Here is a 136,531-nt window from a genome sequence, read left to right as displayed (position 1 = left end):
GGGAAAGATGATCATCAGGAAATGAATGGTGGAGTCTGCATTAAGAGATATACAGAAAGAAGATTCCTGCCAGAGAGAGGTAGAGAAGTTAGAAAGAGACCCAGACAAAATGGAAACTCTTGAGCCAGCCATCAGTGCTTAAACCTGACCAAGTGGTGTCAGCAGTGACTTAGAGAGGAAAGTAAGAAAAAGACCCAAGGAGCACTTCACAGTTTACTGAATAAGTGAATGAGCTAGATGAGCAAAAACAATCACCAGTTACATACTCATGACCATGGGGAATCCTACCAACATGGAAGGGACCATGGAGAACCTCATCAACATGGAAGGGACCATGGAGAACCTCATCAACATGGAAGGGACCATGGAGAACCTCATCAACATGGAAGGGACCATGGAGAACCTCATCAACATGGAAGGGACCATGGAGAACCTCACTAACATGCAAGGCCTTCTACCATATTCCTGAGGCTGAATTTCCTAGACTCCCACATCATTAGCAGGGTTAAAAAAATTATTTCTTGATCCAGCAATTGAAAGAATAAAATGTAATGAGAAAGCCACTGGAAAGGGTCAAATGTGTCTTTAGTTGGCAGGGGTGGAGGTAGCATATAGCCTTGCATAATTGCAGGACACATGTTTCCACAGGAAGGCTCTTTCCCAAGCACAGCTCCCCTCCTCTGTCCTCACAGCACTGCACAGATGGAAACCTCTTCACATCAGCATCCTCATCCTCGGTGGCTGGATCGGCCAAGGGCAAGAGCTTATGTGGTACTTTATTTTGAGCATTGGGGTGTGTCTGGCACTAGGGAAACATTAGGATCGGGAAGCAGGAAAGGAGAAGGTGGCCATGCTGAGTCCTCATCACTGCTTGGTAGAGACCTTTTCCATTGGCTCCTACCAACTCTGGCCCCCTCTCCTTGCATCATACTGACTGGAACATAAAGGGCCTCTTTGGTTCCCAAATGGAGGAAGCTCTAAGCTGGTGTGGACTACATAGCTGAGGGACAGGGATCTCTGGCAACAAAGGGAAACATGTGGGATCTGAATTTTCAAATTAATAAGTGTGGGGCTAGTAGAGCTCAGCCTCTCAGTGCTGACAGACTTTCAAGGACTGCTTCATGATGGGCAGGATGGTGCTTGGTGTCCAGCACAGAGCCATATAAATCTCTGGAAGTCTTGCCTTGAGAAACAGACTCCAGTCACCAGACCAGTAGAATTCATTAGTACTGAATGTTTAAAGTCATCTGCCCAGACTAGGGTAAGCTCCCTTTGGTAGGTACCACATCCAACTTTGTGCTCCCAAAACATCAACCTCTGCTTCATATCTTCACACCATGTCTACCAACACTCCTGAAAATTGTCATCCAATTTTCTTAAACTCCATTTTTCTGTTGAAACAACTCACCTTCCAACAGGAAAGACCATGTTCTCTACTACAGCTCTTGAGTATCTTAACAGTAAGTACCATGACAACCCTAGCTGATGGTTCCAACATGTGTCACTACTGTATTTGGTTCTGTCAATCACATCACTTTATAATAGTGGTTTAGGCTTAGATTTTTCCAAACCTAGTTTGTTTGTTTGTTTGATTGTTTAATATTTCTTAAATGCTTCAACCTCCCTTCTAGCCCATCAACCAGAGGTAGGGGTGAAAGAAGGTTGATAGGAAAAGGGGGTTATGGACCTGTTTAGAAGAACTTCCTTGGAGAAATTTCACTCATCATTGTCAGGGTACCAGCAGTCCAGTTCAATAGCAAACACCAAACATGAATCAGTAGTGGTGGCTCAATCCAACAGAAACAGTGAGATTCCTCCAAATCTGCACAAGTGAGCAAAAGCTGCCAATATTAATCAGAAGACCACAAGAAGTTTTTTGGCACATTTCTTTTTACAAAGTGAAGACAAAGACTAGCAAAGACCAGCAAATAAGTGAAACCAGATAAGCATTACATGTCCTAGCAAGGCAAGAGCCTCCTCTCACTGTTTGTGGGGTTATATTTATATTATTTCTAAACATCACATATTCTCTCGTGTCTGTTTTCAGCAAAACATTGCATGCCCTCTTGTGGTCTCCCTTCCCCCACCTGCTTGAATCTGCTTGCTCAAGGGTGGAGCTACCTGCTCATTCGTCCTGCCACGCCTACTGCTGGACCCTGCCGCTTTGTTGCTTGGAGGCACACACGTGTTCGTCCTGCTACTGGACCCCGAGATTACTTGGCGGGAAATCGGGTTCCCTCCCCCTTCCTTTATAACTGAGTGTTTGAAAATAGTAAAATTGAGCTTTGATCAGAATGTTGTCTTAGCTACATTCCTTTCTCTCGCCGCCTAGCCCCTCTTCTCTTCCAGGTTTCCAAAATGCCTTTCCAGGCTAGAACCCAGGCTGTGATCTGCTGGCCGGACACAACATTTGGCGAACCAACTCGGGACTGAGAAACGGCAAAGGATTTTTGGAAGAGACACTGCTGGTTTGGAGCTCCATGGAATAATTAAAGGATAAAGGAAATTCATACCGGAGAAGGTATGGGCTAAGCTGAGACAGCGTTAAGCCCGAGCGCTGGTTCACTTAGGTTCAGCAGTGAAGCTTAAGAGGAGCTAGGCACAGGCGGTAGGCCGTGGCTCGCAAAAGCTACATTGTTAGGTGTGAGAAAGGAAAGTGTTTATTAAAAGGAAATTAATAATCAGGCGGATTGCCGCAGTTATAAAAACTGCATCATGAGGGAGGAAATTGTCCCAAATAGCAGGAGTACTCTGCCCCCATTTTGTGTCTTGTTCAATGTCTGGTGCACCAATCTGTTCTCGTGTTCAATTCATGTATGTTCGTGTCCAGTCTGTATGAATGAATGTTCTATGTTTTATGTTGGATAATAAAGATGGTATAAAAAACTTTATCTGCAAAGCCAAGAGCTGCCACGTGTTTCAGCCAAAAACCAGACACGTGGCAGGAGGGACCCTGATGGAAAAAATGTTGGTTTTAAGAAAAAGCAGCGAGTGCACAGCCTCTTAGTTTCAAATCTGATAAATGGTTCATGATTAATGTGTTTGACAATGGTAAAGTGCTTTTTTATTCTATGATTGTAGCTACAAAAAATTAATATTCTCTGATTGGTCTAAAATTAACTGCTTCATTTGGTTCTTTTTTATTGAAAATATGTTCTGCATGTTTTCGCATTCAGCTCATAAGTTGTTGGTTAAGATTAATAATTGTTACATTGCTATAGATGGTTAATGTTAACTTTGATAACTCGAGTTTAGAGTCCTTCCGACAGGTGGCCTAAGGCAGCCCTAGAGGCTGGGTCTCTAAAGATATTTCTAGTTTAGATAATGATTAATGTGGTTCCTATCCTAAATAGTAAAATTTAAGATAAGATTTAAAGCAATGCCTCTTTATTAAAGCATCAAAGCTTGCTTTAATAGGTATTCATAGGTATTAATTGACATCTAAACTTCGTAATATGATAGTAATGCTTCTAATATTAATTTTAACGGTAATAAATTGTTTTAAACGTAGGTTTTGCTTTCCCAAAGTTGTAGGTATTATCCTAACCTTGCACAAAAAACTTAAAAATTATGGTTAAAACTGCCATTGTTCCATTGACTGCAGCTTGCAGTTTGATTGCAAATTTAAGATTGATGCTCAGATTAAAAAGTATTTTACCTTTGAGTCAATACAGGGCTCTGGGCAGCCCCAGAGCAGCTTGTGGCCTTTTGTTTTGCAAACAATGCCTGAAAAGGTTTTTCCCTGTGTTCAAGAAAATTTCTTTTTAACAGTGTTACAGATCTATTCAGATGTTTAATGCTTAAATTCAAAGATTTTTGCTTCTAGTAAACTGGTAATCACTAAAAAATTTTGTCTCTACGTATGGCTAATATAGCTTTACATTATGTAAGAAAAATGTTTATTGTTTCTGCTTCTTTACAAGAAGCCAAAAGTTTTAATCTTTCAGTATATATTGTTTCCTAAGTGGAAAGTATTTTATTAACTAATGCTTCTCAAGGGAAGTTTACCTTAAATCCTTGCTCTCACCCAACAGATTCAGAGACAGTATCCTTTTATTATTTAGCGTTTTAGTTTACTACAAAAGGTTTTACAAAAAATAAAAAAAGCTTTTATAATTGTTGTTAATTGGTAATTAAAAATTAGTTGTGCCCAAGACAATTCTTTGGCCAGAAAAAACATTATTGTAAAGTTATTTTTCTCATCCTCCCAGCCGATCGTTGGCCCACATGGGCCCAACTAGCTGCTGTGGGGCAAAGTCTTAAGACACACAGTTGCCCCTATTCCAGCACAAATAATCTAGTTGTGTGCTGTAGATGGTGTTTTAAAATGCTGAACAATCAAACCTTAATTTATATATTAATAGTCAATGCTATATCTCTGAGCTCATAATTACTTAAAATTGTTCGTCATTCAGATACTATTAATTCTCAAATTTACAATTACTTATACATATTTCTAGTTAATAAATAAATAAATTATGCACGTGTGACTATTAATAACTTTTCAAGCTTTCTAGTTACAACCGTTCCTTAAGAAAAATGATTGAAAGTGCAATTAGTCACTGCCCCTTTACAGCTAAGTATTTAAAATGTTTTGTCCAAAAAGTTATTAATTCAAAAGGTTAGATATTATAAAATTTTAAACTTTAACCTCTTAAAAGACAAAAGAGAGAAATTGTATCCCCATATATACTATTTAGTGCATTTCCATGCACACTATTAAAATCATACCTTTATTTTCAAAATTTGAGATTAAAATGTCAAATTTAATAAATGCTTTTTAGTATCTTAAAAGGGTCTACTTATTGGCTTATAGATTGATCCTAAAACAGCTACCTTATTAGGAAAGGGAAAAACAGGTTCTCTCCACAGAACGCTACAAAAGCATATTAGTAATTTGTGTGCCAAGCTGACAGGTAAGTTAACTCAGTGTCCTGATTAAAAGGACTAAAAGATTAAATTCATGTTTTAGATCCATCCTTGCTTGTCATTTTTCCAGTTTAGACTAGCTTCTAGCCTTTTAACTTTATGACAATAGTTCATCAGAGACTGTATATTCAGACTTAGTAAAATTAGTCATTTAATAGAGTCATAATGATTTTTCACTTTTCTTCAGTGTGACCAGCCATTCTAACTCAATCTTAGACTGGTCTAATATTCAGTTCAATTATTAGAGATTCCTATATTCTAAATTACCTAGCAAAGTTAATTCAGAGCATATCCCCCAAGGTCATCAAAGGCTCATCTTGCCTTATTTGTCCTAAACTTTTTGCAAACTGATATTAAAGGTCAGTCTGCAGCGGATCGCCACTGGCATCCAGTTACTTCTAATTCTTATCGATTAATAAATTGAAAAGACCCCCTAACTACGAATGAAAGGATCCGGTTCTAATCTGGGGAAGGGGCTCGGTTTGTGTTTTTTCAAGAGATAAAGATAGAGCACGGTGGTTGCCAGAGAGATTAATTAGTCAGATGAACACACATTCCAAATCTTCTTATAAGTATCACCTTAAGGACTAAAATTCCTCTTTTGCTTGAAATTCAGCTGGAAACTGAAGCTCCCAGAAAAGCTGTTTTCCTGCTACTCTCTGAGCCAGCTCCCCCACAGGAGGCCGGAGACTAGCCTTAGCCTTACAATTTGCAACTGAATAAAGTACCTTGACTTCTCCAAAAAGAAAATTTGCATTGCTACTCTCTCATTGTCTAGATCTCTTTCTTTTTTTCAAGTAGGTCAATCTACGTTCTCCAGCCAGACCTGCAGGCATGCCTACCCTTCCCCCAAGAGCACACAGGTGGCGACTATTATCTTCCTTCCAAGGACATTCCAGCACGTGGCTTTCAGTCTGAGATAGAATTTAGATTTACCAAGAGAGCTAGGGAAGTAAAAATTTCAAATATTTACAGAGATTAGTTCTTATTTTGATAGAGATGGGCTTAGTCCCTTAGGTGGCCTCTGGCTTTTCACCCTTACTGTTACTGCAAGGTGTCCTTAGTTCCTCAGGCTATTGGGAATAACAGGGATGAGGAGAAAAGACTTCCAGCTCCTATTTTAACCACAATTAGTGGTGTTAATAATGACATAATTCTTGTCTAGGCCTTGCTAAATCTGAGGTTGACAAGTCTCCTATAGAGACCACGCAGCGCTCAGAACTGCGCGTACTGATTCGTAATCATTCGAATACAGTATGGCTACTGCTTGGCGCAGGAGATTACTGCGGGGGAAGGTCCAGCTTGACCGTTTCTGAGTTCCCTGTGCGACACACCTGATTTAAAGGAGGTTGGTATCCCATTCCAGCTAAAAACCAAAAATACCTAAGGCTCTGCCTCCCCTCCCCAAAAGATACCAAGAGCCACAGATGTGGGTTGTTATAGCGCCCACGGGAGGAATCAGGTCAATGTCCACCCAAGCCAAGGTTAAAGGCCCACTCATCTACGGATGAGAAAATCATTTGATCACCTCAGTTAAGCGTTGCCTATTTAGACTTAATTAATAGGGGGGAGAGAGGTTGGAGACCGTACTTTCGAAAGGGCAAGCCCTTCACTGCCTCACACCCAAATAAATAGCCAATTGGCCTTGTACTAAGGAGCAAGCCAGTCTTGCCCCTTCTCCCTGTTTCCCTGCCTGTCATCCAAAATTGCGGAGGAATATCAACTCAGTGTTATTCTTTAGCCAGGGTTCCAACACCCTACTTAAAATGCAACCAGGTAGTTACCTATTCAGCACTAATTAGCATTATAAAGTCAGAGCCTACAGCCCAGCACTATTCTGTTGTTAGTGGTTTACTAAGATAATAAGGACAGTCTTAGCCAGATACAGTTTACCATTAGAAAAGATAGGGAATCCCACGGAAACAGGTTTTTTCTTTAGCCCTAAAACTCAGGCAGAACTATTGAACATAGATAATTTTTCTGCCTCAGGCCAGCCTTTTCTTTTTTTTATTTTTTTGTTAACTACTGGGAGGAGATGTGGTCTCCCTTCCCCCACCTGCTTGAACCTGCTTGCTCAAGGGTGGAGCTACCTGCTCATTCGTCCTGCCACGCCTACTGCTGGACCCTGCCGCTTTGTTGTTTGGAGGCACACACGTGTTCGTCCTGCTACTGGACCCCGAGATTACTTGGCGGGAAATCGGGTTCCCTCCCCCTTCCTTTATAACTGAGTGTTTGAAAATAGTAAAATTGAGCTTTGATCAGAATGTTGTCTTAGCTACATTCCTTTCTCTCGCCGCCTAGCCCCTCTTCTCTTCCAGGTTTCCAAAATGCCTTTCCAGGCTAGAACCCAGGCTGTGATCTGCTGGCCGGACACAACACCCTCTCACAAGACAGCTTCCAGAAGAACATCATGTGACACAACTGAGTTCTTTAAAAAACAAAAACAAAAAACAAACAAAAACACAGAAATGTTTACTTCACTGTATGCACTTTTTCTTTTGTGTGCCTTGTAATTTTGTTGAAATCTACAGATCATATGGAGCTAGCAGGGAATGAGCAGAGTGTTTGTGCCTTGGCTTTTGTTGGCTGGGCTTTTAGTATATGTGTCAGGAAGTTCTGTTATACCAATCAGAATGTAGTTGGAGTGAATGTTACTATGGTTACTCTAAGAGTATGGCAGACTACAAACGTTTAATGACTACTTATGATTATGGATGGGGTGGGGAAACAAGATGCTATTCTACTCAACTTTCAATCTTTTTTTTTTCTCATGGCCACCTCGTAAGAGTTTCTCTCCTGGCCCAGCTTTTCATGTTGCCTAACAACAATTAGGCTGAGGTAGACGGGTCTCTGCTGCTCTGACTCAACTGGAATCATGGACATGAATGTGGCTCTAGATCTTGGGAGGGGTCTTCTCAGGCACCCTGCCCTCCTCCCCGTGGCAGAAAACCATTAATGTCCTGACGCCTCTATTTCGGAAGAGGCCTCTTTACTATTCCCTTCTTTCAAACCCAGGGGTTTCTCACTGGTATTATGAGGGTGACAAGGTTTGGCATCTTCCCCTTTGAGGTTTATCACCTGATATACATGGAATATGGGCAATGAGGACCCAGAAAGCTACAAGTCTTTACCAAAGCCCCATCTTTCCCAGATCTACATGGTAAGGAAGGTTTTCCCATGATTTTTCTGTTTCTTGGCTTTCTTAAGAGCACCCTTACTTACAAGGGCTACAGAGCACAGTCCTTTGGAGAATAAGACTATGTTACTCCAGAGGACTAGAGGATCTCATCATAGTCCACATCATGCTAGAATACCTTTCAAGAAATTGTGTCTCCTATGTGGTAGCTTCTGCCCAAAAGGAATGAGAGCTCTTGTCTTGCCACTCTTTAGAAAATAGTCCTAGCTTTCCTGGGGTGTCCAGTGAGTTAATGGCCTATGACTTTAGCTTTCTAAAGAACTAAAGTGGCATAGTTGATCAGTTGATTGTTATTGCTGTAAAGGTGGCTTTGTACATCCTTTAGAAAGCTGGGAAACGATGCATCAAAGACCATGACTAAAGGAACAATCTTTAGTGGGACTTACAGCAGAGACTGAGATGAGTGGCACAGAGAGCTAACTGGTGGGATGTACATATGCACTAGAAAACTAAAGCCAGGAAAGATTTAAGGCACTGTTGCATATAGTGGCAGAGAACGAAGCTGTCCTATATAATAAAATAAGATGATACAAAATGAATTGGCACATAATAGAACGGTATAGTCATATATAGGGGAAGCGGAGTGACATTGAAGGGCATTGATTGTTACACACACAGAATAGAAGCTGATTAGAAACATTTTTAAATAACCACACTGCAGTCAGCTCTGCCACATGATGCTCATCATAAAACACAGAATGGCTTCAACATGTGTATTGAGGACCATTTTGAGTACAGTAGGAATGTTTCATGTGCTCATGCTGAGTTTTTTTTTCAGTCAGCAGTACTGTGGCTTGTGACTCCTTGGGTTAGCTAAGACCATAAGAAAACACAGACATTTATATTACTATTCATAACAGTAGCAAAATTACAGTTATGAATTAGCAACAAAAATGAATATAAATCCATAAGGTTGGAGGTTACCACAAGAGGAAGTGTATTGACCTTCTGATTTCCACCTGTGCTGGGAGCAGAGCCTGGGCTCTGGACACAAACCCACACAGCCCACACCCCAGTTCCAACTTGACTCCTCAGATATTCTGACACATCCAGGATCACAGGTGAGACCCCCAAACCCTGCCCCAATACCTGGCATAACTGGGACTCCAATAATCCTAGGAAGCAGATACCCCACCCAACCAAAGACCCACATGCCTTCCAGTTTCCATCTGTGCTGGGAGCAGAACATTGGCTCTGGATCCAAACATACACAGCCCTCACCCCAGTTGTAGATAGACTCCCCAGGTATCCTGACATATCCAGGATCACATGATCACAAGCTCACATGAAGACCAAGCTCCATCAGAGATAGAGAGGCCAAAAAACACCAGTGATAACCAGATGGCAAGAGGCAAGGGCAATAACATAAGCAATAGAAACCAACTTGGCTTGGCAACATCAGAACCCAATTCTCCCACAACAGCAAGTCCTAGATACCCCAATACATCTATAAAGCAAGATTGACATCTAAATTCTCATATCATGAAAATGATAGAAGACTTTAAGAAGGACATAAATATATCCCATAGAAAAACACAGGAGAACACAAGTAAGCAAGTAGAAGCCTTTAAAGAGGAAACACATAAAAATCCCTTAAAGAAATACAGGAAAACACAATCAAATAGGTAAAGAAATTAAACAAAACTCTCCAGGATCTAAAAATGGAAAGAGAAACATTAAAGAAAACACAAAGGGAGACAGCCCTGGAGATGGAAAACCTAGGAAATAGAACAGGAGTCACAGATGCAAGCATCACTAACAATACAAGAGATAGAAGAGAGAATCTCAGTGGTAGAAGACACCATAGAAGATATCGACACAACTGTCAAGGAAAAAACAAAAAGCAAAAACATTCTATCTCAAAACATTCAAGAAATCCAGGATACAGTGAAAAGACTGAGCCTGAGAATAATGGGTATAGAAGAGAGTGAAGATTCCCAACTCAAATGACCAGCATCTTCAACAAAATTATAGAAGAAAACTTCCCTAGCCTAAAGAAAGAAATGCCCATAAACATACAAGAAGCCTATAGAAAACAAAACAGATGGGACTAGAAAAGAAATACCTCTCATCACATAATAATTAAAACACCAAATGCACAGAATAAACAAAGAATATTGAAGGCAAAAAGGTCAAGTAAAATATAAAGGCAAAGGCAGACCTATTCAAATTACACCAGAATTCTCACCAGAGACTATAAAAGCCAGAAGATCCTGGCCAGGTGTGAGACAGACCATAAGAGAACAAAAATGTCATCCCAATTTTATCTAAGGTCCCTCCCTTTGAGTCCTGAAATCTCTCACCTCCCAGGTCTCTGGTAGAGGTGCTGTAGTGGCTATTCCTGGTTGTCAACTTGACTATATTTGGAATGAACTACAATCCAGAATTAGAAGGCTCACCAGTGACCCTTATCTGGAGGCTTGGAGATCCTTTTTCTGGATCTTGGTATGGAGATCTTGAGCCATAGTGGCTATGGATTCCAGAAGATTAAATCTCCGAGTTTAAGGAGATTTAATCTGGGCTACACCTTTCATCTGGGATTAAAGGTGTGGTGGAACACACCTTTAATCTGGGCTACACCTTCTGCTGGAGACAATATAAGGACATTGGAAGAAGGGAGTCTAGCTCTTGCTCCTTCGCCTGCTTGCCATGTGAGACTGAGTAACTGCTAGATCCTTGGACTTCCATTCACAGCTGCGACTGAACCATTGTTGGGAATTGGGCTGCCGACTGTAAGTTATCAATAAATTCTTTTACTATATAGAGACTATCCATAAGTTCTGTGACTCTAGAGAACCCTGACTAATACAGAATTTGGTACCAGGAGTGGTTCTAGAGTAACAGAAGTACAAGGATGAATCTTTTAAAATACTGGAATTGGCTTGTTGAGCCACCAGCACTTTCAACTACTGAAACCTCTCCAGATTCTCTCCCTCCTGGGAGCTCAGAGAATTTTGAAGACCCATGGTTGAAACTATATTTCAAACTTAAAGAAGCTAATGCCCTTGATTTTCTTAATGAATTAGGTGATTCAGTGCACAAAGCTTTCTACAAGATGGGGAAAAAATCAGAAAATGATTTTACTGGCTGGCTGCTCTTAGTATCTGGGGAAAAAATGATGAATGAAAGGAAGGAGTTGTGTGATAAAATCGAACGGCTTCAGACACAAGTAAACGATCTAAAAGTTGCTAAGTGTGTCCTTGAAGAGAATCTTCTCTCTTGCAGCAATAGAGCTCAAGTTGCAGAAAATCAAACTGAAACCCTCATTGTAAGGTTGGCTGAACTACAGCGAAAATTTAAGTCTCAGCCTCAGAATGTGTCGACAGTTAAAGTAGGGCCTGGTTTACTGATGGCTCTGCACGTTATGCAGGCACCACCCAGAAGTGGACAGCTGCAGCATTACAACCCCTTTCTGGGACAACTCTGAAAGACACAGGTGAAGGGAAATCTTCACAGTGGGCAGAACTTCGGGCAGTACACATGGTATTACAGTTTGTTTGCAAGAAGAAATGGCCAGATGTACGATTATTCACTGACTCATGGGCTGTAGCCAATGGATTGGCTGGATGGTCAGGGACTTGGAAAGATCACAATTGGAAAATTGGTGAAAAAGACATCTGGGGAAGAAGTATGTGGATAGATCTCTCCAAATGGGCAAAGGATGTGAAGATATTTGTGTCCCATGTAAATGCTCACCAAAAGGTGACTTCGGCCGAGGAGGAGTTCAATAATCAAGTGGATAAGATGACCCGCTCTGTGGACAGTCAGCCTCTCTCCCCAGCCATCCCTGTCATTGCTCAATGGGCACATGAACAAAGTGGCCATGGTGGTCGAGATGGAGGTTATGCTTGGGCTCAGCAACACGGGCTTCCACTCACCAAGGCTGACCTGGCTACAGCTGCTGCTGATTGCCAGATCTGCCAACAGCAGAAACCAACACTGAGCCCCAGATATGGCACCATTCCTCGAGGTGACCAGCCAGCAACCTGGTGGCAGGTTGACTACATTGGACCACTTCCTTCGTGGAAAGGACAGCGTTTTGTTCTTACTGGAGTAGATACTTATTCTGGTTATGGATTTGCCTTTCCTGCACGTAAGGCCTCTGCTAAAACCACCATTCATGGGCTGACAGAATGCCTTATCTATCGTCATGGTATTCCACACAGTATTGCTTCTGACCAAGGAACTCATTTCACAGCCAGAGAAGTACGACAGTGGGCCCACGATCATGGAATTCACTGGTCTTACCACATTCCCCATCATCCTGAAGCAGCTGGCCTGATAGAAAGATGGAATGGCCTTTTGAAGACACAGTTACAGCGCCAATTAGGTGGTAACAGCTTGGAAGGCTGGGGTAGAGTTCTTCAGAAGGCAGTATATGCTTTGAATCAGCGCTCCATATATGGTACAGTTTCACCCATAGCCAGGATTCATGGGTCCAGGAACCAAGGGGTGGAAAAGGGAATAGTTCCACTTACTATCACTCCTAGTGACCCTCTAGGGAAATTTTTGCTTCCTGTCCCCATAACTCTAGGTTCTGCTGGCCTAGAAGTTTTGGCTCCAGAGAGGGGAGTGCTCCTACCAGGAGCTACAACAAACATTCCATTGAATTGGAAGCTCAGACTTCCCCCTGGTCATTTTGGGCTTCTAATGCCCTTAAACCAACAGGCTGAAAAAGGAATAACCGTGTTAGGAGGAGTGATAGATCCAGATTACCATGGGGAAATTGGATTACCTCTTCACAATGGAGGTAAGCAAGATTATGTCTGGAGTGTAGGAGATCCCTTAGGGCGTCTCCTAGTACTACCATGTCCTGTGATTAAAGTCAATGGGAAACTACAACAGCCTAATCCAAGCAGGATGACAAAGGACACAGACCCATCAGGAATGAAGGTATGGGTCAATCCTCCAGGAAAAGAGCCAAGACCTGCTGAGGTGCTGGCCGAAGGTGAAGGAAATACAGAATGGGTAGTAGAGGAAGGTAGTTATAAATATCAATTAAGGCCACGTAACCAGTTGCAGAAACGAGGATTATAAAGTAATATGAATGCCCCATTGTAAATTTACAAATGCGTTTGCGATTGTACGAGGGATAGTTATATCATGTTAGGCGTATTCACAACCTTGTTATTGTTTCATGTGAACATGAGATATTATTTGTGTCAAGTTGACAAGGGGTGGATTGTAGTGGCTATTCCTGGTTGTCAACTTGACTATATTTGGAATGAACTACAATCCAGAATTAGAAGGCTCACCAGTGACCCTTATCTGGAGGCTTGGAGATCCTTTTTCTGGATCTTGGTATGGAGATCTTGAGCCATAGTGGCTATGGATTCCAGAAGATTAAATCTCCGAGTTTAAGGAGATTTAATCTGGGCTACACCTTTCATCTGGGATTAAAGGTGTGGTGGAACACACCTTTAATCTGGGCTACACCTTCTGCTGGAGACAATATAAGGACATTGGAAGAAGGGAGTCTAGCTCTTGCTCCTTCGCCTGCTTGCCGTGTGAGACTGAGTAACTGCTAGATCCTTGGACTTCCATTCACAGCTGCGACTGAACCATTGTTGGGAATTGGGCTGCCGACTGTAAGTTATCAATAAATTCTTTTACTATATAGAGACTATCCATAAGTTCTGTGACTCTAGAGAACCCTGACTAATACAGGTGCACATAACTCTTGAGAGACTTGAGTCCCCAGGGAGTGGGGAGGAATGGTGGGGAGGGTGTGTTGGGGAGGGGACATCATCTTAGGAAAGAGGTATGAGATGAGGAACAGCCAGATGATCAACAGGGAAGGGGATAATGACTGGACTGTAAAACATGATTAAAGAATAATAATAAATAAATAAAGGAAAAGGAAAAAAATGCCAGCCCAGGCTACTATACCCAGCAAAACTCTCAATTACCATAGATGGAGAAACCAAGGTATTCCAAGACTAAACCAAATTTAAACAATATCTTTCCACTAATCCAACCCTACAGAGGATAATAGAAGGATAAGTCCAACACAGGAGGAAGACTTCACCCAAGAAAATGTAATAAATTAATCTTTTCACAACAAACCCAAAAGAAGAGAAACACACAAATATAACTCCATATCTACCAACAAAAATAATAGGAACCATAAATCATTGGCCCTAATATCTCTCATCATCAATGGACTCAATTCCCTAATAAAAGATATAGGCTAACAGACTGGATATGCAAACAGGATCCAGCATTTTGCTGCATACAGGAAACATACTTCAGTGACAAAGACAGACATCACCTCAAAGTAAAAGGCTGGGAAAAAATTTTCCAGGCAAATATCCCCCAAGAAACAAGCCGGAGTAGTAGTCATTTTAATATCCAATAAAATAGACTTTCAACCAAAATTTATCAAAAAAAAAATGGAGAAGGACACTACATAGTCATCAAAGGAAAAAATCCACCAAGACGAACTCTTAATTCTGAACATCTATGCTCTAAATGCAAGGGAACCCACATTTGTAAAAGAAACGATACTGAAGCTCAAAGCACACATTGAACCTCACACAATAGTAGTAGTCAGGGCAGGTACTCAAGCAGGACAGGAACCTGGAGTCAGGAGTTGATACAGAGAACATGGAGGGGTGCTGCTTTTTGTTCAGCCTGCATTCTAATAGAACCCAGGACCACCAGCTCAGGGACAGCACCACCCACCATGAACTGGGTCCAACTCATCTATCAATAACTGAGAAAATAAATGAGTTACAGCTGGGTCTTATTGAGGCATTTCCTCAACCGAGGTTCCTTCTTCTCTGATGACTCTAATGTGTGTCAAGTTGACACAAACCCAGCCAGTACAGTATGTGTGTGTGTGGTGTGTCACAAGTATATCATATATGAACACTAATATGTGCCAGTGCATACAGCTATGCACCTATGCACATGGGAGAAGGCCAGAAGAGGGCAGCATGTGTCTTCCTCATCGCTTTCTGTCTTATTCCTTCCAGGAAGTGTCTCTCCATGAATTGTCCTTTGGGGTTAGGCTGGCAGTCAGCAAGCTCCAGCTACTGTACTGTCTCTGTCTCTGTCTCTGCCTTGTTATCTGGATGCTAGGATCTGAACTTCATGTGTGAGCTGCAAGTGTTTGCCCACTGGGCCATCTGCTCAGGCCAGAGAAGAGTTTGAATATTTCCTTTTTCTTCACATTCTCTAGAGAAATAGAGGATGGGGCCACTCTCAAGTCCTGCAGTGAAGGGAAGGAACAGGGGTAGAAATAACAGAACCCACAGGGACAAACCATCACCCAGTCTATGAGTAATGTTGGAAACATCAAATATGATGTCACTAACATTTCTCAAATAAAAACTATTTCCCTCTTTCAAAATTCTCCCTCAGCCCTTGGTTCTATGAAGGTTCTATGTCCCAGTATAAGGGAATGCCAGGACCAGGAGTGGGAATGGGTGGGTTGGGGAGCAGGGGGAGGGGGGAGGGGACAGGGGATTTTCAGAGAGAAAACTAGGAAAGGGAATAACATTTGAAATGTAAATAAGAAAATATCTAATATAAAATTCTCCCTTGGGCACATAACTTTTAAATATGAATATGGAGCACGAGGCTCCTAGTTCCTCCTGGAATAGGTTCCATTCAACATCACAACCTCTCTCTCTTTCACTCATGACCAAAGGCTCATGTCCTAAGGGACAGAAGCCTGTTGTCACCTGGACCCATGGACACATTCTGCAGTTCCCATCAGTCAGCACCACTGCCATCCCCAGTGTCTGATTCCCTCCCCTTGGGCTATTGTGTTTGAATTTCAAGTACACTCTCGGTTAAAGAACTAGGCTTCCTTTTCAAAGGCTATGTCAATACAGCTTGAGGAGAGGCACTGATCCAATGTTGCTCAGCCAGATGAGGATGAGCACAGTAAGGAGATGAAAGATGCACCAAGAGACATGAGCCCCATTTTGCTAATTACAGTCTTTCTGCAAAGTGCCCTGTAACTGAAATTCTCCTTAATTATCTCTTACCAATGACCATTAAAAGATCCTCTTTTCTCATAGCTCACAATGAAAGCAATATCCTGAAGCTTAGGGTTTTTGTTTTTGTTTTTCCTTTCTAAAACCCTTGGGTTCTCTTCCATATTCAATGGAGTCTTCCAGGAGCAGCGATGAAGGCATCCTTCATTAGCAGACCCAGCTGGGGGACCAACAGACAGACCCATCTGCAGGCAGCTGTTCCAGGGTGTCTGGCCAAGACTGTCTCCCACAGCCTGTTCCCACTGGTTTGCAGGTAGGTCCCAGATGCGAGTCCAGGCTGTGGAAAGTGCAAGAGCCTCCAGCATCCTAAAACCTCTCACAAGCCCTGAGAGGCACCATGTCCCACTGTTAGCCCAAAGCTCCCTAACCCTTGGAGCTTGCCTATGCTCCACTATCCAGCACAGGCTCAGGAACAACTGCTGAGAATGAAGCCCAGGCCACTGGGAGCCAATGGAGGTGCCATGATTTGTCCCTTCTGTGAGGCTCACAAGTGACTCCTGTGTGGCCCTTGAACTGGCACTGGCCCATGGGATGCAGCATAGGATGGTGAGCTCAGTTCATGTCTCTCCCATTGCCTCCATGGTATAGAGGGAGAGTAGAAGAGGAAATCTAGTCCTTATCCAATAGTGGGGGTGGGTAGAGATCATATCAATTTCCTGATCACCTGGAGATGGGGCCTTGGAGTAATTCTAGTATTCATGGCTGATGGCTTTTCAGACAATCCACTGGAACTGTAGTGCTTGGGGTGGGGGGGGGGGATCATAAGTGTGTGTGCATGCCTGCGTAAGTGTAAGTATGCATTCTCTCTCTCTCTCTCTCTCTCTCTCTCTCTCTCTCTCTCTCTCTCTCTCTAGAACATTGCATTAGTGAGTTGTCTTTGCTCAAAAAAGGAGGAGGGAGAGGAGGAGGGGCAGAGGAGGAAGAGGAGGAGGAGGACAGTGAGATGCCTCAGTGTTTGTGGCAAAGCCTGGTGACCTGAATTCTATCCCTGGGTCCTACATAGTAAAAGGACAAAACTGTCACAAGTTGTCCTCTGACATCTGCAAGTATGTCATGGCATGTGTGCATGACATTATACAAACACACACACTCACACACACACACACCTGGGGGGGTAATTAAACATGGAAATGAACCCCACAAAGCTGTCAAGGGGAATGGTTTCTACACCACTGCCCCACCCCACTTCAGAGCAAAGACAAGCACCACCTCCCTGCATCATGAACATAACAACTTCCCAAGGAAGCACCACAGGAAATGATGCACCCTGTTGTTAGTGTCTGCTTACTCTCAACCCTGCTGGGGTTGCCACTGCTGGGCCTAAATTCTCTGCTCAGAATACCAGCTCTGTAGAGGTCAACTATCTGTAAATCAACCAAGACCTAAACTGTGCATTTTCAGAAATTTTATAATGCTAGTAACACTTGTTCTTAGGGAACACTGAGGTCACATAGAGTATGGCAGTAACTTCCTTAAACTCTAATTCAGAGAACTGTAATTACATCACACAACCATGCCTTAATAAAGTTTAATTTATTATGAACATAAGACCTAATGAATAAATAAGTTAAAACATGCTAATTCAGCTTGAGAAAATGGCCGAATTATCAGAATGGCAAGTTGAGTCTACTACCCTAATTAAGATAAAAGATGTCATGGTCAGGCGTCTATGTCTTCATACTGAGCAGGCGTGCTCTGCTAGTGAGCTTTTTTCTAGTTATCAGTCTCATAGGACTCCTGTAGGCTGCTGGACCTTGGGCTTTTCTTTGGTAGCTCTCTAGTACCACCATACAGACAGAGCACACTGGGAGTTTTCTTTTTCTTTACAAAATAAACAAGCACAGTGAGGTAGGGGGAGGGGAGTAGAAACGAAAATACTTCTAAATTTGGCCAGAAAATGATCTTATTGGTAGCTCCGGTTTAAAAATTATAAACAAGGGACTAGGTGATGGCCCAGTGGTTAAGAGCACTAGCTGCTCTTCTAGAACCAGAGGATTCTGGTTCAATTCCTAGTATCCTGTGGCAGCTCACAATACCCGTTTCAGTTTCAAGGAATCTGGCGCTCCTACTTAGACTTCATGGGCACCAGGCATGCAGCTGGTACACAGACATGCATGCAGTCAAAACACCCATACCCAAAAATAAAAATAAACTCCTTCCCACTATTCCTGTACTCTATGATAATAAGCTGTGGCCATCTGTGGCACACATGTGACGGTGACTGCATCCAGCCATTGTAACTTCTCATTCATTCATTGTGACTTCTCACAGCCCTTGTTAACGTCAGTCACATTGAGGCACACACACACACACACACACACACACACACACACACACCAGAACACCTCCCTCATTGTGTCACCTGCCTCCCGCAGCTGCAGGTACAGTTTCCTCACTTCTTGCTGGTCAGCAGAGGTCATGGGTCATATGCAGTCAGTATCTCTTCTCCTCCCCAGGTCTGCTCTGTGACTAGAGAAAAGCCTGTGGTTAACACCTGGGGTGTCAGCTCTACCATTCCTGGCATTTCCATGAGTCAGTGCTGGGAAAACATCAGACTCACTCAGTAGGTATAAAGTAGGCAAGACTACTGCATTGATCTGACCACCAGATATTGGAACTGCAGCCAAAGCATGTCATTAAGCTTTTATTTGACATCATAAACCTTTAGGTTTATAATTATTCACTTTTAATAATTTAAAAGTATATTTCATGAAATGAAAATTTAAAAATTCCCAGTACTCATATACTATCTGAGAGGAGAGACTACACAGCTGCTTCCTTAACTGAGAATAAGTCAGGGTTTGTAAAAATGCAACCTTTATAATCCTAAGATCAAGCGATAGCTTCTTTTTATAATACTTATTTTTTAATTTTATTTATATATATGTGTAAGCATACAATGTGCCTGTGGAGGTCAGAGGAGAGCCGCAGTTGTAGGCAGTTGTGAGCCATCCCATATCGAATGTTGGTAGCCAAACTCAGATCCTCCGGAAAGTCACCAAGCACCCTTAACCACCAAGCCATCTCCGCACTCCTGCCTCTTTGTAATAAAGATTTCTTTCCTTGTCAGTCATCCATTACAATTGCCTTGCAATCAATTTATATTTCTATTTAGCAAGCCTGACAATACATTTAGAAAGAAACATTATAAAATGCTCTTTAATTAAGTACAGATCATGTAACAAGTAAATTTTCCTAGCAGGGCACTCTTTGAAATCAGCTGTGCTGATTAAGCTGAGAGGTCGACCCAGCCGGACCATCTGTAGAGGAGACACAAGGGGAGGAGCCCAAGGAAGGAATGAACCGCAGGTCTGCACTTTAGTCTCATGAGAGCCTGTTAGTCACTTAGGAAGCTGTAGCAGGAACCACTGTCACCCTGAAACACACTCACACAGCAGGTCTAACGTGGGGGATTTCTCCTGCCTCTTGCTGAAGGGACATTTCTCAAGGCCACCCTCCAGTTCTAACCAGACTGGAGGGACCACCTGAGACTTGCTACATCAACACACACGCTCAGTCACCTGCTCTCCAGGTGCATCCACCAGCTCTGAAATTCTATTCTAATTTTATGATACTATTGGAATCCTAATGATAAGAGTCATTCATATCTGAACACTCAGAGCCCAGATTCCTCTGAGAGCAGTGGCCAGGGGATAGATACACCTCAGCAGTAGTGCACACGTCACCTGGAGCAGCAGCAATGGAGTCCCCAACTCTGGCAAGTTCTATTTTCCCCCTATATTTATTTTCCCCTTAATCTCAGCCTATGTGGTAACAGAAGAAGCACTTGTGAGTGCCTGCAGTTTTTAAAATGGGGCTTTTCCTGGAGTATAAAGAACAACTCTGAGCTAGCCACTGTGACTCATCAGGTAAGCCTTGTTTGGTCCAGGGAGGAGGAGGTAAAGGAGGGTGAGAGCACATAGGGGGAGGGCATTGAAGCAAGAGGCAGGGCTGGGCAGAGGGTGGAGAGAGAGGCAGAGAGATTCACCAATCAGTCACAATTGACAGATAAAGCTGGTTGTATTTATCTTGTACAACATGAGGCTTTAAAGTCAATGTTCATTGTGGAACAGCTAAATCATGAGCTTTTTTCTACATTAAAGCCATATAATTTATAATACTTTTTTCTACATAGATGAGAGCTGGTGTCTCAACCTGTTAAACAGGGCAAAGCTCTATCAAAGCACTTTAACAGGTCTAAGAACTGCTGGCTTATAATTCTACGGTGTGTTTGTTAAAGATGATATTGATCAACATGGTGTCTTGGTTTCAGTTTTGTCAACTTGACATGAACTAGAGATATCTGCGAAGAGAAGCCTCGATTGAGAAAAATGCTTCAGATTGCCTATAGGCACGTCCATGGGTGTTTTCTTGATTAGTTGTTGATGTGGGAGGGCCTTGGGATGGGGCCGCCCTTTGGCAGGGTGAGCGAGCTTCAGTGAACAAGCCAATAAGCAGCACTCCTCCATGGCCTCTGCTTCATTTCCTGCCTCCAGGTTCCTGTCTGAGTTCCTTTCCTGGTAGACTGTAATCAGGATATGTAAGCCAGACAAACTCATTCTTCTTGGAGTTGCTCTAGGTCATGGTCTTTATCACAGCAAGAGAAAGCCAACTTGGACACAAGTAGTCTACAGGAAACTTCACTCGAAGTCATGGGCCTTTCCCTCAGGGATGCTTGCCTTTCCTCCCAATTCTACCACATTGAGATATGGGCTAAGTCAACCTGAACCAAAAGTGTGTGGGAATTTTTTTTAATTAGTGATATAATTCTAACATATTCCTTCTTTATAAAGTGACCAAATCATATTTTAGTTTTCTATACAATATCTGGCAGCTTTAATCAATAAACAAAAAAACCCTTAAACCTCCTGACAGCAACAAGGTCCTTAGAATGCTTGGGAAATTGAGGGAAGAGGAAAGTAGGTATCATTGACTTAAGGGTAGCCAGTCTTTATACTTACAGCTCTGAGCCTATACTTACAGCTCTGGGTCTTTTTCTCAGGGCTTGCAGACCCAGTTGCAGCCCAGCTCCACCCTGGAGACTGAGAATGGAAGCAGGCTCTGGGCACCTTCCTTGTTCTCCCCACTGCCCACTTCTGACATACTTCCTCTAAGATGTGTCTGAGCCGGGGTTGCAGAGGACAGCACCGTGTAGTTGCATTGCAGTAGAACATATTGCTCTCTATATTTTATATCTAAACTAAAATGATCACTGGGCTGGGAAGGAGGTTCAACGTGTGCCTGCCACACAAGCCTAAGGGTCTGAGTTGTTACCCATGTAAAGAGCCAAGACATAGTGGCACATGGCTAGAAGCCTAGCATGGAGGCAGGGTAGGGCAAGATAGGAGGTCACTGGCCAGCCAGTATAGTCGAACTAGTTTGCTACAGGTTGGTCGTGAAACACTGTCTCAAAAGCTAGAGCGTGATTGAGAAACACATCCAATGCTGACCTCTAACCTCCATAGGCATGTGCACTCACATAAACACATACACCCCACACATACACACACACACACACACACACACACACACACACACGCACGCACGCACACACACACACACACACACACACACACACAATTTTAATTTTAAAAAAATGAATGAATAAAAGAGTTTCAAAACAATCTTGTGGCAAATAGAATTAGGTAGACACTCTGGGTCTGAGCCAGTTACACTGGCTCTAGTTTGGCCAACATGAGTGTCAACACTGACATATAGATGCAGAGGATGTGGCTGAGGCAGACAGACCAAGCAGGATTGGTTGCAATAAAGCAGCTGGAAGGTGGTGAGGAGCCAAAGTTCCCAAGGAAGTGCAGAGAAATGTGTGTCTGGATGAAAGACAACTAAAGACCCCGAACCCTTGATTGGGAGACTGTGGTTGAGCATCTCTGTCACACAGGAAACAGCACAGGATACTGTAGGTTTCTTCCATGGTAGCAGATTTGCTCCATGCCCCTCAGGGTTTGCTTGAATCAACAGGCCGTGCGGCTCCTACACTCTGTCCTTTCCTATCCATAAATACCTACAGCTACAGCATGGATGTGCTCTGTCCTCTAGCCTCGTGAGTAGGAGGCTTGGTCCTGGGGCACCACTATTCGGGGCAGGGGAAGCAGGATGCAAATCTCAAATGATCACAAGTCTCAAGTGATGACCAGCCTTGGGTCAGTTCTCTCCTTCCACAGTGGGTGCTGGGGATCAAACTCAGCATGTCAGGCTCACACAGCTTTTGCTCAGAGAGCCATCTCACTGGCTTGCTCTATATCTCAAGACTATCACTACACATCTCCCTGGCTAGCCTAATAGTTTCCATAATAGGAACCCATTATGTAAAGAGCCTTTGGGTCACTCTGGGGGCTCTGCCCTCCGAAGAGACTGAGATAATGCCCAAGAGAGGGTCATTACAGAAGCTCACCCAGTGTTCTGTGGCTTCCTGAACCCAGATGCAGTCTTCACTCCCACAATGCTCCCACTGTGACCATCTACCACACCATGAGCAAATGAGAAGGCCCTCACCAGAGCCGAACTGATGCCCTTGAACCCCTGAGCTTGGCAGCTAAACAAAGCTCTCTCCTTTGTTAGTAGCCTGCCTCACCTGATACTACACTAATACAGTTAATTCACACTTGCAGACAACACCCTCACGTGCATTATTCTTGGACTTTCACGCTCCCAGTGTTGCTCTTTTCTAGCAACATGGCCTGTCACTGGCTCTTGTGCAGTGTGACAGCAGCAGTAAGCTACAATACAGTCAGACATGCTATTCAGAGGAGAGACCGCTCTACGGTGGACCATGCTGTCAGCATGGTAGAATGGTGTTTTCCATCCTATCTGCACAGCACCCGTGTGTACTCAACAGTCTCCTGCTAAGCTGGCTTTGTATTAGATGATGCTGCCCACACATGACTGTGATGAGTACACTGTCTGTGTGTGTATGTACACACACAGACAGTGTGGTGTGTGTGTGTGTGTGTGTGTGTGTGTGTGTGTGTGTGTGTGTGTGTGTGTGTATGTTGGGTTTTGCTTTGTTTTTAACTGTGGGGAACATTTTATTAGTAGTGTACATGTGTATGCACATTAGCATATATTAGCATATATATCACAGCATATAGATAGAGGTCAGAGGACAACCGTGGAATCTCAGTTCTCTTTCTGTGCACTATGAGTGCTAGAGATCAGACTCAGGTTGCTGGGCTTGTACAACACAGCCTTTACTCAGTGAGCCATCCCAAACACCAAGTATATCCCTGGATGACCTAAAACCCACAGGCAGACCTCTAGCTTGTAGTGACCCTCCTCCCTCTGCAAGGTAAATGCTGAGATTATAAGCATACAAGTATTACAAAGTTTGTGTGTGTGTATATATATATATATATATATATATATATGTGTGTGTATGTGTGTGTATATATATATATGCACGTGAGCACTCCAAAGCACATTATCAAGCAAAGTGAATGAAATGTATATTCATGTAATAAATATTCATTAAGTATTTTAAAATAATAAAGTCCATTTTAGAGTAAGAATAATTATGCTACAATGAAAGTTACACAAGGATCCAGTAAGACAGCTCCACTGGAAAAGGCACATGCGAGCCTGCAGACATGATTCAATCCCAGACCTAGTGAAGGTGAAAGAAGAGAAAACCAACTACATCAAGTTGTCTCTGACCTTCATGTGGGAACCTTGGCACTTGTGCTCACACATATACATACCACTCATATACACATCTATACACACCACACTGAGCATACACATGTATGCATGTATACACTGCACACACACACATTTACACACCATGCATACACATACCATGAACACATGTACACACAGATATATACACCACACACACATAAATACAGACCATACGTGTGTGTAAACACACACACTAACTAATATTTTTTTTTAATTATTTACAGTTCCCTGGATGTAGTCTCTCTGGTTCGCAGAATCATTGACTATTCTCAGATTCAGGATGGCTGTGAATAACTGACAGGAAGAATCAAATGTGGAGAGATAGGAGGCCTCAAAGCTCAAGTTTCCAATATAAACTTGTGTCTGAGAGAAAAACATGCCTCACAACTTGGAGGACTATAACAACAATTTTTAAAGTAACAAGGATTCCGGGAGAAGGGAGAGCTTTGTATCTACTAACCTACACTTGAGTGAGAAGTCACTCAGCAAACATCAGAGCACTGAATGCTTCCTAAGATAGCAGCCTGGACACCCCAAGGATGTCCACACCCCCATCCACAACAGGCAGGCTGTCCACCCAGGCTTGATGGCACTTTTAAGACAAACACACACACACACACACACACACACACACACACACAGTATCAATCATCAGTTGTCTGCAAACCTATAGAGTCTGAGGTTCTCTGAATGAATGGGGAGGCAAAAGTGACCACAAGGAACAGTTATAAAGATTCTAGCAGCCTTTATTACAACAGTGCAATAGTATTTCATCCCGCACTCAACAACATTAAACCATTGTCTTCTATAAAGCAGCTCCAGGAAGTTAGATACATCTGTACCAACTCTCACTCAACAGCGGTTGGTGCTCAGATGTCACACCACCCCAACAACATGTAATCACTTCCCAGCAGACGTGGCATAAAGCCTGTACACACATCAGAACATGCCTCACAATCAAGTACTTTATTACAGAACTCTGACATCCATGAACTCTGTGACTACTCATGCTTAGCATTAGCTGGTTATACCAAATACCATAAAATACAAAATGATAGGAAATATAAACATCAATTTGTATTTCAAGTTTATAACATTTTATTTACAAAAATAGGCTGGGAAGGCCAGGGTTCCCCCACCTTACAGTCTTTCCTGGAGAATCCACTGCATCCTCTAGTAGCTTCTACAGTTGCATGGATTCCTTCAGAGCTACACTTGACTAGAAGCTCGGGTAGAAAGGAGAGAGAGTGGGAGGGGCAGGAGGGGAGGGGCCGGGAGGAGGACCAAGAACAGTCATACCGGATAAATGGCTTTACTGGGAAGACCGTGCCCGGCCCCACTGGTGATGAAAGCACGCTGCTCACACACCCATTCCACACTGCTATGTACAGGAGCCGTGGCTGCTCTGGGTTCTGAAGGACACTTATTCCCCAACAGGACAATGTCAGACAATCGCTCCTATGCAGACACTAGGACATGACTCCAAAGACCGGGTTGTGACGGCAGATGCTTGGCCCATATTCCTCATAGTCCTTCTTGGTGTGACAGACCTGAAAGAACTCCGGCTGCAGGAGGAGCAGCCAGAAAGAGGAAGAAGATGAGCAGGTGGGAAGAGGAAAACATTGAGCAAATGGGAGGGACTTATCCAAGGGTCTCTGCCAATCATGGTACCACACCTGATCTGATAACAAACCAGGCAGAACTTGACTTGACTTTTTAAAATTCACTCAGCAATTCCCAACTTTACAAAGCAACAACAAATCTACTTAGTTTCCCTTAATGGGATCAAAAATGTGTCAACCTGAACTAAAAATGGCTGCTAACAAACTCTGGGGGTGGGGGGAATATTAATAAATAAAATAACCACATGGAAGGGACAATGAGCAGGGTGGACTTTTTTGGTTTTTTTTTTTTTTTGGTTTTTGGTGGTGGTGGTGGTAGTAGTGGGGTGTTTTGTTTGTTTGTTTGTTTGTTTTGTTCTGTTTTTGGTTGCTGTTCTTTTCAAGGCAGGGTTTCTCTATGTAGCCCTGACTGTCCTGTAACTCACTGTGTAGACCAGGCTGGCCTCTGCCTCCTAAATGCTGGGATTAAAGGCATGTGCCACCACCGTGTTTGTTAATAAAGCATACAATTTAAGTGACTAAAATATTTTTATATCAAGTAGAATTTGTTTTGCATATTTAAAGCCATGCAAACAGAACACATGCTATTTCACATTTGTAGACAATACTTATCCAAACTCAATAGGAAAGCACAAATGACAAGAGATCAGGGACTTACAGTTGAGGCCAGCATTGAGCCTCCAAACCACACGGCATAGCGCTGCATGTGGTGAGTGATCACCTGCACCTCCACAGGCTTAGGCTGCAAAAGAAAGCAACTGCGTTTAGTCTGCATTTAGTCTGCACAGTGCATCCTCCAAGCAGTGTGTCCATGATAGACAGTGACTCCTCCGGTGACGGCCTCAGTCATGCTATAGGCCCAGCCCACAGATTCAGGAGACCCCTTCTTCCAATACTAAAACACACAATTAATCAAACCAATAGCTTCCCTCAAACAAATCACAGGGTGTAGCAAGGCCAGTAACAAAGTGAACCCCCAAACACTATAACAAAACAAACACTGCACCGGGCACCTTCACTGCTGTAGGTTCTCTTCCCCACCAAAGCCCACCTCAGGGAGAAGCCCAGACAGCACCCAGCAGCTCAGAGCTGTGGTCTTGGATGAGCATGGCCTGGCTCCCCACGCACAGCAGTTTTTTTTCCATTTAATGAGAACATTTCCTCACCACAAGCCCATCTTGTCTCTGCACCACCCTGGTCACACACATTGATGCCTGACTGACCCAGGTGGTTTTAAGGACGACCTCCCATGAATTCCAGCATCAACCCTCGGCTACCCACCCCCCAGTGAAGCTTGGCTCTACCCCCACAGCGGCTGGCACACAGCCTCCTACCTTTATCCTGCCTCCACTGAGCTCTTGGCTCAGCTTTAACCTGGCGTCCACCACTCTTTTCAAATCTCTCTGCAGATGACGTCCAAAATCTCTGAACATTGTGGAGCCTCCAGAAAGAACGACGTTCTGAAAGACCAAAGTGAACAGTGCGCAGCCTTGGGTGAGACTGAGTGCCTGTGATGGTCCAGTCTCTGCCTACAGCAGGATGACTTATGTAAGTAACACACTGTGCAGCATGAGCGCCCCCTGTCGGAGTTGAAGGCAGACTGCTGCTGGGCTGCCTGCAGCAACTCTCCCATACCCTCTCCTCTTCCCTGCACTGAGTCCCCTGGAATCCTTCAGCTGACACCACCAGCCAGAAAGCACAGGTTTGCTGTGTTTGCAAAGACTGGTTACAAACTGCAGAGATATGGGGAGGCTGGGACTTGCAGCTCGAGAAGCAAATTGCCTATCTTAGGCTAGCTTTAGCCCCTGAATAGCCATTCCTTGTCCACCTCTGTGTCAGAACAAACATCCTTTGACTAATGTATAAAAGCCTTAGTAAGCTATCAGCCTAGAAGATCCCGAGTTTCCGCCAAACCAAAAGTTAAGACAGTCTACGAATAGCATTTGGGGCCTACAGAAAGGCTCCCCCATCTTGCTCTAGTTGCCTCTCTTACATGCCCACCAATGCATTTGAACTTGTTTTGACCTATAACTTTCTTCATCCTGTAAAACTCTGAAAATGCTTCCACATTGGAACATGGAATCTGGGGTGACCCCAATCTGCATTTCTGGCTGTGGTCCCCTAAAGTGGGCTCTAGGATGGGCTCCTGCTTTCTTTAAGGGTGGCACTCCTGCGTTGTGGGCTGACTCTCCTCAGAGCTCTACCATGCTATCTGTCTCTGTCACTAGGGTCTGAACTCCTCAGAGTCTCCAACATGTCTGATTCTACATGGCATTAATAACTGCCCCCCTTGAATCCCTCACCTGAGACCTTTCGCTAGCCAAAAGGCGTACATTATATATATATATATTTTGTGACAGCACAATACTAAACATTTCCCTGGTACTTCCTACACTGTAAGCAACTGAAAACACATAGCAATTCATGCCCACGCTCCCCATGCCCCGGGCAGAACCCTGACAAGAGCCAAGAAGCCAGAAAATCCACATTAACTGACCCACAGGCTGTATATAATAGCCAACAGGGTCTTCCCTCCTACTGGAATCCTTCAGAGCTGCAATGCTGAAAGGAAGCATATTCAAATCCCCTGGGGACATTTTCAAATGGCTCCTCCCTCTGCCCACAGCCCCATGATCGCTCCAGCCTCTATCATGCGACCACACCAGACGTCTGGTGGGTGAGGCAGGATGAGAATCATGAAACTGACTGACTGTTACAATGAAAGGCAGCTCTATTCTCTCAGGCTACAGAATATTATTTAGGACAATGAAAGTGAAATTGCCCTCATTTAACTTTCTGACAGAAAATATCATTTGAGAAAACTATAAAGAAAATAAAAACCATCCTTCAAGGATCCATGAGTTCCCACACTGCCTTTCTGGATGCCAGGCACCCCATCAGCCAGCCAATCCCTCACAAGTTTATGGGAAAGCAAAATCACACAGATCCAGGCCAGAGAGCCCAGGTTAGGCTGGGTCTGTTCCACTCATTACTGCTCGCTGCCAGTGAGAGATGGCCAAGCTGAGAGCCACAGCTGCTGAGGTGAGATATGTAGAGCAGGCAGTAGAGACAGAGGCAGAAGAGCAGAGTCCTGTAAAGCCATCTCAGATCTAGTCTTCTGCCTTGATACATAGTCCAGCTCTAACATGAGTTTATGTAGAAATTTCAGCTCTAATAGCCTACCCATAGCCTTAGGAAAGCCTACAAGAAACCCACACTCTTGTTCACTCTATACCTCAGGATGGCTGCCCCATGACTTTCCAGGGAGTCTCCTATCTGCCTCCTACCTCATCTGAGGAGACTAGGATCACAGACAGACTGCCACCCTAACCTGGGTTATGGATGCAGATTGCCACCCTAACCTGGGTTACTTACATATATACAGCAAGTCCTTTTACCCACTGAGGCATCTCCCCAACCCAGTCTTTCACTTTTTTAAATGTATAAAGCAAGCACGGTTCATTTTCTTGGAAAACATGAAATGAATGTTGTTAGTAGGTCCCAAATATTGTTTCTAAAATGTCTTTCTCTAGAATGACAGGAAGTTCATATCTTAAAATGTGATTTTTACATTTTTAAAACTTTTTCAAAGTCATAGGCCCCTTTAAGAATCTTTAGATTTAGAGGTATGAGCCCTTTCTTGTGCCAGAGAATGTTCCCAGTGTGGCCCATGGTCTGCCCAATGCAACTTTAGGAGTTTAGTGCCTTTTCCCAGTGATAGTGCTTGCTAAGGGAAGAGGCTGTATCCCTGGCCAACACAGTGCTCTCCTGGTTATCTCAGTGCTCCCCTGGTTATCTCAGTGCTCTCCTGGTTATCTCAGTGCTCCCCTGGCTGTCACAGTGCTCCCCTGGCTGTCACAGTGCTCCCCTGGCTGACACAGTACTATCTGGTTGTCATAGTGCTCCCCTGGCTGACACAGTACTCTCTGGCTGTCACATTGCTCCCCTGGCTGTCACAATGCTCCCGTGCCTCTCACAGTGCTCGCCTGGCTTTCACAGTGCTCCCCTGGCTGTCACTGTGCATAGGCATAGAAGTCTCTAAGGGCATTTAGTTGTACAAAGTGCATCGTGTGTAAATGTGTGGGTCAATATTACAGCAAGAGTGAAGCTTAGGAAAATGAAGTCCCTGAAAGCAGCAAGAAGTATGGTGATAATGGTGATGGGTCACCTGAGAAGTACCACATTTTGAGAACCCACTGGTTGTCCTTACTCCCCCTGAGTCTTCCTAGTGAGTCACCCTGTGAGCAGTCATCTGGATCAGGAAGGCCCACAGGCTTGTTTGTGAACTGGTTTGTTGAGGCAGAAAACTGATCAAACACAGAATGGGACTTAAAATGCAATTCAGGTCACATAGAAGATCTTGGTGCAATAGCTGAATTTAATAGTGATTCTACCTTCTTCATATAGGATCGCTATTGGGGCTGGGGACCTGCATATGGTCTGGTAACCATCTCAATAGTTCATCTTCACCAAGCTAGTGAAAGACACTAAGTCGGTCAAAAGACACTGAGTCGGTCACGGTCCCTTCCTGTAACACAGGTTGTAAGGAGCCGCCCTCACATTCGCCATTACAAGATGGCGCTGATGGCACTGGCACCCATGTAATCAAACCATCTGTGCATGCGCCGGGGTAATTTCCCACCCCATGTGCTCTGCCTTCCCCGTGACGACAACTCCGGCCGATGGGCTGCAGCCAATCAGGGAGCTACACGTCCGAGGCGGAGGACAGTCCTCCATAAAAGGGACGGGTTTCCGCCATTCTATCAATCTCTCTATCTCTCTCTCTCTCTGGCTCTCTTCTCCACTGGCTCCTGAAGGGGTAAGCAATAAAGCTTGTGCCGCAGAAGATTCCAGTTGCCCTGAGCGTGTTCTTACCAGGGGGAACAAAAGCGCGGGCAATAACAGGTGGCTCTTCCAAGGACACTAGGTCAGTCACCATCCCTCTTATCCTCAACTTTGTCTAACCACCTGAGAGCATCATGCTTCCTCCTAAACATTTTAGGTGTGTGCACACTAAAACTGTCCCACATTGCAGTGGCCATCTTCAAAGCTGCATTCATAAGTACTGCTTCTTCAATATCTTGTTTCTTTGCCTTTTAATAACTTTTACATCCTTTTTCCCCTCCAGTCCAAGACCCAGCTCAATTTTACAATTACTTGTCATGTCTTTGCAATGGATTTCTTAATTAAAAAATAATAATAATCCACTAGGGAATGAAGTAAATGATCACCAGAATACCCTAGTACTCTGCAGTGCTGTAAGATCTCAGTGCTGTAGACCTGCATAACTCAGAGCTTGGGAGAACAGGAAAACATATGCTTACTTAGAAACTAAACTACCTAGCCCTGCACATATTTCCTAAGTGCCAAATGCTGCTGTGTGCCTTTACAGGCACTCTGCAGTGACATCAGCTGACTTAACCTCTGACATCACAACATCCCTATGTGAGTCTCCTCCAAGCAAGAAAGGCCAAGAAACTAGGGACCCAGGCCTCATGCTGCCCACAGGTGACTTGGCTGCTACACAGCTGTCTGCTCTGGAGCAGCCGCTCCTGACCATGAAGACAGAGAGATACAGACAGCTTCCTCAGAAGCTCTCAGCAGGAGCAGAGCTCAGTGTGTCTCTCTACAGGAAGCCCGACAGAAAGCAAGCATCTCTCACTAACAATCACCTCACTCCATCAGAACCTGCTGGATACCCAGGAACTCTGCAAACCACTTAACACTGCCATTGAAAATCTAAATGTAGTCACAGGCCTGGAGAGGTCAGAAAGCATCTTAGTCAGGAAGGGATCAGACCTTCTCCAGTCAGCACGTTCTCAAAGTATCTGAAGGAGAGGCGGCCCCTAGAGCCAGCCTCAGGCTAGCATATGCCCTAAAACATAACAAAGTAAAGAAAAAACGGGATGTAAGTTCAGAAAAACACTAAGTACTCAAACACAGGGAAGGGTCAGCACTGAACCAACTTCATGAAGGATGATGTTTCTGGAGAGTTTGCTCTATTAAGGACGTTTTTACAACACTGCTGAGTGAACACTCAGGACACAGATAGAACTATGACGGGACACATCCATCCTCCTTCTTCTAACTCAGAGCCGCAAGAAAAGCTCAGCAATAACTGATAATCGATAACTGATAATCGATAACTGATGATCAATAACTGATGGTCAATAACTGATAATCAGGGATACAAGCAACATCTGCTTTCTTACACACATTTCTGGCACACCTGAAGTTTACCAAATTGAATGTGCAGTTTAATTAGAGATAAGGCCTTTGCCCACCTACAGAGTCTAAACTTCTTATGAAGACGTCCATTTTTACATCCTAATACTTTGGCCACCCCCTCCCTCTGCTTCCCCGCTCCCCAAGTGGCTCGGGATGCATCTGCTGTGTCCCTTTGCACAGTGTGAGGGTGTCAAGTGTTCATGAAACCCACTGTCTTGTGTAGATATTTTTTTCAAGAGCCCTTCTAAAATTACCTCCCTACCAAAAGTCTCCATTTTAAGTCACCTTTGCAAAGTGTGCCCTCTTTCTGCTGGTAGAAAATGCCATGACACAACATTAGATACACACAACCTGTCAGCCTTCTGAAGTATAAGTCAGAAAGATTTAAAATAAAAAGCTTTACCACCAGCAAGTTCATTGTCAATATATAATATGGACTGGGGGTATGGCTCGGGGGTAAGCGGCTGGCCAAGTGCAAACACTAAGTCTCATTTCCAATACCTGTTCAAAAAAGTATCACAACATCAAAAGCAACCATACTTCCTGCTCCTGGAACTTCAGTGCAGCTCAGCTCACACTTGACTTTGAATTCAGTTTGACAGACACATGGCGCCACCTGTGCGCCATCATGTGTAACTGCAGGTACAGTGTTAACCACTCAGGCAAGACCTGGTCTTGCAGCACTGTAATCCAAGCTACTCTGGAATCTGAGGGAAAAGAATTGAAAGCTCAAGACCTACCTGGGCCAAAAAGCAAGTCTGAGGCCACCTTTAGCAGCTTCGCTTGTCTCAAAAACAATGTGAAGGGACTTGAACGCAGTTCAGCGGCACTACCAAACTTGCCTAGCATATACAAGGCCCTAGGTCCAATCTCCTCACAACACAGGAGAAAAGGAGGATGCTTGCAAACCAGCACAGGCCAGGAAAAAAGAAGCACGCTTCAAGACAGGCTGCCTCTCCTCTCTTGCAGTTTAGATGTCACAGCAGCTACAGGCTCAGCTGACAACTAAAAGTGCACATTTGAGAAAACCCCTAACTGTGAGACACTCAACCATGCCCCTTTTGAAATCCAAGCAAATGTTCAGGCTGGCTTTAGGGGCTGCAGGAATCTGCAGGAATCACTTACATGACTTCTTTTTCCTTCATTTGCATTCCTTTGGCCTCTGATCCTGTGGGGACAGTGACCAGGCAGGCCAGGGACAGTTGTCTTCCAGTGCTCTGAGACTTGACTTTGAGGGTGATTGTGTGTGTTGAACTGTCACACTATCACACCTTGTGACTGAAGCACACAGGAACCCAGGTGTAGCTAACAGAGGTGACACCCTGATGCAGGTGATGACACAGTCATTTTTCTCCACTGGAGTCACTGCGTATCCTTCCAAAGTCCTCAGTGGCCCTCGGGACAATCTCAATCTCTAACTCTGTGCAAGGCCATGTCTTCCCTGAGAATCCCAGCCAGCACACAGTGGCACACCCGTCTCCTTCAGGTCCCACGTGATCTGGCTTTGGGCAAGCCTCAGGCTTCTCAATCACTACTGTGTATATAAATATCAGGCCCAGGGATGCTGAGTCCCTTCCCACCCACAGCACACTCTGCTCCTGGCTCTGCAAACACTCTTCTCCTTAAAGATTTATTTTACTTTTTTAGTTATGTGTATGCATGTGCACATTTCTGTATGTGCATGTTACACATATGTACTGGTGCCTGCAGAGGCCAAAAGAGGGCATTGGAACCCTGGATCTGGGGTACACACTGTTATGAGTACCCAGTGTGGGTGCTGGATCCTGTGTAATACATGTTCTTAACTAGCAAGCCAGCTCTCGTTTTTGTTTTTGTTTTTGTTTTCCAAGGCAATTTCTCTTTGTAGCCCTGGCTGTCTCAGAACCTACTCTGTAGACCAGACTGGCCTGGAACTCAGAGATCTGCTGGCCTCTCCTTACTGAGAGCCAGGATTAAAGGTGTGTGTCACCACCTTGCAAAGATTACATTTTAGTTCCCATCTTTGTGTTCCCTGTTCTGAGCAGATCACACCAGCCTGGGGGACACCAGTCTGAGCTGTCCCACAGTGTAGCCCTTAGTCCAATATTTCTATTTATATCTGTATAAATTTAAATCAACAAAATTTTATATGCCTTCTTGTTGCAACCACATTTGAAGGATGCAGCAGCCACATGTGGCCACTGGCACTGCCCTGGATGCCAGAACTGCAGCCACATCCACTGTGGTACAACCCCATGGGGAGCATTAGCTCCAGGAAGCCCCTGAGGCACCAAACTGGGCTCAAACCGGGTGCCCATCCGTCATTATGCTCACCTCACTAGATGCCACTGAATCCCTGCTTCCTGAGCGCCTGTGCTGAGCCTAGCGAGCAGCCAGCAGACACCCCGGCGGGGCATCGTGAGAGAACTTATCACTTATCATCCTACCCCTGCATTAAAATACCTGAATTCGAGAGTAGGGCCACAGGCCTCATCCGGCCGGATCAGCACCGGGGTAGCTAGAGCGCAGGGTCGGCTGACACCTGCCAGCTACCCACGACCCCCGCCACAGGATTTTGAGACTGCTGGTGAGTGGAACACAGCTTCTGCTCCAGTCCAATCACGCGGGACCTGAGACTGCTTTGGTTGGGGAGGGAGAAACTCGGCCTACATAGGGCCACAAGCCTCTTCCGGTCAGAAAAGCACCGGGGTAGCTAGGGCGCAGGGTCGGCTGACACTCGCCAGCTACCCACAACACCTGCCACAGGATCTTAAGACTTCTGGAGAGTGGAACACAGCTTCTGCTCCAATCCAATTGCGCGCGGGACCTGAGACTGCATTAGTTAGGGAAGCAGAAAACCGGCCTGAGTAGGACCACAGGCCTCTTCCGGCTGGACCAGCACCGGAGTACTGCCAGCTACCCACGACCCCCGCCACAGGATTTTGAGACTGCTGGTGAGTGGAACACAGCTTCTGCTCCAATCTTTAAACAGTGACAACGACAACAACTAACCCCAGAGATTACCAGATGGCGAAAGGTAAACGTAATAATCTTACTAACAGAAACCAAGACCACTCACCATCATCAGAACCCAGCACTCCCACTTCGCCCAGTCCAGGGCACCCCAACACACCGGAAAAGCTAGACACGGATCTAAAAGCATATCTCCTGATGATGGTAGAGGACTTCAAGAAGGACTTTAATAACACACTTAAAGAAATACAAAGGAAAACTGGTAAACAGGTAGAAGACAGTAAAGAGGAAGCACAAAAATCCCTTAGAGAATTGCAGGAGAACACAGCTAAAGAGTTTCAAATCCTTAAAGAAAAACAGGATAACCTAATCAAACACGTAGAAGTCCTTAATGAAAAACAGGAAAACACATCCAAACAGATGATGGAAATGAACAAAACCATACTAGACCTAAAAAGGGAAGTAGACACAATAAAGAAAACCCAAAATGAGGCAACACTGGAGATAGAAACCCTAGGAAAGAAATCTGGAACCATAGATACGAGCATCAGCAACAGAATACAAGAGATGGAAGAGAGAATCTCAGGTGCAGAAGATTCCATAGAGAACATCGGCACAACAATCAAGGAAAATGTAAAATGCAAAAAGATCCTAACTCAAAACATCCAAGAAATACAGGACACAATGAGAAGACCAAACCTACGGATAATAGGAGTGGATGAGAATGAAGATTTTCAACTCAAAGGACCAGCAAACATCTTCAACAAAATTATAGAAGAAAACTTCCCAAATCTAAAGAAAGAGATGCCCATGAACATACAAGAAGCCTACAGAACTCCAAATAGACTGGACCAGAAAAGAAATACCTCCCGACACATAATAATCAGAACAACAAATGCTCTAAATAAAGATAGAATACTAAAAGCAGTAAGAGAAAAAGGCCAAGTAACATATAAAGGCAAGCCTATCAGAATTACACCAGATTTTTCACCAGAGACTATGAAAGCCAGAAGATCCTGGACGGATGTTATACAGACACTAAAAGAACACAAATTCCAGCCCAGGCTACTATACCCAGCCAAACTCTCAATTAACATAGATGGAGAAACCAAAGTATTCCACGACAAAACCAAATTCACACATTATCTCTCCACGAATCCAGCCCTTCAAAGGATAATAACAGAAAAAAACCAATAGAAGGACAGGAACCACGCCCTAGAAACAACAAGAAGATAATCCCTCAACAAACCTAAAAGAAGACAGCCACAAGAACAGAATGCCAACTTTAACAACAAAAATAACAGGAAACAACAATTACTTTTCCTTAATGTCTCTTAATATCAATGGACTCAACTCCCCGATAAAAAGACATAGACTAACAAACTGGCTACACAAACAAGACCCAACATTTTGCTGCTTACAGGAAACTCATCTCAGAGAAAAGGATAGACACTACCTCAGAATGAAAGGCTGGAAAACAATTTTCCAAGCAAATGGTATGAAGAAACAAGCTGGAGTAGCCATTCTAATATCTGATAAGATTGACTTCCAACCCAAAGTCATTAAAAAAGACAGGGAGGGACACTTCATACTCATCAAAGGTAAAATCCTCCAAGAGGAACTATCAATCCTGAATATCTATGCTCCAAATACAAAGGCAGCCACATTCATTAAAGAAACTTTAGTAAATCTCAAAGCACACATTGCACCTCATACAATAATAGTGGGAGACTTCAACACACCACTTTCACCAATGGACAGATCATGGAAACAGAAACTAAACAGGGACACAGAGAAACTAAGAGAAATTATGAATCAAATGGATCTGGCAGATATCTACAGAACATTCTATCCTAAAACAAAAGGATATACCTTCTTCTCAGCACCTCATGGTACCTTCTCCAAAATTGACCACATAATTGGTCATAAAACAGGCCTCAACAGATACAAAAATATTGAAATTGTCCCATGGATCCTATCAGATCACCATGGACTAAGGCTGATCTTCAATAACAAAATAAATAATCGAAAGCCAACCTTCACGTGGAAACTGAACAACACTCTTCTCAATGATACCTTGGTCAAGGAAGGAATAAAGAAAGAAATTAAGGACTTTTTAGAGTTCAAAGAAAATGAAGCCACAACATACCCAAACTTATGGGATGCAATGAAAGCATTTCTAAGAGGAAAACTCATAGCTCTGAGTGCCTCCAAAAGGAAACTAGAGAGAGCACACATTAGCAGCTTGACAACATACCTAAAAGCACTAGAACAAAAGGAAGCAAATTCACCCAAGAGGAGTAGACGGCAGGAAATAATCAAACTCAGGGGCGAAATCAACCAAGTGGAAACAAGAAGAACTATTCAAAGAATCAACCAATCAAGGAGCTGGTTCTTTGAGAAAATCAACAAGATAGATAAACCCTTAGCCAGACTCACTAGAGGGCACAGGGAAAGCATCCTAATTAACAAAATCAGAAATGAAAAAGGAGACATAACAACAGATCCTGAAGACATCCAAAACACCATCAGATCCTTCTACCAAAGGCTATACTCAACAAAACTGGAGAACCTGGATGAAATGGAGAAGTTCCTAGACAGATACCAGGTACCAAAGTTGAATCAAGATCAGGTTAATGATATAAACAGCCCTATATCCCCCAAGGAAATAGAAGCAGTCATTAATAGTCTCCCAACTAAAAAAAGCCCAGGACCAGATGGGTTTAGTGCAGAGTTCTATCAGACCTTCAAAGAAGATCTAATCCCAGTTCTTCACAAACTATTCCACAAAATAGAAACAGAAGGTACTCTACCCAACTCATTCTATGAAGCCACAATTACTCTGATACCTAAACCACAAAAAGACCCAACAAAGATAGAAGACTTCAGACCAATATCCCTTATGAATATTGATGCAAAAATCCTCAATAAAGTTCTTGCTAACCGAATCCAAGGACACATCAAAACAATCATCCATCCTGACCAAGTAGGTTTCATCCCAGGGATGCAGGCATGGTTCAACATACGGAAATCCATCAACGTAATCCAGTATATAAACAAACTCAAAGACAAAAACCACATGGTCATCTCGTTAGATGCAGAAAAAGCATTTGACAAGATCCAACACCCATTCATGATAAAAGTCTTGGAAAGATCAGGAATTCAAGGCCCATAACTAAACATGATAAAAGCAATCTACAGCAAACCAGTAGCCAACATCAAATTAAATGGTGAGAAGCTTGAAGCAATCCCTCTAAAATCAGGGACTAGACAAGGCTGTCCACTTTCTCCATACCTATTCAACATTGTACTTGAAGTCCTAGCCAGAGCAATTCGACAACAAAAGGAGATCAAAGGGATACAAATTGGAAAAGATGAAGTCAAAATATCACTCTTTGCAGATGATATGATAGTATATATAAGTGACCCTAAAAATTCCACCAGAGAACTCCTAAGCCTAATAAACAGCTTCGGTGAAGTAGCTGGATATAAAATTAACTCAAACAAATCAATGGCCTTTCTCTACACAAAGAATAAACAGGCTGAGAAAGAAATTAGGGAAACAACACCCTTCTCAATAGTCACAAATAATATAAAATATCTTGGCATGACTCTAACTAAGGAAGTGAAAGATCTGTATAATAAAAACTTCAAGTCTCTGAAGAAAGAAATTATAGAAGATCTCAGAAGATGGAAAGATCTCCCATGCTCATGGATTGGCAGGATCAACATTGTAAAAATGGCTATCTTGCCAAAAGCAATCTACAGATTCAATGCAATCCCCATCAAAATTCCAACTCAATTCTTCAACGAATTAGAAAGTGCAATCTGCAAATTCATCTGGAATAACAAAAAACCTAGGATAGCAAAAACTCTTCTCAAGGATCAAAGAACCTCTGGTGGAATCACCATGCCTGACCTAAAGCTCTACTACAGAGCAATTGTGATAAAAACTGCATGGTACTGGTATAGTGACAGACAAATAGACCAATGGAATAGAATTGAAGACCCAGAAATGAACCCACACACCCACGGTCACTTGATCTTCGACAAGGGAGCTAAAAACATCCAGTGGAAGAAAGACAGCATTTTCAACAAATGGTGCTGGCACAACTGGTTGTTAACATGTAGAAGAATGCGAATTGATCCATTCCTATCTCCTTGTACTAAGGTCAAGTCTAAGTGGATCAAGGAACTTCACATAAAACCAGAGACACTGAAACTTATAGAGGAGAAAGTGGGGAAAAGCCTTGAAGATATGGGCACAGGGGAAAAATTCCTGAATAGAACAGTAATGGCTTGTGCTGTAAGATCGAGAATTGACAAGTGGGACCTCATGAAACTACAAAGCTTCTGCAAGGCTAAAGACACCATCAATAAGACAAAAAAAACACCAACAGATTGGGAAAGGATCTTCACCTATCCTAAATCAGATAAGGGACTAATATCCAATATATATAAAGAACTCAAGAAGGTGGACTCCAGAAAGTCAAATAACCCCATTAAAAAATGGGGCTCAGAACTGAACAAAGAATTCTCACCTGAGGAATGGCAGAGAAGCACCTGAAAAAATGTTCAACATCCTTAATCATCAGGGAAATGCAAATCAAAACAACCCTGAGATTCCACCTCACACTAGTCAGAATGGCTAAGATCAAAAATTCAGGTGACAGCAGATGCTGGCGAGGATGTGGAGAAAGAGGAACACTCCTCCATTGTTGGTGGGATTGCAAGCTTGTACAACCACTCTGGCAATCAGTCTGGCGGTTCCTCAGAAAATTGGACATAGTACTACCGGAGGATCCAGCAATACCTCTCCTGGGCATATATCCAGAAGATGTCCCAACCGGTAAAAAGGACACATGCTCCACTATGTTCATAGCAGCCCTATTTATAATAGCCAGAAGCTGGAAAGAACCCAGATGTCCCTCAACAGAGGAATGGATACAGAAATTATGGTACATTTACACAATGGAGTACTACTCAGCTATTAAAAAGAATGAATTTATGAAATTCCTAGCCAAATGGATGGACCTGGAGGGCATCATCTTGAGTGAAGTAACACAATCACAAAAGAACTCACACAATATGTATTCACATATAAGTGGATATTAGCCCAAAACTTAGGATACCCAAGATATAAGATACAATTCGCTAAGCGCATGAAACTCAAGAAGAATGAAGACCAAAGTGTGGACACTGTGTACCTTCTTAGAATTGGGAACAAAACACCCAGGGAAGGAGTTACAGAGACAAAGTTCGTAGCTGTGATGAAAGGATGGACCATTTAGAGACTGCCGTATCCAGGGATCCATCCCATAATCAGCTTCTAAACGCTGACACCATTGCATACCCTAGCAAGATTTTGCTGAAAGGACCCAAATATAACTGTCTCTTGTGAGACGATGCCGGGGCCTAGCAAACACAGGAGTGGATGTTCACAGTCAGCTATTGGATGTATCACAGGGCTCCCAATGGAGAAGCTAGAGAAAGTACCCAAGGAGCTAAAGGGATCTGCAACCCTATTGTTGGAACAACATGATGTACTAACCAGAACCCCCGAGCTCTTGTCTCTAGCTGCATATGTATCGAAAGATGACCTAGTCGGCCATCAATGGAAAGAGAGGCCCATTGGACTTGCAAACTTTATATGCCCCAATATAGGGGAATGCCAGGGCCAAAAGAATGGGAATGGGTGGGTAGGGAAGTGGGGGGCGCTATGGGGGACGTTTGGGATAGCATTGGAAATGTAATTGAGGAAAATATGTAATAAAAATATTAAAAATTAAAAAAAAAAAACCTGAATTCAGCCATGACTAGTTGTTCACACCAGGCTTCCTTTCCCACTAAGATGGAAAGAAATCTTAGTGTTTTGGAGTAAATTAGCAGGAAGCACATTTAAATGTTGTGGGTAGGTTTAAACGTTCTGTAACTGTTAAACCCGTGACCCTGTCCAAATCTAAACCACTGCCTTCCGTCTGCTTGCATCTTGAACTTGCATTTGGTTTCACTGGAAAGGGACATTTGTAAAGGATGCTGGGTTGAGATGTAGCTCACTAGCAGAGTGCTTGCCTACAATGACCTGCATTCTATCCCTAGTACTGAAGGGAGAGAAAGGAGAGACAAAGATAAAACACCACTAGTAGATATGTTTTCTAATTTTCTGTTTCATCTATTGAAGATATCAGACCTACTCAACATCAATAGATAATATACACAGCTTGTTCACCCTGCATCCTGCTGTTCTGACTTACAAGCACTAAGATAATTACTATACTAGACCCAATTCAAGCCACTAGTTATAGAAAAAGCCAACTTCGAGCACATCAAGATGCAGTCACATCTTCTTGACAATAGAACAAGTAGGATCTTTTCCCACCTTCCGACCTAGTGCCAAAGCAGGATGACAGATGTCTCATACTGCCACCTCCTTCCGGCCCTGCTGCACCCAGGCTTCAGGAAGGGTGAATTCCTTATGCACCCCTAGATCCCTGCCTCTGTGCTCAGGAATCTATACCAGGTAGGCCTCTCCCACACCTGCTCAGAGGCCAGCTCTGACTGGCTTGGAAGGTGCCTTCCCAAAGCCTTGATCCCTCTAATTAAAAGCAAGCTGCTCATCCTTCAGTTACCATAACTGCATGGTTCGTTTAATGCCATTTAGCTTGCAGTGGTTCCTATTAATTATTTCAGTATTTTCTGCTTTTTGATCAGTTCCTAAAGACAAGCACACCACCACATATATATTAAATCTCCTTAAATTTAACAATACAGCTAGTATCAGTAAGCACTCAAGACAACACACACACTAGAGAAAAAGACACCCAATTACATGATAAAGCAATTATAACTGGTCCACCTTCATGCAGAACAGACAAAATACTAAACACCGGATAATCCAAGAATGGACTAGCTGCTGACAGTAGCTGTCAACTTAGCCAAACTCTAGAAATGTTTTTAATAAGCATTTAATATACCTCCTCTTTAAACACAGCCCAGCTATGTGAGGATCTGTGGAACAGGACACAAGCTGCTGTCTGATAGTGAGGTCTACTGTACATGGAATTCGCTGTCAGTGGCTCTTAGGCTTCTCAACACATGCACACTCATAGCAAGCTATGAGGTGGCGAGTGAATGAATTAGTCAGCTTAACATGGTTTCTGCAGTGGATGCATACATCAAATCAACCTGGCCACACCACAAACACACACCGTTTTTATGTCAACCATACCCCGATAAAGCTAAGCGAACAGTCCAAATCTTCAGAGCTATCTTTTATTCTTACTGGTTGTTTTTCTTCTTGCCTGAGAACCTGGACAAGATGTTGGCTCGATGGCCAACAAAGTCTTGGGTCACTCCACAGTCTAAAGCGAGCCACCTCTTACCCACTCGGTCATAAGAAACCCCCTGAAAATCACCAAGGCTGAATGAGCAAAATAGAACAGCCTTGGCCCCACAAGTCTGGATTACTCAAGAAAGGAGAAGGCTCCAAACAAGAAGAAAGATAACCTTCTAGGGCTGAACAGGATATCATGGAGCTTGCTGCAAACTCCATCCATGAGTTCTCCACTGTCTGGATAAAGCTGTGAGACTGGAGGGAAAGCACACAGGAGGATGACATCAGGAAGATAACATCCGCACTCCTAGGAGAGGGCGTTTTACAATCCAGGAATCCATCAAGGTCCACCAAATGTGTTATTCCCCCTGTCTAATCTGAGTTTCCCTGGGCCTAGACCATGTTGTCCAATCGTTCTGATCCACTGATTGCTGCCCCACTGTGAAAGGGGCCTAGGTCACTGGCAAGAATGAAGAAGAGAGGGCCTCAGAACAAAAATGAAAACAAGAGGCACCCCCTACAGACAGCAGGTGTTGGGCTATGCACAGAAAGACACCCGTGTGTGCTACAGATTGTGTCTTCTAACCTAATTTCTTTAGACACTCAAACACCTATATGTCTGTACATTTAGCCACTGTGAAACTGAGGCCACAGGATATTTTTCAAGTGGGCATCCATAATTCTCAATATTCCACTTTCTCATCACACCCTGGCTTCGGGAAGCAGTCCCTTTCTTAGTGGTAGTAGTAGAAGCTGAGATGCCCACCAAACACTGCCAGAGCAAGAAGAGTGACCCGAGGGCTGCCCAAGGAGGGAGTGGCAGCTTCCTGAAAGAACCCAAGACAATGTCAAACTCACTGAGGCGCCACAATGGCTGCTGCCCTAAGAAAGACAAGAACCCCCAAGGTCCATTTCCTGTCAGAATCTAGTTACAGCAATGAATGTCTCAGGAGACAGAGGAGGGGCAGCCTCTTTTGACTCTCCTCTCTCTCCAGAGTAGAATGCTCAAGCTTCATTAAAAACAACACATAGTGTGGCCAACTCCACTGTCCTCAGCCTTCCCAGCTCAGTGGGACTTGAATTCTATCACTTCCGATGCTACAATAGCAACTAGCAGCCCCATACCGACCTGGCACCCTGCCCCCTGCCACCCTACCCACCCAGCAGCCTACCCAAAGAGAGAACCTGTTAAAAAATGCTCCCCCACCCACCCACCAAATTGGCCTGTGGTTAAGTCTGTGATACATTTCCTTGATATGCGAAGGTCCAGGTCTCTGGGGGGTGGAGCCATCCCTAGGCTAGTGAACCTGGATGCTATAAGAAAACAGGCTGTGTAAGCCACGGGGAGCAAGCCAGTAAGGAGCATCCCTCTATGGCCTCTGCACCAACTCCTGGCTGAAGATTCCTGCCTTGAGCACATACCCTGGCATTCCTACATGATGGGTTGTGATTGGGACACAGAAGCCAAACACTGTTCATCCCTCGGGTTGTTTCTGGTCATAGTGTTTATCACAGCAATAGAAACCCTGAGACAACTCCTGTATATCTATTACCTTCTTATACACACAAACGAAGCTCATGTATACTAGTTACTGTCACAAACTGGATGGCCAGGCAAGCTAAAGCCTCTACAGCCCACAGTGGAGGAGTGGTTCTCCTAAGGAGAAGTAGGCAAGGTTTTCTTCTCACTATCTCTTCAGAGATGGGCAGAGTGACTCAGTAGGGAAGGCCTAAACTTATCAAAGATACAGGAAACTGGTTCAAAAGCCAACCTTGCCATTTAGCAGTTAACATGATCCTCCCAAATACATACAAGTTCAAAGACACGGTATACTCTAGACCCCCTACATGCAGAAACCTCACTAACTCAGAGCTGTATAGATGGGCTTTGGGACAGGGACTGGTATTTCAAGGGCTCGTCTCTGTTTGACTGTGATATGCAGACAGAAACAGCATGCCTACAGGGAGTGGCCATAGGCAACTGTTTGATTCAGTTCTCTAACATATACACACTCAATGCATCACAGATATTTGTTAATTGATTAAGGCCTACAATTAGTAATGTGCTTTCAAGAATAATCTGTTCAGCTGGAAGAAGCTCAAGGTTGCTTCTCAACAGCAACAGGACCTGGAACGCAACGAGACACAAAATTCAATCTGGAAGTATGTGTGTGACTGTATAGTGACTCTCAGTACAAGATTAATGAAAGCCCGGAAATGCTATACAAATAATCCAACAAACAGAGCATTAAGGCAAATGACTACAAGTTTAGAGTCAACCTAGACTGCACAGCAATATCCTGTAAATAAAAAATATATATATATAAGAATAAGGAAATGCAAGTAACTATTAAACCCCTTGCACTATACTCATATGAGTTGGATGACAATAGCTGTTTTCCCACCAAAGACTTTTCCATGGGAATTTACCCCATTCTTTAAAAGGTATGTAGTACCTAGTATGGAACACAGCAGTAGTTAATACATTTTCACTAAGCACCTTTCTCTGTTTAAAATGTAGATGCCTGTGTGTGCATAGTGTAATGTGAGGTCATGAAGCTGAATCAAAGGCTCGATGCACACATGCACGTTAGCTGAGGATGAAGGCTTGATGCACACATGCACATGTTATCTGAAGATAATTTCTGCTCTTGCTAACCAGCTGTCAGCCATTATTCATTTCATGTAACAATGACTAGATTTCTCTCGTTTCATTCTTACAATTCCAGACAATCAAAGAATTTTGAAAAACTCCTCCACGTGCATATTTGTACTTACTGCCGGGCTAACCTCAGCACTGACCGTAAATACCCAGCAAAGAATAAGAGCGGTTCCCAGAGAGCCTGAGCAGGGCAAACCTTCCTCTTTCAATTGGTGTGTATGGCTCAGGCTGTGTAACTCAATCCAGTTTGACAGTCAAGACAAAAAGACAGCTCACGCCAGGCATGGAGACACAGGGTTTGAAACCCCAGTGCTAGGGAGGGCGAGACAGGAAAGTCATGGTCTGCGCTCAAGCAGAGGAGGGAGGGGAAGGGAGGAAGAAAAGAGTTTGAAAAGTCCCTCTGTTGGTTGTGTCATATTCCCAGCGTCCCACTCATCCCCTCTCTGAGTCAAAGCTCTCAGTTATACACAACTGGAATTCGTTTCCTGCCGAGAGCAGGAAAACAGTGATGAAGACTTGCTACATGGATAGCCAACAACTACAGGCCTTTTATGTGGGAAGGAACTCAAAACACCTTACCCAAGAAGTTTATACCTTATACAGCGGCCGGCGCACATCTATGGGACAGCTCTGTATGACGTCATCAACAACATCCGAGATGGACTCCATAAAGTCTGGGTTGGCAAACTATATTTTATATAAATAGGAAAGAAATATTATACACTTTCTCAAATAACACAAACTATTTTCAAACAAAATGTTAAGACTTCATTTTTACTTTTAATTATGTACTTTGTTATGTGTGTGGGTGTGTCTGGATGTTGGTTTGAGCATCTGAGTGCAGTGCCCGCAGAGACCAGAAGAAGACAGCATATCCCCTGGAGCTGGAGTTGCAGACAGTTATGAGCCAGTTCACCAGCTGGGCATTCACTGGTTTTACACGCACAGTCACAAAACACTCCGTCTTACTGTTACTTTCATACAGGGATCAATGCACACAGACCTTGAGATTAGTGACTGCTTTATTCCTACAGGTGCCTGGAGATCAGTTTCAAATCCATTTCTCCTATTGCTCTTCAGAGATCTTCCTCATGCCCAGGATAACCCCAACCTTAACTGTTAAAGCGGGTAAGCCTACAGCAAGGCACACCAGGCAACCACTCTGCAGAGGGAACCACCATGTGAAACCAACTTGCTCACTGGGTCCCTTTACTGGGAACTGCTCCTTCTGCACACTGGAGGGCAGCATCGCTCCACATTCACTACTCAGTACACTCAGACAGACATCTTACCTCAGGGTGAAAGAATATTTCTGGTCCCAGGAACCTTTCATAACCAACATCTATAATGAACTTCTTCCGGTTGATGGCATTGATCCCTGTGTACTGTTTGATCCACTTCCGAGGATCTACGTCATACTTAGCAAATTCTCTGACAATATCCGGGCAAATGTAACAGTACTTCTCCTGTATGTACACAAAAAGACATGGCCAAAGCATTGATAAGTACCCGCACCTCTGCCCTCTGACAAATACACAGGAACCCACATCTTACAGACACCTCTGAACTCATCTCTGCCTACACTGTAACTCTTGGGTGATTGAACCATCAAGCATGTGTCCTGCTGTCTTTCAGCTTAAGCATGACTACACTTGAATAGGTAAGTCTGTTTTCTCTGCAATGGTTACACATCACTACCATGTTCTCCCTAATTCTGTTGCCATTTTGTCTGAAATAATATCTATCTATAAAACATCAGCTCCTTGTCTCCACCCAGGCTTTGCTTGCCCCCTCAGGCTCCCTGTCAGGTGCCAGCCTCACTACTGTCCACAAGACCAACAAGCTAAGCTTGGCCCAGAAGCCAACTGCATGAGAGAGACAGAGAGACAGAGAGAGAGAGAGAGAGAGAGAGAGAGAGAGAGAGAGAGAGAGAGAGAGAGAGAGACAGAGAGAGAGAGAGACAGAGAGAGAGAGAGAGACAGACAGAGAGAGAGAGAGAGAGAGAGTATGTGCACGCATGCGTGCCTAAGGGAATGCTATCTGTCCTCCTGTTAAATGTCTGCTTGATCCCCTGACCTTGCTGGTTAGGTATTCTAAGTCACTTGATCAACACTGGAGATACACAGTCGATGAAACACTTAGATCCCTCTCAGAGGCCATCTAGCTCAGAGTCAGACACTAGGTGACTGAAATAAGCAAACATCATGACATCAGTTGGCAGCTACTGTAGAATAAGAGCAGAATCAGGCGAGAGCACTGGGGCTGCCAAGAGATGGCTCCCACTGAGGAAAAGGAAACAAAGGCTGAGGGGAAACCTTGGAAATATTTTAGTCTACAAAGAAGTCTGAGGACATCTTTTCAAATCTCTCCCCACCATGGAACGACCAGTTTTTCCCTTTTGTTTGAGGACTTCAAGTCTCCCCAGTCCTGGGAAGCCCAAGCCCACGAGGAAGGGACAGGTGGCATTTTTTTTCTGTAGGAGCCAGCCCTCTACCTGTCCCATCCCAAAAGGATTGTTCTCAACTAGCATCAGCCAAAATTCAGAAATCTTGTCCCCTGCCTCTTTGAATTTAACCAACCTCCAGAGATGCTTGGCTGAGAGGAAACAGCAGGAGAGTTACCCCTCTACGCTGCAGCTCAGAACCAGAGCTGTGTGAGGTCACATGTCATACCCCACCTCAGACCCTTCTCCAGATTCAAACAAAACCCTCCCTCCTCTCGATATATGATAACCAGCCTTGAACACTCAGGAATCTCTTGCATTTTGATTTTTTTTAATGTTTTAGTTTTGCTAGCTGAGAAGAAAAATTCCTTTTAAAAGTCTGTAACTGCCATGCCCACACCAATAGGAAGATGGGTGAGGTCAAGTAGACCCTCTAAATAATGACCTTTTGTTCTTTTGTTACTAAGTTTCACTTTGTTCTTTTGTTACTAAGTTCACATTTTCCTGTCACTGCTGTAACAGGTAACTGAGGTCTGGAGACAGGCAGGTGGATTCTGTTTAAGGACCCTGAGATCTAGACTGGCAGGGTTCTGAGGTGTACTCTCAGGACACAAAGCACGCAAACACCTCAGGATTCCTGACAGCTACTGCTGCGACTCGCCTCCTGATTCTAAATGGAAGCACGGAGGGAGATGGGGAAGCAGCATGCAGCTAATTGAAGGTTTGGTTTAATTAGGCTTCAATTAAACAATGCTCTACTCCACACACCGGTGGCTCAACACCAGCTCAGAAGCCGCTCTCTGTGTAGGAGAGCACACTGAGCCTCACGTCCCCAGCACAGGAAACTCAATGGCAAAACAACCAAGGCCCACACTCTCGGGGGACAGGAAGGGAGCAGGAGGGGCAGTGGCATTGAGGGGAACACCCAAGCACCATCTCCCTCACCCCCAAACCAGCCAGGTTCCCTTCTGTTTTTACCTTGATGGCTTTTGCGGTTTCCAGTGACTGCTCAGGAGGGATTCCCACCTCCCTCTCCCTTAGCAGCTGTTGAATGAAATACGTAATATCTCTACCTGCAATTGGGATGTGTTTGATGCAGCTTCCAATTACATAGCCTTCTGCCTGGAGAGGAGAGGAGAGAAGACGAGAGGAGGCAGGACAGCCACGTCACTAACCACAGTCCAGAGCCCGTGCACTCAGCAGGTCCCCACCCTCCCCTTCCCAGATGTCCACCCTTCTGAGCACTGAACTAGCATTTAATGGCTCCCACTTATAAGGTTCAGTATCTCTGGTCTTTTTAAATGACAGCATCTGAAGTTCCATTAATATTTAAAATTCTGAATGACTCCAATAACCTGAATCTCCATAAGCAACCAAAATGTTTCCATTAGGAACATGTAGGCAACGACACAGAATTGGTCGTTTGTAAAAGGTGCTGCTGCCTGAGAGAGGAGCTAACCTGACAGTGAAGCTTTCCTCTAAGTAGGCCAAACAGGCTTTGTCTGTGCACTGTCAAACCACCGATGAAGCTGCTCCTAACTCAAAGTTAGCAACTGTGGAAAAGCACAGAGGACGGTGATCCCCAAAGCCTGGATCCCAACCCTGGGTCAGGGATCCTAACCTCCATCCCTAGTGTGGAGCAAATACCCTGAGGGCATTTACAGCGTCTATGAAATAAAACCCAGCCGGTCACACATGGGCTTTAAGGGCAGATATAAGGATTCAAGACATGGCTCTGTTCAGCACATTGAAAGTGATTCAAAGAAGCTAACCAGTCAGTGCTAGCTAAGACCAGTGCATCTTAGGATCTGGATGCTCCCTGATGCCTTTCTGAGCTACTAAAGGCATGTCTGTGAGGGGCCTGTGGGAGTCCACAATAACTCTGCCATCCACTAGCAGGAGTGCCTAGAGTCCACCTGCCCACAGCAGTGATGGGCCCAAAGTCCCCTCACTGACCTTCTGTTTGCACACACTTGCCATAGCAGCCACAAGCCTGGCCACCCATCCAGCTTGTCTGCAGAGACTCAGGTGTGGGGACACTGGTGATCAGTTTCACACACTAGCACTTTGTGGTCGCTGTGCCACAGGGCCAGGGGGAAAGAGAGGACATGAAGATGAACCACAGCTCCATGCTGGGTACACGCATGTGTGTGTGTGTGTGTGTGTGTGTGTGTGTGTGTGTGAGTGTGTACTGTGTGTGTGTGTGTGTGTGTGTGTGTACTGTGTGTGTACTCTGTGTGTGTGTGTGTGTGTGTATGTGTGTGTGTACTGTGTGTGTACTCTGTGTGTGTGTGAGTGTGTGTGTGTGTGTGTGTACTACATCCATCAGCACAGGCACAGACAGAGCCATGCTAAGCTGTAAGGATCACCTCCCCAAGTCCTCCTGGGCTCCTCCCCCATGCTCCTAACTTCTAGACAAAACATTGGTCCTTTCTGCAAAGTACAACTATTTGTAAAATATTTTTAGAGAAACAAGCAATTAAACATTAGCTTCTAACACATGGAATCTTCCCAATCACCCCGTGAGACCCACATACACCAATTCCTAAAGCCAGCATTAAGTAGGCTTCTCAGTGTGCTTCGCACCCAACAGCAGGACAGTCACCACCATGTCACTTTAGATCACACACCATGATTTTAGGTGACAATTTTTCATAGGATGTTTGACCATACAGAAAAGGTATCATTAAATGAATGTGCAAAATACAACTTTAGTATTATTTATTCTGTTAGAACACAAACTAGACAGAAGATATTCTCTGTGCTTGTGCATGTGTGTTTTAACCAACACTTGAGAGGCTATGCAGTTCATAGTGTGATTGTCTAGATGGATTTATGAGTAATTTTGTTCTCTTAACTTTACCCAGATTATCAGTAACAAATTAATTTTTATAAATGGGAGAAGAATCTACAGTAATAAATTACAAAACCCTTTCTCTCTGGACCTGGGCTCTATGTGAAATGTCTTTTCTTCCTACCATACACTTTCTGAGTGACCCTTGACCCTGGGCAAAGGGAACAAGTGATAGAAGGGCCTCTGCTCACCCTGGCCCACAGTGTGGAGATGATGGAGAAGGGGTGCAGGCAGACCTGGGGCTCCAGCACTGGGAGCAAAGGCCCTCTGCTCTACAAGGCAGCACAGCAGTGAGAAAGCCAGAGGGGCAGCACCTCCTCCAGCAACTCCCACAGAGCCAGCCTCTGAGACGGCTCTGAAGGGTCCACTCCTCCCATGAAGAGGACACGTGGGCAGGGGTACAGGGTTACAGGGACCATAAAGCCTTTCATGACTTTAGCCTTTCAGCAGACACAAAGCAGCAAGAGAGGAAGTTCACCCGTCTTGCTTGGCTTTAGCCAAGTTGGGTTTTGTTTGTTTGTTTGTTTGTTTGGTGTGTATACACACACGACATGAAGGTAAAAGATGTTCAATTTTGTGAAGCTGGTTGACACGGGTCTCACGTATCCCGGGCTGGCCCTAAGCTCAGTATTAAGCCAAGGATGACCTTTCTCTTCTGAATCTCCTGCCTTCACCTTTCAAACGCTGGAATTACAGGCTTGTGCCACCCCACTCAGTTTTGGATTTTTTAATTCTCTTATTTGCATTTTAAATTTACATTTAGGAGGCTGGAGAAATGGCTCAGCGACTAAGGTCATGAACTGCTCTTGCTGCAGACTAAGCTCCGTTGCCAGCGCTGATATGGGACAGCAGACAAAATAACTCCAGTTCCAGGGGTTTCAATGCCTCTGGCCTCTTGGGGGAACCTGTATTCATGTGCACAAACCCATACAGAGACACAAACATCATTAAATAACTTTTTTTTCAAAACTTAAACTTATTTAAGGGCTGGTAAAATAGCTTAGCAGATAAGGGTGCTCGGCCTGAGTTTGATCCCTGGAGCTCACATGGTAGAGAGAAGTGAGGCCCACAAGCTCATATGACTACTACATATGATCATGGCATGCAACTCCATGCAAACACAGTATACACACACCCTCCAAGTAACAAAACCAAGCCACAGAACTTCATATAATTGATGTGTGTGTTTATAACGATGGGTAACATAAATAACTGTGGTTAACACCGTAACTATGGCTACTGAGAAAACCTGAAGGGGGATGATCATGACTGTCTGACTTTCTACTGACACTGTTGATTTTTTAAATAATTCCTTTAAGTCATCCCTTGGACCAAAGGAAAGATGAGAAAGCCTCCTGCATTGACTCCCCTAATGACTTAAAACCCAAAGGTGATAGCATAAGGAGCCCTGCAATCAAATGTGATTGTCACTCTTGAATTCATTCAGAGGCAAGAGCAAGTTCTCCTGAGCCCCAGATGAGCAGAGCCTGTCACTGACCCTCGACGTTGACATCAGAATGATGTCTAACTGCAGCAGCTCCAATGATGAGTGTCTTACTTAGGAATTCTATTACTGTGAAGACACCATGGCCATCGAAACTCTTATAAAGGGAAACATTGAATTGGGGTGGCTTACAGTTCAGAGGTTTAGTCCATTATTGTCATGATGGAAGCATGGTGGCCTGCAGGCAGACATGGTGCTGAAGAGGGAGCTGAGAGGTCTATATCTGGATCCTCAGGCAGCAGGAATAAATAGCCCAATAGGCCTGGCTTGAGCATCTGAAACCTCAAAGCCCACTCCCAGTGATGTACTTCCTCCAAAAGGCCACACCACCTAACAGTGCCACTCCCTATGGACCATTTTCATTCAAGCCAGGACACTCACGTGACACTCGTGGGAATACAGCAGAATCCTGGCCAAAAAAAAGCATGTGACTACATAATTTGCTCCATATTGCAAAACCAACAAAGGCACAAACATAGCCACTTTTTGAACTCTTTCTCACCTTCCTGAACTCTAAATTCGCATTGCCAAGGCTGGCATGGTGACATATACTTTGAATCCCAGCACTTGAGAGGCAGAGGCAGATAGATGTCTGTCAGTTCAAGCCAGCCAAGAAAATCCTATCTCACAATAAACAGAGAGAGAGAAAAAGAGAGAGAGAGAGAGAAAGAGAGCGAGAGAGAAAAAGAGAGGAAGAAAGAAAGAGAGAAAGAAAGAAAGAAAGAAAGAAAGAAAGAAAGAAAGAAAGAAAGAAAGAAAGAGAAAAAGAGAGGAAGAAATAAAGAAGGAAGGAAGGAAAGGAAGGAAGGAAGGAAGGAAGGAAGGAAGGAAGGAAGGAAGGAAGGAAGGAAGGAAGGAAGGAAGGAAGGAGTCGGTCGGTCCCATAGCTGTTTCTACTACACCACGTAAAAGCTGGCATGTTACTTGAGTAGGCTGCGTTTTGATTTGCCTTTTCATTTCTTCTCTTACCCCAGGTCAGCTTAAACCTCAGAGAGTAAAATAAGAACCCCGTGCTTACCACCGGGATAACGTGGGTGACACCATCTCCACTGTCTATAACTATCCCCGTTAGTGTGCGTTCACCAACTTGCCGGGATGTCCAAGAGGCTGCCAGAGCCAGCACTGCCTAGAAAGAGAGACATTGATCAGCCACTGAAGAGAGGCATCACAACCAGGAAGATCAAAAGCCACTGCTCAGCTGGTCTCAGATCCTGCAGTGAACTCTTTCTTACTTAATAAATCTGAGAAACTTCCCTTTCCCGACCCCACATCTCCTACATTACAATTCTCACTCAGCTAACCTGCATGCCAGTTTTCACTTCAAATGAAGGAGTCAAGTTTTCAACAAGAACCTATAAAGTTTTACAAACAAAATCAATGAAGTGGAATCCCACTGCTAAATCATAAGGTTTAACTTCTAATCTGCTGGTGGTCCAAGGGCAGCCACAAACACTACAAGGTAAGACACATGGAGCTGGGGCTTTTCTTTGCTTGTTTGTTTGTTTGTTCGGGAGTTTGTGGTTCAAGGCAAGGTCTCATGAAACCCAGGCTCACTGTCAGCCAAGAATGGCCTAACTCCTGATCTTCCTGCCTCCAGCTCCAGAGTATTAGGAATTCAGATGTGTGTCACCATACACAGTTTATTCCGGGCTTGGGATCAACCCCAGGGTTTATGCTGGGCAAGCACTCTCCCAGCCCGCATGGAGCTCTTCTCTCACGGATGATGAGGGCCGCCCCCCACCCAGAAACTCTCATCTGACAGATGCAAGACAGCAGTTCTCAGCCAAAGGCAACTCTCTCCTCACAGAGCAGCTGGCCATGTCCGCTGCCATTGCCCACAGTCACAGTTTGTCAGAGGTGAGGAGGCGGTGTGTGTATGTGGGGGGCAAGGGGGCTGCTGCCCCACACTCTGCCATGCACAGGACACCCACAGCAAGGAACTGTCCAGCGAATGTCAGGCCAAGGCAGAACATAGGAATTCACTTTTAAAAAACATGACTGTTAGCAGTGCAACACTCGCCTCACCCTGAGCAGCATATAAAAGGCCTTCTCAGCATTAACATCAATGTTCTGAGTTGATACACAGTTAAAGATATTTTGGTTTTGCAAAATGTTAGATTGACATTGTGGCCAGATACGAAATTATTTGGCTGTCCTTCATGTCATGGAGACTCTAAGTATGGCATGTGGATCATCTTAAGAACTAATAGTTATTGTGGGACATTGTGGAACACACTTGTCATCACATACTCAAAGAGGGTGAGACAGGGGGATCATCCTGACTTTGAGGCAACTGTAGGCTATAGTTCAAATAATAATAGTAAGTTCGGTGTTCCTGAGTACCTTCCTATTCTATACATTATAGGTATCCTGGGAGAGAAGAGAATGAATAGGTCTCAGCTGGGCAGTGTGGCTCATGCCTTTAATGCCAGCAGAGGCAGGCTGATCTCTGTAAGTTTGAGGCCAGCTTGGTCTACCGAGTGAGTTCCAGGTCAGTCATGGTTACACAGAGAAACCTTATCTCAAAAAAGACCAGGAGAAAAAATAATGATTCTAGATTCCCCTGTAAGAATTGTTGGAGCCTTTGCTGTGTCAAAAGGCACTATGACTGATCATGAGGGGACAACAGCACAGCACCTCCAAACTGCATCTCCCCTGGGACTCTTCTCTTAGAAGGAAATAATATTAGGCAGGAATCTTGGAAAGAGATGCATCTCAGTTACTCCTCAAAACTCCAACCAACTTCTTCATATACAACCACTAAAGCAACAATGAGACTGTAAGCCAAGAAAAAGCTTCAAGATGAGCCCTGAAGCCCCTGGGAGCTCAGGGCCTCTCCGAAGCCAGAGTGCACAGAACTAACGCAGCCGAATCCTAGGGTTCTCTAGAGGCATTGACTTTGTTTTGGCTCGGTGTTTGTTTGTTTGTTTGTTTGTTTGTTGTGTTTTTGAGACAGGATCTCACTCTGCAACTCGGACTTGCCTCAGAACACAAATCTATCCCAGGTTGACTTCTTGCCTTATCCCCCCATGTGGTAGTATAAGGCTTGAGACACGCTTCCCAGGTTACCTTGTTTTCCAATGGATTTTAGGATGTCTGTTCTTTTCACTTTCACCGTTGTTAGGTTTGTTTTGTTTTTTCTTAACAGTGAGGCAAAGTAAGCGTGAGAAGTTTTTTTAAAAAAGGAAGGAAGGAAGGAAGGAAGGAAGGAAGGAAGGAAGGAAGGAAGGCCTCTACATCTCTAACTTGTCACCCAAATAAAAACACATGAGACTCTGCCTAGGAAATCTGTAGATCCAGACCAATCTCACTTCAGTGGTAGTTATGAGTGTCCAGCCAGACTGAGCACAAATGACCTTGGAATTACTGCTTCTTACACAACAGAATCACAAAGATAATGTGGGTGTTTTTCTTTAATTACCTGTACCGCAATGTAGAGTCCTGGTACATTAAATGATTCAAACATGATTTCTGCAAGGTACTCTCTGTTTTCTGGTGTGTTCAGTGGCGGTTCTGTCTGTAAGAAAACATTAACTACATCAGAGTTAATAAAAAGGCTAACCTACAGATACATTGGCCAGAGTATTCTAGAACTCCCTAGTTGCCAAGAGGGTCCTCACTGAAGGTGACTAGTTAAGGGCGCCTACTGTGGGTCTTCAAAGCTTTGACAAGGTACAGTGAAGGCAGTATGGGGCTTCTGCTCTCATGACTCACCCAAAGGTCAAAGTTCAACAAGTCAAAGACAAGGAAGAGCTCCTTCATCACCTACATTACACCCAACCACCCTGAAACAAAGAACCCTGGTGCATGACACCAAAGGCAACAGAATACAGCCAAGAGTGAAGACTCATGACGCTAGGCCCCGTGCCTGGACCAGATACAGCTGAGAGCTCCAAAGAAGAGGCAATGGTCAGGCAGAAGCTTCCTCTCACCTGTCACTCACAGCAGCAGTGGCAGGCTCCGCCCACCACACTCCAGGTTGGCCGCCATGTTCCCCAGGCAGTGACGCCCTGGGCATACCAAGCCCACACTCACACATGCACTAAAAACAAATGCTAACATTCAATATTGTGTAAAAATACTAAAACAAAGAGAAAAGTAAATGAAACACAAATGGAAAACACACACACACACGGACAGACGGACCGACGGACAGACGGATGGACAGGAAGCAGCCCACGATACTCCAAACCTGAAATTCTGGGCACCAAGCTGATGTCACAGTGATCTTACATGACAGGTGTCAGTCAGCACACACGTACACTAAAAGCACAGTATAAAATCATCCTGGGGTTGTAAGTACAGATCCTTGTAAAGCCCAAATACATTTAGCATTTAGACCTCAGTCCTAAGCCCATGGGATCTCATTATGTATGTTCAAGTATTCCAAACTTCAAAAGCTTCTGGTTGCACACATTTTGAGGAGTAAGGGATAGTGGTTGTGCACATAGCATGACATGGAAAAAAGCAGATTAGACTCTTGAAATATTCTCAGCAAGTCGTGAAGCCTTTTAAAAACAGTAACTACCATAAAATAGAATAAAAATCACCAAACAGCAGAAAAACTAAAACAAGGCGCTGTATTCTTCCAAAGCAATAAAGCTCTACATCTTATATTTATGTAAACTACAAAAATAAATGAAAATGGTCTAGGCCTTCTGGCAAAAGTCCTTTATTCTGAACTCAAGTGGGGGTCCCCCATAGTCCATGCATTAAGGCCCTAAACCAACAAACCTGCCCTCCCTCTTTCCTTCCTTCCTCTCTTCCTCTCTCCTACCACCTGCCCCTCTGCCTCCCTTCTTCTTTACACACGTTAGCACAGGGAAGATGCCAAGCAAGAAGGCAGCATGTAAGGACCAGGAAAAGGGCCCTCGCCAGGAGCCGTCACAGACAGTACCACCCTAGCCTTGAACCTGTAGCCTCCAAAACTATGAAAACTACATGCCTCTTGTTTGAACCACTTTGTCTGTGGTGTTGTCAAGGCAGCAGAGCACACCACTAACACTTCAAGTTGGAAAATAAAGCCTCTGGCTTCAGTACTAAAACTCTGTGGTGCACAGAGTCTCCATGACACAAAGGACAGCCCAATAATATCTGGCCCCAATGTCAATCTAACATTTTGCAAAACCAAAGTGTCTTTAACTGTGCATCAACTCAGAAAAATAATATTAATGCTGAGAAGGCCTTTTATATGCTGCTCAGGGTGAGGTAAACTATAGACTGTATATAATCACAACACTGTTACTGCTCGAGAATCCCAAATTAAACCCTAATTATCTTTAAATAAAGAATGCTCAGAGAAAGCCTCCTCTCTGAGAACTAGCTTTCATAGTTTAAGAAGGTGCAATGCAAGCTGCCAAAGGAGGCTAGCAATTAGTAGTCCTACCTGACTGTGAAAATGCGATGAACCACAATAATGACCGGCCCTTCAAGACAGTCCTAAATAGTAGTTCTCAGACTTGCTGGTAACCAATCGGACCTAAGGCTTTCTCAACAGCCTGGTACTGACCACCTAGCCTGCCTGCTGGGGCCAGAGAGGTCCTGGGTCTAGAGGAGAGCCTACTAACACAGCTTTATTAGACCAGCACACCTCCCAACAGCAATGGAAGCATTTATTCTTATACCCATAGGTAAGTGTAAATCTCGTCTGTGATGGCTACTCTCATGCCAATTTGACACACAAGCTACAGCCATCTGAAAGAAGAGAATCTTAATGGAGGAAAGGCTTCCATGAGACCCAGCTGTAAGGCATTTTATCAATTAGTGATCAGTGGGGGAGGGCCCAGCCCATTGTGGGTGGTGCCATCTCTACATTGGTAGGCCTGGATTCTGTAGGAAAGCAGGCTGAGCAAGCCAGGGGAAGCAAGCCAGTAAGCAGCATCCCTCCATGGCCTCTGCATCAGCTCCTGCCTCCAGGCTCCTGCCCAACTTGAGTTCCTGTCCTGACTTCCTTTGGTGATGAACAAACAGTGCTGTGGAAGTGTAAGCTGAATAAACCCTTTTCCTCCCCAACTTGCTTTTTTGATCATGGTGTTTCATCACAGCAATAGAAACCCTAAGACATCAGTCCTCTCTCAGAAGGTTGTCTTTGTAGGAGACAGAGACCACCACAGAAAACCACAACTAGTCAAAATACAATGAATATCAGGTCATGAGGTGCCCAGCTGCAACAAATATACCTAAGGCTCAGGGAACATGAGAGAAGACAGGATAGAAAGATTGTTAGGGTCCAGGAGGTCTGCTTTGAGACTACAAAGCAATCTCCTAGGAATGACAGGGAAAGCTTTTCACCCATGGTACTGAAACATAACCAACAAGACCAATACACATGCCGAAGTGGAAGGCCACGGCGCTCCACCCTAGACATCAGCCAACTGCTGCTGAGGGAGAGCACTGCTGAGGGAGAAACAATTAGACTTTTCCAAGGATGAGACCCAGGAAATAATCAAACTCAGGGGCGAAATCAACCAAGTGGAAACAAGAAGAACTATTCAAAGAATCAACCAAAGGAGGAGCTGGTTCTTTGAGAAAATCAACAAGATAGATAAACCCTTAGCCAGACTCACTAGAGGGCACAGGGACAGCATCCTAATTAACAAAATCAGAAATGAAAAGGGAGACATAACAACAGATCCTGAAGAAATCCAAAACGCCATCAGATCTTTCTACAAAAGGCTATACTCAACAAAACTGGAAAACCTGGACGAAATGGACAAATTTCTAGACAGATACCAGGTACCAAAGTTAAATCAGGATCAAGTTAACGATCTAAACAGTCCCATTTCCCCTAAAGAAATAGAAGCAGTCATTAATAGTCTCCCAACCAATAAAACCCCAGGACCAGATGGGTTTAGTGCAGAGTTCTATCGGACCTTCAAAGAAGGTCTAATCCCAGTTCTTAACAAACTATTCCACAAAATAGAAACAGAAGCTACTCTACCCAACTCATTCTATGAAGCCACAATTACTCTGATACCTAAACCACAAAAAGATCCCACAAAGATAGAGAACTTCAGACCAATTTCCCTTTTGAATATCGATGCAAAAATACTCAATAAAATTATCGCTAACCGAATCCAAGAACACATTAAAACAATCATCCATCCTGACCAAGTAGGTTTTATTCCAGGGATGCTGGGATGGTTTAATATACGAAAATACATCAACGTAATCCATTATATACACAAACTCAAAGACAAAAACCACATGAACATTTCCTTAGATGCAGAGAAAGCATTTGCCAAAATCCAACACCCATTCATGATAAAAGTCTTGGAAAGATCAGGAATTCAAGGCCCATACCTAAACATGATAAAAGCAATCTACAGCAAACCAGTAGCCAACACCAAAGTAAATGGTGAGAAGCTGGAAGAAATCCCACTAAAATCAGGGACTAGAAAAGGCTACCCACTTTCTCCCTACCTATTCAACATTTTACTTGAAGTCCTAGCCAGAGCAATTAGACAACAAAAGGAGATCAAGGGGATACAAATCGGAAAAGAAGAAGTCAAAATATCGCTTTTTGCAGATGATATGATAGTATATAATAAGTGACCCTAAAAATTCCACCAGAGAACTCCTAAACCTGATAAACAGCTTCAGTATAGTAGCTGGATATAAAATTAACTCAAACAAGTCAATGGCCTTTCTCTACACAAAGAATAAACAGGCTGAGAAAGAAATTAGGAAAACAACACCTTTCTCAATAGTCAAAATAATATAAAATACCTTGGTATGACTCTAACTAAGGAAGTGAAAGATCTGTATGATAAGAACTTCAAGTCTCTGAAGAAAGAAATTAAAGAAGATCTCAGAAGATGGAAAGATCTCCCATGCTCATGGATTGGCAGGATCAACATTGTAAAAATGGCTATCTTGCCAAAAGCAATCTACAGATTCAATGCAATCCCCATCAAAATTCCAACTCAATTCTTCAAGGAATTAGAAAGAGCAATCTGCAAATTCATCTGGAAAAACAAAAAGCCTAGGATAGCAAAAACTCTTCTCAAGGATAAAAGAACCTCTGGAGGAATCACCATGCCTGACCTAAAGCTGTCCTACAGAGCAATTGTGATTAAAAAAAAAACTGCATGGTACTGGTATAGCGATAGACAAGTAGACCAATGGAATAGAATTGAAGACCCAGAAATGAACCCACACACCTATGGTCACTTGATCTTTGACAAGGGAGCTAAAACCATCCAGTGGAAAAAAGACAGCATTTTCAACAAATGGTGCTGGCACAACTGGTGGTTATCATGTAGAAGAATGTGAATTGATCCATTCCTATCTCCTTGTACTAAGGTCAAATCTAAGTGGATCAAGGAACTCCACATAAAACCAGAGACACTGAAACTTATAGAGGAGGAAGTGGGGAAAAGCCTCAAAGATATGGGCACAGGGGAAAAATTCCTAAACAGAACAGCAATGGCTTGTGCTGTAAGATCGAGAATTGACAAATGGGACCTCATAAAACTGCAAAGCTTCTGTAAGGCAAAAGACACTGTGAGTAAGACAAAAAGGCCACCAACAGATTGGGAAAGGATCTTTACCTATCCTAAGTCAGATAAGGGACTAATATCCAATATATACAAAGAGCTCAAGAAGGTGGACTCCAGAAAAATCAAATAACCCCATTAAAAAATGGGGCTCAGAGCTAAACAAAGAATTCTCACCTGAGGAATAACGAATGGCTGAGAAGCATCTGAAAAAATGTTCAGCATCCTTAATCATCAGGAAAATGCAAATAAAAACAACCCTGATATTCCATCTCACACAGTCAGAATGGCTAAGATCAAAAATTCAGGTGACAGCAGATGCTGGCGAGGATGTGGACAAAGAGGAACACTCCTTCATTGTTGATGGGATTGCAAGCTTGTACATCCATTCTGGAAAATCCAGTCTGGTGGTCAGAAAATTGGACATAGTACTACCAGGGTATCCCGCAATACCTCTCCTCGGCATATATCCAGAAGATGTTCCAACTGGTAAGAAAGACACATGCTCCACTATGTTCATAACAGCCTTATTTATAATAGCCAGAAGCTGGAAAGAACCCAGATGCCCCTCAACAGAGGAATGAATACAGAAAATGTGGTACATTTACACAATGGAGTACTACTCAGCTATTAAAAAGAATGAATTTATGAAATTCCTAGGGAAATGGTTGTACCTGGAGGGCATCATCCTGAGTGAGGTAACCCAATCAAAAAAAGAACTCAAATGATATGTACTCACTAATAAGTGGATATTAGCCCAGAAACTTAGAATACCCAAGATATAAGTTACAATTTGCAAAACACATGAAACTCAAGAAGAACGAAGACCAAAGTGTGGACACTTTGCCCCTTCTGAGAATTGGGAACAAAACACCCATGGAAGGAGTTACTGAGACAAAGTTTGGAGCAGAGACAAAAAGGATGGACCATCTAGAGACTGCCATATCCAGGGATCCATCCCATAATCAGCCGCCAAACGCTGACACCATTGCATACACTAGCAAGATTTTGCTAAAAGGACCCTGATATAGCTGTCTCTTGTGAGACAATGCTGGGGCCTAGCAAACACAGAAGTGGATGCTCACAGTCAGCTAGTGGATGGATCACAGGGCCCCCAATGGAGGAACTAGAGAAAGTACCCAAGGAGCTGAAGGGATCTGCAACCCTATAGGTGGAACAACATTATGAACTAACCAGTACCCCGGAGCTCGTGTCTCTAGCTGCATATGTATCAAAAGATGGCCTAGTAGGCATCAGTGGAAAGAGCGCAATTGGTCATGCAAACTTTATATGCCTCAGTACAGGGGAATGCCAGGGCCAAAAAGTGAGAGTGGGTGGATAGGGGAGTGGGGGGGGGGGTATGGGGGACTTTTGGGATAGCATTGGAAATATAAAAGTGGAAAATACCTAATAAAAAATATTTAAAAAGGAAAAAAAAAGAAAATCAATCCTTATATGACTTCATAAAAAAAGAGAACCTCTCTCTCTCTCTCTCTCTCTCTCTCTCTCTCTCTCTCTCTCTCTCTCTCTCTCTCTCTCTCTCTCTCTCTCTCTCCTCTCTCCTCTCTCCTCCTCTCTCCTCTCTCTCCTCTCTCCTCTCTCCTCTCTCCTCTCTCCTCTCTCCTCTCTCCTCTCTCCTCTCTCCTCTCTCCTCTCTCCTCTCTCCTCTCTCCTCTCTCCTCTCTCCTCTCTCCTCTCTCCTCTCTCCTCTCTCCTCTCTCCTCTCTCCTCTCTCCTCTCTCCTCTCTCCTCTCTCTCTCTCTCTCTCTCTCTCTCTCTCTCTCTCTCTCTCTCTCTCTCTCTCTCTCTCTCACACACACACACACACACACACACACACACACACACAGGGTGGATAACATCTGAAACACAATGCCCAAGGCTGCAGGAGGGAGCACAGAGTGGCTGCTTGTCATCTCCTACTCTCCCACACTCACTATCACCAGCCCCAGCACAGCACAGCACAGCACAGCACAGCACAGCACAGCACAGCACAGCACAGCACAGCACAGCACAGCACAGCACAGCACAGCACACAGCTCCACCTCCTGCCACCACACAGTGGCCCCAGTCTCCCTTCTTCCCTTCCCATCTCATGCCGCACCCACCCCATCTCAATGCTTTACTTGGCTCCTTGACTTGTTCTTTCTTTTTGAGTTATATTCATAAAGTCTGAAAGATGTTTTCTAAAGTTACAACTTGATTTCCGCTCAATGCCACAGCGATCAGGCCAGTAGCACATGACTGTGATCTCAATTGTTCGGAAGGCTGAGGCAGGAGGATCACAATTTTGAGGCCTGATAAGGTTTCAGAGAAAGAGAGTTCATGCCCACACTCAGCAACTTTAGACCCTGCTTCAGAATGTGAAAAAAGCAGAGACACAGTAGGCACCAGGGGCGCGGTAGGCAATAAGGAGAGACACAGTGGGCACCAGGAGCGTTGTGGGCACTACAGAGAGACACAGTGGGCACCAGGAGCATGGTGGCCACTAAGGAGAGACACAGTGGGCACCAGGAGTATGGTGGGCACTAAGGAGAGACACGGTGGGCACCAGGAGCGCGTTGGGCACTAAGGAGAGACACAGTGGGCACCAGGGGCAGGGTGGCCACTAAGGAGAGACACGGTGGGCACCAGGAGTATGGTGGGCACTAAGGAGAGACACAGTGAGCACCAGTGGTGCGGTGGGCACTAAGGAGAGACACGGTGGGCACCAGGGGCAGGGTGGGCACTAAGGAGAGACACAGTGAGCACCAGGGTTGCGATGGCACTAAGGAGAGACACGGTGGGCACCAGGAGTACGGTGGGCACTAAGGAGAGACACAGTGGGCACCAGGAGTACGGTGGGCACTAAGGAGAGACAAAGTGAGCACCAGGGGCATGGTGGGCACTAAGGAGAGACACAGTGGGCACCAGGGGCACGGTGGGCACTAAGGAGAGACACAGTAGGCACCAGGGGCAGGGTGGCCACTAAGAAGACACAGTGGGCACCAGGGCGTGGTGGGCACTAAGAAGAGATACAGTGGGCACCAGGTGCGCAGTGGGCACTAAGGAGAGACACAGTGAGCACCAGGGATAAGGTGGACACTAAGGAGAGACACAATGAGCACCAGGGTTGCGGTGGCACTAAGGAGAGACACGGTGGGCACCAGGAGTACGGTGGGCACTAAGGAGAGACACAGTGAGCACCAGGGGCATGGTGGGCACTAAGGAGAGACACAGTGGGCACCAGAGGCACGGTGGGCACTAAGGAGAGACACAGTAGGCACCAGGAGCACAGTGGGCACTAAGGAGAGACATGGTGGGCACCAGGAGTACAGTGGGCACTAAGGAGAGACACAGTGGGCACCAGGGGCATGGTGGGCACTAAGGAGAGACACAGTGGGTACCAGGAGCACAGTGGGCACTAAGGAGAGACACAGTGGGCACCAGGAGTATGGTGGGCACTAAGGAGAGACACAGTGGGCACCAGGGGCAGGGGGGGCACTAAGGAGAGACACAGTGGGCACCAGGGGCATGGTGGGCACTAAGGAGAGACACAGTGGGCACCAGGGGCAGGGGGGGCACTAAGGAGAGACACAGTGAGCACCAGGGGCAGGGTGGGCACTAAGGAGAGACAAAGTGGGCACCAGGAGCATGGTGGGCACTAAGGAGAGACACAGTGGGCACCAGGAGTATGGTGGGCACTAAGGAGAGACACAGTGGGCACCAGGGGCACGGTGGGCACTAAGGAGAGACACAGTGGGCATCAGTGTCATGGTGGACACTAAGGAGAGACACAGTGGGCTCCAGTAGTATGGTGGGCACTAAGGAGAGACACAGTGGGCACCAGGGGCACGGTGGGCACTAAGGAGAGACACAGTGGGCACCAGGAGCATGGTGGGCAATAAGGAGAGACACAGTGGGCACCAGGAGTATGGTGGGCACTAAGGAGAGACACAGTTGGCACCAGGGGCAGAGTGGGCACTAAGGAGATACACAGTGGGCACCAGGTGTGCGGTGGGCACTAAGGAGAGACACAGTGGGCACCAGGTGTGCGGTGGGCACTAAGGAGAGACACAGTGGGCACCAGGGGCAGGGTGGGCACTAAAAAGAGACACAGTGGGCACCAGGGGCGCGGTGGGCACTAAGGAGAAACACACTGAGCACCAGGGGTGCGGTGGCACTAAGGAGAGACACGGTGGGCACCAGGGGCACGGTGGGCACTAAGGAGAGACACAGTGGGCACCAGGGGCACAGTGAGTACTAAGGAGAGTCACAGTGGGCACCAGGAGCATGGTGGACACTAAGGAGAGACACAGTGGGCTCCAGTAGTATGGTGGGCACTAAGGAGAGACACAGTGAGCACCAGGGGCATGGTGGGCACTAAGGAGAGACACAGTGGGCACCAGAGGCACGGTGGGCACTAAGGAGAGACACAGTAGGCACCAGGAGCACAGTGGGCACTAAGGAGAGACATGGTGGGCACCAGGAGTACAGTGGGCACTAAGGAGAGACACAGTGGGCACCAGGGGCATGGTGGGCACTAAGGAGAGACACAGTGGGTACCAGGAGCACAGTGGGCACTAAGGAGAGACACAGTGGGCACCAGGAGTATGGTGGGCACTAAGTAGAGACACAGTGGGCACCAGGGGCAGGGGGGGCACTAAGGAGAGACACAGTGGGCACCAGGGGCATGGTGGGCACTAAGGAGAGACACAGTGGGCACCAGGGACGTGGTGGGCACTAAGGAGAGATACAGTGGGCACCATGGGCACGTTTGGCACTAAGGAGAGACACAGTGAGCACCAGGGGCAGGGTGGGCACTAAGGAGAGACAAAGTGGGCACCAGGAGCATGGTGGGCACTAAGGAGAGACACAGTGGGCACCAGGAGTATGGTGGGCACTAAGGAGAGACACAGTGGGCACCAGGGGCACGGTGGGCACTAAGGAGAGACACAGTGGGCATCAGGGTCATGGTGGACACTAAGGAGAGACACAGTGGGCTCCAGTAGTATGGTGGGCACTAAGGAGAGACACAGTGGGCACCAGGGGCACGGTGGGCACTAAGGAGAGACACAGTGGGCACCAGGAGCATGGTGGGCAATAAGGAGAGACACAGTGGGCACCAGGAGTATGGTGGGCACTAAGGAGAGACACAGTTGGCACCAGGGGCAGAGTGGGCACTAAGGAGATACACAGTGGGCACCAGGTGTGCGGTGGGCACTAAGGAGAGACACAGTGGGCACCAGGTGTGCGGTGGGCACTAAGGAGAGACACAGTGGGCACCAGGGGCAGGGTGGGCACTAAAAAGAGACACAGTGGGCACCAGGGGCGCGGTGGGCACTAAGGAGAAACACACTGAGCACCAGGGGTGCGGTGGCACTAAGGAGAGACACGGTGGGCACCAGGGGCACGGTGGGCACTAAGGAGAGACACAGTGGGCACCAGGGGCACAGTGAGCACTAAGGAGAGTCACAGTGGGCACCAGGAGCATGGTGGACACTAAGGAGAGACACAGTGGGCTCCAGTAGTATGGTGGGCACTAAGGAGAGACACAGTGGGCACCAGGGGCACGGTGGGCACTAAGGAGAGACACAGTGGGCACCAGGAGCATGGTGGGCACTACGGAGAGACACAGTGGGCACCAGGAGTATGGTGGGTACTAAGGAGAGACACAGTTGGCACCAGGGGTGTGGTGGGCACTAAGGAGAGACATGGTGGGCACCAAGGGCGCAGTGGGCACTAAGGAGAGACACGGTGGGCACCAGTGGCACAGTGGGCACTAAGGAGAGACACAGTGGGCACCAGGGGCACGGTGGGCACTAAGGAGAGACACAGTGGGCACCAGGATTATGGTGGGCACTAAGGAGAGACACAGTGGGCACCAGGAGTATGGTGGGTACTAAGGAGAGACACAGTTGGCACCGGGGGTGCGGTGGGCACTAAGTAGAGACACGGTGGGCACCAAGGGCGCAGTGGGCACTAAGGAGAGACATGGTGGGCACCAGTGGCACGGTGGGCACTAAGGAGAGACACAGTGGGCACCAGGATTATGGTGGGCACTAAGGAGAGACACAGTGGGCACCAGGAGCGCGTTGGGCACTAAGGAGAGACACAGTGGGCACCAGGGGCAGGTTGGCCACTAAGGAGAGACACAGTGGGCACCAGGGAAGCGGTGGGCACTAAGGAGAGACACAGTGGGCACCAGGGCATGTTGGGCACTAAGAAGAGATACAGTGGGCACCAGGTGCGCGGTGGGCACTAAGGAGAGACACAGTGAGCACCAGGGGTGTGGTGGGCACTAAGGAGAGACACGGTGGGCACCAGGGGCAGGGTGAGCACTAAAGAGAGACACAGTGAGCACCAGGGGTGCGGTGGGCACTAAGGAGAGACACAGTGGGCAGTAGGGGCGTGGTGGACACTAAGAGAGACACTAAGGAGAGACACAGGGGCACCAGGTGCACAGTGGGCACTAAGGAGAGTCAGTGGGCACCAGGGGCAGGGTGGGCACTAAGGAGAGACACAGTGGGCACCAGGGGCACGGTGGGCATTAAGGAGAGATACAGTGGGCACCAGGGGTGCGGTGGGCACAAAGGAGAGACACAGTGGGCACCAGGGGCAGGGTGGGCACTAAGGAGAGATACAGTGGGCACCAGGGGTGTGGTGGGCACTAAGGAGAGACACAGTGGGCACCAGGGGCGTGGTGGGCACTAAGGAGAGATACAGTGGGCACCATGGGCGCGTTTGGCATTAAGGAGAGACACAGTGAGCACCAGGGGCAGGGTGAGCACTAAGGAGAGACACAATGGGCACCAGGGGCACGGTGGGCATTAAGGAGAGATACAGTGGGTACCAGGGGTGTGGTGGGCACTAAGGAGAGACACAATGGGCACCAGGGGCAGGGTGGGCACTAAGGAAAGACACAGTGGGCACCAGGGAAGCGGTGGGCACTAAGGAGAGACACAGTGGGCACCACGGGCTGGGTGGGCACTAAGGAGAGACACAGTGGGCACCAGGTGCGCAGTGGGCACTAAGGAGAGTCAGTGGGCACCAGGGGCACGGTGGGCACTAAGGAGAGACACAGTGGGCAGTAGGGGCGTGGTGGACACTAAGGAGAGACACAGTGGGCACTAGGGGTATACCCAGGTGGTGGAGAGCTTGCCATGCAAACCTCAAAGCCTAAGGATCAATTCCTAGAACAAAGAAAGAAAAGAAAAAACAGCAAACCTCTTTAAAGCAGGATTCTGGCAAATGTGGTGGCTAGTGGCTCACACTCCTAATCTCAACACCTGGAGACTGAGGCAGCAGGACTGCCATGAATTAAAGGCAGCCTGTGCTACATAGTGAGTCCCGGGCCAGTCTAGGCTACAGAATGCCTCAAAACACCCAGTTTTATGTTAAGGTCTGGTCAGTTCAGTGTTAGGGACAAGCACAGGACCCCTATCTGCCACCAGCTCAGTTCACAGGCCAGTGTGCGTCTAAATCATCAGAAAACATGCTGTCCCTGAAAAAATGTTCAACATCCTTAATCATCAGGGAAATGCAAATCAAAACAACCCTGAGATTCCACCTCACACCAGTCAGAATGGCTAAGATCAAAAATTCAGGTGACAGCAGATGCTGGCGAGGATGTGAAGAAAGAGGAACACTCTTCCATTGTTGGTGGGATTGCAAGCTTGCACAACCACTCTGGAAATCAGTCTGGTGGTTCCTTAGAAAATTGGACATAGTACTACCGGAGGATCCAGCAATACCTCTCCTGGGCATATATCCAGGAGATGTCCCAACCGGTAAGAAGGACACATGCTCCACTATGTTCATAGCAGCCTTATTTATAATAGCCAGAAGCTGGAAAGAACCCAGATGCCCCTCAACAGAGGAAAGGATACAGAAAATGTGGTACATTTACACAATGGAGTACTACTCAGCTATTAAAAAGAATGAATTTATGAAATTCCTAGCCAAATGGATGGACCTGGAGGGCATCATCCTGAGTGAGGTAACACAATCACAAAGGAACTCACACAATATGTACTCACTGATAAGTAGATATTAGCCCAAAACTTAGGATACCCAAGATATAAGATACAGTTTGCTAAACACATGAAACTCAAGAAGAATGAAGACTGAAGTGTGGACACTATGCCCCTCCTTAGAATTGGGAACAGAACACCCATGGAAGGAGTTACAGAGACAAAGTTTGGAGCTGTGACGAAAGGACAGACCATCTAGAGACTGCCATATCCAGGGATCCACCCCATAATCAGCTTCCAAACGCTGACACCATTGCATACACTAGCAAGATTTTGCTGAAAGGACCCAGATATAGCTGTCTCTTGTGAGACTATGCCGGGGCCTGGCAAACACAGAAGTGGATGCTCACAGTCAGCTAGTGGATGGATCACAGGGCCCCCAATGGAGGAGCTGGAGAAAGTACCGAAGGAGCTGAAGGGATCCGCAACCCTATAGGTGGAACAACAATATGAACTAACCAGTACCCTGGAGCTCTTGACTCTAGCTGCATATGTATCAAAAGATGGCCTAGTCGGCCATCACTGGAAAGAGAGGCCCATTGGACATGCAAACTTTATATGCCCCAGTACAGGGGAACGCCAGGGCCAAAAAAATGGGAATGGGTGGGTAGTGAAGTGGGGGGGGGAGGGTATGGGGGACTTTTGGGATAGCATTGGAAATGTAATTGAGGAAAAGATGTAATAAAAAATATTAAAAAAAAAAAGAAAAAGAAAACATGCTATTACCAGCTCGTTCTTGCTCTGAACCCTCCAATGACTAGATACAACACAAAGGACAGTCCTGTGGGCTCCTAACAGGCTGGTGATATGAGTCACTTAGGGCTTATACACACTAAACCCCAAGTCCTCACCTAAAGAGCAGTTAGATGTCTCCCCTCCCTCCTTCATCAGCTTCCTCCCTCCCAACCCCACCCACTGATGGGGAAGAACACAAGGCTGGGAGATAGCTCTGTTGGTGAAGTGCCTGCTACCTTTGTCCTGAGTTCACACCCACAGCACTCACGTAAAAGGTCAGGAATATTAGCAAACACACCTGTGAGAGGCAAGGCAGAAGGACCCACGTGGCTTGCTAGACAGACAGTAGAGCCAGAGTGGAAAGCTCTGCCTCAAAATGTAAAGCAGAGTCAGCACGATGGCTCTGCACTCTCCTCAAAGAGCAAACCCTGAGTTTTTAGGATCTACACGGTAAAAGAGAGACTCAACCTGGTAATCTGTGCTCTGTTGCACACCTGCATACCACAGCACACACATACCCTACCACCACCACACAAAATCTGTAAGTGTCATTTTTTTACTATAAAAATGAGGTGGAAGGGCTACAAAGTTATCTTAATGGTTAAGACCTTAGAGAGGACCTAAGTTTGATCCCAGCACACTTGTCTGACAGCTTACAATGTTTGTAACCCTAACTCCAGGGGACCCAAAGCCCCCTTCTGGGCTCTGTGGGCACCTGCACATATGTGGAAAACATGCATACACACACATATACCTGGAAGAAACAGGAAATTCCCAAAGTCACGTTCAACACTTGCAGATTCATAGTGCAGTGTGTGCACTATGATCTACTTTGTATTTGTTGAAATGGATTTGAATATTTTTAAAATTCACCATGGGTACCTATTTTTGGCAAATGGACTTTTCTAGGTTCACATGAAACTCCACCTCCGTTTCTTCCTAGAAACTGATTGTTTTTCCCATTTATATATATGCTAAATCAGGGAAGGGTGTGCATGTGTGAGAGAGATGGGGGGAGGGGAGGAAGAGGACCAAGAGGAGGACCAGGAGGAAATTAGAGGCAGAGACAGGAGAGAACAAAATCTTTCTGTCTGTCTGTCTGTCTGTCTGTCTGTCTGTCTGTCTGTCTCTCTCTCTCTCTCTCTCTCTTTCTCTCTCTCTCTCTCTCTCTCTCTCTTTCTAGGAAAGGTGTCCTGTGACATGCACTGCACTCACTCCACAAGCCTTAGGTCAGATCCCCTTTACGCAGAGGCAGAGAAGAGCCCTGGCACAGTAAGCTGAAGCACGCAGAAGGCAGCAGTTGGAGTGGTACCAGGCCCTAAAATCCTGTCCAACAGGTAGTCAGTGATAAGCAGGAGCAGGGAAAGCGCCAAGCCCAGCATGCAGAGTCTGAGACAAAGGAACTCATGCTGTCAGTCCCCTGGCCTCCTTTAGTCACTATAACCACTCCAGGGAGGAAATACAGAGGCCTGTAAGACACAGAAGCCATGCCTGACAATCCCACCTAAGGGGCAGCTCAGAGCACCCTCAAAGACTGCCTTGACAGACATTAACTCTGTAGACTCCTTAACTATTAACCTTGTAGTTACCACCTTCTAAGCCAGACAACTCTAAAGAGGGTGTATGGGAAAACACTGAAAATCATTATAACTGAATTTGGAACCATTTAACAATATACTTGCACAGAAAAATCCAAAGCTAATTCATGTGAGTTTTAATATGCAGCTTCTGTTGTACAGAGTTTCTGTTCACTAAGTAAGCATATTTTACCTTAGCCTACTTTTAATGTAAAAAGACTGCTCCATGGAAGGAAACATTATGTTAAATAGAACAATGAGATCTCAGAGATCCCAGGAGGGATTTCTTCTCATTTCTCTATGCAGTTGTTGTTTGACAGGACACTTACATACCATCATCAGAGCCCATAACTCAGATCAGTTCCCTCCTACAATAGGATCTAAACACTGGAAAGTGATCTCATAGCTAGGGTTCCTCTGTGATAACAGAATAATAGTCACAGCGTCCACTCCTGAGGACACTGCAGGACATAAGAGCTTCCCACCCAAGCCTCCCTCTCTGAACCTTGTGCTTGAGCTTACAGTACTCACCCCTCCTCCCAGTCTAAGAGACCACAGACAGCTCAGGCACACAGGACAAAACCACCGGGAAGGTTCCTAAGCTTAGGAAAGCTGCAGGTAAAAGGTCTCCCTTCTACCACTGAGCAGAAATACGGAAAGACTCTGAAGTAGCGGCACAGGACGTTGGATAGCTGTCCTGAGGCACCAGAGAGCCACACTAAAAGCCCAGTTCATCCTGAAGCTGATGGTCCGAGGAGCCCCAGGCAGCCGAGCTCTGCCCTTCCTGGTCTGCAGGGTGCTAAGCCTTGTAGGATCTTGATATTCTTCTTGCACTTTCTGGTATTTGCCCCTAAAAGCAGCCTGACTCATGCAAAGTCTTTAGGAAGACTCTGCATTTAAAAAAGGAAATCTAAGTACTTTGGAACTCACAGGAGTGTATTTCTCTTGGTTCCAACTACTCACCATTAAAAAGTAATGGTCCTCAGGCTCAGCACGAAGATACTTAAAGACCACTTGTTCCATGAACCTTTCCATAAGATCCCAGTCTTCAACGATGCCATGTCGTATAGGCCACTGCAGCAAAAAGGGCAGAAGCAGCAGAGTCACCAAAGGAACGCAGAGGAGGCTGTGTGCTCCCACAGAATGAAGGCCTCCTGGGGGGCAACTCCCAGTGACGAAAACATAAGCAACATACATGTATTTACAGCAGTGCCTCTCAGTACATGGAACTACCTGATGGCCGTGGCAGACCCATCAACCATGCAACTCCCTCTGGTCCTTCTGAGTTTACTGAAGACAAAGTGGCTTTGCTGGTGACAAGGTGGAGAAAAGGACACTTCGTGCACTGCTGGTGGACTGTAAAGTGGCAGAACTATTACAGAAGTCAGTGTGAAGATTCCTAATAAGAACTAAACACAGAACTGCGGTATAGACCAGGGATATAACTGAAGGACTCCAAGTCAATAAACCTTGGAGACAGATGCATGGCAATGGTGACCACTGTGTATTCACAGGAGCCAAGGAAAGGGACCCAGCTAGATGTCTGTCAAAAGTGGATGGATTCCTTCTCAATGTAATATTGATACACAATGGGATCTTATTTAGCCATTAAAAAATGAAATCATGGGGTTGGAGAGATGGCTCAGCAGTTAAGAGCACTGACTGCTATTCCAGAGGTCCTGAGTTCAAATCCCAGCAACCACATGGTGGCTCACAAACATCTGTAATGCAGTCCAATGAACTCTTCTGGTGTGTGTCTGAAGATAGCTACAGTGTACTTATATAAATAAAAATAAATAAATCTTTTTTAAAAATGAAATCATGATTGGGGGAAAAACAAATGCAAAGGGATATTATTAAGGTAAATAAAATAGGCCAGACCCAAAAAAACAAAGATTTCATGTTTTCTTTTATATATGGGACCTTGATTTAAATCAATCTCTCTCCCTCTCTCTGTCTGTCTGTCTGTCTCTCTCTCTCTCTCTTTGTGTATGTGTATGTGAGTGTGTGTCAGTGTACATGAATATATGTGTGTATGTGTCTGTGTATGTGTGTGTGAATGAGTCTGTGTGCATGTCTGTATGAGTGAGTGTGTCTGTGTGTGTATATGTGTGTGTGAGTGTGTCTGTGTGTGTGAATGTGTGTCAATGAGTCTCTGTGTGTGTCTGTGTATGAGTGTGTGTGTGTCTGTGAGTGTCTGTGCATGTGTATGTGTGTGTGAGTGTGTGTGAATGAGTCTGTGTATGTATGTGTGTGTGTGAATGAGTCTCTGTGTGTACCTGTGTGTGAGTGTCTCTCTGTGTGTGTGTGTGAGTGTCTCTCTCTGTGTGTGTGTGTGTGTGTGTGTGTGTGTGTGTGTGTGTGTGTGTGTGTGTGATGAGTGAAAGCAAAGAGGGTACCATGGGAGGAAAGGAAGTGATCTTACGGGAGGAGGGAGAAAAGAAGGATGGAGTTCATGTATCATAAGGGCAGAAAGGAGGAGTATTTGGAGGAGAGGAGGGAACTGGCAAGAATGGGAGGGTGGACCAGAGAGGTCATGAGGTCATCAGAGGAAGTGGGAGAAGAAGAACAAAATACAATGACAAATGTCAGGATGCAATCCATCGCTTGGTATGCTAAATTTAAAAAGTAATTTAAATTATTTCTTAAAAAAACACATGCATAGCCAGGCATGGTGGCACACACCTATAATCTTAGCACTTAGGAGGCAGAGGCAGGTGGATTTCTGAGTTCAACGCCAGCCTAGTCCACAGAGTGAGTTCCAGGACAGCCAGGGCTACACAGAGAAACCCTGTCTGGAAAAACCAACCCTCCCCACTCCACACACACACAAAAGCAAACCCCATGCATTTAATATCAGCACTTCTTCTTAGTCACTCAGTCTTCAGTCTCCACATCTGACACGTATGTCAGTCAACATGCACCTTCCCAGAAGGGCAGGTTTTGCTCACCCTGATGACAACTGTGTGACTCAGGACTGTGCTAGCTCACTTGGTACTCCACTCTGAAATCCACCTCTTCAAAAACAACACCCTCGGTTCAACTAACCACCTCTGCCTGAGCATAAGAAACAAGAGCGTTCCACAACTCACAGTTACAACCTCCAGACACAGCCATGCTCTGCTCCGTTTGGCTCTGCTCTTACACAATCACACTGCTGGCACAACTTTACCTTGGTAGCATAGGTAGGTTTATCAATGGCTTCATCCCCTATGAAGAAATCAAGGTCATCAACTCCTCTCAACACCCGCCTTTGGGCTTGATCAACTACCTTTGCGGATTCTCGAATGGCGATACCTGAGGGGAAACAGATGTTTTTCTTTCAATCTCCACGAGTTGCCTGAATTATCAGGAACAGTTAACATAATCTATATGTCCATATGAGTGAATGGTGATGGCTAAGGTTGTATCGGTGTTGGGATGCTCCCGGGGATGTGGTGAGCACGTGAAGTAAGAGAGAAACAAACAACTCTTTTCCAGTATCATCTCAGTGTGATGCAAGGGAACTGCTTTTAATGTTGGCACCGAAGCAATGTTATTCATCGACCTCATATGGAGGAGCCCCTTAAGAAATCAGGGAATGTTATAGACTATACACCCACTACAGGTTGATTACAAAATACAGTGCGGGGGCAAAATTCTATAAACCTAGAAGATTAAGGGAAACTGAATGTGTATATATTCTTAAGTCATTTTAATAAAATGACATCAAATAGTTCTTAGATATAGAGTCTATTTATAGAGGGGGAGGAACTGTGCCTTCCAACTAAAATGAAGCTATCAGGTTAAAGACCCAAATCTATTGCAAAATGACAGATACAATTATTCAAAGAAAAATACCGCAGAAGATCTTAACAGTACATTTTTGCAACTACACTTAGTAATAAATAATCATATAAACTTTACTCCAGAATTAATATCCAATAAACTGGGAAACACTCCTAAGCCCTGGTCACAGTCGGAGCTCCCTTCAATTCCTCCTCCTCCTCGGGTCTCTGGGGAAAGCCATCCCCTCCTGGAAACATGCCCTGACTACCAAGCAGTGAGGCCATGTTCTCAGTGTCCACTGGCCCTTCCTCCTCCCATCAATTCATCCTTCATAAAGAGTACCAACCAATCCACCCCTGAGACTGGAGACCCTCCAAGTGCATCTTCTACTACATCTCCAGGGATGGGCACATGCAAATCACTAAAGTAAGAGGCACAGAGAGTTAGGGAGAACTCTGCTGCTCCTCTTTGTGCACTGTCACCGAGTCATCAGGGGAGCCTATCAGGTAGGGACTATGTCATGCTGCTTCCAAGAAACAGAGCCAGGCTTTGCATCTGAGCAGCTGACACCAGTGAGCACCAGAGACATGTGTGTCGTGTTAATATTCTATTCTTCTGAAATACTGATTGTGAATTTGGAAAATGGTCAAACTATGTCAAATCATTCTAACATAAGCCTAATTCTGTAATTATGCCAACAGAACATCCTAAGGGGTTTAGTGTATATCTAGTAAAGCCACAGTCACCACTGCAAATAAACAGGAGGTCCTCAGAGTTCAATCATGAGAATCCTGTGTGTGCCTCAAAAGGGAGTGTACATGATCTTTCTGAAAGCCCCTTGCACACAGAGCTCAAGACTCCCAGGCTAGCTGCTCTACAATAAGTGCGCTCAGCATGAACGAGAGGGATGCATCCCACCACCCGCTATGCAGGGCTGCACACAATACATACAGACACTCAACAGGAACACAGAGCACCACACTGAACACCACACTGAAAATGTGCCTCAACACTTACGGGGCAGCAAGATGGAACCACTGAGGGGAGAAATAGGGAAACACTGTAACAATGGATTCATCCAGTAAGTCACCTTCTAAAAGTCACTCTAAAGGAGTGTCCGAGTGAATAAGGATACAAAGTGTTCCTTAGAACAAATCACAGTGGGGACAAGGCACACCCACTCAGCGGTCCTAACTCACCTGAAGTGAGAGTTGGTGAAACTGTGTCAAAGACTCACACAGAGCCACCAAGTGGCCTTTCAGAACCACAGGCTCCATTTCAGTAACTTACAGACCACCTGGTGTGTGGGACTGAGACTGTCAATCAAAGCCAGGCATAGCTAACCCTGGGCAGCATATCTGCTTTTCAATTATGGGGCTGGAAGGGAAGATAACAGAACAAAAATCAAATGTTTATACCCTAGCAGGTTGTGTCCAGCTTTTAGCATTGCTACACAAAGTTGTCATCTACAAGTTCACTGCACAACTGAATTAAGTGAATCTGTAACTTTGTGTCAGCCTTATCAGCCTATGCTGTAGCACAGCACACTACTTCCACAGTGGGAAGTTTAACAAATCCAACTACTCGCCTATCTGGAATTGTAAGATGCACTTTGCAGTAAATTCATCTTAAAAACTATTCCAGGTTTGGCATGATGGGTCGTGGGTAAAGGCACTTGCGACCAAACCTCATGACATGAGTTCAACTCCATGACCAACTGGTAGAAGGAGAAAACTGATACTAGCAGCTTGTCCTCTGACCTCTGTACACACTGTGCCACAAGTATACACACACACACACCAATAATAATAATAATAATAATAATAATAATATAATAGTAATAAGTAAATGTAAAACATTATTCCAAAACAAATAAGTATACACATAACTTATTTCTGAAAGTACAAAAAAAGAGAGTTTTCTAACACCCTCAAATGATTACAGAGACAGAATTAAAGCAGCATTTAAGAGTGAATGGGAAGTCTTTTTTTCCTGAGAAGAGCATCATGAAGTAACAGTGAAGAGAAGGATACAAGAAGGGCCTGAGAGATGGCTCAGTGGTCAAGGGCGCCTGCTCTCACAGAGGACCTGGGTTCTATTCCCAGGACCAGTTGGCTCACAATCACCTGTAACTAGAGTCCCTGGGGAATCTGGAACCCTCTTCTGACCTTGTGGGCAAGAAATGAATGTGGTACATAGACATATGTGCAGCAAGATACCCTCACACAGAAAATATATTTGTAAAAAAAGGAAAAGATAGAGTTATTCTACTGCCTGGCAAGAACAAGCTTAATTAATTATGTATAAATTTCCAATTAAACTGTCAAGTTAGTAGTACAGAATGGGGGAGGGGAGAGGGGAAAAGATCCCACAATTCATAGCTCAAGTCTGCCAAGAATCTGGGGGCAAAACATGAACCAAAAGGAAAAGAAAGCCATAGCCCAACCCCACCCCACCAAAAGCCTAAGACTTGACAGGAAATAAAGGAGCACAAACAGAAATTTAAATGACAGTAAAGTAAATCTTATCCCTCCCTGTTCTGAGCCCAGGCCCTAATGGAGCTAAGTTTTGGTGGCAGGGAGGAGAGGAGAGGAGACTAGAGATGTGGGAGAGAGGAAGTGGGGGAGGGAGATGGCACTTATTTTCATAATTGTATGGCAAGCAATAAAATCCAAGCAAAGCAATAAAGACACACAAGCTTGAGGTGGAGATGAGGCTCAGTGGCAGAGCGCTTGTCTAACCTAGGTTGCCCAGCAACCCTAGCACCCACTGCAAGCTACAGAGCCCTGCCCTCCTCTCCACCCAGCCCTAACACAGACCCTTTCCAACTAAGTGTCCAAAAAGGCCAAGAGGAAACCTTGCCCTTTGACCCCAAATTGCTAGAAACAAAGAGACATTTCTCCCTTTAAACAAAATAAAGAATCTCATAGCATATTAAACCATATAGCAAGAACTTGAAACATCAACTTAAATCAGATTGGATGGAGATGGCACAGATCTTACATTAGGAAACAGGGGGCCCTAGAACAAGTCCATAACACTCTTCAGAAGTTTCAAATCAAGAACTGCGCACCCCCATTGTATCAAAGTCAGTTCCCTGGAGCAGAATAGGATTTTTCTGTTTGGTAGCCTTACTTTGGCTTTTGAGACAGATCTTCTTTCTGTGTGGTCCAGGCTGGCACAAACTCTCCATCCTTCTGCCTCAGCCTCCTGATTGGATTATAGTGCTGGGTTATCCTGCCCAGCTCCCAGACTGTTTCTTTGTAACTAGTTTGTTGTTACTTCTCTTTTGGGTTTTGTTTCATCTGAGGAAAGCTGCTCAGTAAAAACCAGACTCTTTATGACCTCTTCATGTTTATTTATTTTTTGTTTTTGTTTTTGTTTTTTGTTGTTTTTGTTTTTTGAGACAGGGTATCTCTGTATAGCCCTGGCTGTCCTGGAACTCACTTTGTAGACCAGGCTGGCCTTGAACTCAGAAATCTGCCTGCCTCTGCCTCCCGAGTGCTGGGATTAAAGGTGTGCACCATATATTTTTCAATCATGCTTCCAGGCATTAAGTTTTGCTGAGCATGTCTGTATTTGTTTAGTGGACTTTGGTGGGGCCATCCTTGGCACTGCTGAAGTGAATGAGATCTTGCTAACTAGCTTTTTTGTGGATCTCAGTATGAGCAAAGAAACAAAATCCAAGTGTCTGAACAGACTTCTTGTGTTCTGCAAATATTGTGTTCTGCAAATATTAAAAACGTGTTCTGTATGTGTGTTTTATGTAGTCTTGGAGTGTTTCCTTAAAGTAAGACTTCAAGTACACAGAGAGTGACTGTTTGTTTAGCACATTTGGAGTTAAGATAAAATAGTTAGAAATACTAAGAATGTCAAACCATCACAGCAGAACTGTAGGAATCAAATTAAACAACTGCCTTTAGAAAAACAATTAAGTGTCTAGAATACATCATGTCTTATTATTTTAAATCATTGTCTTAAGTTTTCTGTTCAAAAAGTAAAAAAAGGTATATAATCAAGATGAAGAAGACAAACTGTCCTGGTCCTGCTGCCTCTGCCTCCCAAGGGCTCATTCCAGACATGTGTCACTGGACACAGCTCTTGGAACATTGTTTAAACCTGGAATAGCACGGCCATAAACAAACGCCTATATAGAACCACTAATGAAACACTAAAACTGTGCTCTCTTCAAAGTCAGTAAGACAAAGTTCTAATTACTGTTTTAATAGAAGTTCTAGCCCTCATAACACACACACACATACACACACATACACACACACACACACACACACACCCATCGACCAGCAGGATGGCTCGGTGGGTAAAGGTGCCTGCCACCAAGCCTGACGACCTGAGTTCAATCCCTGGGACCCACGTGATAGAGGAAGAGAACTGACTCTTGGACATTGTCCTCTATCTCCATATGCATAGTGTGGCATGTGCACCCCACATACAATAAAGAAAGAAATGTTCCAAAAGAATGAGCAAATACTACAAACAGCCACAATAAGGAAGCAAAATGAAGACCAGAATCAGAATTAGAATTATTAGAATTAGAATTAGATTAGACTTAGCCAAACAGCCATTATTTGCAAGTAATGCAATGGCCTGCCTGCAGATGGGGCTGGGTGATGGCCCAATCAGTAAGGCACTTGCTGTGCAAGCAACAGAACAGAGTTTAGCTCCCCAACATCCATGTAGAGGCTGAGCAGAGACTTATGTATGCAGAGGCCCAGTGCTGGGAAGGCAGAAACAGGAGTTCACTGGCTGGCAGGGTGGCCTAGCAGAGTTGATAAGCTCCAAGGTAAGAGAATGATACTGTCTCAAAAATTAAGATGCAGAGCAATGAACAAAGACATCAACCTCTCGCCTCTGTCCACAGGCATTCACAGGTGCTCACATCCACACAACACATATACCACAAAAACAGTCAGGGGAGAGAGAGGAAAGAAGGGAGGGAGAGAGGGAGGGAGGGAGGGCTTAACTGTAGACTATCAAACAAATGTTGCTGCATACAAAAATAACTTACAAATCTAAAACTGTTATGATTTATTTGATTTCAAGTTATGCATGTGTATCTGCATTTGTATGTAGGAATGTGCATGTGTGTCTGCAGATGCTCACAGAGTCCAGAAGAGGGCATAGGATTCCCTGGAGCTGGGCTTACAGGCAGCTACAGTAAACTGCGCAACATGAGTACTGGGATCTGAACTCAGTTCCTTGCAAAGAGCAGTATGCGCTCTCAGCTGCTGCAGTCCCAAGAGTGTGCTCATGTGGCTAGCAAGAACTAGTCAGAAAGTTTAATTATAAAAATAAATTTACACACAATAAAACATAATAACTGCTATAGATAAATCTAACCAAAAAAGCATGTGGAAGAATATAAAGAAGATAAAACTTTTCTGAAAAACTCACAAGACATGAATGAACAATGGCAACACCTGCTCTGCCTTCATGAGCAGGAAATGAAGACTCAATTCTTATTCATGAATATCAAATTAAATGTAAAAATCTTAAATTACCCTATAAAAAGAGTATCTCAAATCAAGACCTCCTATAAGTTTTTATAATTATCTAACTGATTCTAAAATTTACAATCTAAAGGAAAAGCCAAATCATTCCAAAAAAAGGAAGGAAGGAAGGAAGGAAGGAAGAAGGAAGGAGAGAGGAAGAAAGGAAGGAAGGAAGGAAAGAAGGAAGGAAGGAAGGAGGGAGGGAGGGAGGGAGGGAGGGAGGGAGGGAGGGAGGGAGGAAGGAAGGAAGGAAGGAAGGAAGGAAGGAAGGAAGGAAGGAAGGAAGGAAGGAGAAGAGAGAGGAAGGAAGGAGAGAGGAAGGAAGTAGGGAGGGAGGGAAGGAGGGAGGGAGGGAGGGAGGGAAGGAGGGAGGAAAGAAGGGAGGAAGGAAGGAAGGAAGGAAGGAAGGAAGGAAGGAAGGAAGGGAGGGAGGGAAGAAGGAAGGAGAGAGGAAGGAAGGAAGGAAGGAAGGAAGGAAGGAAGGAAGGAAGGAAGGAGAGAGGAAGGAAGGAAGGAAGGAAGGAAGGAAGGAAGGAAGGAATGAGAGAGGAAGGAAGGAAGTAGGGAGGGAGGGAGAGAAGGAGGGAAGGAGGAAAGAAGGAAGAAAGGAAGGAAGGAGGAAGGAAGGGAGGGAGGGAGGAAGGAAGGAAGGAAGGAGGAAGGGAGGGAGGGAAGGAGGGAGGGAGGAAGGAAGGAAGGAAGGAAGGAAGGAAGGAAGGAAGGAAGGAAGGAAGGAAGGAAGGAGAAGAGAGAGGAAGGAAGGAGAGAGGAAGGAAGTAGGGAGGAAGGGAGGGAGGGAGGGAGGGAGGGAGGGAGGGAGGGAGGAAGGGAGGAAGGAAGGAAGGAAAGAAGGAAGGAAGGAAAGAAGGAAGGAAGGAAGGAAGGAAGGAAGGGAGGGAGGGAGGGAGGGAGGGAGGGAGGGAGGGAGGGAGGGAGAACATCAAACCCACTAGAGAAAACTGTATAACACAAAATGGGGTTCAAACTGCATTCCTGGAGCAGAGACAGGTAAACACATCAATGAAGAAAATAAAGACCAAATGTTCCTAAGCATGGGCAGGCATGGTGCCTCACATCTGTAAGCCCAGCACTCTGGAGCCTGAGGCAGAAGATTAACAGTTCTGAGCTATTTGGTAAAATCCTGTATCCAGAACAATATTGCCAAGCATAAATGTGACCACGGTGTGACAGAAAAGGAGTGTCAAATGGGAGTGCACTTGTTGATCACTTGTGCGGAACAGGGGGGGAACTGGCCTAGACTTAGAAATAAAATCAGCTAGCTATCTTTCACACAAATTCAAAACTTAATTCAGAAAATACACAATTCCTTTGGAATTGGAGTACACTTTTAAAAATAGCAACATGATGAGCTGAAAAATATTGAAATGTTTGACTCTATCAAATTTAAAATTTCACACTTTAAGAATGTCACAGTGCACTAGGAATCTCAGTGGTTAGTACAAACACCACAAAAATAAACAAATAATCACAAAAATAGGAATAATAGCTGTAACAAATCGGTACATGATGCCTAGTGTCCCCACAACACAAAACTTGCCAAAAATGCAATCTTAAAAAATGGAAAAAGGCATGAACAGCTAAGGAACGATGCTCAGGTTTACCGCTAAGCATAGAAATCAAATTCTAAAAGTCAAGTAACTTTACATTCGCTGGAGTTGCCAGTGGGCAGAGACCAATACTGGATTCCTGAGAAGCCAGCTGCAGAGCAGCCACACAACCAGAGCAGCTCGGATCCCTGCTCGGGCAGGTGGGCAAGGCCACCCGTTCTGTATAATAGAAAAACTGGAAAATATTTGTGTTGCTAAAATGTTAGCTGGACCTAATGACCTATGTCTGTAATTCCAGCATGGGGAAGCTGAAGCAAGAGGAGCCTACAAAAGGAGACTAAGTTTTATAGTCTCACTAGACTTGGCTTCAGAACTGCATACATTAGCAGTTATAGAAACTAAAGCCAGCACTGAAGAGGTTTTCTTAAGATAATGCTGAAATGTTGTACGAAATTGCTTTAAAGATTCACAGCACAGTGGACCTTTATACATAGGACATAACGCTGAAACATAACACTAGAATCTAGGCAGAAAATATCCACCAGAGGAAGGAACAGGAAGGAGGGGCTGAGACTGAGCCCGAAAGGTGTCATCACAGACAGCTGTCATCTGTGAACCTCTCTTCAGGTGACAGCATAGCAAGCAAGTTCACTTACACCAACTAAAACATTCCAAAGCCTGTGTCCAGTTCAGGCCAGCGCTGGCCAGCACTTCCTTATGGAGCACCTGACTGTATGTGTTTACTTAACAGGAAGAGGAAATGTTAGTGTGCTTTTGTGGGTGGGATCCGGGAGCTTTCCTGTATTTTCTCTTTCATTTAATTAAACAAGCCAAAATATTAAGGCTATATTTAATTTCATTGCATTAAAAATAACAGGCCAGGAGTAAGAGTACACATCTTTAATCTCAGCATCAGGAGAGCAGAGGCAGGTAAAGCTATGTGAGCTAGAGGCATGGAGAGGTCCAGGCCAGCCAGGGCTACACAGTAAGATCCAGTTAAAGAAAGAACAGCAGCAGATGCTACCTCAGGCCCCTCTGCTGGGAAGCCCTCATCCCAGAATGCACCTAGTCTGAGCTGTTGGCAACTCCCCAGGATGCAGTGAGCACAGGGAACTCGCCCCCTCAACCCCGCCCTAGTCACTGTGCAGTTCACACTCTCTGTTCACTGCCCTCTCTCTTTACTGTGGTGCTCACACCACTCTCCTCAGCCTAAGCCTTGCACAACAACCTCAAAGCAAAAATAGGAAAAAAAAAATAATAAACTTCAAACAATGAGGCCAAGACTACACAAAATCTTCAACAGACAGACACAAGTGAGGCCTGGACAGATCTACTGACAGTATAGTTCCAGTAGCCAGGCCCCAATGGAAGCCCTCAGGACCCTGTAAGCATTCCTGTTGTGCAAATTGAGGATCCCTAGGAAGACAATGCAGTCTATCACATGACTATTACCCAGACCTCAATCCCATCTCCTGCCAGGCTGCATGGGCTCAGCTTTCACCTCTCCAAGTCCACAGCCAGCCTGCAGACCCTTGGATCACAGGCTTGCTTCAGCCCTGATGCCCACCCTCCCTCCCTCCCTCTTTCCCTCCTTCCCTCCCTCCACTCCTCTTCATATCTTCCTCCCTTCTTCCTCTTTCTCTCTCTCTCCTGCACTATGGGACATGAGTCTGGTGCAAGCCAGGCCAGATCGAGATCCATCCCTCCTGAAGCCACTTCAGCACACACATCCTCAAACCAGTCTTGTAAATGAGACCTCTGCAAACAGAAACCTCTCAGCACAAAAGCAAGCAGTGGGTGAGTGAGTGGTCCAGGGTGACTGAGGCCTGCACCTACCTGGACACCCACACATCTGCCCTAACATCTTCAACTGTGTTTCTGGCAAGGCTCTCCCATAAGAATCGCAGCCAACAGTACCGTCGTTTGGCACTGGAGAGATGCCCAGTGGTTCAGAGCACATACCACTCTTGCAGAGGATTTGAATTTGTCTCTCAGCATCCATCTCAGTTGGCTCAGAACTGCCTATAAATCCAGTTCCAAGGGACTTGATATCCTCTTCTGGACTGTGCAGGGCTCTGCACTCACAAGTGCACAAACTTACATGAATATGAACATAACACACATAAATTACAAAATAAAAAGATGAGGATGAAACGATGGCTCAGTAGTTGAGAGCTTGTCTCCTCTTCCAGAGAACCTGGGTTCAAGTCCCAGACCCACACTTTGGCTCAAAACCATCTGTAACTCCAGTCCCAGAGACTCCAATGCCCTCTTCTGAACTCTGCAGGCACTGCACACACATGATGGATAGCTGTACATGCAGGCCAAACACCCCTATGTAGCAGAATTTTCCCTGTTCAATTAATTTAAATATTAATACAACAAGAAGCCTGTGGTTGAACAGGGAAAGGGGAGGCAGAGCTAAGAGTTGCAAAAACAGGGAGTGACACAGGAGAAGGGGAAAGATGGAGGATGAACGGGACAATTCAGATTCCATGTGGCTTTAAATAGCCACAGGTAGCTATAATATCATATAGGGATAGAATAATTGGGGTAACTTGTCTTATCTAGGGGGCAGCTTGTATCATCAATGGCTCTGAAATTATTGTGCGGGCATCCTGTGAAGTGGGAATTTATTGATATATAAATCTGACTATTTAATTACTAGAGATTTGATTTACTGGAATTTGGGACCACCAACCACAGGGAGTGGATGGCTGAGAAGGTACGAGTGGCTCTGAGGTGGGAGAACTGGAGCTAGGAAGACCACCACACAGAGGCTAGCCTAGAGGCGGGGAGACCTCAGGCAGAGAGTAGCTGGGTTTATAACTCGGGACCTTGCTGTTCCTATTTAATATTTTCCAAAACACCCATACACATAAAAATAAGTAAGTAAAATTTTAAACAAATAAAATATGTTTTTAACATTCCCAGCCCTTGACTCCCCATTCTCTGACATCTTTATTCTCTTCTAGCTGTCGCCACTGCCGAGGTTCTCACTGCCCCCATCTGAGCGCTCGCCTGCCTTTTGACTCCTGTTAATAAGGGGCTTCAATTCCCTCCATGAATGAGGTTAGGTTAAGTGGTGCAGCCCACCAGGCGCTGCTGAGTTTCAGATGGCAGCAAAGCAAAGGGAACACTGTCAGTTCTTCCTAGATGAGGGACTTAACAAGGTTAAAAACCTAATCTCTGCTTTGAAAAAAATGAGAAAGCCCAATTTGTCAACTCAGCATGAAACGACCACTCCCCCTAATGAAGTTCAGTGGCTGATCACTGTACAGATGTCAGAGGTCAGGGGCCTAACTAAGCCCCCACAGAATGGGGCCCAGCTTCCATTTTCACTGGATTTGGAGGCAGGACTTTTATGAACATAGTGAATTTTCAAAGGTTGCAAGGGCAGGGTTCTAATGCAATTAGAGTGGCAGCCTGATAGGAAGGGACACCAATTCTCTCATACTCACACAGGCTCACATAGAGCAAAGGTGACATGAAGACACAATGGTAAAGAAGACAGCCCCACCGTAAGTCTAGAAAAAGATGTTTCACCAGGCACCATCTTAAATTTGGACTCTGGACTTCTAGAACCATGTTACGGTTCTATTGACTAAGTCCCCTTGTCTGTTATTTGTTAGGCATCCTTATCAGACAACATTCCACTTTATGAATTTAAAATGAGGACACAGAAGACCAATAACACCCATCGCCAGGCATACCCCACATGTGGCACCTGCACACCCCAAGAAAGCCAGAGCTGCCATTCTCCTGCAGGCACGGAACTGGAGCTCTTGGCACAGATCTCCTCTAGGAATCTGGAGTGCACTTTCTAGTGATCCTGACCTTGACCTGAATACATTGTAACAAGGCTCTCCTTCTGAGCTGGGTCCTAGGACCTCAGCAAAATAGGGGTCTGCTCCCTTTTCCCTTGGGCAAACTGTCTCTGGGATTCAAACCAGAGAAGTCTACCTCTAAAGCCCAACTAGCCCTCCAGAGAGATGCCCAGGGGCAATAAAGAACAGGTAGGGTGAGCTCTTGCCCAAGGCATGACACCTAAGTACACCACCTTAGGCTGATGAATAGTTAAAGAAACAGAACTCTTCTAAATGGTATGGAAAGGGTAATCATAGGCCTCTCTCATTGCCACAAACAAACAAACAAAAAGTGTTTCAACAGTGACTGGTGCCATGGGATTGACACTCAGCCAGGCCATGAAACTGTGTTTCCTTAAGATTACAGATCAGCCTTAAGAAACTAGAGAGACAGATCCAGGCAGTTAGAACACTTAGAAAACAATGAAAGGCCCCCTGGTAGCCTCCAGAGGTGAAACTAGAAAGCCAATGACAAAGAAAGGAGTTTGAAGGGATCAAGAACAAGCATGCTGCTAATGAAGTCCAGGTGACAACACCTCCCATAGCAATGCTCAGAGTAAGCAGCCCTTCCCAGAAAGTGGGTGATGGTCTACAAGATGACACTAAAACCATTATGACACCTCATACACAGAACTGGGCTGCTTTCAAAGCTGAGGAACACAAGCCTTGAGAACCCAAGGGAGAGCTTTACTTACATGACGGGATAATGAACTGTGGTTCAGTGTTGCCTGCGTAGCCAAGCTTGGTGTACCTAAAAGCACAAAGTCATCAACACAGGTTTAGACGGCAATGCTCCAGACCACACCCCACTCATGCTGTCATTATAAGCTCACCAAGTCTAGAATATTCCCTTGAAGTTAAAAACAGAAAGAGAGAAAGAGAGGGGGGGAGGGAGAGGGAGAGGAAGAGAGAGAGAGAGAGAGAGAGAGAGAGAGAGAGAGAGAGAGAGAGAGAGAGAGAGAGAGAGAGAGAGAGAGAGAGAGACTGTGCTGCCTGAGAATCATTTGAAAGTAGTTGCAAAGTTTACAGTATTAGCTTGTTGGTCCAGAATAGAAGCATAAATAATGCTCGTGTCTATACCTCCGACCCCTGACTCTCAGCGAGCTGTCATATTTTTCTGACCTTCACAAGAACACAAAGAAGATACAGTTGTCCCAGTTTTGCAGACCAAAGAACTGGGGCACTGAAAAGCTAAGCTACCCAAACTAAAGAGCTGGTGAAATGCAGAAAAGAACCTATGCCTGAGCTGCAGCTACCTCAGCACGGGCTCTGTGCCAAGGCCTTACTTCCTCACTCCCTAAACTTTTGGACTGACTACGGAATCTTCTTAAACTGCCATGGCATATGTGTAGACACAGCCCCTGACATCTCCTGAGGATGCAACAGGAGCATCTCTTTCCCATCTCCATTCAGGAGAAAGAAGCTCACTTTCTGTCAAGATACTCTGATAGATTCCAAAAGCCTGTACGAAAACAACTGCCAAAATACTACTTTCTGTTCCAAAAGCATTCGATAATCTCCTAACTATAAAGGGGAGGAGGGTAAAACATCACTCGGACCAACTGCTGGAAGGGTACACGGAAAAGCAGTCTCAGGAGCTTGAGGAGTCTGAGGGCCCCAACTCAGCTGATCCCAGCTGATCCCAGCTCTCATTGCAGACAGCCTTTGCTTAGAGTGGACAAAACCCTCCCTGGGACTACAAAGAAACAATGAATTTGTTCTCATTTACAGATTATTTCAAGATGTTTGATATTAAATGCTTCCACTTGACATTTCTAAATCTTCTTAATTTTATGATTTTTTTAAAAAATATACTTTTCCCTATGCTGACTTTGGTATTTTAAAAAAACATATCAAGTAATACACACAAGCTGGCTACCCTTGTACCATACCTATTGTCCATCCTCCATGGAGTGTGAGTTCTTCAGACTACAGGAGAGGGAAAGGCCAGACCCCTACCACACTAGACCACAAACCCAGGAGTGTATAACCAGGGATCTATAACTGCAGATACATTGTAGCAGAGAATGGCCTAGCTGAAAGCAATGGGAGGAGAGGCCCTTGGTCCTGTGGAGGTTTGATGATCCAGTGTAGTGTGTTTCTCAATCAGTAGGGCAAGAAAGGGACGGGGTGTGAAGGAGAATCCTCATCCAGGCAGAGTGGAGGCTGAGAGTGCAGATTGTAGTTTGAGGGGTTAGTGGAGAGTAACCAGGAAGTGGCATATTATGTGAGATATAATCCAATGGAATGATTAATAAATACATTTTTAAAACACACACATATTCCAGGCATTTAATTTTTACCAGTGAAGACTCAGTACCCAGCTCATAGTGTCAGGGAAAGCACCTAGCTGACCCTCCTACCCTGATGAACTCCCAGTAGGAAAGCATTCTTTATCCCTGTCCACACTGTCTTAAATATCCTTCAACTTAAAGTACTTCTTTCTGAGGCCAGACAGTAGTGGTACATGCCTTTAATCCCAGCACATGGGAGGCAGATTTCAGAGTTTGAGGCCAGCCTGGCCTACAGAACAAGTTCCAGGACAGCTAGGGCTATACAGAGAAACCCTGTCTCAATCCCCCTGCACGCCACCCCCAAAAAAGGCCATTCTTCTGTTTAGTTATATTCATTCCCTATCAACTGGTAGGTTGTTCTACTTCTGGAAGTGGTGTTGACTTTATTTTGCTTTGCAATAAATGTGTGAGATAGGGATGAGCCATAGGACAAAAATGTACACTGAACAGAAAGCTCTTGGATTACAGGTCTGTGCTAGGGCTGAGCTACACCATAAAAAGTTTTTTATTCTTTTTTTCTTTCAGAAATTAACACAATCTTGGGGTTTACAATGTGATCAAATATCCTGCAGTATAAATTAACCATATTCCCTCCCTTATAGAAATCAAGCTCTCTGACAAGTATCCTGGTAGTTTCCAGGCATGTCTGAGTGCATCATCATGGAAACACATGATTCCAAGGACATTAGAAATGGGTTCTTGAAGCTGTTTCACATGGCAAATAGAAACCTAAAAAACACCAAGCCATCCCTGATCCTTATCATAAGGGATAAATTCCCCTTCCCCCTTCTCACATAATTCATGGCAAGATATCACCATTCTTGACCTTGGCTCAGTGTCCTATGTGCTGTTGAATGGAAGTGTTTCTGTCCAAGGGTCAACAAACAAACCACAGAAACACTGAATTCAGTTAAACAGGGAAGGTTTATTGAATGCACACCCCATAACTGAACATCCAGGGCAACAGCTGAAAACTGTATGCTAGATATTTCTTAGGGCCAGCTCCATGAAAACATAATAAAGAGCTCATGAACAGGGGCTAGAAATGCTGCCCTTACTCAAGCCGATTTAAACATAACAGTTCATATTGATCTTGAATTTGAAAGGTCTTATATGAAACATATAGATGTGGAAATTTATAAGGTTAACAAACCTCATATACAGAACATAACAGTGTACATGGCCGGCATAACCCTGCTCTGAGTCAAGATTTTGTTTCATTTTGTTTTACATAAATGACTGGTTTCTTCGTTAGGGTTTTACTGCTGTGAACAGACACCATGACCAAGGCAAGTCTTATAAAAACAACATTTCAATGGCGCTGGATTGTAGGTCAGAGGTTCAGTCCATTATCTTCAAGGTGGGAGCATGGCACAAACAGAGCTGAGAGTTCTACATCTTCATCCAAAGGCTGCAGGTGGAAGACTGACTTCCAGGCACCTAAGGTGAGAGTATTAAGCCCACATCCACAGTGACAAACTTACTGAACCAGGTCACACCTATTCCAAAAGCCCACACCTCCAAATGGTGCCACTCCCTAGTGCAAGAATATACAAACTATCAATTTCCAATCCCTGGCCCCCATAGATTTGTTCAAACACATGAGTCTATGGGGGCCATACTTAAACATTACATAATGCAAAATGCATTTAGTTCAACTTTTAAAATCCTCATAGTCCATAGCTGTCTCAACAATAGTAAAAGTCCAGAGTTCAAGGCCTCTTTTGTGATTCATCCAATCACTTAAATTTAATTCCCCAAAGAAAGACGGGAAACCAGCTGGGTAAACTCCAAACTCTGCATCTCCATCATGTCAAAGTGGTCTTCAGATCTCCACTCCCTTTTCATCTTTGTTGACTGCAACAAACTGTGTTAACCTGGGTTGGTTCAACTCCCTGTTAGCAGCTTTCCTTAGCATGTATATCATGGCTCTGGCATCTTTAACATCTTTGAGTCTTCAAGGTAATTTCAATGTTACAGCTGCTTGTTGCAGTGTCTGGGATTCCACTTGATCTTTTTGGCTCCTCTTAAGGGCTGGCATCACTTCTCCACCTCTGCCCTCAATAGCACTCTAAGCTCAGGTTGATCCACTCCACTACAGCTGCTGTTCTTGGTGATCATCTCATGTTACTGACAAATCCAATATACAAGGTTGTTGCACTCCAACTAGGCTTCACCAATAGCCTCTCATAGGCTCTCTTCATGGTGCCAAGCCTCAAATCCTTTTCATGACACCCTCAGTCCTGGGCCATCAACTACAGCTGAGGCTACACCTTCTCCAATGGTGTTCCATGATCTCTCACAATGCCAAGCCTCAGCTGTTCTTCATGATACCTCATGCCTTCAAAACCAGTGCAACCTGGGTGACACTTCCATATTACCAAGTCAAGAAGGCACATGAAGTACAACCTGGACTGTCTCCAGAACATAGCATCTTTGTGCTCCCATAAAACAATTCCCAAATTTTACCTCAGTGATGCTGGTCTCTTCTTAATCATTGCTAATTTCTTAGCTCCAACTAACCAGCATCAATTGTCCTCGTAGTTCCTTCCATTCCTAACTAGAGCCAGAGCCACATGGCTGAAGGTGCCGAGTTCTGCTGCTTAGAGGAACTAGAACATCACCCCCTTGTAATATTACATTATCACTGCCTTTGTTTTCCAAATACTTCCCTGCCTAAGCCTGGCTATCCTGGTTCTTGCCCTGTAGATGGACTTTGACCAGCATAGATCAATATGCCTGCCTCCTGGGATTAAAGGTATGCACCACCAGGCCTGAATTTAAATTTAGCTGGGTAGAGTCTTACCACAAGGTCCCACTCCCTTAATCTGTTATCTCATAGAACACAGGATTCTGCTCCATTTCACTTCCTGTTAACCCTTTAATACTCAAACCATGTATTTTATATTTTTCCTTTCAAAGCTTGCTATGCTTGTTCAAATTTGTCTTCCTAAGACTTAACCAGAGAACAAAGTCTCCTCTGGGCTTTTTTTGAAACTTCCCTTGTCAATGCAATTAATCTGAGGCTCTTCACCTTAGTCTCAGGCAGACTTTTCAGTCTAGGGCAAAAAGTAGCCACATTCTTCACCAAAATACCACAAAACAGTCTTTCTGCCACATTCTGAAATTCTTCTCCTTTGAAATCTCTTGGGCCAGGTCAACAAAGTTCAAATTACTCCCATCAACAAAGTCTTCCATATTCCTACTAGGATGACCCATTAAGCCACTTTTAAAGCATTCCTCTGTGTTCCAAATCCAAAGTCACCAAATCCACAGTCTTTCAAATGAAAGCATGGTCAGGCCTATCCCAGCAATGCCCCATTCCCTGGTACCAACTTCTGTCTTTTTTTTTTCAAACCTGTGCAATTTTTTTCTTTAGACTAACATACATAACAAACCTGAGTAGTCACTTTCACAAAATGTGATTTGTGCTAGAAAGCATTGTTTGATGCCTTCTAGATCACAGGCCTGCCAGGCCCATGAAGAAGCCACTTTATCTTCTAATAAGTAAAACACTCTAGAGTCCAAATTCCTGGCTTACAACTATCTGGTAGAGCTGGTGGAAAGCAGGAAGGGACATGCTTTCCCAAGTCCAGAACTTAGGCCACCAGAGTGAGAGCAACCTGTCCTATGGCTGCAACACCCAGTAAAGCCCCATGACAGCACCGTCCAATCAACTGTGAAATGAATGCTGAGGCTGACATGTTGTCTCCAAGGCCAGCTGCAGAGGAAACAAGTTAAGTGTCATATATAAGCTGCAGTCTTCAGGGTCTCTTCTCCAAGTTCCTCAGGCATTCAGTGAGACCTGACTGTACAAAGACAGAGAATCTTCCAGTACACTATGCTGGCCGTATCTGGGAAGGACTCCCAACTCCTCCATGTACCCACCTGACTGTCCCACTATATATAAAATACAGTCACCACAAAAAAAATAATAATTTTAATTTGGCAACATGAAACTTCTGTAAACTGGACCAGCTCCAAAACTATTAATACTAAAGTAGTCCCTTCACCAAATATATACCTGAGATTAGCTGCTCATGAAAGTTTAAAGGCACCACTCCAGCATTACATGTACACTCCACCCAAGTTTAAATTGATTTTCCCTGGACAAGAGTCTTGGGATTTGGAGAAGCCAGCAAGAACTCCAGGTATATTGCTGTGGGTAAGTTTGTCAGCTGTGCAGATGATCCCAGCTACAGGCCAGCCATTCATCTAAAGAGTGTGACCCTAAGGCTTATACTGTTCAGCTCTGAGGAAGGCTTGATTTACAGTGAAGAGGTGGAACCGGAAGACAGGACAGAGATGTACAGCATTCATTCCTCCAAATCCGCCAGGCCTGACTTATGGTCTCCACAAGCAGCCGTCCATTTCCTTAGGGCTTAGGTCCTCCCTAGACTAGCTCTGATCCAAAGGAAGTATTGGGATTTTACGAGTCAGCAACTGTTCTGGTGACTCCACAGGCGCCCAGGTCTTTTGGAATAAGGACTGTGACTGGACTGGATGCATTTGAAATCCCGTTGGTCTGTGTACTTCTTGAAATGTGCCTCTTAATCTGCTTCAAGTGCCAGTCTACTCCATCATCGAAGCCTGAAAGTGACCTAGGCCCTCTTTGTGACAGAAGTTGAGGGAACGCTCTGGAGAGAGGCCATTGGGTTGGGTGGCTACTGGGTGGGGATGTGGATGGGCAGGCACAGAGGATGGGTATGCCCTGGGGTGAAAATGACTGGCTGATCACTGAGGAGTGTATGGAGACCCTGTCTGCAGCATCACACTGTGGGGTGGGAAAGCAGATGAACCAAAAGTCATTCCTGAACTCAGTGATGGTGGTGGAGTTCCATAAAGATAGACACTGGTTGACAGTGAGTTCTGCCACTTGGGAGCTGCACCATGGTTGTCGAGATCTAGAATATTTGGGGACTCTCTGGCCTCTCCACAGATTCATCAATCTTTTCTTCTTCTGGACCAGAATTGTGTCCATCAGGAGGAACAACCTTAGCAGTCACTGCATCCATTTGAGTTGGAGGAGTTAAGGCAGAATTTAGTGTCTCACAACCTTGCAGACTAGACAGGACATTCTTCTCTGGGAAGAGGGAGCATGGAGGGTGACTCCCTGGGGGTCCACTTGGGCTTCTCTGGGAAGGGAGAGATCTCTGCCAATCAGAAAAGCCCTGTGGACATGTATAATGAGGAGTCCTCTGATAGGGGTGGTAGGAAGGCAGAGAAGAAGGCTGGTAGGTATATCTCATTCCTTGCTGAGGATGGTACCTAGGAAAGAGTCCAGGTTGGGGACCATTATCCTGGAACCCCCTGGGAGGAAAGGACTGAGGCTGTGATCCTGAGGACTTTCCTCCCATCATAGAGCCCAAGCCTTGCAAACTTGGACTCATAGAGTACTGTGTAGCTGAGTTAGAGTATTCTATGCCAGGCATGTATAAGGGAGAAAACTGGTTCACCTTGCCTGCCATCCAACCGGGATCTGTGCAAAGAGATGTAGTAGCATTCGGTCCTATGCATAGCATGGCTTCTTGCAATGTTTTACCCCTGGGGCAGATTGGCTTTTCTGGATCACTACCATCAATGCCCTTCCCCTCTGAACTACAGGGAGATGCTTCACCAAGGACCTCATTTTCAGGTAGATTCCCCATCTCTGCCACTATGGAGAAGACTCTCAAACAGCCTTGCACAGCTGGGCTGCTGTAGCTATTGTCCAAAGGCCAGGTGTTCTTGTTCTTTGATGTGTTAGAAGTGTCTGCAGAGTCTGAAGCATCACTATTGAGTCGGAGGTCCTCTGTTTCCCTTTCTTGTGGTGAGCTTTGCCTGGTACCGCTGGCTTGCAAGGGAGGTGCAGGGTGAAGTAGTTGTTTGAGGTATACCCCCTCTGAAGAACAAATGCTTGCTGCTTTCTCTTCATGTCCAGGCAAAGGCTCTGGGTCTTCCTCAGGCTCTTGTGTTTCAGTCATCTCCTGTGTACTCCCAGGGTTGTCCAATGCATTCTAGGGCTCTGACACACATACTGATGACGAATGAGCTACCTTTGGAGAGGGACCAGTTATTGGGGAGGAGTGCGCTGGAGGGGGGTGGTAAGGCATACCTGGGGGAAAGACCGGAGGGGAGCTGCTTCATGGCAATCATTTCAGGGCTGTCCATCATGGATTCCCCTACTTGTGCCCCCCAGGGCATCTGGGAGGGCCCTCTGAATCCAGGACTTGGTGCTGGAGTTGGAGGTGTCTGCAAACCATGTCCATCAGACTTACAGGGTGGCTGCATATACCCTGAGGAAGGAACACCATGAGGTAGAAAGCTTGACTGTTTATTCCACTGGTTTGGTGGGATAGGTTGTCTCATCACTCGGCCATCCATCACATGACCAATGGTATGAGGGTGGTGAGAGGGTCCTGGACCCAGGTGGGGCTTCTCAACTGGCCCCAAACATCCAGGGTTTACAGGACCATGGTTCCCATTCCAAACAGCAGGGTGTCCTCGATTTAGATACTTGTATGAATGATAAATATGACCGGGAGGAATTTCAGACCTTTCAGGAAAATCTGGGATCGGGTTGGAGTCCCACCATGCCTAGAAGGAATAAATCCTGCCTGGAATGGAGCTGGTGGATACATGTTTCCAACTTGACTGGGACAATTCATCTGCCCAAGCTGTAAGGATGGGACATGTGACACCATATTGGAAAGGTCTGAAGCACTGAGCAGGGATCGCCAATGGTTGCTAATTCCAACTGGAGACTGTATAGCAAAGGTTGGGTGTTGCAAGGGCTCCTCTGGGGGCACCTCTGGAATTCGAGAGGAGCCATGTAAGTTGATGGATTCTGATCCTTGAAGAGAGCCAAACATTCCTGGTGCTGCTGGCTTCATCTGGTTTAAAAGGGATGCGTGGCTAGGCACCCTACCACAATGCAGGGGGCAAGAAAAGCCTTGGCCATTTGATGTGCCGACCTCTGGAGGGAGTTGTATGGAACTGCTGCTCTGATTGTCCCCTGAGGAGGCAGCTCAGTGTGCTGCGGGCAATGATTTTCCCCCATTCTTTACTGGTGGGTGTTTCCTGCTGTACACTTCTGTGTTTCTTGAGAGAGTCCAAACATGGCTTCCACTATTTCTACCAGACTGACTCCTTCTTTTTTAGCATTTTTCATCCTCTTTGATCCAAAATTCTTCATCTGTGTCTCCATCTTCACCAGGAAAGTGTTTTGTCATGGCCCGATGGAAACACTGCTCTAAATTGTCAGACATCTTGGTATATTCATTACTGTCACCATTGTATTTTCGGCAATTTTTGAACATGGTCTTCGTGACATTTACAAATTGCTCCTTGGTAAACTATGAACCTCCATTTAATTTCTTCTCCATGTTTGAAATATCCATGGGGGTCTTAATAATCTGGTAATAGTTGGGGGCATAAGATTATTTCACAGGTTCCAAGAAGGGCCAGGAATCCTTGTGAGCCTTCGCCACATCTAGAACTTTTACATGGCTGTGAAATCATCATCCAATTCAAAGAGGTCCTTGGTATTCTTCCATTCCCTCATAGGAGAATTCAGATCCAAATGGGAAAGTTCTGGGGGTAGCTCCTTGCCTTTAGCCAATAGCCATGCTCATTCTTCCCTGAGCTTTCTCCTCTTAGCCCAGACTTCCACTGCCTTGACCTTTTTCCTCCTTTTCCTGCATTCTCTCCTCCTTTAACATCTGATCTTGCTCCTTCTTCTGCACTGCAAGAAAGATCGGTCGTTCCTCCTCCTCCCACCTGTGCTTCTGTTTTTCTATCTTGGTGAGCATGGGAGTTTCCTCTAGCTTGATGAATTGGATGGGCAGGTGGACAGATATAAACCTGTGTTGCAGCTCTGGCTTTGTGCCCTGTGGACGATTTCCCTTGTGAGCAATCATGTTGCAGATTTCAAGCAGGAAGTCCTGCTAAGGAGCTTGTAGAGTTGCTGCTCTTGGAGAGAGGTCGGCTCTCAGGAAGCTCTCAGTAACCTGTCTCCATTCTTCTGTTAGACACAGGATCCACCAAGTACCTTGGCCTGCCCCTCCGGATCCATTTCTTTTGTGTAGGTCAGATGTCAAGGAGTTTTCTTCCTGCTTTTCACTGGATATAATCTCCTCCTGTAATTTTTTTTCGTTTTGCAGGCCTTCCTCTTCTTTTGTCTGATTTTCCAGGAACATTTGAGACATTTTTTTTTTTTTTTTTTTTTTTGCCTTTCACTTTCCCTGCTCAAGGAGAGTTCTCCATTGGACCTTCCATGTACTAAGTCTTCTTTGTACATTTGTGTCCCATAGAAGTACCAGTACAGTGCACCTGAATTGTCTTCACCTAGAGGTTCAACTCGGAGACTGTCTGCATCCAGACCCTTGAGAAGATCAAAGACATCATCTGCAACAAGCGGGTAATCACAGAGGAGATGCAGGATCTCTACTCATGTACGCAGAGGAAGGTTTGAAAACTGGGATCTCTCAGAGGATTGGGCTTTCCTTCTTCAAGCTCACAACCTTAGTTAACAATATCTTCCAAGTAGCTGTGGAATGTCTGAGACGTGATACCTCTTCGCTAATAGCAGCCTTGAAGCAGGCAGGCAATCAGATCACTGATAAATACCAAGTCATCTCTGTGAAGAGCTGCCTCTAACTCCTCGATCTCGAAGTTGAGCAGGCATAACGCCTTGTGAAAGAACAAGCAGAATTGTGCGATGGCTGGGACTTCCCACCAGGAGCAGAGCATGCCCATCATGGCCATGCAGCCTTCCTCTGGGCACATCTCCCTGCTGTGATTACTCACTCACTCTTGCTTGCTTCAATCTTGCTTGCTAGCTCCAACTCTGGCCATGGGGCAGCACCTCTCACTCAGCAAATGGCAGCTCCCTCAGCTTAGCAAGAGCTCAAGCAGAGGCGGGCCAGGACAGGGGTAGTGCACTGGGGGAGTAGCTTGCAAACTCGCTCAAGCAGCCGCATGCTTGCCCCCTCCCTCAATGGCTGTCCCAACATCTGACTTAGTTATGGTTTTACTGCTGGGAACAGACACTATGACTAGGGCAAGACTTATAAAAACATTTCATTGGGGCGGGCTTACATGTTCAGAGGCTCAGTCAATTATCATCAAGCATGACAGCATTCACACAGGCATGGCAAGAGCAGAGCTGAGAGTTCCACATCTTCACCCAAAGGCTGCTAGTAAAAGACCCATTTCCAGGCACCTAGGATGAGAGTATTAAGCCCACACACACAGTGACATGCCTACTGCAAACAGGTCACACCTATTCCAACAATGCTACCCCATCAAATGGCGCCACTCTCTGGTACAAGAGTATATAAACAATCACAATTTGGAAGCTTATTACAGCAACAGCATGAAATAGACTGACTGCTTCCATGAAACAAATTTCCTACAGATATGGTAAGGGGGCAAGCCTTACCAGAGAGAACTTTTTATTATTAGGAAAGGTGTCTACATGATGTTAGCATGTTTATACAAGGTCCATGGCCTCAACAGGAGCTCTTTGGAAGGAGGACAGAGAGTGTGTTTTTTACGTGAAATAAGGGGCCTCAGCACAGTTGCTCAGACTGGTCGGTGCCGATTTCAACTCACTCTATCCATGCAGAGAAACCCAAGTTGTACTCCCACCTTCCTTTTGAGCCAGATATAGGCACAAAAAGACCAGGACACAGAGCTGGTGTCCAATTCCTAAGTTATGCTCAATTTTCAACTAATGTTTAAACAAATACAGTGTGGTCACTTATTATTGATAGTCTTCACATCTTACTGAGGGCACCAACTGCTTGACTACAACCAACTCTCTAAAAAGTCTGCGCCCTGGGACATATATCAAGATCAATCTGGCATGGAGGTGCATGCACACTTTCCTGTACTGAACATAGAAAGGTGGAGGTAGAAGTTTGATGTATGGTAAATTGGCCACCAAGTTCACATTGTGTTCCTGGATTTCATCTCAGGACAAGGATGTGGAGAGTCTCTGATGGCTTCTGTCTAGCCCCTTGAAAGATTCTCTGAGCTTTGGCCTCAGCACTTAATACTTCCTGCTGGGTCAGCAACACTAAAGGAAGCTAAGATTGTCATCAGCACTGTATCACGCTACCAGCAGTGGATATTAATCAGTTGTTCAGATGATGATACTCACTTTCATTTTTTCCTAATGTGGGCTAAGGGAAACAGAGAACATAGTCCTTAGAATGGAAAGATCATTCTCACTTCTCCATCTTCCCAGAAAGAAAGACTGGAAGGGAGAGAATGGTAAGTTCTTTATAATAGAAAAGACTTGGTAAGTGAGGCCTTTGATGTAGCGTGTGATTCAGTGTTGTTTTCTGAAACAGGGTCTCAAATACCCCATGTGGACCAAGTTAACCTTGAGCTCAGACAATTCTGCTTCCACTTTCCTATATTTGAGCTTCCAAGTGGGGCCTCCAAGTACTGTGGAAACATAACTAGTCATTGTGAGAGACCTGGATAATCTAATGCTAAGGCATGTACAGCACAGTATAGCAAAAGTCATTGATTTCTATGTCTGCCCCCTATTTCAGATAGTTGCTGTCATATGACAGCCAATCATCAACAGAGAAAACAACTTGACTCAACAAAGTCATGGTGTCCACATTCTGTTGTGTTCTGTATGAGGTTTGTTAATCTTACAATGGTACATAAACCATTCCATGGGACCCCTCAAATTAAGGGTCAATATGCAGTTATATCTAAAACGGCCTGATCCAAACAGAGCACTGGATACTTCCCTAACTTTAAATGAACTAATTTTGTTTTTTCATTTGTTTTTGTTTGTTTGGTTGGTTTGGTTTTTGGGTTTTTGTTTTCTGTCTTTATAAGTTAACAAAGATAGATTTTTTGAGCTATAGCTCCGGCACAAATCCTGAGCAATGGTTCTGATCAATCAACTTTAGGGTCTGCATTTAATGAATCATTCATGTTTGACGGAAATTGGGTTTTGTGTGGTTTGTGGGGCCAAACATGAACCCAAATACAAGATGCTAGGACCTTGCCCAGTCAACTAACCTATGTCTATAGTATTACCCTATACTTTCTGCCTGCACATCTGCACCTCTGTTGAATATATTATTTATTTCATACAGAAACTCATGGTCTAGCACACAGAGGGCTATAAGCAATACTGATCGGTGAGATTGGTGCAATGAGAAAAGCCCCCACACAATCTGATGGTCACACATTGGTGGCTCCATATTTCAGTTTCCTTTGCCAAAAGATCTCTAGAATGTTGTCAGAAGCATGATGACTGCATGTCTCCCTCCTAAGAGATCTTGAGGCAAATTTCAAATGCTAAACACAAGGCTTCATGAGTGTGGTCCCTAACACACACCCACACTGCAACCAGCCCTGAAGGCTCAGCATGGATGAGATTTCATGCACCTGTATATGATTAGACAGGAGTAGATTTTGGCTGCATATTCAAACTGGTATGATTTCTCACTAAGTTTTAATGGCTCCTATTGCTGATTGAGGAAAATTTAAGGTAGGATGAGATATTTCTGAGAAGGGTTTGGAAAGGAAACACAGAGTTAGATACATAGGAATTACTTAGGTGTGGCCAATGAAGCCTAGAGCAAACCCTGGCTTTGGAAGGAGGATGTGCTCAATGGCTATGCCCCAGGAAAGAGCAGCTCAGCTTCCTGTCAGTACAGGGAGAACATTAGCAGGGAACCAAAGGCTTTATGTAGTCCATGACATCAGCAGTCCCTTCTTGGACATTCTATTGTCTCCTGGAGAGTTCTAAGCAACCTCTGTGATGTCACCAGTGTTGTAGTTACAACAAGCTGTCTGAGATTTCTCAGTCAGAGACTGGACATTGCAGTGATGGCCCTGCTTGCCCGACTTGGTAGACTTTTTCAGAGAACCAATGTGGATGGGAGAGAGACCAGAGAGGGGAGGAAGGATGCTGGCCTTCCATCTGAGAGTAATGAAGGACGAAGGAGGTGGACTTGGCGAATGAGCAGTAAGTCCTGAAAGGGAAGTGGATGTTGAGCTTCCTGGTAGGGGTGGCCTGAGCTGGCCTTTCTAGTAATGTGGAACTGGAGACTCTGGGTAGCAAAAAAACTTCCATGGTTATCACAATTCTTGAATCATCAAGGATTTCAGAACAGTACTTTTCCATCCCCTAAGGCAGGAGTTGGCAAGGTCAAAGCTGTTAGGCTATGAACTTCAAGTCTTGACTTGCACTGGGTATTGTGGGTGTTACTTAGGGACAGAATGAGACCATCAGGAGTGACAGCAGGTCTAAGCTATGCCAGTTTGAGGGAGGGAATACCTGCACTTCAGTCCAAGGCTTCTTTTAGCTCCTGTAGTTATCTGACATTAGTCACAGGGAGAGAATGGTGCTCCAGACCATGATGTCATGTTCTCAGAACTACTCTGACCCCCTGTTTGTGACAGTTCCTACCTTACCTTTCTTTATCACCAATTGTGGGTGGCAGCCATTTCTATACTGTAAACAAAGAACAAGCAGTTGATAGACCCAGAGGGGGATTCTATATTTATTTCTGGGATGTTTTGTGTTTCAGGGGGGAAGTTGATCATTGTGATGAACATATTCTCCCCCTGCCTGACTTATTAAGCCAATTCCTTGGCTTAGAGTAACAGGTTGGATATCTGAGCATCTCCAAGATCTCAAATACTTTTGATAGTGAATTTGTAGTCTGACTTGTGAAACCACAGGGCTCAGGGCTCTGAAGCCAAGTTGTACCCTGAAGAAGACATCTCTCTGGTCCTCATAAGCACGTTTAAGGGGGAATGAGGATACATCTGGCTACTTACATCACCTGATCTCTCTAGAGTGATGGTAGAACTGAGATCCACTCAGAAGAAATCTCATGCTGGGACCAATCTCTTGGTGGTGTCACTAGGTTACAGGCCTTTTTCCTTCTCTTTGGTAAGTCCACACTCTTTGCATTCTCACATCAAGTATTCTTGTATTCATGTACCTACAGTGGCTCACAGACAGACATCATCCCCTATACCTGTCATGAGCAAGGAGCAGTTTGAGAAGGAAGAGAACGAGCTGATCAAAGAGATCCAGCTCACTACCCAGGAGACAAATGAGCTGAGAGATCGCCTGATCTATGTGACCGAGGGATCCATGAACAAGAGGTATACGTTGCTCCATACCTGTGGTGTCATTCCGGGGTCTGCAATGCCTCCTTCATCTTATGCTTTTAAAGGGGTGGGTTCTGGGAAGCTATATCACCAGAACATAATTGGGCCTCACTTCATGCCCCTAAATACTTAGAGGAGTGGCCACACCTGAAGTTTTGTCAGGAGCGAGAAGGGAAATAGACTCTTCTGCTCCCTCCACTTGAAAAGAGGAACTTGGAGTCTGAGTGAAGAACTCAGGGATAGAGGCAGTGATGATTTCCTAGGGTTCATTTGGAAAGCCTTTGACAGGAGGTTGCTAGGTGATGGGAGTTTGTAGTTGTGTTTTTACTTGTTTCGAAGGTGACTGAGTGTTGGAACCTCCAGGTAGCAGCTGGAGGGGCCTGGTCCCACATGGTTCTTCTCAGTGCTTGATTAGAATGCCTGAAGTTCATGCCTGTTCCTGTTTGTCTGTGTGCCTTATACTCTGAGGCAGTATTGTTGCATGCATTACTCTACCTCTCATTGTGTTCCCTTTGTCTCTGTCTCTCTTTCTCTTTCATTCACTCACTCTTTGTTTCTCCATCCTGTGTATAGGTCTAAGTCTGTGAGTCTATGTGCATGCACAGGTACAGACCTGTGAATATGTTTTGTATGTTTTTATTTCTCTCCACAATTTGGAATCTAGGGGTAGGTGTTTTGGCCTGAGGATTTACTTACCTAAGAGTATCCAGGTGAGGTGGGTCCTGAGGCCTGGTAGTCCCCACTTTAAATAGCATTGCACTTTGACTATGTTGTCACATGTGTTAGTACTTTTGTATTTTTGGGGCAGATTATAAATCTGTGGTGATGTCTGGACTCATCTCCAGAATTATATATAATAACTGTCTCTACAGTATTAGGTATCCAGGATTTAGAATCCCTTTTATGGAAACAGGGGAAACACCATCACAGCTGTTTGGTGGGTAAAGACCTGTAGCCTAGACCCCTGAGAACATAACTGCTTAGTCTGCCCTTCAGACCTACTGAGTAACGAACGCAGGGAGCCAGGGCACCCTCAATCTAGATGCCTAGCTTCTGGTGTTCAGGGGCCAGGATAGCCAGTTTCCCAAGGTTAAGAAAATCCCAGCATTTAGAATGCAGTGTGTGGTTTCCATGGCTGCAGTAGTCCAGGACCCAGCCTGAGTTCATGTGTTACTAAAAGCCTAAGTTTATGGAGTTCTGTCTTCCTGGGGCCAGGCCCTACCACAGGCCAAATGGACACTATAAAGAACTGAAATTAAAGGAGAAGGAGATCATGACATTCCTACATGAATTAGAGAACAAGAACATGGAGGCCCGAGAGAACAAGCAGGAGCTCATGAAGGAGATAAATTTCTATCGGTAAGTACTTGTCTGGGAGGCCAACACTTGTGAAATGGCCATTTCTGCCTTCCTTTGTTTCTGGTCGGGAGACTGCAGGTCTGGTTCTATACTTTATGCTTTTTAGGCATCAGTGTCCCTTGGATTTTTGGACTCAGTTTTCCTAGGTCTCTAGGAGACTGTTACCACTGCCAGTGTTCTCCAGGCATCCTCAGGAGCCTCTAAACAGACAAGTGATTAAGATCATCAGAAGGTTAATATGTTGTACTGGGCCTGTGGGGCTCAGGCAGGGTTTTACAGAGCTAAGTGAGGTGTAACATGAGGATAGAGTGCCCTCCCTTTGGTTCTAATGACTACCCTGATTGTAGTTGCACCCTACTAATTGGTATTGTTCCAATGCATGGGCTGTCATGAGTAGATGGAGATCCCTGTTTCTTTTGGAAAAACATGGACCCTTTTGGTGTTTGGACTGCAGCACAAATTTCTTCTTCCATGAAATGGCTATTTGCTGTTTGTACAGCTGTCATGGATGTATTCTGGTGGATTGTATTAGGTCTTCACAGGAATCAGGGTACATGTCAGGTTAATGGGACCTGTAAGTAGAAATGGGAGGAGGAGGCTGCAGGAACTTACCATGCAGAGTGTGTTTCCAGTAACCTGCACAGCCGGCTCCTGCTGGAGAAGAATCTTATAAAGAAGAATTTGGCAATATTGCAGCAGGAGAAGAAGGAAGTACTGGCTGATTGGGCCGTCATTCGTCAATGTTTGATGGAGTTGAACCTGAGTGGTACAGAAGAACAGGAGAAGACCAACAACCTGGAGACTAAAGAACATCAGGTAGGGACAAACAATTCGGCCAGGCTATGACTATCTGATAATTGGCACAATAGAATCTATCTTTGCTTCCTCCCACCAACTTTCTAATCCATACTTCCAAGCAGCCGCCCTCCTCATGGAATGTAGCTGTTCTTTGCTCTTTTTTCACACAAGTATTCTGGGAAGTTAGCCTCTTGTGAGACTCTGAATTAGCCTCTTTGGAGGCACTATTATCACTGGCAAGTGAACCTTTCAACTCTGCTTTAGTCTTCTGTCCACTCAGGGTGACAGGTGAATAACATGTCACATTCTTGCATGCATGTCTTCAGATAGGTGGAATGCTATGTGGAGGTTTGAGTGAATTCTGGGTCCTATCTGCAGATTTCACATCAGTAATTTCAGTTAGCATATTAATGTTGACTGTCCAGTAAAGATGAGGTAGTGGGAGATAAAGGTCTGACAGCTGCCATGCCTTTCCCCACCATTCCTGTGTCTTAGTAACTGCCTTCCTTTCCCAGGTCTCAGAAACTGCTAGAGAGCTGGGATTGGCCACAGCTAAAGAAGAGACCATCTTGCAAAATGAGTTGTCATGCCAGGAGGCCCCTGCTGACCCTGATCTCCAGCATCCAGAATCTTCCTCAGATGAATCTTCCTCAGATGAATCTCTTTATATCACATGTCCTGAGTGGGAATAGGCCCTAACTAGGAAGCCATGGCTGATTCAGGGTGTTATTCCCTTTTCTCTTCAGACAACGCCTCTTGGCAGAGAAAGGAGGTGACTGCACTGCTAACAAATGTCCAAGAGGAGTAACAGGCTATAGGTCTGTGCTGCTAAAAGTGCAGAAAAAAGATGAACAATAATTTTTTTTATAGTTTTGTTTGATGATTTCATTTTTTGTTCTTAGAGTTGTTGCTATGTTATTTAGAAGTTATATGTTCTTGTTCTTGTATTTCATTGTTTATTTTTGCCTTTATCTCTATATTAATTGAAATTGTAAAACCTATTCTTTAAAAATTCTATTTCTTATGCAAAAAATGGATTTGCAAGTCGTGACTTTTGAGACCATCTTCCTTATTCAGGTTTTCTATCCCCTGCTGTAGACCTAGAACTCACATCCAGAGATGGATCTTTGTAAGTTCCAGACAGCCAGGGCTATATAGTAAAGTCATAGCCACCTAGGGGTATACAAGGTGATGAACTTTTGTGTATCAATAATTTTATTTACCCCATGGACAGACACTTGGTGATGTAATCACTGCCATACTGCATCCATGGTGACATGAATTCTCATACTCCTAACATATAGCACTCTGTCACACACACATTCATTCATGATCCTGTGAACCAGATACTGAGGAATATACAATCATTGTTCTAGAGCTGCTGAGGATATAAACACATTCAGAAAGGAATACAAAATAAATCAGGAAGGCCAGAGCCATATGCCTCAGTTTACTTGCAACAGAGCATCAGTGATTGAGGTGAACAATAGCTTCCCTTTTGTTCTGGCCTGAAAAGGTCAGAGACATTAACTGGGAGAAAGTTCAGGGGTCGTCCCTCCTGAAAGGGAGGGATGTCTAAACATGGCTTTCTGTGAGCCAGAGTTTTTCCTTGTTTCTAGTCAAGAGTTAATATTTACCCAGAGAGGAAAATATCCTTGGGTCTGCAGATAACAGGTTCTTCTTGTGAAGTTTGTTCTCTTTCTGAGGAAATGACTCCAAAAATGATAATATTGTCTGCCCGGTGCAACTATGTAAAAATGTTATTGTTTGGGCCTAATTGGCAAAGTCATAACCCGTGTTTTTAAGCTGTAGAAATCAGTAAAGCTTTGCTTCTTGCCACCAGAGCAGTAGTCTGTCTGTTTCTTTAAGGCATTCTCGAAGCTCATCTTTGTCAAGTGATAACCACACAGCAGACATAATGACCTTCCATTTCTTGCTGGGAAATAGCTTTTAATAGATGCTGTTGTCCTTGACCATAAACTTGCTTTGTTTTGCTGTTGCTGATTAGACTTATGTTGAACATTTATGTGAATGGGTGTTTTTCCTACTGAATATAATACTGTATGTGGCTCCTCCTGAGGGACATTTCCCTCAGAGCATAGATGGAATCACAACCATTCCTGGAGATGATTGTTAGGTACCATGTGGGTCTTCTAGTGAGTAGCAGATGCTCTAAACTGTGAGGCATCCCCACACTTCCTGCAGTTGGCTTTTGCCCTTCCAGTGAATATGCTGTATTAGATGAACAGGTTCAAATCCACTTGAGTGGAGAATCTCAGAAGATCTGTAGGTACAGTGCCTGACCTGCCCACACTCAGTGTCCTAGACTGCCAGGCATGTATACACGGCTCTGATATTACCACTGCTATTTCTGTGTTCAGAGCCTTTTAATTGAACAAAAAGGGGTGGAAGGAATATTGCTGTTTGTGTGCTCTGCTCCCTCAAGAGTCCCTAAAAACAGGTGCAGTCAGCTGAAATCTTAATTGATCAGATAAGGCTAGAGGCTCTTATTGGGCAGGGGGAAGAAAGGCAGAGCTGAGATTTTTAGAGAGGGGAAGTGAGATGGAGAAGAGAGAGAGAATGAAGGACAAAATAAGGAGGAATAGGAAGATGGTGCTGGACTACGGGGCTCTAGGGGCCATAAGTAACTGGGGATTTCATAAATGGGAAATAGAGTAATGTAGGTACATTTTCCTGATCTAAGTGTGCAGGTTGTATTTGTATGTGTTGAGTTTTGCATTGTTTACATGGGCATTTTGTGGTTGTAGATTTCCCCTAATAAATTTGTCTGGCATATTACAAGGGTTTTGTGTCATTATCTTAAGAGGTAAAGGGGAAGTGTGAGTGGCAACCAGCTCATTGGAGGCTAGCCACAGGTTTTGGATGGCATTGGAAGTATGAACAGCCTGGCAGCAGCTAAACATGGGAAACAGGGCAATAGTGCTACATGGGGCTGGCCACTCAAGGTTAATGAGATCGTCTTTCCTGTCCCTAACCACTTTAGCATGGATTGGGTTTTGTTTTTATGTTTTGCTGTTTTTCTTTTTTGTTTTTTTGTTTATTTTTTTGCTATAAGCTACAATAATGTATTTCTTTTTGTTCTAAGCATAGTAGCAAACTGTTCAACTTGAAAAAAAAAAAAAAAGATCCCTCATGACCTGTTTTTTTGCCTGTGATCCAAGCCCTCCCCAAACTGTGTAAAATCCCTGTGTGATAAGTTTGTTGCAAAGTGGGAGTCTTAACACAAGAACAGGGTAGGTGGTGAAGTGAAGGGTGTAATGTGTAGGCAGCCGCACGCCCAAAAAATGCCCTGGACCTCCAGTACACCAGTGCCTTAAACAAAGCCATTGCACAGGTTCCAGCCCGAATCTGGCGCCAAACCCTCTGAGAGGGTGTTACACATCAAAGGGTCCGACATACTGACAAATCCCAGGAGGACACATAGCTCTCCACAGTGCTGGGGTGGATATAGGCGGTCCTCCAGGGGTTTCCCTGAGTTCCCCAGTAGCATGGAGGTGTTCCTGAAATAAAGAAAGCTGTTGAGAAGAATCTGACCTTGTTGCATATTTTCTTGCTGGACAAGGTGAGCACAACAGTAATGGGGAAATCTGGAAGAGTATTGGGTGGCCTAGGGCAAGCCAGCTGCTGTAAGCACTCAGCATACACACCTATTATCCCCTGCTGTGTCTACTCTTATCCATATTTGTACATGTAGGAGACTTTTCTGTCAGCTTCTGTAATTTGTACATAGTTATTTAATTTGGGTTATAAAAAAGTTTACTGTAAGAATGGCATATTGAAACATGCTTCCCTGCACCCAAATTCAGAATAGCTACAGTCACAGTCCTGTAGAATACATACTCCTCTTGCAAACAAAACAGGTTCAGAAACCAAAAATATTAACAATAAATAACAAAAAAAAACCCATCCACACAGATCAATTTTAAGAGTTCAGATGTCATAGGATCTATTTTCTTCTTTACATGGAATTTTAACTCCAGAAAGGAAGGCAACATAAAGTGAATTACCATGCTGTATGGCCTACTGTGCAAGGAGAAGTGACTTGGGCATTTCCAGTACTGTATATAAAGAAGGTATTCATAACAAACCTGCCTGTCACAGTTGGGATTTGCTACACATCTCATAAAAGTCTCTTCTTGGTCAAATCCCCCTAAGTTCTCCCTGATTTAATCCTAAGAAAAGCCTTGAGCTGCAGTGCAATGGACAAAGATTCAACCCAAGACAGCCACCACCATGCAAGTGACTAGTAGAGGCTATCCTACCTATGCATGCTTTGGACCTAAGTAGCCAAAAGTGGCTTTCCCTGTTTCTCCACAGGAGCTAGCTAAGCAACTGTGAATCTCAACCAGCTACAGCAGTCTCCAGGCCCAGTCCCCTGCACTCCTAAACTTGGACCTGACTGAAAGAAAAGATGGGAAAAATCTAATAATAATTCCTTCGTTTACTTCTATTGCTGCTAACATAATCGTTATTGTTGTTATTCCCAGGGAAGGCCCTGGGTCTACACTGTAATAAGCAATAATATTGATCTCTTTTCAATAGCTAGGCAGCTGTCAAAGCATCTCACTTAAACAACATCAATGTGAGGTCTGGATTCTTATCATCAATGACAGATAAGGAAGCCAAAGCTCAGTATGATGGACCCACTTGCCCAAGGCTGTACTTAGAGCATGGCGCTGAGAAAATGTCAGTCTGATTATGGTCACCCACTCTTCCTTCTCTGATACCACACCCAGCTGGCAGGGTAACAGACCATCTGCCCATATACACCTTTGAATTAGTCCTGACCCCTCATCACTGCTCCCCCTAGTGGTCAAAGTGATCAATGCTCTACTCCCTACAAGCAAGAGTGAGCAAGTCCTCACCTTGTGAGGTGAGTGAGGACTGAATGAGGCACAGGGGAGCCTGGCACTCTCAGGTGTCCAGTCATGAGGCTGTGGCTCTCAGCTGGCTCCACAGCCCACTCCCTCACCCTGTCCTTGATGTGGTGATGTGCTGAACCCATGCTGGTATAATAGCCATCTTTGCTTTCAACTTTCTAGCTCCTATTAATTCTGTCTATCCAGAAAGGTGACAAACTTACTCTGCTTAGAAAGAAAAGCAAGTCTGAAACACAAGAAAAATAACACTAATTTTGTTATGTTTTGGTTTTTCGAGACAGGGTTTCTCTGTGTAGCTCTGGCTGTCCTGGAACTCACTTTGTAGACCAGGCTGGCCTGGAACTCAGAAATCCACCTGCCTCTGCCTCTCGAGTGCTGGGATTAAAGGCGTGCGCCATTACTCCCGGCAAAAAATAAAACTTTTATGCTTTTGTTTTACTTTTGATTTTTCTTTTAAAGTCCAGATCTACCCTCTGTCTCTTCCACATCCCATACCTCCTCCCCTGTCCCTCCTCCGTCCATGAGGTTCCCCAAACCCACCCTACCAGACCTCTAAACTTGCAGAGACCTCAGTCTCTTTAGGGTCAGTTGCATCTTCTCTGACTAAACCCAGACCCAGCTATCCTTTCCTGTATATGTGTGAAGTCATAGCCACCTAGGGATCCACAAGGCGATGGTCCCTTGTGTGTGGATCATGTGGCTTACCCCATGTACACACACTTTAAGACGTATTCACCTCCATACTGTATCCATGCTGTCATGAATTCTCCTACTCCTAACATAAAGTACTCTGTAACACACATCCATCCATGGCTCTGTAGCCAAACATTGAGTAATATACAGTTATTGCAGTGCAGCTGCTGAGGAAATAAAAACCATCACAAAAGAATATAAAATAAATCAGGAAGGCCAGAGTCATGTGCCTCAGTTTTGCTTGCAATACAGCATCAGTGATAACCACACACCAGATATAATGACCTTCCATGTCACTCTGGGAAATAGCTTTTGATAGATGCGGTTGTCCTTGACTATAAACTGCTGTGTTTTGTTGGTGCTAATTAGGAAGGACAATTGAAGCTCCCCTTTTGCCATAGAAGATCTAAGAATATATTGTGGAAGTACTTGTTCCAGGTGACTGTGTAAGTATTTACTGAATAGAACTGACTCAGCCTGGAGATGAATCAGAGAGCTAATGTGTGAAAGAATTAATCCCCTCTCATTGATGTCAGATAAGGGCATCCTTTGGTACATATGCAGCTGGAACCATGGGTCCTCTTTGGTTAGTGTTTTGTCCCTGGGAGCTCTGGGGGAATCTGGTTGGTTGATTTTGTTGTTCTTCCCAAGGGCTTGCAAGCCCTTTCAGATCCTCCAGTCCTTCCCCGACCTTTAATATTCTTGAATTCAGAGTAACTTAATATTTATAAAATAACTGAAGGGATTTTCTGTTTCCTGTTTTTCTACTTTCTTGTTCCTGTAAACTTTCTCCTTCAGCTATATCAAGACTTTGTGTGTGTGTGAGTATATGTGTGTGTGTGAGTGTTTGTGTGTTTGTGTGTTTGTGCATGTGTATTTGTGTGTGTGAGTAATTTATGTGTTCTGCTTTGTTGATGTTTATTTAACTTCTCTAAAGGTTCTCAGGAAGAAGGCTTCTGGAACACACCCATCTCACTTCCCCTAAGTCCTGTTCTCAAACTGTATAGTGTGCTCACCAATAGGGATTTACCTTCAAGTTTTAGGAGACAAAACAGGGTGAAAGCAGTTGATTACTTGTATTGTCCCTTGGGCTCCCTTAACCATCAACCCAAAGGAGGTTTTCTATGCCTCGTAATATGTATTTTTTTATGTAGTCTATGGTTCCTGAGGGAAGCATTATCACACCAAGTAATTATGTATGTGTGTGTGTATATATATATATATATATATATATATATACACACACACATACATTGTGTGTGTGTGTTTGTGTGTGTGTGTTTGTGTGTGTGTGTGCATGCAATTTTAGATAAATATAACATTGTATACTTTTTATATTTTCTCAAGTATATTTTCTTTATTTACATTTCAAATGTTGCCCCTTTCCTAGTTTCCTCTCCAACCCCCCCCTAATCCTACCCTGCTGCCCCTGCTCCCCAACCAACCCACTCCCATTTCTGGTCCTGGCATTCCCCTGTACTTGGGCATAGAGCCTTCACAGGACCAAGAGCCTCTCCTCGCATTGATGTTCCCTCTCTTCTTCTACAATGTTCTTTCTCCTCCTTCAACAACTACACTTCTGTTTTTTCCATTCTTTCCTTCATATCACCTGTACCCGGCTATAGCTCTCTCTAGAGCTTCTTCTTTTCATATATGGTCTTCCTTTTCTTTCATGTCTTCTGTGGTTGCTCCAAGTTATGGACTTACATCTAAAGATTGGGAGATAGGAATCACAAATGATCAACATCATGTGGAGTTTGTTCTTCTTGTGTATGGTTTATATCACTCAGTGTATTTTTTAGGTTCATGCATTTAGCTGAAACTTTTTTGATTTCATTTTTCCTCACAATTGAATAATGCCTTGTGTGTATGTGCCCTGTTTTCCTTATCTTTTCATCAGTTCAAGGACATTTAGATGGTTTAAATTCCCTACCTATTGTTACTACAGTACCAATGAACATAGCTGAGCAGATTACTCTGGAGTTGGATGTCATTCCATTGGACCATAGGTAAAAGAGTGGAATGTTGAGTCATATGGTAGATTTACTTTTAGCTCTTTCAGATTTCCCCACATTGGTTTACAGAGCAGATGTATCAACATGTAAACTCATGAGTAAGGGTTTTTCTTTTCCCACGTAATTTTCTGGATTTATCATCATTTCTTTTTTATTTTTTCCGTTTTTAATGTCTATTGAAAATAGTTTTTTTATTTTCTTTTTGTATTACATATTTTTTTCATTTACAATTCAAATGCTATCCCAAACATCCCCTATACCTTCCCCAACCCAGCTCCCCTAACCACTCACTCTCACTTCTTGGCCCTGGCTTTCCCCTGTACTGGGTCATATAAAGTTTGCTAGACCAAGGGGCCTCTCTTCCCAATAATGGCCAACTAGGCCATCTTCTGCCACATATGCATCTAGAGACAAAAGTTCTGGGGGTTCTGATTAGTTCATATTGTTGTTCCACCTATAAGATTGCAGACCCCTTCAGCTCTTGGGTACTTTCTCTAGCTCCTACATTGGGGGCCCTGTATTTCATCCTTTAGATGACTGTGAGCATCCATTTCTGTATTTGCCAGACACGGGAAAGCCTCACAGGAGACAGCTATATCAGGGTCATTTCAGGAAAATCTTGCTGGTGTATGCAATGGTGTCTGAGTTTCGTGGCTGATTATGGGATGGACGTCTGGGTAGGGCAGTCTCTGAATGGTCAATCCTTTTGTCTTAACTCCAAACTTTGCCTCTGCAACTCCTTCCATGGATATTTTATTCCCTATTCTAGGAAGGAATGAAGTACCCACATGTTGGTCTTCCTTCTTGATTTTCTTGTGTTTTGAAAGTTGTATCTTGGGAATTCTAGGTTTCTGAGCTAATATCCACTTATCAGTGAGTGCATATCAAGTGACTTCTTTTGTGTTTGGGTTACCTCACTCAGGATGATATCCTCCAGATACATCCATTTGCCCAAGAATTTCATAAATTCATTGTTTTTAATAGCTGAGTAGTCATCCATTTTGTAAATGTACCATAATTTCTGTATCCATTCCTCTGTTGAGGGGCATCTGGGTTCTTTCCAGCTTCTGGCTATTATAAATAAGGCTGCTATGAACAAAGTGGAGCATGTGTCCTTATTACCAGTTGGAACATCTTCTGGGTATATGCCCAGGGGAGGTATTGGTGGAACTAGTGGTAGTACTATGCCCAGTTTTTTGAGGAACCTCCATACTGATTGCCAGAGTGGTTGTACAATCTTACATTCCCACCAGCAATGGAGGAGTGTTCCTCTTTCTCCATATCCTTGCCAGCATCTGCTGTCACCTGAATTTTTGATCTTAGCCATTCTGACTGGTGTGAGAGGGAATCTCAGGGTTGTTTTGATTTGCATTTCCCTGATGATTCAAGGATATTGAACATCTCTTCAAGTGCTTCTCAGCACTTCGATATTCCTCAGATGAGAATTCTTTGTTTAGCTCTGTAACCCATTTTTTTAACGAGGTTATTTGAATTTCTGGTGTTCAGCTTCTTGAGACCTTTCTTTATATTGGATATTAGTCCCCTATCAGATTTAGGATTAGTAAACATTCTTTCCCAATCTGCTGGTGGCCTTTTTGTCTTATTGACAGTGTCTTTTGCCCTCCAGAAGCTTTGCAATTTTATGAGGTCCCATTTGTCGATTCTGGATTCTGCAGCACAGGCCATTGCTGTTCAGTTTAGGAATTTTTCCCCTGTGCCCATATCTTGGAAGGTTTTCCCCACATACTCCTCTATAAATTTCAGTGTCTCTGGTTTTATGTGGAGTTCTTTGATCCACTTAGACTTGATCTTTGTACAAGAAGATAAGAATGGATCAATTTGCATTATTCTACATGATAACTGCCAGTTGTGCCAGCACCATTTGTTGAAAATGCTGTCTTTTTTTCCACTGGATGGTTTTAGCTCCCTTGTCAAAGATCAGGTGACTATAGGTGTGTGGGTTCATTTCTGTGTCTTCAATTCTATTCCATCTATCTACCTGTCTGTAGCTCTACCAATACCATGCAGTTTTTTATCATAATTGCTCTGTAGTACAGCTTGAGGTTAGGCATGGTGATTCCAGAGGTTCTTGTTTTTTGAGAATAATTTTTGCTATCCTAGATATCCTAGATATCATTCCAGATGAATTTGCAAATTGCCCTTTCTAACTCAGTGATGGATTGAGTTGGAATTTTGATGAGGATTTCATTGGATCTGTAGATTGCTTTCAGCAGGATAGCCATTTTTACTATATTAATCCTGCCAATCCATGAGAATGGGAGATCTTTCCATCCTCTGAGATCTTCTTCAATTTCTTTCTTCAGAAACTTGAAGTTCTTGTCTTACAGATCTCTCACTTCCTTAGTTTAGTCACACCAAGGTATTTTATATGCCTCAGTACAGGAGAAAGCCAGGGCCAAGAAGTGGGAGTGGGTGGGTAGGGGAGTGGGGGGGGGGTATGGGGGACTTTTGGGATTGCACTGAAAATGTAAATGAAGAAAATACCTAAAAAAAAGAATGGCTTATTAGTCACCCAAGAAAACTTTGAATACCCCATAATATTTCATCAGCCACCAATCAATGCCTGTGCCCAAGTTACCAAAAGGAGACAAGATTTAAAAAAAAAAAAAAAAAAAAAAAAAAAGGAGATGGGAGGAGAGGGGAGGGGAGGGGAGGGGAGGGGAGGGGAGGGGAGGGAAGGGGAGGGGAGAAGAGAGGAGAGGAGAGGAGAGGAGAGGAGAGGAGAGGAGAGGAGAGGAGAGGAGAGGAGAGGAGAGGAGAGGAGAGGAGAGGAGAGGAGAGGAGAGGAGAGGAGAGGAGAGGAGAGGAAGAGGAAGAGGGGAGGGGAGGGGAGGGGAGGGGAGGGGAGGGGAGGGGAGGGGAGGGGAGGGGAGGGGAGGGGAGGGGAGGGGAGGGGAGGGGAGGGGAGGGGAGGGGAGGGGAGGGGAGGGGAGGGGAGGGGAGGGGAGGGGAGGGGAGGGGAGGGGAGGGGAGGGGAGGGGAGGGGAGGGGAGGGGAGGGGAGGGGAGGGGAGGGGAGGGGAGGGGAGGGGAGGGGAGGGGAGGGGAGGGGAGGGGAGGGGAGGGGAGGGGAGGGGAGGGGAGGGGAGGGGAGGGGAGGGGAGGGGAGGGGAGGGGAGGGGAGGGGAGGGGAGGGGAGGGGAGGGGAGGGGAGGGGAGGGGAGGGGAGGGGAGGGGAGGGGAGGGGAGGGGAGGGGAGGGGAGAGGAGGGGAGAGGAGAGGAGAGGAGAGGAGAGGAGAGGAGAGGAGAGGAGAGGAGAGGAGAGGAGAGGAGAGGAGAGGAGAGGAGAGGAGAGGAGAGGAGAGGAGAGGGACAGAGGAAGGGAAAGGAAAGGAAAGGAAAGGAAAGGAAAGGAAAGGAAAGGAAAGGAAAGGAAAGGAAAGGAAAGGAAAGGAAAGGAAAGGAAAGGAAAGGAAAAAGGAAAGGAAAGGAAAGGAAAGGAAAGGAAAGGAAAAAGGAAAGGAAAGGAAAGGAAAGGAAAGGAAAGGAAAGGAAAGGAAAGGAAAGGAAAGGAAAGGAAAGGAAAGGAAAGGAAAGGAAAGGAAAGGAGCCCTTCTGAATGGTGATAGGGACATTAGCCAATGGTGGTACAGCTCTGTTAGTCAGTACTTAGTATTCAGGGCTGGGAAAATGCTCAATAGTTAAGAGCCTTGGCTGCTTTTCCCAGGGAGCCAGGTTCAATTCCCAGCACCCACATTGTTGCTCATGACTGTCTGTAACCCCAGTTCCAGGGGATTGAATGCTCTCTTCAGGCCCCCATAGGTAACATGCACACATATGACACAAAAACATGTATGCAGAAAAAACACTCACCGAATAATATAAAATAATTAAACAATACTTAGCACATTTCTAACATCATGCCGAATGCTACTGTAATCAAGCAAATATGGAATGCTTGGTTCTGGACATAATTGAATTTCTACAACCATTCAGGAGAGATAAGGGAACTTGTAGCTACAGATTTGGAGAATGAAAAATGAATGGAGACAGAGAATCGGTGTGCGTATGCATGTGTGCTTATGCGGGTATGTATGCATGTGTGTGTGTCTCTCTATGTGTATATGTGTGTGAATCTGTGTATGTGTGTTTATATGTGCATGTGTGAGTGTGTACAACAGAAAATTGTTAGTATTAGGTAAAGTCTTGCGAAAGAAGTCAGCTACAGGGAAAGATGATCATCAGGAAATGAATGGTGGAGTCTGCATTAAGAGATATACAGAAAGAAGATTCCTGCCAGAGAGAGGTAGAGAAGTTAGAAAGAGACCCAGACAAAATGGAAACTCTTGAGCCAGCCATCAGTGCTTAAACCTGACCAAGTGGTGTCAGCAGTGACTTAGAGAGGAAAGTAAGAAAAAGACCCAAGGAGCACTTCACAGTTTACTGAATAAGTGAATGAGCTAGATGAGCAAAAACAATCACCAGTTACATACTCATGACCATGGGGAATCCTACCAACATGGAAGGGACAATGGAGAACCTCATCAACATGGAAGGGACCATGGAGAACCTCATCAACATGGAAGGGACCATGGAGAACCTCATCAACATGGAAGGGACCATGGAGAACCTCATCAACATGGAAGGGACCATGGAGAACCTCACTAACATGCAAGGCCTTCTACCATATTCCTGAGGCTGAATTTCCTAGACTCCCACATCATTAGCAGGGTTAGAAAAATTATTTCTTGATCCAGCAATTGAAAGAATAAAATGTAATGAGAAAGCCACTGGAAAGAGTCAAATGTGTCTTTAGTTGGCAGGGGTGGAGGTAGCATATAGCCTTGCATAATTGCAGGACACATGTTTCCACAGGAAGGCTCTTTCCCAAGCACAGCTCCCCTCCTCTGTCCTCACAGCACTGCACAGATGGAAACCTCTTCACATCAGCATCCTCATCCTCGGTGGCTGGATCGGCCAAGGGCAAGAGCTTATGTGGTACTTTATTTTGAGCATTGGGGTGTGTCTGGCACTAGGGAAACATTAGGATCGGGAAGCAGGAAAGGAGAAGGTGGCCATGCTGAGTCCTCATCACTGCTTGGTAGAGACCTTTTCCATTGGCTCCTACCAACTCTGGCCCCCTCTCCTTGCATCATACTGACTGGAACATAAAGGGCCTCTTTGGTTCCCAAATGGAGGAAGCTCTAAGCTGGTGTGGACTACATAGCTGAGGGACAGGGATCTCTGGCAACAAAGGGAAACATGTGGGATCTGAATTTTCAAATTAATAAGGGTGGGGCTAGTAGAGCTCAGCCTCTCAGTGCTGACAGACTTTCAAGGACTGCTTCATGATGGGCAGGATGGTGCTTGGTGTCCAGCACAGAGCCATATAAATCTCTGGAAGTCTTGCCTTGAGAAACAGACTCCAGTCACCAGACCAGTAGAATTCATTAGTACTGAATGTTTAAAGTCATCTGCCCAGACTAGGGTAAGCTCCCTTTGGTAGGTACCACATCCACCTTTGTGCTCCCAAAACATCAACCTCTGCTTCATATCTTCACACCATGTCTACCAACACTCCTGAAAATTGTCATCCAATTTTCTTAAACTCCATTTTTCTGTTGAAACAACTCACCTTCCAACAGGAAAGACCATGTTCTCTACTACAGCTCTTGAGTATCTTAACAGTAAGTACCATGACAACCCTAGCTGATGGTTCCAACATGTGTCACTACTGTATTTGGTTCTGTCAATCACATCACTTTATAATAGTGGTTTAGGCTTAGATTTTTCCAAACCTAGTTTGTTTGTTTGTTTGTTTGTTTGATTGTTTAATATTTCTTAAATGCTTCAACCTCCCTTCTAGCCCATCAACCAGAGGTAGGGGTGAAAGAAGGTTGATAGGAAAAGGGGGTTATGGACCTGTTTAGAAGAACTTCCTTGGAGAAATTTCACTCATCATTGTCAGGGTACCAGCAGTCCAGTTCAATAGCAAACACCAAACATGAATCAGTAGTGGTGGCTCAATCCAACAGAAACAGTGAGATTCCTCCAAATCTGCACAAGTGAGCAAAAGCTGCCAATATTAATCAGAAGACCACAAGAAGTTTTTTGGCACATTTCTTTTTACAAAGTGAAGACAAAGACTAGCAAAGACCAGCAAATAAGTGAAACCAGATAAGCATTACATGTCCTAGCAAGGCAAGAGCCTCCTCTCACTGTTTGTGGGGTTATATTTATATTATTTCTAAACATCACATATTCTCTCGTGTCTGTTTTCAGCAAAACATTGCATGCCCTCTTGTGGTCTCCCTTCCCCCACCTGCTTGAATCTGCTTGCTCAAGGGTGGAGCTACCTGCTCATTCGTCCTGCCACGCCTAGTGCTGGACCCTGCCTCTTTGTTGCTTGGAGGCACACACGTGTTCGTCCTGCTACTGGACCCCGAGATTACTTGGCGGGAAATCGGGTTCCCTCCCCCTTCCTTTATAACTGAGTGTTTGAAAATAGTAAAATTGAGCTTTGATCAGAATGTTGTCTTAGCTACATTCCTTTCTCTTGCCGCCTAGCCCCTCTTCTCTTCCAGGTTTCCAAAATGCCTTTCCAGGCTAGAACCCAGGCTGTGATCTGCTGGCCGGACACAACCCCTCTCACAAGACAGCTTCCAGAAGAACATCATGTGACACAACTGAGTTCTTTAAAAAACAAAAACAAAAAACAAACAAAAACACAGAAATGTTTACTTCACTGTATGCACTTTTTCTTTTGTGTGCCTTGTAATTTTGTTGAAATCTACAGATCATATGGAGCTAGCAGGGAATGAGCAGAGTGTTTGTGCCTTGGCTTTTGTTGGCTGGGCTTTTAGTATATGTGTCAGGAAGTTCTGTTATACCAATCAGAATGTAGTTGGAGTGAATGTTACTATGGTTACTCTAAGAGTATGGCAGACTACAAACGTTTAATGACTACTTATGATTATGGATGGGGTGGGGAAACAAGATGCTATTCTACTCAACTTTCAATCTTTTTTTTTTCTCATGGCCACCTCGTAAGAGTTTCTCTCCTGGCCCAGCTTTTCATGTTGCCTAACAACAATTAGGCTGAGGTAGACGGGTCTCTGCTGCTCTGACTCAACTGGAATCATGGACATGAATGTGGCTCTAGATCGTGGGAGGGGTCTTCTCAGGCACCCTGCCCTCCTCCCCGTGGCAGAAAACCATTAATGTCCTGACGCCTCTATTTCGGAAGAGGCCTCTTTACTATTCCCTTCTTTCAAACCCAGGGGTTTCTCACTGGTATTATGAGGGTGACAAGGTTTGGCATCTTCCCCTTTGAGGTTTATCACCTGATATACATGGAATATGGACAATGAGGACCCAGAAAGCTACAAGTCTTTACCAAAGCCCCATCTTTCCCAGATCTACATGGTAAGGAAGGTTTTCCCATGATTTTTCTGTTTCTTGGCTTTCTTAAGTGCACCCTTACTTACAAGGGCTACAGAGCACAGTCCTTTGGAGAATAAGACTATGTTACTCCAGAGGACTAGAGGATCTCATCATAGTCCACATCATGCTAGAATACCTTTCAAGAAATTGTGTCTCCTATGTGGTAGCTTCTGCCCAAAAGGAATGAGAGCTCTTGTCTTGCCACTCTTTAGAAAATAGTCCTAGCTTTCCTGGGGTGTCCAGTGAGTTAATGGCCTATGACTTTAGCTTTCTAAAGAACTAAAGTGGCATAGTTGATCAGTTGATTGTTATTGCTGTAAAGGTGGCTTTGTACATCCTTTAGAAAGCTGGGAAATGATCCATCAAAGACCATGACTGAAGGAACAATCTTTAGTGGGACTTACAGCAGAGACTGAGATGAGTGGCACAGAGAGCTAACTGGTGGGATGTACATATGCACTAGAAAACTAAAGCCCGGAAAGATTTAAGGCACTGTTGCATATAGTGGCAGAGAACGAAGCTGTCCTATATAATAAAATAAGATGATACAAAATGAATTGGCACATAATAGAACGGTATAGTCATATATAGGGGAAGCGGAGTGACATTGAAGGGCATTGATTGTTACACACACAGAATAGAAGCTGATTAGAAACATTTTTAAATAACCACACTGCAGTCAGCTCTGCCACATGATGCTCATCATAAAACACAGAATGGCTTCAACATGTGTATTGAGGACCATTTTGAGTACAGTAGGAATGTTTCATGTGCTCATGCTGAGTTTTTTTTTCAGTCAGCAGTACTGTGGCTTGTGACTCCTTGGGTTAGCTAAGACCATAAGAAAACACAGACATTTATATTACTATTCATAACAGTAGCAAAATTACAGTTATGAATTAGCAACAAAAATGAATATAAATCCATAAGGTTGGAGGTTACCACAAGAGGAAGTGTATTGACCTTCTGATTTCCACCTGTGCTGGGAGCAGAGCCTGGGCTCTGGACACAAACCCACACAGCCCACACCCCAGTTCCAACTTGACTCCTCAGATATTCTGACACATCCAGGATCACAGGTGAGACCCCCAAACCCTGCCCCAATACCTGGCATAACTGGGACTCCAATAATCCTAGGAAGCAGATACCCCACCCAACCAAAGACCCACATGCCTTCCAGTTTCCATCTGTGCTGGGAGCAGAACATTGGCTCTGGATCCAAACATACACAGCCCTCACCCCAGTTGTAGATAGACTCCCCAGGTATCCTGACATATCCAGGATCACATGATCACAAGCTCACATGAAGACCAAGCTCCATCAGAGAGAGAGAGGCCAAAAAACACCAGTGATAACCAGATGGCAAGAGGCAAGGGCAATAACATAAGCAATAGAAACCAACTTGGCTTGGCAACATCAGAACCCAGTTCTCCCACAACAGCAAGTCCTATATACCCCAATACATCTATAAAGCAAGATTGACATCTAAATTCTCATATCATGAAAATGATAGAAGACTTTAAGAAGGACATAAATATATCCCATAGAAAAACACAGGAGAACACAAGTAAGCAAGTAGAAGCCTTTAAAGAGGAAACACATAAAAATCCCTTAAAGAAATACAGGAAAACACAATCAAATAGGTAAAGAAATTAAACAAAACTCTCCAGGATCTAAAAATGGAAAGAGAAACATTAAAGAAAACACAAAGGGAGACAGCCCTGGAGATGGAAAACCTAGGAAATAGAACAGGAGTCACAGATGCAAGCATCACTAACAATACAAGAGATAGAAGAGAGAATCTCAGTGGTAGAAGACACCATAGAAGATATCGACACAACTGTCAAGGAAAAAACAAAAAGCAAAAACATTCTATCTCAAAACATTCAAGAAATCCAGGATACAGTGAAAAGACTGAGCCTAAGAATAATGTGTATAGAAGAGAGTGAAGATTCCCAACTCAAATGACTAGCATCTTCAACAAAATTATAGAAGAAAACTTCCCTAGCCTAAAGAAAGAAATGCCCATAAACATACAAGAAGCCTACAGAAAACAAAACAGATGGGACTAGAAAAGAAATCCCTCTCATCACATAATAATTAAAACACCAAATGCACAGAATAAACAAAGAATATTGAAGGCAAAAAGGTCAATTAAAATATAAAGGCAAAGGCAGACCTATCCAAATTACACCAGAATTCTCACCAGAGACTATAAAAGCCAGAAGATCCTGGCCAGGTGTGAGACAGACCGTAAGAGAACAAAAATGTCAGCCCAATTTTATCTAAGGTCCCTCCCTTTGAGTCCTGAAATCTCTCACCTCCCAGGTCTCTGGTAGAGGTGCACATAACTCTTGAGAGACTTGAGTCCCCAGGGAGTGGGGAGGAATGGTGGGGAGGGTGTGTTGGGGAGGGGACATCATCTTAGGAAAGAGGTATGAGATGAGGAACAGCCAGATGGTCAACAGGGAAGGGGATAATGACTGGACTGTAACACATGATTAAAGAATAATAATAAATAAATAAAGGAAAAGGAAAAAAATGCCAGCCCAGGCTACTATACCCAGCAAAACTCTCAATTACCATAGATGGAGAAACCAAGGTATTCCAAGACTAAACCAAATTTAAACAATATCTTTCCACTAATCCAACCCTACAGAGGATAATAGAAGGATAAGTCCAACACAGGAGGAAGACTTCACCCAAGAAAAAGTAATAAATTAATCTTTTCACAACAAACCCAAAAGAAGAGAAACACACAAATATAACTCCATATCTACCAACAAAAATAATAGGAACCATAAATCATTGGCCCTAATATCTCTCATCATCAATGGACTCAATTCCCTAATAAAAGATATAGGCTAACAGACTGGATATGCAAAAAGGATCCAGCATTTTGCTGCATACAGGAAACATACTTCAGTGACAAAGACAGACATCACCTCAAAGTAAAAGGCTGGGAAAAAATTTTCCAGGCAAATATCCCCCAAGAAACAAGCCGGAGTAGTAGTCATTTTAATATCCAATAAAATAGACTTTCAACCAAAATTTATCAAAAAAAAAAAAATGGAGAAGGACACTACATAGTCATCAAAGGAAAAACTCCACCAAGACGAACTCTTAATTCTGAACATCTATGCTCTAAATGCAAGGGAACCCACATTTGTAAAAGAAACGATACTGAAGCTCAAAGCACACATTGAACCTCACACAATAGTAGTAGTCAGGGCAGGTACTCAAGCAGGACAGGAACCTGGAGTCAGGAGTTGATACAGAGAACATGGAGGGGTGCTGCTTTTTGTTCAGCCTGCATTCTAATAGAACCCAGGACCACCAGCTCAGGGACAGCACCACCCACCATGAACTGGGTCCAACTCATCTATCAATAACTGAGAAATTAAATGAGTTACAGCTGGGTCTTATTGAGGCATTTCCTCAACCGAGGTTCCTTCTTCTCTGATGACTCTAATGTGTGTCAAGTTGACACAAAACCAGCCAGTACAGTATGTGTGTGTGTGGTGTGTCACAAGTATATCATATATGAACACTAATATGTGCCAGTGCATACACCTATGCACCTATGCACATGGGAGAAGGCCAGAGGAGGGCAGCATGTGTCTTCCTCATCACTTTCTGTCTTATTCCTTTCAGGAAGTGTCTCTCCATGAATTGTGCTTTGGGGTTAGGCTGGCAGTCAGCAAGCTCCAGCTACTATACTGTCTCTGTCTCTGTCTCTGCCTTGTTATCTGGATGCTAGGATCTGAACTTCATGTGTGAGCTGCAAGTGTTTGCCCACTGGGCCATCTGCTCAGGCCAGAGAAGAGTTTGAATATTTCCCTTTTCTTCACATTCTCCAGAGAAAGAGAGCATGGGTCCACTCTCAAGTCCTGCAGTGCAGGGAAGGAACAGGGGTAGAAACAGGAGAACCCACAGGGACAAACCATCACCCAGTCTATGAGTAATGTTGGAAACATCAAATAGGATGTCACTAACATTTCTCAAAAACTATTTCCCTCTTTCAAATTATTCCCTTAGCCCTTGGTTCTATGAAGGTTCTACGTCCCAGTATAGGGGAATGCCAGGACCAGGAATGGGAGTGGGTGGGTTGGGGAGCAGGGGGAGGGGGGAGGGGACAGGGGATTTTCAGAGAGAAAACTAGGAAAGGGAATAACATTTGAAATGTAAATAAGAAAATATCTAATATAAAATTCTCCCTTGGGCACATAACTTTTAAATATGAATATGGAGCACGAGGCTCCTAGTTCCTCCTGGAATGCTCTCTAGTCAACATCACAACCTCTCTCTCTCTTTCACTCATGACCAAAGGCTCATGTCCTAAGGGACAGAAGTCTGTTGTCACCTGGACCCATGGACACATTCTGCAGTTCCCATCAGTCAGAACCACTGCCATCCCCAGGTGTCTGATTCCCTCCCCTTGGGCTATTGTGTTTGAAATTCAAGTACACTCTCAGTTAAAGAACTAGGCTTCCTTTTCAAAGGCTTAGACCTAAATACAGCTTGAGGAGAGCTACAGATCCAATGTTGCTCAGCCAGATGAGGATGAGCACAGTAAGGAGATGAAAGATGCACCAAGAGACAGGAGCCCCATTTTGCTAATTACAGCCTTTCTGCAAAGTTCCCTGTAACTGAAATTCTCCTTAATTATTTCTTACCAATGACCATTAAAAGATACTCTTTTCTCATAGCTCACAATGAAAGCAATATCCTGAAGCTTAGGGTTTTTGTTTTTGTTTTTCCTTTCTAAAACGCTTGGGTTCTCTTCCATATTCAATGGAGTCTTCCAGGAGCAGCGATGAAGGCATCCTTCATTAGCAGACCCAGCTGGGGGACCAACAGACAGACCCATCTGCAGGCAGCTGTTCCAGGGTGTCTGGCCAAGACTGTCTCCCACAGCCTGTTCCCACTGGTTTGCAGGTAGGTCCCAGATGCCGGCCCAGGCTGTGGAAAGTGCAAGAGCCTCCAGCATCCTAAAACCTCTCACAAGCCTTGAGAGGCACCATGTCCCACTGTCAGCCCAAAGCTCCCTAACCCTTGGAGCTTGCCTATGCTCCACTATCCAGCACAGGCTCAGGAACAACTGCTGAGAATGAAGCCCAGGCCACTGAGAGCCAATGGAGTCGCCATGATTTGTCCCTCTGTGAGGCTCACAAGTGACTCCTGTGTGGCCCTTGAACTGGCACTGGCCCATGGGATGCAGCATAGGATGGTGAGCTCAGTTCATGTCTCTCCCATTGCCTCCATGGTATAGAGGGAGAGTAGAAGAGGAAAGCTAGTCCTTATCCAATAGTGGGGGTGGGTAGAGATCATATCTATTTCCTGATCACCTGGAGATGGGGCCTTGGAGTAATTCTAGTATTCATGGCTGATGGCTTTTCAGACAATCCACTGGAACTGTAGTGCTTGGGGTGGGGGGGGATCATAAGTGTGTGTGCATGCCTGCATAAGTATGCATTCTCTCTCTCTCTCTCTCTCTCTCTCTCTCTCTCTCTCTCTCTCTCTCTCTCTCTAGAACATTGCATTAGTGAGTTGTCTTTGCTCAAAAAAGGAGGAGGGAGAGGAGGAGGGGCAGAGGAGGAAGAGGAGGAGGAGGACAGTGAGATGCCTCAGTGTTTGTGGCAAAGCCTGGTGACCTGAATTCTATCCCTGGGTCCTACATAGTAAAAGGACAAAACTGTCACAAGTTGTCCTCTGACATCCGCAAGTATGTCATGGCATGTGTGCATGACTTTATACAAACACACACACACACACACACACACACACACACACACACACACACACACCAGGGGGGGTAATTAAACATGGAAATGAACCCCAAAAAAGCTGTCAAGGGGAATGGTTTCTACACCACTGCCCCACCCCACTTCAGAGCAAAGACAAGCACCACCTCCCTGCATCATGAACATAACAACTTCCCAAGGAAGCACCTCAGGAAATGATGCACCCTGTTGTTAGTGTCTGTTAACTCTCAACCCTACTGGGGTTGCCACTGCTGGGCCTAAAGTCTCTGCTCAGAATACCAGCTCTGTAGAGGTCAACTATCTGTAAATCAACCAAGACCTAAACTGTGCATTTTCAGAAATTTTATAATGCTAGTAACACTTGTTCTTAGGGAACACTGAGGTCACATAGAGTATAGCAGTAACTTCCTTAAACTCTAATTCAGAGAACTGTAATTACATCACACAACCATGCCTTAATAAAGTTTAATTTATTATGAACATAAGACCTAATGAATAAATAAGTTAAAACATGCTAATTCAGCTTGAGAAAATGGCCGAATTATCAGAATGGCAAGTTGAGTCTACTACCCTAATTAAGATAAAAGATGTCATGGGCAGGCGTCTATGTCTTCATACTGAGCAGGCGTGCTCTGCTAGTGAGCTTTTTTCTAGTTATCAGTCTCATAGGACTCCTGTAGGCTGCTGGACCTTGGGCTTTTCTTTGGTAGCTCTCTAATACCACTATACAGACAGAGCACACTGGGAGTTTTCTTTTTCTTTACAAAATAAGCAAGCACAGTGAGGTGGGGGGTGGAGGGTAGAAACGAAAATACTTCTAAATTTGGCCAGAAAATGACCTTATTGGTAGCTCCGGTTTAAAAATTATAAACAAGGGACTAGGTGATGGCCCAGTGGTTAAGAGCACTAGCTGCTCTTCTAGAACCAAAGGATTCTGGTTCAATTGCTAGTATCCTGTGGCAGCTCACACTACCCGTTTCAGTTTCAAGGAATCTGGTGCTCCTACTTAGACTTCATGGGCACCAGGCATGCAGCTGGTACACAGACATGCATGCAGTCAAAACACTCATACACAAAAATAAAAATAAACTCCTTCCCACTATTCCTGTACTCTATGATAATAAGCTGTGGCCATCTGTGGCACACATGTGACGGTGACTGCATCCAGCCATTGTAACTTCTCATTCATTCATTGTGACTTCTCACAGCCCTTGTTAACGTCAGTCACATCGAAGCACACACACACACACACCAGAACACCTCCCTCATTGTATCTCCCTGCCTCTCGCAGCTGCAGGTACAGTTTCCCCACTTCTTGCTGGTCAGCAGAGGTCATGGGTCATATGCAGTCAGTATCTCTTCTCCTCCCCAGGTCTGCTCAGTGACTAGAGAAAAGCCTGTGGTTAACACCTGGGGTGTCAGCTCTACCATTCCTGGGCATCTCCCTGAGTCAGTGCTGGGAAAACATCAGACTCACTCAGTAGGTATAAAGTAGGCAAGACTACTGCATTGATCTGACCTCCAGATATTGGAACTGCAGCCAAAGCAGGTCATTAAGTTTTTATTTGACATCATAAACCTTTAGGTTTATAATTATTCACTTTTAATAATTTAAAAGTATATTTCATGAAATGAAAATTTAAAAATTCCCAGTACTCATATACTATCTGAGAGGAGAGACTACACAGCTGCTTCCTTAACTGAGAATAAGTCAGGGTTTGTAAAAATGCAACCTTTATAATCCTAAGATCAAGCGATATCTTCTTTTTATAATACTTATTTTTTAAATTTTATTCATATATATGTGTAAGCACTCAATGTGCCTGTGGAGGTCAGAAGAGAGCCGCAGTTGTAGGCAGTTTTGAGCCATCCCATATCGAATGTTGGTAGCCAAACTCAGATCCTCCGGAAAGACACCAAGCACCCTCCGCAGACCCCTGTCACTTTGTAATAAAGATTTCTTTCCTTGTCAGTCATCCATTACAATTGCCTTGCAATCAATTTATATTTCTATTTAGCAAGCCTGACAATACATTTAAAAAGAAACATTATAAAATGCTCTTTAATTAAGTACAGATCATGTAACAAGTCAATTTTCCTAGCAGGGCACTCTTTGAAATCAGCTGTGCTGATTAAGCTGAGAGGTCGACCCAGCCGGACCATCTGTAGAGGAGACACAAGGGGAGGAGCCCAAGGAAGGAATGAACCTCAGGTCTGCACTTTAGTCTCATGAGAGCCTGTTAGTCACTTAGGAAGCTGTAGCAGGAACCACTGTCACCCTGAAACACACTCACACAGCAGGTCTAACGTGGGGGATTTCTCCTGCCTCTTGCTGAGGGGACATTTCTCAAGGCCACCCTCCAGTTCTAACCAGACTGGAGGGACCACCTGAGACTTGCTACATCAACACACACGCTCAGTCACCTGCTCTCCAGGTGCATCCGCCAGCTCTGAAATTCTATTCTAATTTTATGATACTATTGGAATCCTTATGATAAGAGTCATTCATATCCCAACACTCAGAGCCCAGCTTCCGTGAGAGCAGTGGCCAGAGGATAGATACACCTCAGCAGTAGTGCACACATCACCTGGAGCAGCAGCAATGGAGTCCCCAACTCTGGCAAGTTCTATTTTCCCCCTATATTTATTTTCCCCTTAATCTCACCCTATGTGGTAACAGAAGAAGCACTTGTGAGTGCCTGCAGTTTTTAAAATGGGGCTTTTCCTGGAGTATAAAGAATAACAACTCTGAGCTAGCCACTGTGACTCATCAGGTAAGCCTTGTTTGGTCCAGGGAGGAGGAGGTAAAGGAGGGTAATAGCAAGGGGGGGCATTGAAGCAAGAGGCAGGGCTGGGCAGAGGGTGAGAGCGGGGAGGGGGGGACATTGAAGTAAGAGGCAGGGCTGAGCACAGGGTGGAAAGAGAGGCAGAGAGATTCACCAATCAGTCACAATGGACAGATAAAGCTGGTTGCATTTATATTGTACAACATAAGGCTTTAAAGTCCATACTCACTGTGGAACAGTTAAATCATGAGCTTTTTTCTAAATTAAAGCCATATAATTTATAATACTTTTTTCTACATAGATGAGAACCGGTGTCTCAACCTGGTAAACAGGGCAAAGCTCTATCAAAGCACTTTAACAGGTCGAAGAACTGCTAGCTTATAATTCTAGGGTGTGTTTGTTAAAGATGATATTGATCAACATGGTGTCTTGGTTTCAGTTTTGTCAACCTGACATAAACTAGAGATATCTGCGAAGAGAAGCCTCGATTGAGAAAAATGCTTCAGATTGCCTATAGGCACGTTCATGGGTGTTTTCTTGATTAGTTGTTGATGTGGGAGGGCCTTGGGATGGGGCCGCCCTTTGGCAGGGTGAGCGAGCTTCGGTGAACAAGCCAAAAAGCAGCACTCCTCCATGGCCTCTGCTTCATTTCCTACCTCCAGGTTCCTGTCTGAGTTCCTTTCCTTGTAGACTGTAATGAGGATATGTAAGCCAGACAAACTCATTCTTCTTGGAGTTGCTCTAGGTCATGGTCTTTATCACAGCAAGAGAAAGCCAACTTGGACACAAGTAGTCTACAGGAAACTTCACTCGAAGTCATGGGCCTTTCTCTCAGGGATGCTTGCCTTTCCTCCCAATTCTACATTGCAATCTAGGCTAAGTCAACCTGAACCAAAAGTGTGTGGGATTTTTTTTTAATTAGTGATATAATTTTAACATATTCCTTCTTTATAAAGTGACCAAATCATATTTTAGTTTTCTATACAGTATCTGACACCTTTAATCAATAAACAACAAAAAAAAAAAATCCTTGAACCTCCTGACAGCAACTAGGTCCTTAGAATGCTTGGGATATTGAGGGAAGAGGAAAGTAGGTATCATTGACTTAAAGGTAGCCAGTCTTTATACTTACAGCTCTGAGCCTATACTTACAGCTCTGGGTCTTTTTCTCAGGGCTTGCAGACCCAGTTGCAGCCCAGCTCCACCCTGGAGACTGAGAATGGAAGCAGGCTCTGGGCACCTTCCTTGTTCTCCCCACTGCCCACTTCTGACATACTTCCTCTAAGATGTGTCTGAGCCGGGGTTGCAGAGGACAGCACCGTGTAGTTGCATTGCAGTAGAACATATTGCTCTCTATATTTTATATCTAAACTAAAATGATCACTGGGCTGGGAAGGAGTTTCAACTTGTGCCTGTCACACAAGCCTAAGGGTCTGAGTTGTTACCCATGTAAAGAGCCAAGACATAGTGGCACATGGCTAGAAGCCTAGCATGGAGGCAGGGTAGGGCGAGATAGGAGGTCACTGGCCAGCCAGTATAGTCGAACTAGTTTGCTACAGGTTGGTCGTGAAACACTGTCTCAAAAGCTAGAGCGTGATTGAGAAACACATCCAATGCTGACCTCTAGCCTCCATAGGCATGTGCACTCACATAAACACATACACCCCACACATACACACACACACACACACACACACACACATGCACACACACACAATTTTAATTTTAAAAAAATGAATGAATAAAAGAGTTTCAAAACAATCTTGTGGCAAATAGAATTAGGTAGACACTCTGGGTCTGAGCCAGTCACACTGGCTCTAGTTTGGCCAACATGAGTGTCAACACTGACATATAGATGCAGAGGATGTGACTGAGGCAGACAGACCAAGCAGGATTGGTTGCAGTAAAGCAGCTGAAAGGTGGTGAGGAGCCAAAGTTCCCAAGGAAGTGCAGAGAAATGTGTGTCTGGATGAAAGACAACTAAAGACCCCGAACCCTTGATTGGGAGACTGTGGTTGAGCATCTCTGTCACACAGGAAACAGCACAGGATACTGTAGGTTTCTTCCATGGTAGCAGATTTGCTCCATGCCCCTCAGGGTTTGCTTGAATCAACAGGCTGTGAGGCTCCTACACTCTGCCCTTTCCTATCCATAAATACCTACAGCTACAGCATGGATGTGCTCTGTCCTCTAGCCTCGTGAGTAGGAGGCTTGGTCCTGGGGCACCGCTATTTGGGGCAGGGGAAACAGAATGCAAATCTCAAATGATGATAAATCTCAAGTGATGACCAGCCTTGGGTCAGTTCTCTCCTTCCACAGTAGGTGCTGGGGATCAAACTCAGCATGTCAGGCTCACACAGCTTTTGCTCAGAGAGCCATCTCACTGGCTTGCTCTATATCTCAAGACTATCACTACACATCTCCCTGGCTAGCCTGGAACCCATTATGTAAAGAGCCTTTGGGTCACTCTGGGGGCTCTGCCCTCCGAAGAGACTGAGATAATGCCCAAGAGAGGGTCATTACAGAAGCTCACCCAGTGTTCTGTGGCTTCCTGAACCCAGATGCAGTCTTCACTCCCACAATGTTCCCACTGTGACCATCTACCACACCATGAGCAAATGAGAAGGCCCTCACCAGAGCCGAACTGATGCCCTTGAACCCCTGAGCTTGGCAGCTAAACAAAGCTCTTTCCTTTGTGAGTAGCCTGCCTCACCTGATACTACACTAATACAGTTAATTCACACTTGCAGACAACACCCTCACGTGCATTATTCTTGGACTTTCACACTCCCAGTGTTGCTCTTTTCTAGCAACATGGCCTGTCACTGGCTCTTGTGCAGTGTGACAGCAGCAGTAAGCTACAATACAGTCAGATATGCTATTGAGAGGAGAGACCGCTCTACGGTGGACCATGCTGTCAGCATGGTAGAATGGTGTTTTCCATCCTATCTGCACAACACCCGTGTGTACTCAACAGTCTGCTGCAAAGCTGGCTTTGTATTAGATGATGCTGCCCACACATGACTGTGATGAGTACACTGTCTGTGTTTGTATGTGTGTGTGTATGTAAACACACAGACAGTGTGTGTGGTGTGAGTGTGTGTGGGTGTGTGTGTGTGTGTGTATGTTGGGTTTTGCTTTGTTTTTAACTGTGGGGAACATTTTATTAATAGTGTACATGTGTATGCACATTAGCATATATTAGCATATATATCACAGCATATAGATAGAGGTCAGAGGACAACCGTGGAATCTCAGTTCTCTTTCTGTGCACTATGAGTGCTAGAGATCAGACTCAGGTTGTTGGGCTTGTACAACACAGCCTTTACTCAGTGAGCCATCCCAAACACCAAGTATATCCCTGGCTGACCTAAAACCCACAGGCAGACCTCAAGCTTGTAGTGACCCTCCTCCCTCTGCAAGGTAAATGCTGAGACTATAAGCATACAAGTATTACAAAGTTGTGTGTGTGTGTGTATATATATATTATATATATATGTGTATGTGTGTGTATATATATATATGCACGTGAGCACTCCAAAGCACATTGTCAAGCAAAGTGAATGAAATGTATATTCATGTAATAAATATTCATTAAGTATTTTAAAATAATAAAGTCCATTTTAGAGTAAGAATAATTATGCTACAATGAAAGTTACACAAGGATCCAGTAAGACAGCTCCACTGGAAAAGGCACATGCGAGCCTGCAGACATGATTCAATCCCAGACCTAGTGAAGGTGAAAGAAGAGAAAACCAACTACATCAAGTTGTCTCTGACCTTCATGTGGGAACCTTGGCAATTGTGCTCACACATATACATACCACTCATATACACATCTATACACACCACACTGAGCACACACATATATGCATATATACACTGCACACACACACATTTACACACCATGCACACACATACCATGAACACATGTACACACAGATATATATACCACACACACATAAATACAGACCATACGTGTGTGTAAACACACACACTAACTAATTTTTTTTTAAATTATTTACAGTTCCCTGGATGTAGTCTCTCTGGTTCGCAGAATCATTGACTATTCTCAGATTCAGGATGGCTGTGAATAACTGACAGGAAGAATCAAATGTGGAGAGATAGGAGGCCTCAAAGCTCAAGTTTCCAAAATAAACTTGTGTCTGAGAGAAAAACATGCCTCACAACTTGGAGGACTATAACAACAATTTTTAAAGTAACAAGGATTCTGGGAGAAGGGAGAGCTTTGGATCTACTAACCTACACTTGAGTGAGGAGTCACTCAGCAGACATCAGAGCACTGAATGCTTCCTAAGAAAGCAGCCTGGACACCCCAAGGATGTCCACACCACCGTCCAAAACACAACAGGCAGGCTGTCCACCCAGGCTTGATGGCACTTTTAAGACAAACACACACACACACACACACACACACACAGTATCAATCATCAGTTGTCTGCAAACCTATAGAGTCTGAGGTTCTCTGAATGGATGGGGAGGCAAAAGTGACCACAAGGAACAGTTATAAAGATTCTAGCAGCCTTTATTACAACAGTGCAATAGTATTTCATCCCGCACTCAACAACATTAAACCATTGTCTTCTATAAAGCAGCTCCAGGAAGTTAGATACATCTGTAGCAACTCTCACTCAACAGCGGTTGGTGCTCAGATGTCACACCACCCCAACAACATGTAATCACTTCCCAGCAGACGTGGCATAAAGCCTGTACACACATCAGAACATGCCTCACAATCAAGTACTTTATTACAGAACTCTGACATCCATGAACTCTGTGACTACTCATGCTTAGCATTAGCTGGTTATACCAAATACCATAAAATACAAAATGATAGGAAATATAAACATCAATTTGTATTTCAAGTTTGTAACATTTTAGTTACAAAAATAGGCTGGGAAGGCCAGGGTTCCCCCACCTTACAGTCTTTCCTGGAGAATCCACTGCATCCTCTAGGAGTTTCTACAGTTGCATGGACTCCTTCAGAGCTACACTTGACCAGAAGCTCGGGTGGAAAGGAGAGAGAGTGGGAGGGACAGGAGGGGAGGGGCTGGGAGGAGGACCACGAACAGTCATACCGGATAAATGGCTTTACTGGGAAGACTGTGCCCGGCCCCACTGGTGATGAAAGCACGCTGCTCACACACCCATTCCACACTGCTATGTACAGGAGCCGTGGCTGCTCTGGGTTCTGAAGGACACTTATTCCCCAACAGGACACTGTCAGACAATTGCTCCAACGCAGACACTAGGACATGACTCCAAAGACCGGGTTGTGGCGGCAGATGCTTGGGCCATATTCCTCATAGTCCTTCTTGGTGTGACAGACCTGAAAGAACTCCGGCTGCAGGAGGAGCAGCCAGCAGGAGGAAGAAGATGAGCAGGTGGAAAGAGGAAAACATTGAGCAAATGGGAGGGACTTATCCATGGGTCCCAGACAATCACGGTACCACATCTGACCTGATAACAAACCAGGCAGAAGTTGACTTCACTTTTTAAAATTCACTCAGCAATTTCCAACTTTACAAAGCAACAACAAATCTACTTAGTTTCCCTTACTGGGATCAAATATGTGTCAACTTGAACTAAAAATGGCTGCTAACAAACTCTGGGGGTAGGGGGAATATTAATAATTAAAATAACCACTTGGAAGGGACAATGAGCGGGGTGGATTTATTTATTTATTTATTTATTTATTTATTTATTTATTTATTTGGTTTTTGATAGTGGTGGTGGTAGTAGTGGGGTGTTTTGTTTGTTTGTTTCTTTCTTTCTTTTGTTCTGTTTTTGGTTGCTGTTCTTTTCAAGGCAGGGTTTCTCTATGTAGCCCTGACTGTCCTGGAACTCACTGTGTAGACCAGGCTGGCCTCTGCCTCCTAAATGCTGGGATTAAAGGCATGTGCCACCACCGTGTTTGTTTATAAAGCATACAATTTAAGTGACTAAAATATTCTTATATCAAGTAGAATTTGTTTTGCCTATTTAAAGCCATGCAAACAGAACACATGTTATTTCACATTTGTAGACAGTACTTATCCAAACTCAATAGGAAAGCACAAATGACAAGAGATCAGGGACTTACAGTTGAGGCTAGCATCGAGCCTCCAAACCACACGGCATAGCACTGCATGTGGTGAGTGATCACCTGCACCTCCACAGGCTTAGGCTGAAAAAGAAAGCAACTGCATTTAGTCTGCATTTAGTCTGTGCACTGCATCCTCCAAGCAGTGTGTCCATGATAGACAGTGACTCCTCCGGTGATGGCCTCAGTCATGCTATAGGCCCAGCCCACAGATTCAGGAGACCCCTTCTTCCAATACTAAAACACACAATTAATCAAACCAATAGCTTCCCTCAAACAAATCACAGGGTGTAGCAAGGCCAGTTACAAAGTGAACCCCCAAACACTATAACAAAACAAACACTATAACAGCGGGCACCTTCACTGCCATAGGTTCTCTTCCCCACCAAAGCCCACCTCAGGGAGAAGTCCAGACAGCACCCCGCAGCTCAGAGCTGTGGTCTTGGATGAGCATGGCCTGGCTCCCCACGCACAGCAGTTTTTTCCATTTAATGAAAACATCTCCTCACCATAAGCCCATCTAGTCTCTGCATCACCCTGGTCACACACACTGATGCCTGACCCGGGTGGGTTTAAGGACGACCTCCCATGAATTCCAGCATCAACCCTCGGCTACCCCCCAGTGAAGATTGGCTCTACCCCCACAGCGGCTGGCACACAGCCTCCTACCTTTATCCTGCCTCCACTGAGCTCTTGGCTCAGTTTTAACCTGGCGTCCATCACTCTTTTCAAATCTCTCTGCAGACGACGTCCAAAATCTCTGAACATTGTGGAGCCTCTAGAAAGAACGACGTTCTGAAAGACCAAAGTGGACAGTGCGCAGCCTTGGGTGAGACTGAGTGCCTGTGATGGTTCAGTCTCTGCATACAGCAGGATGACTTGTGTAAGTAACACACTGTGCAGCATGAGCGCCCCCTGTCGGAGTTGAAGGCAGACTGCTGCTGGGCTGCCTGCAGCAACTCTCCCACACCCTCTCCTCTTCCCTGCACTGAGTCCCCTGGAATCCCTCAGCTGACACCACCAGCCAGAAAGCACAGGTTTGCTGTGTTTGCAAAGACTGGTTACAAACTGCAGAGATATGGGGAGGCTGGGACGTTGCAGCTCGAGAAGCAAGTTGCCTATCTTAGGCTAGCTTTAGCCCCTGAATAGCCATTCCTTGTCCACCTCTGTGTCAGAACAAACATCCTTTGACTAATGTATAAAAGCCTTAGTAAGCTATCAGCCTAGAAGATCCCGAGTTTCCGCCAAACCAAAAGTTAAGACAGTCTACGAATAGAATTTGGGGCCTACAGAAAGGCTCCCCCATCTTGCTCTAGTTGCCTCTCTTACATGCCCACCAATGCATTTGAACTTGTTTTGACCTATAACTTTCTTCATCCTGTAAAACTCTGAAATTGCTTCCACATTGCACTATGGAATCTGGGGTGACCCCAATCTGCATTTCTGGCTGTGGTCCCCTAAAGTGGGCTCTAGAATGGGCTCCTGCTTTCTTTAAGAGTGGCACTCCTGCTTTGTGGGCTGACTCTCCTCAGAGCTCTACCATGCTGTCTGTCTCTGTCACTAGGGTCTGAACTCCTCAGAGTCTCCAACATGTCTGATTCTACATGGCATTAATAACTGCCCCCCTTAAATCCCTCACCTGAGACCTTTCGCTAGCCAATAGGCATACATTATATATATATATATTTGTGACAGCACAATACCAAACATTTACCTGGTACTTCCTACACTGTAAGCAACTGAAAACACATAGCAATTCATGCCCACGCTCCCCATGCCCCGGGCAGAACCCTGACAAGAGCCAAGAAGCCAGAAAAGCCACTTTGACTGACCCGCAGGCTCTATATAATAGCCAACAGGGTCTTCCCTCCTACTGGAATCCTTCAGAGCTGCAATGCGGAAAGGAAGCACATTCAAATCCCCTGGGGACATTTTCAAATGGCTCCTCCCTCTGCACACAGCCCCATGATCACTCCAGCCTCTATCATGCGACCACACCAGACATCTGGTGGGTGAGGCAGGATGAGAATCATGAAACTGACTGGCTGTTACAATGAAAGGCAGCTCTGTTCTCTCAGGCTACAGAATATTATTTAGGACAATGAAAGTGAAATTGCCCTCATTTAACTTTCTGACAGAAAATATCATTTGAGAAAACTATAAAGAAAATAAAAACCATCCTTCAAGGATCCATGAGTTCCCACACTGCCTTTCTGGATGCCAGGCACCCTGTCAGCCAGCCAATCCCTCACAAGTTTATGGGAAAGCGAAATCACACAGATCCAGGCCAGAGAGCCCAGGTTAGGCTGGGTCTGTTCCAGTCATTACTGCTTGCTGCCGGTGAGAGATGGCCAAGCTGAGAGCCACAGCTGCTGAGGTGAGATATGTAGAGCAGGCAGTAGAGACAGAGGCAGAAGAGCAGAGTCCTGTAAAGCCATCTCAGATCTAGTCTTCTGCCTTGATACATAGTTCAGCTCTAACATGAGTTTATGTAGAAATTTCAGCTCTAATAGCCAACCCATAGCCTTAGGAAAGCCTACAAGAAACCCACACTCTTATTCACTCTATACCTCAGGATGGCTGCCCCATGACTTTCCAGGGAGTCTCCTATCTGCCTCCTACCTCATCTTAGGAGACTAAGATCACAGACAGACTGCCACCCTAACCTGGGTTATGGATGCAGATTGCCACCCTAACCTGGGTTACTCACACATATACAGTAAGTCCTTTTACCCACTGAGGCATCTCCCCAACCCAGTCTTTCACTTTTTTAAATGTATAAAGCAAGCACAGTTCATTTTCTTTGAAAACATGAAATGAATGTTGTTAGTAGGTCCCAAATATTGTTTCTAAAATGTCTTTCTCTAGAATGACAGGAAGTTCATATCTTAAAATGTGATTTTTACATTTTTAAAACTTTTTCAAAGTCATAGGCCCCTTTAAGAATCTTTAGATTTAGAGGTATGAGCCCTTTCTTGTGCCAGAGAATGTACCCATTGTGGCCCATGGTCTGCCCAATGCAACTTTAGGAGTTTAGTGCCTTTTCCCAGTGATAGTGCTTGCTAAGGGAAGAGGCTGTATCCCTGACCAACACAGTGCTCCCCTGGTTGTCACAGTGCTCCCCTGGCTGACACAGTACTCTCTGGCTGTCACACTGCTCCCCTGGCTGTCACACTGCTCCCCTGGCTGTCACAATGCTCCCGTGGCTCTCACAGTGCTCGCCTGGCTTTCACAGTGCTCCCCTGGCTGTCACAGTGCTCCCCTGGCTGTCACAGTGCTCCCCTGGCTGACACAGTACTATCTGGTTGTCACAGTGCTCCCCTGGCTGACACAGTACTCTCTGGCTGTCACATTGCTCCCCTGGCTGTCACAATGCTCCCGTGGCTCTCACAGTGCTCCCCTGGCTTTCACAGTGCTCCCCTGGCTGTCACAGTGCACAGGCATAGAAGTCTCTAAGGGCATTTAGTTGTACAAAGTGCATCGTGTGTAAATGTGTGGGTCAATATTACAGCAAGAGTGAAGCTTAGGAAAATGAAGTCCCTGAAAGCAGCAAGAAGTATGGTGATAATGGTGATGGGTCACCTGAGAAGTACCACATTTTGAGAACCCACTGGTTGTCCTTACTCCCCCTGAGTCTTCCTAGTGAGTCACCCTGTGAGCAGTCATCTGGATGAGGAAGGCCCACAGGCTTGTTTGTGAACTGGTTTTTGAGGCAGAAAACTGATCAAACACAGAATGGGACTTACAATGCAATTCAGTTCACATAGAAGATCTTGTGCAATAGCTGAATTTAATAGTGATTCTACCTTCTTCATAAAGGATCACTATTGGGGCTGGGGACACGCATATGGTCTGCTAACCATCTCAATAGTTCATCTTCACCAAGCTAGTGAAAGACACTATGTCGGTCAAAAGACACTGAGTCGGTCACGGTCCCTTCCTGTAACACAGGTGGCTCTTCCAAGGACACTAGGTCAGTCACCATCCCTCCTATCCTCACACTTTGTCTAACCACCTGAGAGCATCATGCTTCCTCCTAAACATTTTAGGTGTGTGCACACTAAAACTGTCTCACATTGCACTGGCCATCTTCAAAGCTGCATTCATAAATACTGCTCCTTCAATATCTTGTTTCTTTGTCTTTTAATAACTTTTACATCCTTTTTCCCCTCCAGTCCAAGACCCAGCTCAATTTTACAATTACTTGTCATGTATTTGCAATGGATTTCTTAATTAAAAAATAATAATAATCCACTAGGGAATGAAGTAAATGATCACCAGAATACCCTAGTATTCTGCAGTGCTGTAAGAT

At 44.7% G+C, this 136,531-nt stretch overlaps 3 protein-coding genes across 3 annotated transcripts; 1 reads left to right on the top strand and 2 right to left on the bottom strand.

Annotated features, from left to right (window-relative positions):
* Positions 1-24,900: 24,900 nt before the first annotated feature.
* Positions 24,901-71,316, bottom strand: LOC147005007 (actin-related protein 3B-like). Its single transcript, XM_085836530.1, has 9 exons — positions 71,210-71,316; positions 54,846-54,941; positions 52,443-52,550; positions 48,045-48,188; positions 45,916-46,089; positions 45,218-45,310; positions 26,783-26,908; positions 26,107-26,190; positions 24,901-25,391 (listed from the first exon to the last, which is right to left on the bottom strand). The coding sequence occupies exons 1-9, from the start codon at positions 71,279-71,281 to the stop codon at positions 25,296-25,298; spliced, it is 993 nt and encodes a 330-aa protein (XP_085692656.1). The 5' UTR covers positions 71,282-71,316; the 3' UTR covers positions 24,901-25,295.
* Positions 71,317-99,099: 27,783 nt separating this feature from the next.
* Positions 99,100-103,252, top strand: LOC147005006 (disks large homolog 5-like). Its single transcript, XM_085836125.1, has 5 exons — positions 99,100-99,238; positions 100,230-100,389; positions 101,611-101,754; positions 102,387-102,570; positions 103,068-103,252. Exons 1-5 carry the CDS (start codon positions 99,100-99,102, stop codon positions 103,242-103,244), a joined length of 804 nt encoding a protein of 267 aa, XP_085692251.1. The 3' UTR covers positions 103,245-103,252.
* A 28,001-nt stretch (positions 103,253-131,253) lies between these two features.
* LOC147005005 (actin-related protein 3B-like) lies at positions 131,254-133,125 on the bottom strand. The gene is made up of 3 exons (XM_085836152.1): positions 132,889-133,125; positions 132,220-132,303; positions 131,254-131,481 (listed from the first exon to the last, which is right to left on the bottom strand). The coding sequence occupies exons 1-3, from the start codon at positions 133,123-133,125 to the stop codon at positions 131,386-131,388; spliced, it is 417 nt and encodes a 138-aa protein (XP_085692278.1). The 3' UTR covers positions 131,254-131,385.
* Between the last annotated feature and the right edge of the window lie 3,406 nt (positions 133,126-136,531).

This window comes from Mus caroli, unplaced genomic scaffold, assembly GCF_978045245.1.
Source record: "Mus caroli unplaced genomic scaffold, Mus_caroli_1 scaffold_4, whole genome shotgun sequence".
Lineage (NCBI taxonomy): Eukaryota > Metazoa > Chordata > Mammalia > Rodentia > Muridae > Mus > Mus caroli.
The sequence above is the reverse complement of the archived record's forward strand: the minus strand, read 5'-3'. Positions and strand labels throughout refer to the sequence as shown.

Bases quoted from the DNA above. Each gene is read 5' to 3' on its own strand.
- LOC147005007 (XM_085836530.1), bottom strand. From the start codon at position 71,281: ATGGAAAGGTTCATGGAACAAGTGGTCTTTAAGTATCTTCGTGCTGAG. The intron at 26,909-45,217 runs GTATAAACTTCT...TTGGTCTTTCAG, and splicing joins TGCGCCGGCCGCTGTATAAG to AACGTCGTTCTTTCTGGAGG. The intron at 25,392-26,106 runs GTAAGTCCCTGA...CTCCTCCTGCAG, and splicing joins GCTCAATGCTGGCCTCAACT to CCGGAGTTCTTTCAGGTCTG.
- LOC147005006 (XM_085836125.1), top strand. From the start codon at position 99,100: ATGGCCCTGCTTGCCCGACTTGGTAGACTTTTTCAGAGAACCAATGTG. The intron at 101,755-102,386 runs GTAAGTACTTGT...GTGTGTTTCCAG, and splicing joins AAGGAGATAAATTTCTATCG to TAACCTGCACAGCCGGCTCC. The intron at 102,571-103,067 runs GTAGGGACAAAC...TTCCTTTCCCAG, and splicing joins TGGAGACTAAAGAACATCAG to GTCTCAGAAACTGCTAGAGA.
- LOC147005005 (XM_085836152.1), bottom strand. From the start codon at position 133,125: ATGCTGCACAGTGTGTTACTTACACAAGTCATCCTGCTGTATGCAGAG. The intron at 132,304-132,888 runs GTAGGAGGCTGT...TTTCTTTTTCAG, and splicing joins TCAGTGGAGGCAGGATAAAG to CCTAAGCCTGTGGAGGTGCA. The intron at 131,482-132,219 runs GTAAGTCCCTGA...CTCCTCCTGCAG, and splicing joins GCTCGATGCTAGCCTCAACT to CCGGAGTTCTTTCAGGTCTG.